The sequence below is a fragment of the Corvus moneduloides genome, chromosome W (genome assembly GCF_009650955.1).
Source record: "Corvus moneduloides isolate bCorMon1 chromosome W, bCorMon1.pri, whole genome shotgun sequence".
In the NCBI taxonomy this organism is placed as follows: Eukaryota; Metazoa; Chordata; class Aves; order Passeriformes; family Corvidae; genus Corvus; species Corvus moneduloides.
The window spans coordinates 9,874,444-10,018,622 of NC_045510.1; the positions used below are offsets into that span (position 1 = coordinate 9,874,444).

Below are 144,179 nucleotides of genomic sequence, written 5' to 3' on the forward strand. Positions count from 1 at the left end.
TGGATATTGACAGCATTGGGCCCATTAAAAAATGAAACTACACAAGAACCTTATCTAATGAATTGCACCTGGGAATCTGAATCCCCTTGAATTAGAAACCTTGAATTAGACTGTCCTCAAGGACTATTGTTATTGTTTTATGTATTAGTGATATCGCTACCTATAGCTATAGTGGTAATCTATAAAAATATTAGTTTGCTTAAGCCTAGAAATGTTACTGATTAATCTTATAAGGAAAGTAAAACTATTACATGAAGTACAAAGTGATGATACATCCTTAGGTTTTGCTGAAGTATGGAAGTTATGGAGAGGCAGTTGGGAAGCTGAGCGGAAAGTACCGCAGATATGGGCATGTTGACCTTAGTGGGTCAGAAGCCATGGGAGCGGCAGACAGGTCTTTGAAGGACTGAGTAGAAGGAACGTCATGTATTACATTGTGCTTTGCTTTAGAGAAATCATGCAAGACGGTAGTTAATTAATGTTGCTAGGAAACATGAATATTGCGTTTTTTACTAAGGTAATGGAAAGTTTTGTTTAAAGGCTATAAGAGTATATAAGCCATGCTGTAGAAACAATAAACGGCTTTTGCTTGCATCAAGCTGCATCCCGTCTCTCAATCGCCAACAAATGGTGCTCCCGTGTGAGGATGCGAAGACCCGCCTAATCTGAGCGGCTGACGGCAAGCCCCACAGAACTTAAGTGATGCTGAGAGGAAGCAGGAGCCAGCTGGCAAAGAATCCCTCTAGGATAAGGAGGTGAGCTGAGGGGAACATGGGTTAACGGAATGTCTGCCCAAGAATGAGACCTTTTTGAACTCATGACTAAATTACTAGAAAAGCATGGCAAACTCCTGTCTTTGCATGACCTAAAAGTCATGCTGAAATGGAGAGCGGCCAAGCTGCCCGGGGTTACTCCGGCTACAATTTTCACTAAAGAACTGTAGGATGAAGTGGGAGTCAAGTTATGGAATTGTGTGACAAAAGGGGATAAGGAGGTTGCAAATATGCTTCCTTCCTGGAGAGTGATTTATGAGACTATGATGGCCCAGGAGAAATCCCATGCCGAAGTTAAAGAGAATACATCTTGCTCTCCCTCCGCGGAGAATCCGGGAAGCTTAATACAATCTGAGGGTGATGCATCTCCTCCTGTACAGCCCTTGAACCCCCCTCCTGTGGGAAAGCCAAAAGGGGGTCCCTTGCGATCTGTAAGGGCATTCACCGCAGGGTACTGCCCCAACGATAGCAAGGAGGAGCAAGAAGATCCCTTTGATCCCGGATCTATTGACCCTGAGAGGGAACAGGACCTTTATCCCCCGATCCCCATGACAATTGGGCTCGTTTGAAATGGGAGGCGCTGAAAGAGGGGGAACTGGGCATTGCAGAGAAAATTGTAGCACCTGTCTTTTATCAGGGAAAAAACCAACGGAACCCGCAATGGGAGCCAATGTCTTTTTCCGTAATTAAAGAGCTCAGTCGAACCGTGACAGAGCATGGTTTAAGCTCTCCATATTTCAAGAGTTTGCTGTCTTCTGTGTTTAATGCTTATGTTATGACCCCTCATGATTTAAAATCACTTGCTCAGCTTTTGCTAACCCCCACGCAATACCCTCAGTGGGAAACTGAGTGGCAGAAAGGATTACAAGCCATCCTTGTCACCTATGTGGGTCATAATAATTGGGCTTTAGTAATCCTTATGCTTAATCACCTTATGGGGACAGGGCCTCATACGGATCTTGCAGCCCAAGCCTGGGACTGCCCTAGAGAGGCCCTTGAAGCAGCCTGTGAAGCAGCATGCTTAGCCCTTCTTAAAGTCCCTGATACACAGAAGCCACAGAAAGTGTTTACAACTATTGTGCAAGAATCTCGTGAACCTTACATGCAGTTTATTGATCACCTTAAGCAAGAGCTTGAGCACCAGGCTGAACACCCTGAAGCTCGTGAAATTTTGCTTTTAAAGCTTGCTGTTGAGAACGCGAACAAGGACTGTAAGAAACTTCTTAAGTCATTGCCTAATCAAAATCCGACCTTGGTTGAGATGCTTGAAGTGTGCAATCGCATTGGCATAGTAGAGCATAAATATGAGGCAATGGCTGCCACTTTTGCAGCCCTTAAAGGCCCCTCCGGGGCTCCGGCAGTTTGCTTTGGCTGTGGCAAACCTGGTCACTTGAAAAAAGATTGCTTCGCCCTGAGAGGGACTAAACCTGAAACCCCTGCCATGTGTCCCCGTTGTAGCAAAGGCCATCACTTTGCTAATCAATGTCATTCTGATTTTGAAGGTCGCCCAATCCAGGGAAACCAGACCCGGAGCGCGGGACGGCACTGCGCACAGACACAAATGCCTCAGCCGTCGCAGACACCCCAAGGAGAGGAGGACCGCCTCAAGTCTTCGCCCAGCAACTGCAGGCAGCGCCGGATTGGACCTGGCTACCTCAGTCACAGTAATGTTATTAGACTGTTCTGTTCATTTACTCCCTACAGGAATTTTTGGGCCCCCAGGACCCCAGAGAAGTGCCTTGCTGTTAGGGAGATCCTCAACCACCCTTTCAGGACTTTTTGTTCTCCCCGGGGTTATTGACTCAGACTTTGTAGGAGAAATCAAAATCATGGCTTGAACCCCTTTCCCACCTTGTACAGTTCCTTAAGGAACCTGCATCGTGCTGCTGATTCTTTTCCTACACGAATCGCAACCCCCTGTAGAGGAATGCAAAGAAAGAGTGGGAGGATTTGGTGTGGGATTTGGTTCCACGGGAACCCCACAAATTTTATGGGTACAGGCCCTTTCAGGCAGACGCCCTACGTGTAAATGTACCCTGTCACTACGAGGACACCAAGTGACGCTTACCGGTATTTTAGATACCGGGGCTGATGTGACTGTCATTTCTCAAGCCAAGTGGCCTCCTGCTTGGGCCCTCACGGAAGTACCCCAAGCCCTCACTGGGATTGGGGGAAGCAGTTTCTGTTATCAAAGTCACCATCTAAATCAAGTGATGAGACCAGAGGGCCACACAGCTTCTATTAAACCATTTGTTCGACCCATACCCATGGTGTTATGGGGACGCAATTTACTTTCCCAATGGGGTCTAAAAATTGGGTCTGATTTTTGATGGGGACCATTGTGGTGCGCGACACCCTGAAATTAACCTGGAAAACTGAGAATCCTATCTGGGTGGATCAGTGGTCCCTGTCACAAACCAAATTACATGCACTTACTGACCTTGTACAAGAACAGCTTCAAAAGGGGCACATTGTCCTCTCCACGAGTCCTTGGAACTCGCCTGTGTTTGTTATTCAAAAACAAACTGTCAAGTGGCGCTTGCTCCATGACCTTTGCAAAATTAATGCTGTTATAGAGGACATGGGAGCCCTTCAACCCGGTCTCCAATCTCCTACCATGATCCCTCGAAATTGGCATTTTACAGTTATTGATTTGAAAGATTGCTTTTTTACCATTCCTTTGCATCCTGATGATGCTCCTAAATTTGCTTTTTCTGTCCCAAGTACTAACATGCAAGAACCCTTGCAAAGATATCATTGGGTTGTCCTACCACAGGGAATGAAGAATAGCACTACTATTTGTCAGTGGTTTGTTGCAAGGGTCCTCAGTCCCATCTGCCAGAAAATTCCTGATGTTCTCCTGTATCATTACATGGATGACATTCTCATAGCGGCAGAGAAACAAGAGGTTATGGAGGAAGCCCTAGCCCTTGTCATTGCTGCTGTAATTCAAGCGGGACTTAGTATTGCTCCCGAAAAAATCCAGCCCCAACCCCCTTGGAAATACCTTGGCTAGCGTATCAGGACCCAGACTATTGCCCCTCAACCTTTGCAAATTCAATCAGACATTCGTACCTTACATGATGCCCAAAAACTTTTGGGAACCATTAATTGGGTTCGTCCTTTGTTAGGAATTTCCAATGCATATTTGAACCCTTTGTTTGCTTTGCTAAAAAGGGAACCAAATCTTTTGTCGCCTCAGCAGCTTACACCCGAGGCTTCCCAAGAACTACAACAAGTAGCTGATGCTATTTCAAACCGCCAAACGGCCTGATGGGCCCTGAGTTACCTTTTGCTTAATAATTCTTAACCCAGATAAGCAACCCCATGCCTTGATTGATCAGTGGGATTCTAATGTGCCAGATCCTTTGCTGATTATAGAATGGATTTTTTTGTCACACCATATGTCTAAGACCATAAGCACTCAACATGAAATGATTGCCTTGCTCATTGTAAAAGCCCGACAAAGATTAACCACACTTGCAGGTGTGGATTTTTGTTTGATCTGTTTATCTATTATTTCTGTTTATTTGCAGTGGTTGTTGCAGCAGTCCGAAATGTTTCAAATGGCTCTGGCTGATTTTTCTGGACAACTTTCTTCACGTCCCCCAAAGCACAAGCTAGTGGCAGCCAGTTTTAATCTCCTAATGTGACCCAAAAGAACTGAAATTCCCTTGCATGCTTTAACTGTCTTTACAGATGGATCTGGCCACATGCACAAGTCGGTATTACTTTGGTGGGACACAGAATCTGACCGGTGGGATTCAGATGTTGCCACTGTTTCAGGTTCTCCTCAAATTGTTGAATTAGCAGCTGTTGTGTGAGCCTTTCAGCAATGGCCTATCCCTTTTAACTTAATTACAGATTCTGCTTATGTTGCAGGGATCGTTGAGAGGGCTGAAGCTGCCGTACTGAAGGAAGTGTCTAATGCAGAATTGTTTCAATGGTTACAAAAACTTGTTTTCCTTTTAGATTCTAGGCAACAGCCTTACTTTGTAATGCATGTTCGCTCTCACACTACTTTGCCTAGTTTTACTGCAGAAGGAAATTGCCCGGCAGACTTACTTACTTTACCTGTTCAAGTATTGCCTGACCGATTTGCCCAAGCAAACCTTAACCATTCTTTTTTTCATCAAAATGCTGCCGCGCTGGCACGCACTTTTGATTTGACTAATTGCCAAGCCTCCAGCATTGTTGCTGTATGCCCTGACTGCCAGAGGCACTCCTTTCCCTCTCTTGCCAGAGGTGTTAACCCTAGAGGACTCCAAAGCCTTCAATTGTGGCAAACGGACATCACTCATTTTTCAGAATTTGGTCAACTCAAATACATCCACTCCTCCATAAACACCTTTTCAGGTGCATTATTTGCATCCTGTCATACAGGAAAGGTAGCAAAAGAAGTTTGCCGCCACTTTGTGAGTGCCTTTGCAGTACTAGGCATTCCCTTGCAAGTCAAAACTGACAATGGCCCAGCATTTACTTCCCAGAGTGTTGCAAATTTTCTTGCCCTATGGGGAGTGATGCATGTCATGGGGATTCCCCATTCTCTGATGGGCCAATCTATAATTGAAAGAGTCCATGCTTCACTTAAGCGTCTTTTGCTACAACAGAAAGGGGGAATGGGGAATGCCACCTCAGCCAAGTGATTACAGAAGGCGTTGTATGTTTTCAATTTTTTAAACTGCTCATTAATGGATTCTAACACTCAAATTGTAAGGCACTTTAGCAATAATTCTCAACTAAAAGTCAAATAAAAGGCCCCAGTGCTCATTAGAGATCCAGAATCAGGTAAGGTTCTGGGACCATACCCCCTTGTCACATGGGGAAGAGATTATGCTTGTGTCTCCACAGAGAATGATCTGAGGTGGATCCCAGACAAGAACGTGAGATCATTCCGAGAATCTGTGAACATCTCTCCTACACTGGACCCTGACCACCCTCGTTCTGGCACTTCATTCCCGGCTTTGCTTTCTTAGACCATCGATTCTCAGTGTATTCATGCCAGCATTCAAGCCCTCCAAAACAGTGTCACTAAACTGAAAGTTGTTAGCAATGGAGACTGGTTTGAGCAACTGTTTGGAGGGTGGGGGCTTACTGCCTGGCTTAGAAGCTTGTTAAAAATAAGAATTTATGTTTTTGGTATGTTGCTGCTTTTAATGATTTGCTTGCCATGTTTTCTGCAGTGTGTTCAAAAATTGTTAGACAAGTCTATGAAAAGAATTTGAATAGTCCAACAGAAAGGGGGAGATATGGAGAGGCAGTTGGGAAGCCGAGAAGAAAGTACCGCAGGTATGGACATCTTGACCTTAGTGGATCAGAAGCCATGGGAGCGGCAGACAGGTCTTTGAAGGATTGAGTAGAAGGAACGTCATGTATTACACTGTGCTTTGCTTTAGAGAAATCATGCAAGATGGTAGTTAACTAATGTTCTGGGAAACATGAATGTTGTGTTTTTTATTAAGGTAATGGAAAGTTTTGTTTGAAGGCTATAAGAGTATATAAGCCATGCTGTAGAAACAATAAACTGCTTTTGCTTGCATCAAGCTGTGTCTCGTCTCTCAATCGCTGACAGAAGTGGCTTACATCTTGGTTACCAGAATTGGGGAGTTGGTTTAGGAGAATAATAGGACTAATTGTTATAGCGGTACTAACATTTGTCTGTTATAATCCATTGTTGCTCTTTTTGTGTACCACACCTTCAGAACACGTCTCCTCCCCCCACCTTTCTCCCTTCTCCCAGTGACTGTAAAAAGACAACCCTTGAGATGTTCAGTCTGTTTACCACTTCCATAATAACCTTGTTCAGTCCATTTAGGAAGAGGAGTCTCTCTTGCCCATGCTATGAAAGCATTATCAGAACGAGACAGCCGCCCAGGTTGGTTCTCTGCTCGCATGTGAGTCCCTTCCGACGACTTGCAGCTTTTCCCACAACTGCTTTCGAGGGTCCACTCTTGAAGTTTTTGGGGTACAATTTTAAGGTTGAGCCGTTCAGAAACCAAAATTCTCTTCACCCATCTCTGGGAGCATTGCATCTCTAAGAACAGAGGCCCTTCTCCTTCCCTAGGAGCAAAGGGTCTTCCTCATCTTCATCTTTAGGACTATCTCTGGGAGCATCTCTAGGAACTGAGGTTTTCTCCTTTCCCATTTGGACCATGTTCTGGTTTGGCCAAATTTAGAAATATATCCTCTGAGAGAAGGCACAACCACACCTCCCCCACCAGGTTCGGGAAAAATAAATTTTCCTCGAAGGAAAGTGAAGGAGATTATTTATTTAACAAGCACACAGGAAAGGAAAATAATGCTAAATAATAAAATCTCTTGCTGTGGAAAAAAACCTGGGAAAGTGTTAGAGTCCTCCCTTTGGTCTCCTTGAAGCTGGGGCTTGGCCCAGGGCCAGGCCCTCTGTGCCTGGTGGAAAGTCCTCCCGATGTGCTCTGATGTTAAAGCAATCAAGCAGTCCAGGAGAAAAGGGAGAAAATCTGAAATTCCAGGGAAGGAAAAATTCAACTCTCAGTCTCTCTCCGGAGAACAAAGCAGCTGAACCACTGGCCAGAAAAAACTGTCCTAAGAGCAGCAAGCCAGGTGCTTCCTCCCTCCCCTGCCACAGCTGGGAAACAAATTGCTATCTGTGTGTGACCTTGAACAAGCTGCAAACTTCTTTGAAAAAGTTTTGCTCAGTTTTTTTCCTTCCCCCTCTCAGGCTCAGTTTAGAGGCCTAGAAAGGCACAGGAATTAATTTCTGGGCATAGGCAGCAATACGGGATACACATCATAAGGTCACCCCAAGACAGAGCAAAAGTCCTCATCGCTTCCATCTCTCCCTGTTCAAACTTCTCATGAAATTACAGCTGCTTCAGCATCTGCCTATCTCAGCACAGGTGCTTTTGCTCACAAGTTGAACACTCCACCCCCCCATGCCTTCATGAAATTACAACGGGTACTCTGATACAGGTACTCTGATACATCATAGCTTTACAACAGAATTTCAGCTTTCAGCATCTCCTCTTTCTGCTCCCTCAGGTTTTCAGCTCTTCACAGCACTAAAAGGGTTAATCTCACCTAGGCCTTGCAGCTGGAATTTCGCTTATCGCTGTTGGTCACATGATCTTTTGCCAGACAGCGGTGCAGCTTCAGCTGAATCTTGGCCGCACTGGAGGGGGGGGGAGCCAGGCCGCTCCGGCTGCCCGCAGCAAGGCCATGGGGGGGGTTCCGTGGGTGGAACAGGGCCCATCAGCTCCAGGATGGCTGTGGCCCGGCCCAGCCTGGCCCGAGACGGGCCTGGGCCAGGCCCGCTGGCTCCCCGCATGGGGCCCACAGCCACCTGTCCCAGCACAGAAACGAGAGAGGGCTGGGGGGGGGTGCTGACTTTCCGGCGGGGGAAGACACGCAGACAATCAATGTGATTGGTAATGCAAGCTTCGTTTATTAGCAATACAGAGGCACTTATATAGTATCAGTATATATGCTTGTCAGTTCTTGATTGGTTTAAGCTTACAAAAGCACATTCTTACTTCTACATAATTGGGTTAGATAAAAGACTACATTTGGCAAGCTTCTCTTATTTATGTTTTGTCTTGAGAGATCAAAAGATCTTCCTCCCTTCTCATGGTCAGCACATCTTTATCAGAACAGCACTGTACCTCCTAAAAACTCCCTTTTGGTTCTCAGGCCTGTTTCTCATGCAGGCATTTTCTCATGGAGGCTTTTTCTCATGCAGGCCTTTGCTTACAGGCCTTTGCTTTGTACAGTTCTTTTATTGATTTGTCTTTATCAATGATCCATGTCCCTGATCCTCTAACCATTCTCCAACGGGGGGGGGGGGGTTGTCTATTTTTAAGTGTGGATCACAGATGCAGTCACAATTTTAAGTGGCTTAAAGAATTGTCCATATTCAAACTGGCCAGCTGATAGGTTCTGTCAGGTCACAGAGGAAGCTGTAAGCACCCCTTTGCAAGAACATCACTTCCGGGGCTATGCTTGCTAACCCATGACATTTATATATTTATATTTTATAAATTTTAATATATATATATATATTTATATATATATATATTTTATATATTATAAAAGCTAGACAGGATTTCTGGGAATGACAATTAGCCAAACTTCTCATAAGAACTAAGCAAAACTTTTTAGCAGATATTGAATGGCAAGAAAGGGAAGCAACAAAATGAACTATGCTAAAGAAATGGCATGAAAGTGAGACTTGAAGAAAAAGAAGTATTTTTAAACAAGTCTCAAAGGGGGGATGTGTTGTATACATAATATACTTTTATCTCTGTAGATAGCTACTTGAAACTAGGAGAATCTGAGAAGCAAGAGCAGGATTATACCATAAATGCAATCAACAAGGAGATAACACAGTAATAAGCTGCTGATAAAGCCAAAGAATTTTGTTTGAACTTTGTGTTAACCTTTAGTCATTAATATATGAAATTAAAATACCCACCCATCAGCTTTAATTGTCCCTTACTCACATAAGCCCCTTCCCCAGAGCAAGCACTGTAAAATACTTGTGTGCTGAATCTTTAGACAGAGATGAAGGAAGGTGTAGTCAATGGCTTTAGGTTGTTTTACATATGGGAAATGTTGATTTTTCACTGTCGGAAGTGTATAAATACAGAGAGCTGGCATACTGAGGGTGTGCCAGCTTTGTGGATTCACCACCCATCTCTGCACTGACATGTAATAAACAAAAAACTTAACTCTGTGTCTAGATTGGCTTCTTGCACACCGGGTGAATGAACCCTACTTTTAGAACAAAACCACTATGAGCTGCAATGGCCACTGTCTTGGGGTGATTTTATGTTAATACTGTATTCCCCTATCATCTGCTTTATGCCCAGAAATGGGTCCTGTAGCTTTAAACTGGGTCCGGGGGGAGAGGGGGATCTGGGGGAATTCTTCCACGCCGTTTGTGTTTACTCCCCTGGGGTGCTTGGCCTTGCAGCGGGGAGTTAGTTACATTTTTGCTTTTAGCTAGCTTGGTTTTGTTAGCTGAGGCAAGAAGTTTTCCCGGGACTGCATATAGCAATCCTCTGGTGACTTCTGTGGCTTCTTCTGGAACTGTTTGGCTTAGCTTTGATCTGAGAACCACACCATCAGTGGGAGCCGAACGCCACAGACTGGCGGGGAGGCTGCGGGACACCACATCCCGGCTCCAGACCTTAGGAGAAGATGAGCCAGCTAAAGAAAGAACTCTAAATCCACCAGCTTTCTCCGCAGCGAGGAGGTTTAACAGTTATTCCTTTTTTCCTGTGCTCTGCGGGCACTTTGTTTGTTAAATAAACAGGTTTTTTTCACTTTCATCCAAGAAATTCTTTTCCTATCAGTGGGAGGGGAGTGCCGAAACTTCTTTTCTTTAGAGGAAACATTCATTCCACAGCGTTTTCCTCCTAAAATTGTCTCAAAACCAAGATAGTCACACAGACCTCCTGCTGCACCGTCCTAAATGCCTTCTGACCGGCCGCCTATGGGGAAGCTTCCCCCCACAGCCACTCCACAGCCAGCAAAGTGTCCTCAGGACAGATGCTTCCAACAGGGAGGTTACTCTAGCTGGGAACAAGACCCAGCACAACCAACAGGGAGGTGGCAGGAAACAAGAAGCCAGGTGCATTGATGGCTTATTATGTTATAAACAAGCATTTGAACCATTCAGCTTTGTAAAAAAAAACCCAAAAAACCAAAAAACCAAACAAACCAACCTACAACACAGGTACTAGGCACATCTTTGTTAACAAAATGGACTTTATATCTTATAATAGTAATCAACTGGTAAAATATAGTTTATTTCCAAGTTTGTATTAAACATTCATATCAAAACAGCCCTGAATTTTTTTAAAAAAAATATTGCACCATCAGGATGAAATTTTTATCCATTACCTAGTGAGTTATAATGTATATGGTCAATCATGTTTATCCACATTTTTTAAAATTTTACAATACAAAGACAAGATAATTCAACATACTCCAGTGGGAATATAGACCAATTGGTACATTTGCATAAGTTGCCTCCTTACAATCCTGGCAGATTTCTCAGTGAAGTTTTGTTTCACAACCTATTGGCAGATACTAGTGTGATGCAAAAACATGATCTGCAAGATCAGTAAGAACATCTGAAGAAAGCAGTTTCAACAAGCAAGATCTACAAAGCATAGGAAAGTTACACAACAGACAACTGTTCTGGATTCAAAGAGCTTGTCAGTCTCCCTTTCTCCCTCCCCCCCCACTGTATAAGCTAACCCCCATAACAAACAAACAAAACAAAATAACCCAAACCCCACCCCAACTCTGTTCCATCAGGAAACTTTTGTCCATCAAAACTGATTTATCATACCAATACAATTTACTTTAAATAAAGCTATACATATTGTACACTTCTGCCAAAAACTCTCTTCAGCTTTCAGATACTGAGACAAAATAACCAAGGTTGCTTTAATGCATGAGTGCCAAGAAATATATAAAAATTAAAAGATTTTTGCACCTTGTCACCTTGCACTTGTGGTCAGCATTACAAATTTGCAAGCCAGGACCAGATACCATTTACAAATATTTAGTTTAACATACACCAGACACCCTTTCAGTGATTCCAAACCAATTCCAGATGAGAAATTACCACAATTTAAAAAAAAACCCTCTGCATTTGTTATATTGTACAATATTTACCAACTTCAAAATAAAAGGGTAACAAAAATGAGTACACTGATTTATTTAGTACATCAGAATAATTTATTACAAGACTTAAAAAGATCCCACATAACACAAACCCCCACTTAAGCAGGATTGGCAGCTGGTCTCATGTTGACATAATCTCAGGAGTTTAAACCCAAACCATTATTTAAGAGAAATCTTCCACTTTGAGATACAGTAATACAACCTTGCATTATAGGGATGGTGTGTGACACTTGAGGATAAAGAACTGGAGTTGTAACATGTACCTCTGTATTAGGCAGACGACATAATTTCCCAGTTCATAACACAGTTACAGCAGCTCCAGGGCTTAAGCAGCTTTAAGTTTGTTCAAATTCTGTGCTGTGCATATTCATAACTGGAACCAGTTGGCCTGGATTAGACTATTCTTATAGGTGTAGCTAGCATTTTTCAGCTAGACATTGACAATAACTCGTATTCATTTTCAGGGTCAAGACTTTATTGGTCATAGTAATGCCTTATTTCTAGTATCTAACCAGGAGCACAATCTTCAAAACTAAGTAGGTAATGAAGTTGACTTTGAAGAGAATGCTCATTGTTGAATGCAAATGTTTTATGACATAGCTTATTGTGCAATGTTTACATTAGTGCTAGATGAAAATGTAACTGTGGATAATTACACCCAGTTTACAAGAGATTAAATGTTTTTGTGCAAGTATTAGCTAAGATCTTAATATTTAAGGTTCAATTTTGTTCTGAAAACACTGCAAAAACAACTGTGGTAGGATTTATGACATTGGTAACAGAAATCTACTGTTAAAAATTTTTTTAATCTCAAGCACAAGTAAAGGCTGGGCATAGAATGGATCAAGAATTAGCCCTGGGAGGACTGGGAATGGTTGTGGACAAGAAGCTCGATATAGAAACACAGAATGGCTGGGGTCAGAAAGGACCTTAAAGATCATCTACTTCCAACCCCCCTGCCATGGGCAAGGACACCTTCCACTAGACTAGGTTACTTGTAACCCCATCCAACCTGGCCTTGAACACTTCCAGGGATGGGGTGTCCACAACCTCTCTGGGCAACCTGTTCCAGTGCCTCACCACCCTTATAATAAAGAACTTCTTCCTAATATCTAATCTAAACCTGCTCTCCTTCATCTTAAGGCCATTCCCCCTTCTCCTGTCACTGCATACCCTTGCGAAAATACCCTCTCCGTGTTTTTTGTCGGCTCATTCAGGTACTGGAAGGCTGCAATTAGGTCACCCTGAAGCCTTCTCTTTTCCAGGCTGAACAATCCCAATTCTCTCAGCCTCTCCTCATAGGAGAGGTGCTCCGTCCATCTAATCATCTTGGTGGCCTCCTCTGGACTTGCTCCAACAGGTCCATGTCCTTCCTGTGCTGGGGACCCCAGAGCTGGACGCAGCTCTGCAGGTGGGATCTCACCAGAGAGGGGCAGATTCCCCCCCCCCCGCCCATTGCCCATGCTGCTTTGGATGCAACCCAGGACACAGGAGGTTTCTGGGTTTGCAAGTGCACATGGCCGAGGCATGTCCAGCCTCTCATCCAACAGCACCCCCAAGTCCTTCTCAGCAGAGCTGCTCTCAATCTGTTCATCCCCCAGCCTCAATTGATCCTTGGGGTTTGCCCAACCCAGGTGCAGCACCAGCACGTGGTCTTGTTAAGCCTCATGAGATTCCCATGGGCCACTTCTCAAGCTTGTCCTGGTCCCTCTGGATGGCACCCTGTCCTTCAGGTGTGTTTCTGTACCACTCAGCTTGGTGTCATCTGCAAACTTGTTGAGGCTGCACTCAATCCCTTTGTGTCATTAATGAAGATATTAAATAACACGGGTCCCAATACCGACCCAATATGACCTGTCAATGTGTGCTCACAGCCCAGAAAGCCAACCATGTCCTGGGCTGCATCAAAAGGAGGATGACCAGCTGGTCGAGGGAGGTGATTCTGCCCCTCTACTCTCTTCTTGTGAGATCCCACCTGGACTCCTGCATCCAGCTCTGGGGCTCTCAACACAAGAAAGACATTGACCTTTTAGAACAAGTCCAGAGGAGGCCACAAAGAGGATCAGAGGGCTGGAACACCTCCCTATGAAGACAGGCTGAGAGACTTAGGGCTGTTCAGCCTGGAGAAGAGAAGGCTTCAGGATGACCTAATTGCAGCCTTCCAGTACCTGAAGGATCTGACAAAAAACATGGAGAGGGACTTTTCACAAGGGTATGCAGTGATAGGAGAAGGGGGAATGGCCTTAAGATGAAGGAGGGCAGATTTAGATTAGATATTAGGAAGGAGTTCTTTACTATGAGTGTGGTAAGGCCCTGGCACAGGTTGCCCAGAGAGGTTGTGGACACCCCATCCCTGGAAGTGTTCAAGGCCAGGTTGGATGGGGTTACAAGTAACCTAGTCTAGTGGAAGGTGTCCCTGCCCATGGCAGGGAGTGGGAAGCAGATAATCTTTAAGGTCCCTTCCAACCCAAACCATTCTATGATTATACGATAAGCTGTCATGATTAGTTTTAAATGTTCAACTGAAAAGTTGGACTATTAATGCCACAATTTAAATGGCAGAGTTCATTATAAAGCCGACTTGGAAAAACTTAAACCTATATATGTATTTTCAACTGCAATGCGAATTCTATAAAATATATGGCAAGGTAGCATATGATATAAACAGCTGTATCAAAGCATGAACATATTTTTAAAAGTGAAAATTTTAGATTCTGGAATAGCATGCAAGAGGCCATAGAGCTGTGCTATTAACTACATGCACGTGTTTATAAGGAACAGGATTGTCAGCCTGCAGTAGCAGTGGGGAACTGCTGTGCTGCTACCACACTAAGATATGAGCTACTAAATCTGTGCAGATCAGGAACCTGCTGACAGTTCTTCACAGAGCCACATTTTGTTTCAGCCCACAGGGTGCCAAGTCTTCTCAGCATTAAGCCTCTCACCACTGTTGTGGCCTGAATTGTTCTACTTACAGTCCACAGAATTTCACCCTTAGTGCATTACAAAGCCCCTACATATACTTTAACCTGGTTGGATTTGCATGCATTTAATCAAATTTATCTGTTATTAAAAGTAGTATGCTATAATGCATTAAACTATTCTTTATCATTTACTGTCAAATAAGAGGAAAGAAACAGCAGTTTTAACACATTACTGTTAGATGCTGACAATTCTGATCAACTAAGGCACAACTATAGATAATGATCAAGTCATTCTTAAGTCATTGAACTACATTTACTTACAGTGCATTAGATGTATGTATTACCAGTGGAAAAAAGCAAGAAGGCCAGCATAACTTAAATATTTGAATTCTAATGTGCAATCAATGTAAAGTGTTATGAACACTGTCCCAAGGGCATGTGACTTCCTATATCTGTATTATGCTATTGGACAGCGGATAATCGGAATTCACTCCAGCTTCAAAATAATATACATAACGGCCTATAATCATTCCAATCCCTCTGAAAATTGCATTCTGTGGATAATTTTTTCAGCACCTTTGTTAATTTAACTTGATTATAACTGGAAGCATCTATGATTTAGGCATGCTTATTGCTGTAAAAGAAATAAGCCCACTTTCAAAATTATTGTGCAAGTATTTTAATAAGATTTGCACACATCTCGAAGAATTCTATTGCATGACTCCCTGGTCTTGGAGTTAATTCAGCCTTAGAAGAATCAGTTAAAGAGGTCACTGATGGTGTAAGGGATATATCTGCAGATTTTCCCTGTGCATCACCATCTGAATCTTTTTGACAGGATCTACAGTTGCTTACAGAACCTGATCTCTGTGGAGTTGCAGTCCCAGATTTTGCTTCAGTAATTTCATCTGGGGGACAATTGGAGAGAAGAGGAAAATTAATCATAGGAACAGCAAACTTCCCCTTTTCACACTTCCAATCTTGTTTTTTTTTAAAATGTTGATTAATACATAAACAGCTTTTGCAACTGTATATAGTTGATTAAAAAAAAAAGCTTATACATATAGCAACAGAATTAAATGTCCTTATGCAAATTATTCTTGTGCTCTGAACTGTGCTCCAGGACTATCTGATCTAGTTTAGACCAGCACTCACCACATTTTTCATGAAGTAGTTTCAGCAGCTAATAGTTAAATAGATTTAGCTTAAAACAGAAACACAACAGCATCATAAGGTTAAGTCAAATAACAATATGAACATTTTGTAGATGCTTTTTGATAGTATTTTATTTGCTTTCTATTTGGTTATTCATACTTTGTTATTTGTATTTCATTATAATTCATTGGGTGCATTAAATACTAGCATCCACATCCTTCATTTTTGGAAGTTTTTTCCCTTAATATGCATTTGGGCTGCAACAGTTTATTTCTAAGATGAAAGTATTTCTACCTCATACTGAAGGTAATTTTCTGCTGAAGTAGCTCTATTCTTACTTTAAATATTCAACATTAGTTTTGACTTGCACCTGTCACCAGAAAAAGTTATTTCTAGGAGAAGTTAGTGAACACAGAAGAGATTGGGTTTTCACATCAAAGCTACTTTAAACTACAGTTTGTAAGAGGGATAGAGAATGGTTAGCTGTGGTGGAGGGAAAGTCAGATCAGCTTCACTATTGGAAGAGAGATGCCAAATCCATGCACTCGGCTTGTATTTCCTCAAGAGTTGAGGCCAGGACTGCAGCTGTCCCAGCTGCATGGCTCTAAGCAGTCACCTCCCCTTCAACAGGAATAGCATTTGTCTTATACTACAGTAGAGGCCAGTGCAGGAAAGTGATTAATGCCCTGTATCAAATACTACTAGATCTAAGCAAGCACTTGTATGGTTAGAAGGGACAAGGCAAGAATTGCATTGCCAAGTCAGATCAGGTTAAACTGTCATGAGACTCAGCCTTAGCCATCCTATACTGTAATCCAGCCATATTCCAGTAAATCCTTTTTCCATGACACGTTTTCCTAGGCATGTCATGTACACTATTGGCTATAAATAATTTGCATTAGTCTACTATGCTCCTAAACAAGCATTATGGCCAGTCTATATTTTCTCCTCCATTTTCAGGAAGGTATCTGACTTGCAGTTTGTACTGGTTTTCACTGGAATAGTGAATTTTCTTCCTAGTAGCTAGCATGGGGCTATGGTTTGGATTTGTGCTGAAACAGTATTGAAAATACAGGTATGTTTTTGTTATTGCTGAGCAGAGCTTGCACAGCATCAAGGCCTTTTCTGCTTCTCATACCGCCCTGCCAGTAAGTAGGCTGGGGGTGCACAAGAAGTTGGGAGGGAACACAGCTGGGACAGCTGACCCCAACTGACCAAAGGGATATTCCAGATCATATGACATCATGCTCAGCATATAAAGCTGAGGGAAGAAGAAGGAAGTGGGGGATGTTTGGAGTGATGGCATTTGTCTTCCCAAGTAACTGTTATGCATGATGGAAATGGCTGAACACCTGCCTGCCCATGGGAAGGAGTGACCAAATTCCTTGTTTTGCTTTGCTTGCACATGTGGCTTTTGCATTCTGTATTAAACTGTCTCTATCTCAACCCATGAGTTTTCTCACTTTTACCCTTTTGATTCTCTCCCCCATTCTACCAGGGGAAAGTGAAGGAGCAGCTGTGTGAGGCTTAGTTCCCAGCTGGGCTTAAACCACAACAGAGTTGTATGCTGTGTTACTGTCACTCTATAAAAGTTTTTTCTACAGATCTGTCCAACTGCTTTCAAGACTTCACTTACTGCAAGCGTATGCCCATCTTAAATTTTGTCTACTCCTAGCCTTGGTGGGTTGGACCTGGCTGGCAGCTAAACCCCCAGCCAGCCCTTCATTCACTCTACCCTACCCTTAGTGCAATGGAGGAAGAGAATTGGAAAGACAAAAGCAAGAAAACTCATAGATCAAGATAAACAGTTTACTAAGATGAAGAAAGAAAGAAAAAAAAGTGATGCAAAGGCAACCACATGCCACCTCCTATAAGCATACTAACACGCAGCCAGTCTCCGAACAATGGCTACCTTCCCCAAACTCCCATTCACTCAGATTTTTTGCTAAGCATGACATCATATAGCATCAAATATCACTTTGATCAAGCCAGGTCAGCAGTTCAGGTTATGTCCCCTCACAACTTCTTATTCACCCCCAGCTGTAGAGAAATGGCTGAGTGAACAGGGACATGTATACATGCACAATCCAAGCTATATTAGTGAACTGTCCTTGACTAGAGAAAAAAGAGAGGAGCAACGCTGATGTGGCAAGCCAACAGGATGTTGGGGAGGGGGATGCTGACCATAGAAAGAGAAAGACTTATGTTAGTTAGTCGCATGCATATTAATCTGTAACCAATCGCTTGCTATTAAAGGCTGCGTGAACAGTAGCTGTAACCCAATAGTATGGAGCTTGCTTATGCGTGCTTGGAGAATTAGAGTATAACTATGGGTCTGACAATAGAATAAACGGAGTTCCATCATATCTCTATGAGAAGCGTGATTCATCCCGGCAGATCTCTGGCTATTTCTGGCGCCCAACCAGGGACCGTTCCTCAGAGGAAGATACGCTCGCTGATCACCAAAAGAAGGGTGACGACGACGAGCGACAGAGATACTGCGGGCGGAGAGTGTCGACCGTGAGTCAAAGGATGTCGGTCAGGCCGGTAAGAAGGGTCGCTACCTTCCCTCCATGATACCCTGCTAGCATGGATTTAGAGTTTGCGGCAGCACAGAAATTACTCCTCGCTAAGCGAGGGGAGGAGGTCAAGGAAAAGGATATAAATAAGCTCGTTTTATGGGCGCGGGAGCATGGACATTTGCGAGTCCCCCCCCCTCCTCTTTGATGCAGCCGAGTGGAGGGAAGTAGGGGATCACCTCTGGGACTGTACTATCCAGGGAAAAGGGAAAGAAATTACAAACTTAGGGCCCACCTGGAGAACTGTTATAAATGCCTTGAAAAATATGCAAGCCGAGTCAAAAGTAGCTGCGGCTGCGGTGGAGGCAATTGCAACACCGGCTGGGGTTGTCACTCCTGCCCGAACTACGCAGCGCGGGGGGCTGAGTGGACTGTTTAAAAGCTCGAGCGCGATAAAAGGGCAGAAAGCAGAGAAGCACTTTGAGACTGTCAGTGAGCTCCTGCGGGAGCAGGAGAAAGAGCTCTTGCAATCAGAGCCAAAAGAGGAAGTTACCACCACCACACCTCAGAGCAAACTGAAGGCAAACGCGGAAGTTACAGTTGACCAGTCAATGGGCGGAGCAATGGGCGGTCCTTCTTGTCAGCAGCGCCTCTACCCTGCTTGCCCACCCCCTCCACCTCCACTGCCAGCAGAGATTCATCCCGGACCACAGACTGCCTCTCTGCCACAGACTGTTTCCCTGCCGGAGCCACAGACTGCTTTTCGGCCGGAGCCACAGACTGTTCCTCTGCCAGATGATGACATACCAATGACAGAGGTGACAAATGAGCTACGTGCTCATCCCCCAGGATCTTGTGTGAACCCACAAGCATTGGAAAGATGGGCTCATCAAGTAGTAGAGGCAATGCATCAAATGAAACAACACTTTGATTGTGCTCTGTCTTCTATGGAAGAAAAGCTCAATCGAAAGCAGGAGCCACAACAGGGTCCCATTCAGTCCCGAAGGGGTGTGGCCCAGACGGCCCTGCAACTACAGGAATGGGCTCGAGTTGAGCCCTCCGCTCCACCTCCCGACTTTGAGCCAGGACGTGGCACGTACAGCAGATGTTCCCAACCTTTGGGAAGTGAACCTTTGCTTGGTGGCTGACAACCTCACATTTGGACGACCACTTGGAGTCTGGGAACAGTCACCGAGTGTGCATGCTAATCACCACAGAAATTGTTTATGCTGTTATAATAGCTTGTGCTTGAGCTTGTGCTGTGGGGGCTGTGGGGAAGAGCTTACTAGGGGAAGTTGGAATGTAGACGAGCGAGGTAGTTTATGCCGAGAATGTTATCAAGTGCCTGAGACAAGAAGTTTTAGGCAGTGTGCGTCTATTGTGCTCGGAATTCCACCACAACAGATTAGAGTTAGCTCATTTAGGGATCCACACGAGTTTTTACTAAGCTTGGAAGTGTGGGCAGGGAAGGAAGCCATTAGACGTCTGCAAGTGAGTAAAAAGACCACTGTAACCCAGGCATGGTGCCCTACATGTGGCTCCTCCTCTCAAGTACTTTCACCCTGAGTAAAGCTGTGATAACTTCAGCATCAGAAAGAGAAAACGTGGGTAACATGGGCTCACCAGGCAAACCAGACGGACTTCTGTCTGGCCATGGGGTCGGCAGCAGATCCATTTTGCACATGTCTAATTGGCGTGCCATGGATCTCACTTGAGGACACATTTCAAAAATGGGTGACAGATATAGGGAAAATCAATGAGGAGGTGGAGCAACAAATGCAAAGCAAAAGAAACCGGGGCGAGTGCTTAGGTTGTTGGTCTAGTTATTGGCACTCCTTGCAGCAAATCCGTATTGTTGCCAATTTAACAAAAAATGCAACCTTGCCTCTTCAAGAGCTACAGCTTTATGGGTCCCTTTTTCCCAGTACGCTTGTTAATGTAACACCATGGACCAACTGTTCCAATGTGGTGCCTCCAATGCAATATGCCAATGGGTCTGGGGTTTTCTTCTTTGGAGATCCTCGGGAGGACTACCAGGCACGACAGGGCATGGCCTCCTTTCCATGGAAACAGAACGTATCAGGACACTCCATTGGAGGCTGGAACGTGCCAGCCACGTTGGGAGGAGCTAAGTCTATTGACACAACCGGAGGAAAGATTTTACCTCCTGGAGTGTTTTTGATATGCGGAGATAGAGCATGGAATGGGATTCTGCATAGTCCAATTGGGGGTCCTTGCTACCTGGGAAAGCTAACTATGTTTGCCCCTTCTATACAAGCATGGAAAAACATTACGGCATCAGAAAGTTGGAAAAATAGGATGCAAAATAGATACCAGCGTAGTGTTTCCACATTTGATAAAGATTGTAATGATAAGGTAAACATTATGAGTTTGAGTGCATTTATACCATTGGCTATTTTTAACCCAGGGGGTGCTGCAATTCATGGCTATAACAATCTGAAAAAGTTGGCCTGTTGGTCAGAAAAGGAATTTAATAGGACTTCCCATATGTTAAATGAGCTTTTAACTGATGTAGATAGCATTAGGCATGCTGTACTACAAAATCGAGCTGCGATTGATTTTTTATTGCTAGCTCACAGCCATGGTTGCAAAGAGTTTGAAGGTATGTGTTGTATGAACCTGTCAGACCATTCCCGGAGTATCCATCGACAGCTCTCAGAACTGCAAGATGCTTTTCAAAAGATACAGATCCATACAGACAGCTTCTCTGAGTGGCTGTCCTCGCTTGGTCTGACAGGGTGGTTAGGAAACCTGGTTCAAGAAGGATTACGTCTGCTAGCTACACTAGTAATTGTAGCAATAATAATTTGTTGTGGTTTTGGGTGCATATGGAAAGCTTTAGAGAAAGTTGTTCATCGGGCTTGGCTTGTGCAAGAAGAAAAAGAGGGAATTGTAGAGAAATGGCTGAGTGAACAGGGACATGTATACGTGCACAATCCAAGCTATATTAGTGAACTGTCCTTGACTAGAGAAAAAAGAGAGGAGCAATGCTGATGTGGCAAGCCGACAGGATGTTGGGGAGGGGGATGCTGACCATAGAAAGAGAAAAACTTATGTTAGTTAGTCGCGTGCATATTAATCTGTAACCAATCGCTTGCTATTAAAGGCCGTGTGAACAGTAGCTGTAACCCAATAGTATGGAGCTTGCTTATGTGTGCTTGGAGAATTAGAGTATAACTATGGGTCTGACAATAGAATAAACGGAGTTCCATTATATCTCTATGAGAAGCGTGGTTCATCCCAGCAGATCTCTGGCTATTCCCAGCCTACTCTTTGAGTGCACCACAGTGAGAAAACAGAAAGACTAGATACTGTGCAAGTACTGTTCAGCAATAGCCAGAACACTGTTTTAGTCACAGATCAAAACCAGTACCATACTAGCTACAATGAAGAAAGTTAACTCCATCTCAGCCAGATGCAGTACAGCAATGTACAGCTAAAGTCAAATTTGCACGCCTAAATGCCAAGCTTTATCTTCACTAGGAAAATATGTTCCCATACTTACTTCAGATCTAAATTAATGTTTAAATTTGGGGGTGAGGCCACAAAACCAGTTTAGGTTGATTCAAAACTCACCTCCAACAATCCTTCCCCTTTTGCACCAGCAATATTAGTGCTGGTGCAGACACAAAATGGAGCGGTTTGAGAGTTGATATAGCTAAAAAGTGATTATTTAAGGAATGAAACAGCTAACCATCTGATCATAGGAACACTAGACAAGGAAGGAATAAAGAAACATTAATGCAGATCTAGCTTGGCTTAAACTAATAAAGGGCAACACTTACATCACTTAAAACAAGTTAAGACATGTTTGCATTTAAAATTATTCCCCTTACAAGTCCATTGACTTATGTAAGTCTTTACATACCATCAATGCTACGAAAGTCCAGTAAGTATGTCCTGCTATCCACCTGATATAACTGTAGACTCATTTTGGAATATGCACTTGTCACTGGATTCTTGCTTCGAACACGCAGATAATATGGATTTACAACCTAGTACACAAGAGATTTGACTTAGTAACTAGAACTGTTTAAGAAGCTCTGCACATTATTTTTCTTATTTCAACTCACTAGTATTATCAAGTGATTTCAGGTTTACCTGACAGAGCTTTTTTTTTTTTTCCAACAAAAACACACCAAAAAACCCCAAACACCCCACTCAACATATTCCCAGAGCCCCAGTAGAAAGATTAAACACATTAGCAAGATTATTCCTGTCAGCATAAATAGCCTTCCCCCCAAAACCCTTCCTGCACAGCAAGCACAAGTAGCCAGTACAGGCACATGAGACTATTTTCCACAGCACAGGAGAACACAGTTTCATACTTCAAGGCTATGTAATTACACAGCTCAAACAAAAATTTACTGTTGTCTGCTGTAAAGACTCTTTATTCTTTACCTTCCATTCATAATCCAGTTGCTTAATTGCTCGACAAACTTCAGCCATGATATCATTTGGTCTACTCTGACTCCGTATTCCCAAGTGCCACTTCGCTCTTCTTACACCTTGGTGTTTTGACTTCTGTGGATTCAGCTCATCAAGAGTATGGCGGGGACGTGGTGCTTCAGCTACTAAGAATGGCACTCTTTCAGGATGAGGTCGAGACAGATTGTGATCATCAATAAAAGAATCCGGTGGGCTTGTAGCCAAGTAGAAGTCCTTGGCCTCATTCATTATTCTTCGATTATCTATAATGAGATGATAAGCAACCACTAAAGGGTCCTGATGATTTTGGCTGTATAGACAACTTAGCACTTCTTCTTCAGTGCATTCAAACTTCTCACACACTTCTTTTAAGGCTTCATCATCAATCATGGTAGAACTGTATGATGGGTCTTCAGGAAACAGGTACTTGGGAAGGTCCTGCTTAAACCATTCATGTTCTCTAGATGTAAAAATAAAATCTGAGTATATATATGCAAAGCAAGCCTTTTTATTATTAAATTATTTTAAAAATAAAATTATTCTTAGTCTATACAAAAAAGATCAACAGTTGTCAGTCCAAGTCCCCTTCTGTGCAGCACAACAGTACATAATGAAAAGTAATCATCTCCCACACAAGATTTTGCTAGACATTTTGCAGGAGATTGAAAAATGCCTCTTTCCTCTAAGGGTTTCAACTACCTGATCACGAATAATATCTTTGTATAAGTCAACCAGCTTTTTATATAAATAGTTGTGGTTTTGGCATTGGGTTTGTAGTTAGTGGCAGTAAAAAGAAAAACAATTTTAGTTTTGAGATATTTTCAATGGAAATTTGTACGCTACCCAATCAAAGCTGTCCCTCCCCAAGTACATACATAAGAATACCTAACAAATTAAAGAAATCTTGATACCAAATAGTTTTTTTTGTAGATGTTTGAACACTGAAGTCACATGCTCCCCACCCCCAACAAGCTGCCTATGAATTTTCCATTCAGAAAACCCCCTTGCTGTCTCTTCAAGCCTTAAAGAGTTGAGGGAAGGCTATGGAAGAGTCGATCTGTACCTCTTTACTAGTGTATCCATAGGCTAAAAGTGAAAAGGAAATATATAGAAGGAACCAAATGCTTAGGTTGCCCAATCATACAGAAAAAAAATGAAGTAGTTTTGTGTGCCTAGAGTAAGCTGTTTAACTAGTCAAAGGATATGGCATGATGCTAATTTTATAAGTATCCTACTCCATAGCATAAAGACTTGCTACAGATTTAAGAGCAGTTATATTGACCAAGCTCTAGCCTCAGAACATGCCTCAGCACAAGTGCATTGAGCAAAATGTACTTTCATCATAAGCAAGCAATTAACTTAGAAGTAGAAAAAGCTTTACCTATACAACTATAAAGCACAGCTTTAGTTGAATAACTGAATATTTTGTTATTATTTGTTACAGTGGGCTTCTTTCTTTGCATGCACATACTAGAAAAATTAAGGTAGTCAATTAAACTCCAAAGTTTATCCTTTAAACTGAGATGATGTCTCATAGGACAAAATTGTTTAGGATTCAAAAATCCATCCATGCTCTGTAGTCAACATTTTTCAACATCTTTTTTCATATCACTTCTCTTTCAGACTTATTTAACATGACTTAGATGAATGGATAGGAACTTAGCTTAAGTTTTACAATGTTTAGTTCTCAGTGCTTTGATTTCTGCAAGTCTTCTCAATGACTTCTATGCCTCAGTCTTCAACGGCAAGTGCTCCAGCCACACCCCCCAAGTCAAGAAAGGGACTGGGAGAATGAAGACCCTAAGCCCACTGTAGGAAAAGATCAGGTTCGAGACCATCTAAGGACCCTGAATGTGCACAGGTCCATGGGATCCAATGAGATTCATCCATGGGTCCTGAGGGAGCTGGCAGAGGAAGTTGCTAAACCACTATCCATCATTTTTGAAAAATCGTGGCAGTCAGGTGAAGTTCCCAAGGACTGGAAAAAGGGAAATATAACTCCCATTTTTAAAAAGAGGAAAGTGGAAGACCCAGGGTACTACAGCCCAGTCAGTCTCCCTTCTGTGCCAGGCAAGATCATGGAGCAGATTCTCCTGGAAATTATGCTAAGGCACATGGAAAACAGAGGTGATTGTTAACAGCCAACATGGCTTTATAAAGGGGAAATCATGCTTGACAAATTTGGCGACTTTCTGTGACAGGGCTACAGCATTGGTGGATGGGGCATGCCAACTGACATCTTCTGCCTGGACTTGTGCAAAGCATTTGACACTGTCGTGCATGACATCCTTGTCTCCAAATTGGAGAGATATGGATTTGATGGATGGACCACTGAGTGGATAAAGAACTGGCTAGCTGGTTGCATGCAAAGAGTTGTGGTCAACAGCTCATTGTCCACATGGAGACCAGTGATGAGTGGTGTCCCTCAGGGGTGGGTACTGGGGCCAATACTGTTCAACATCTTTGTCAGCAACATGGACAGTGGGATTGAGGGCCACCTCAGCAAATTTGCTGATGACACTGAGATGTGTGGTACAGTTTACACGATGGAGGGAAAGGATGCCATCCAGAAGGACCTTGACACGCTTGAGAAGTGGGCCTGTGCAAACCTCATCAAGTTCAACAAAAGAAAGTGCAAAGCCCTACACCTGGGTCGAAGCAATCCCAGGCACACCTACAGGTTGGGCAGAGAAGTGATTGAGAGCAGCCCTGCAAAGGAGGACTTGGGGCTGATGGGTAATGAAAAACTCACCATGAGTCGGCAGTGAGTGCTCACAGCCCAGAAAGCCAATGTAATCCTGGGCTGCATCCAAAGCAGCATGGCCAGCAGGGCGAGGGAGGTGATTCTGCCCCTCTATTCTGCTCTTGTGAGACCCTACCTGGAATACTGCATTCAGGTCTGGTGTCCCCAACATAAGGACATGGATTTGTTGGAGCAAGTCCAGAGGAGGGAGACTAACTCAATAAAAGGACTGGAGCACCTTCCCTATGAAGACAGGCTGAGAAAGTTGGGGCTGTTCAGCCTGGAGACCTCACAGCACCTTCCAGTATCTGAAGGAGCCAACAGGGAAGCCACAGAGGGACTCTTTGTTAAGAACTGTAGTGATAGGACAAGGAGTAATGGGTACAAATTGAAAGAGGGGAAACTTAGGTTAGATATTAGGAAGAAATTCTTTATTGTATGGGTGGTGAGGCACTGGGACAGGTTACCCAGGGAGGTTGTGGATGCCCCATCCCTGGAAGTGTTCAAGGCAAGGTTGGATAAGGCCTTGAGCAATGTGGTCTAGTGGAAGGTGTCCCTGCCCATGGCACGGGGGTTGAAATTAGATGATCTTTAAGGACCCTTCCAACCTTTTAACATTCTGATTCTATGAAAGTACTTCCCATTTTAATGAAGTAGTAAGTGATATATGTAACACAATTTTTGTTTTACTGAAAGAACATGAACATCGCTAACTTGCTAACTTCCAACCCTAAAAGAAGAAGCATCTTCACTAAGGTAGTATTTCAGAGCTCTCTCCTTAGAGCTTCTTACAAATAAAACAGGAATACCTAACTATGCTATTGCATGAAGATACCTTTTTTTAAAATTCTACCCACTGTCCACTTGTCAAAGTGGTCATCCTCTCCAGAATCCTATCTTGGAGTCCATGATGGCTATCTCTAACTGCAAGTTTAAACTTATCAGTATCCTACATAGCAATTGTCACTCATACACAGGTTCATATCAGGGTTTTCAAGCTAGAATAGTGAGTGCCATCTTATACATGGAATATTCAGCCTCAACAGATGATTTTTCTGAGTCTGCAGAAATATGAATAAAAGCAATAGTTATCAGGTTAAAGAGTCATAACTTCCTCTCAGACATTTACAATACAAAACAGCAGTTCATATCAGCAAATAATTTTCTTGCCCAGAGAAGTCAATACAGTACAGTTTTTGCAAACCATTCTGCAGGTAAACAGACTTGCTTTAGCAGTCTTAAATCTAGAATTTCTCAGAATTATTATATGTAACATATATATTTGTTTTACTCTGACTGCCGATAGATACTTCATTTGCCACAGGAGATCAGAGCAAGAGCTAAAGCCAAAAAACCAGAAGTTGAATTTTTCATCTCAGACTATAAAACAGGGACAAGCTATATGAATGACTTATTTGTTCTGCATATTTTCATTAAAATTACCATTCCAGCCTCCTCTGATCAGATATCAGCTAACATTTTACCTAATGTTTCTGATTGTTGCTCTCTTCATTGGATCTACTTGCAGCATGTGTTTCAGAAGACTAGATACAGATGGATTCAGGTACTGAGGGGTATAAAAGATACCATCACATATCTTCTTAAAAAGGGTTGGCACATGATCATCATCAAATGGAAGTGTTCCACATAACAAAGCATAGAGAATAACTCCACTGCTCCAAATATCTACTTCTGGACCTGCATATAATCTGGGAAAAAAGTTAAATATTAGGAATTTGTGCTTAATACATTTAAATAGATTTTTTTTCTACATTCTTAAATTGTATCATGTTAATCAAGAGTATATGAACTTTGGACAACTAATCTGCAATTACTATACCATTTAGTGCTATGCCTCGAACTCGTGTCCTTCCTCTTCACATATGTAACAGAAGCTAGAGAAGTACTTAGTTTTCCTCTCTGTTGTATAAAAATAATCCACAGATACAATTTAAGATAATGGCAAACTGAAAGAAACTTGCACCTACTACCAAGAAAGCCCATGTTATACATTGCTATCACTGTTCGAGTGCAATCTATGTAGTCATCTAGCCTCCAAGTCTTGGAGGCTAAGAAGTTTAAGACAAGTCCACATAGCAGAACTTGTCACATCTTCTATGCTACTGCATGAATAAAACGTACATTTCGCCTCCAATCAGCAAAAGTATTAGGGTGGGTAGATGAAAGCAGCAGATTTGACAAATCACTGAGCAAATTCGGACTGAATATAAATTCTACAGCAGATATTTCACTGCTACTCAACTTCACAGTAGACTGCCTGTATTTCTATCTGTACTTCTAAGATCTGAGCTGTAAATGAGTTTTTTAAACCAATTCAGGTACACTGTACACACTGGATTTGGGACATCAGACATCACCTCCATCTTACAAAAACTATTCAAAGCTAATTCAAAGTCTTAAATATTTATGAAAAATTATCAAGGCAATTAAGAGTTCAGTCCACAATTTCTTAGTATCAAGCTTGTGAATTACACTATTTTGTAGCCTTTAGAATTAAGCAGCAAAATGACTGAAGTACATGCACACATGCATCCAATAGAAAAGAAACTACCTTCCTGAAATTACTTCTGGTGCAGCATAGTTAGGGGAGCCACAGCTTGTTCTTAAAAATTCTCCATCTGACATCATATTTGATAGACCTGAAAGTATATAAGAGTAACTACTAAAGATTCACAGAACAAAGTGATTTCATACTGCATATACCACCTAGAAAAAAATCACTAGTAATTCAAATTAGAAAGTTAACGAATTTATCTCAATAAGGAGGCAAAATTGTTTGGAATGATTGAAATTTTTATATGAGAATGACACACGATCCTGCATTTAGTTTACCAGAAACTTGAGTAACATAAATCCATTATTGCACACAACCTAGGAATGTTCAAAAACATATTAATTCCAAGACAAAAACTAATCCATTCTGGATTACACAAGCATGATAGAGAACAAAGCTGCTCTAAAGGAGAGAGCAACATAGTAATATAGGATTTTGATCATTAACAAGAAAGTGTCTTAAAAACCATATTCACTTCTAAATGCAAAAGTGGAAGATGCTACCACAGAATTTCCTAAAATTCTTTAAGAGGTTATACAGAATAAGGAAACTGAGCAGTACACACAGCCTTGCCACAATTTAGACACTAACACTGCTTCAACTGTTTTCTGAAACACTGCAGTTTAAAAATCAAGCTATACTAAATACTGTTAGTGATTAAAGTGTACTTTAGAACTAAGCCATCCTCGTTCACCAGCCTCTGGCATACCCTATGATCACTAAAGAATTACCACTTCTAGAATAGCTGTGTAAAATATCTTCTAGTTTCCTCAGTGAGGGCTGCATAATCAAAATCACTACAGGCCAGAGAACTCAGACAGAAATTATGCCCTTTTACTGGGGGGGGGAAGAATATGAAAGAACACAGCTTATCTAGTTTTCATACTTGCACCCACGTACTTGAACACCATACTTTTAAATTATACTTAGAATACTCAGCATTACCTAGCATCTTTCAGGGACCTCCAAGTGTTTTACAAGGGCAAGTATTTTCTACTACACCTACAAGACTATGAATACCTTACTATGCTTATGTGGTCAGGTTTCCCAATTCAGACAGTTCCAAGAACTAGCTACCAGTCCTCACAGCATCTGTGTTAAACAGCTAGTATAAACAATTAAGCTTTCTGATTAGTTAGGCAGCTATATAGCTAAAAGCACAGGAGTTTGCAAAACTGTTCTTATTTTACCTTTTATGCTTTAATTACATTTTAAAATCACATCTTTAGAGTTTTCAAAGTGAATTTAGAGCAGTTTCTTAGAAGTAGTGTATTTTACTAGAGCAATGTGGTTCTTAAATATGATGACCTTTCCCTGCACTGTACTTACAAGAGAGCTAAGCATCTGCATTTAACAGATAAAGAGACAGTAAGAGTCAGTTTTGAAGTGGCAAGGTGGGGAACTAAGTCTGTTTAGCATTATCAGAGAAAATATTAAGCAAGATGAAACAAGACAGTTCACAATTGCATCCAGTCACAGAAAACACCTGATTTAAAGAGAAAGCTTTAAAGGAAAATAAATTCTACACACATGCAAGAACGCCATTTTGGATTACATTCAGATTTTCTTGTATTATGTCTTACCATCAGGATATTCAAGTATACACTTTTTATTATTTCCCATATATCCTGGGGTAATCCATGTTATTTTATTCCACATCTACCTGTGCCCAAAACTTGTTACTGTGTCTTTAAGAACCAGCAGTGCAGCTGGGAACAATCTCGAGGTCGGAGGGGGGGGGAGGAGGGGTGTGTTTTGAGGGAGCTTTTAAAGTCTGTTGGAACAAGCAGCTGGCTCCCTTTTTGCCGCATGGTTTTTGCTTTGCTGGTTGTTTGGTCTTTGCTTAAGGGGAGTTTTATTCCTTTGTGGGTTCTCTTTTCATTTTGTTGTTTCTTGTCTCAGAGACACTGCAGTTAATGGTTTTGAGCTGCCTTAGAGTGAATTCCGCAGCTGCCTGTCTGCAGCCAGGGCATCGCACCGACAGTAGCAGAGCGACCCCCGCTCTGCTCCAAGTCGCCGGTGGCTCGTCAGCAGCGCCCAGCCAAGGAGAGAAAACTGTGGAAGTGAAGGCTTTAGCAAAAGCTGTCACGAAAGACAGAAAGGCGGGAGCTCTGCTTCAAAGGTGGTTGTTTTGCGTTTGCAACTGTAGCCACTCGTAAAGACTGCATTTCGCAATTCGAAACTGTTTCGAAGTGAACTTTGCAAACTCTGCCAGCAGCGAGAAAAGCGAGCGAGGTCCTGGGGTTGGGCCAGGATCTAAATTAACAGGATCTAAATAACACCAGAAATGTGATCAGATATAAAATAGCAATGCTTACCAAAATCAGCTATCTTGGCATTCATGTGTGCATCAAGCAGCACATTTTCAGGCTTCAGATCTCTATGTACTACCATATGTCTGTGACAGTAATCCACACCAGAAAGGATTTGCTGGAACAGACGTCTACTTTCCTTCTCATCAAGCTAAGACAAACAAAGGTTTTAAACAATTTTGAGACAGTGGAAGGATAACTTGATTTTCCTCTATATGAATTGAAGGAAACTTTCCCATGACAAAAAGTTATCATTTATAGTTTTGATACTTTATACAGCAGATGTTATATACCCAGTAATTAGAAATATTAGCACCCAAACATTAACTCTGTCTAATTAGAATATCAATGAACTTTGATATTTAAGCATGGTATAAGATTAAAGTTGACGAAAGCTGACAACAGTATATAAGTGATAAATTTTGGATGCTGCTTATGCTCCTATTAACAGCTAGCCCTAAACAGCAGACTTAATTGGGTATTTCCTATAAACACACCCTAATCCATGTCAAAGTTTGCTCAGTCTAACAACTAACTAAAAGTATTCTGGCTATCTAGATGGTTTTTCAAAGTGACTTTAGGACTTTCACAGAAACCAATCTATTAGTAGAAGAGGGTAATAAGGGCACAACAGTAGCTTTTCAATAATAGTTTATACTAAAGAAAGTTTTCAGCTACTCCACCTGGGTAACATATCCATCCGTTTGTACACAGTAATTGTAAATTAACATATCAGTATAATTTATTCTTCAGTAGAGTGGAAAAATGCTACAAAGTCATACATAAAAATCTGAAACGTTAATATATAACCATTTTTATTTTCAAAGCAAGATGTAGTCATAAGGTATATTTTAATTGCTAACCGCAAAATTAATGCTGAATACATAAGAAACAAACCTTCATTTAACAGGAAGGTTGCAAAAGCAATAACAGAATGCAAGTCATTGATTTGTGGAGTTGGACTACTTCTTACCCTTCCATTTTTACAGATATAATCAAACAGTTCTCCTCCTGAAACATATTCCATCACCATGAAAATGTCAGTTGGTGTACTGATGACCTGGTACCTGATAAGAATAAGTATCTGTTAGTCTATGCACTCAGTAAAAGCAGCTAGTTACACTTAGTTAAAAACAAAGTTGTACAAAGAGTCAGATAAAAGCATACTTAAAAAAATTAACAGCCCATTTACAGCTACTGGAATGATAATATTTTTCAGAAGCTATTTCCTCTCCTTTCACTATGTGACACCATCATTGCCAAGACTACCAGGGAATTTGTATTTCCCACAAGGAAGATCAGTCTTTGTACTTTCAGAGGACTATTCTCAGTCCAAATGTTTTCTGTGAAGCCATATACAGTGCCGTCTCACAGACATTTTAGTGCAATGAGGAAGAGATTCAAGAGGACTTTGCTAGTGTCTCAAAAAGCACACACCCTTCAACTTTAACAGGCAAAAAACCCTTGCCTTGTCATAGATAAAGTATACTTCAAGACTTGAAAAAATATCCATGATGATTGAGAGCAATTATCTTTTACAAAGAGACCAAAATTTGTCATTAGTATTTAAGAGTATTAACACCTTGGTTATTATATGTTTATCACTATACTTTAAAGTTAGCTTTGATGTTTTGAAAAAACTAGTTTATGGTCAAATTCCCCACTTAGGAGATTGATATGTTTTCTACATATTCTTACCTAAAGGTTGTTTAATTTTTTTTTCCTCCTTACAGCAGTCAGAAATGACCAATTTTTAACATAGCAAGAAAATGCACACTGATAAACCTTCAGTCAAAAAATTCAGATACTATATTGAGAAGGCAGGAGGTAGCAATTGGATGAAAATGAATGTTTCAAGGTACTACACTTAAGCATACAAATATCTCAATTGTAAAAAATAATTGAATTCACACATACACTACAGAACTGAAATGTTCTTCCAAATGCTGATTCTAAGACAAGGGGGAAAAACAGACATGCTCCAGTGAACAGAGAAGTTTTTCTTGACAGCAATGAGTTCAGACTATTCAGGTGAATGTATGTGTGCACATATATATGGGTGTATGTATCTATTTTAACAGCTTAGCATTGTAGTGCAACATTCCAATAATCTGAATACTATTCTGAAGGAGTTATCTTCAAACTTACCTAACATCTTATAGTCCAAGATGTTTTACCTTTACTAATTTTCTCTCAAATACCTTGGTTGAAAGTATGTCATGTACTTGAATATTCTGAACTCATCACTAAGACTCTACAGAAATAACATTGTAATCCTTTTAATCCAAAAGCTACAGTGCAACCTCATTTCTAACACCCCTACTGTTAATGACCTTTTCCATAGTTGTGAAATTACCGAGCTCTATGCTTCAGGCAAACATGAGCAAGTTTATATTTTAGATCTTCACAGTCATTTTCCATCCTCTGGATAGTGAGATAGTGAACAATGTTGGGAGATAAATCTCTTAGCATCACTGAAAAGAATGAGCCATTCTGCACCTCACATTTTCAGCCTCTTGGAAGATTCAATCATGCTTCTCTATAGTCAGTTCATTTTTCTAGTTATGGAAAAGGATGTTGTGAAATAGTTACATACCTATAAGTAAGGTTATCAAACCACACAGCACAGATGACCAGAATGCACAAAGAGGCAATTTACATAGGAAAGCAAGATGCATTGTATTGCTAGAGGTCAAAAACCACAAAAGGAGATGCTCCAAAGGTTTTTATTGAAAGCATGGTAGGAAAAAAAATACCTTAGTGAGGCAGCTTTGCAACTGTATATATTGGTAAAATATTGTATGAAAAATTTTAATAAAGCATGATGTTCCAAATTAGACATTGTCTAGTTTGCAATATTCACCTGAAATAATTTGATTACCTTTATGCCAAATATCTTGAGCTGCTACCTAGCAATTCCCTAATACAGCTAATAGCACAAGCAGCACAATCCAAAGTCACCAGCAAGTCTATCTACACAACAGTATCAATTATAGCTCAAATGCTATTTACATTCAGGCTAATAACACTTCTGTTTTCAAAATGCAGGATGACCAACTGAAAAGCTACGGACCCATCAATTTTTCTATCATCTCCTTCCGTCTTTTCTTTCAACATGCAGAAGAGAAAATTCTCCCCATAATTCCCCAAGAAAGAAATTGCAACCTGAAACCTGTTAAGATGACTTAAAAGTTCGACAGCACCAGAAGTACACATTCCTGTTCCAGCCCAAATATCTCAATTGGCACACTGACACTTCTTATTTTGTTTTAGCTACAGGTATGTACTTTGGACTCATTCATGAATTCTAATTTGCAGCACTAGCAGCTCTGCAGCCAAACTAATCAGCTCAATAGTCTTCTGAAAACTGACCCACTGAAGAAGTCAGTGTGATCTGACACAATCCAATTTAGCTCCAGTATAAGCGCTGTTGCCAAATGAGTGTGTAGGGATGGCATATATCAGTGAAAGCATGATCTTAAGAAAAGACTCTGCCAATAAAGAAAACCTAAACTCCAACACCACAATTAACAGTGAAAGTCACCCACATTCTAAATTTGCCCTGCTAGATGTACAGGTTGACTTTATAGGAAAAGTAAAAAAGTCAATAGTATTTATAATTTATTTCCTCAGACCAGATACAAGGTGTCTACTCCAGGACATAATTGTACTCCAAACTCTGTTGATGAGCTACTGATAAACAAATGCAAACAGGCACACTGTAAATATCACATTTATTTAGTTAAGCGGTAACAGCTATATTGAAGAACTCTGAAATATGAGATCACATTTAACAGACTGCACATCTTTCAGAAAAACCTTGTAGAGTACCATCTACATAGGAAAAAACAGGGCACTGACCAACACAACCCTAAAAAAATATTTCGAGTAAAGAAAACACAACAAATTTACTATAGAAGTACCCTTTACAATCTTGTTCTGAACTCAGTTTCTAAGCAGAAACAAAGCTCAAACATAACCAGAAAAAAGAAAACAGAAGCAGCAGCTAAGAAACTGAGATGGATGTTACTATAAGCATCCATCATGCCACTACCTTCTATATACCTGCCCAAAGAATTTGTAAGTTAAAACTAATGGAAGCCCTCTGCCCTGCAGAATAATCAGTTTTGTGAAAATGCTTTACAAAGTACACCAAAAATGGTTACATAGTTGAAAACTGGTTATTTTCCTAAAAATACACCACTAATAGTATTGCCCTTTAAACATGTTTCAGACCAGCGAGAGCAAGGGACTACTGTTTAAATAGATGTGATTATAGCAAGCAAAACTTACAGCTTAATTATATGAGGATGTCTGAAGAGTTTGAGGTTCTGGATCTCCCTGCGGATTTTTCCTACAACATCAAGGCTGCGAATCTTCTGTCGATTTAGGATCTTCACTGCAACTTTATGCCCAGTTAATTCATGTTTACCAACTGCAAGAAACAAGGCCAAGAAATATCACAGTTAAGATGTAAGCATTCCACATTATCCCATTACCTTTGGGGAGGTTGAAAACCAGATGGCACGTCGGTTCTTCTGCCCTACTCCATTTTCTCCCACAATTCTATCATTAGAAGATGAACTGGATATGTAGGAACAAACCTTAAACCTAATGCTCAGAAGTCTTGCAGCATGACTATGTTTTTGCACTACTGTAAACAAAGCATTTTGCATCCCAAAACACTGCCATTCTTTCTAATTAGGGAGACCATTTTCTTTCCCTGTACAAGTCACTCCATGCTTTTGGCTCACTTGGCAACCTGCTCAGACACGCTCTTTTACTTTATCTGCAAGGATGCTCTTACAAAGGACATCACTGCTATCCTTTCCTCAAGAAGCCCGTTTTAGCAATTACTCTGAATTACTGCTAAAAGTATCTAATCAGTTTACTTAATAATTATTTATCTGTCTTTGGAGCAGTCTGATCCTATATAAGCTCCACATTCTGTGCAGCAAACACCAGGGCTTTATTATATAAAATAAGTGACAAAAGTTATATGAAATGCACAAAATGAAATCCAAGAGTAAGTATGAGAAGCAATGCAAACATGCAACCTCTTACATTCCTCAGTTTCTTTCCTACTTCTAAGAGAGTTTCATTTTTCTTTCAGCAGGGGAACTTGAAAATGTAAAACATTTCCTAGACAGGTAATCCTCTTAAATTCCTTAATTTTGCAGGTGCTATTGAAAGTTGGTACAATAGAGTTGCTAAGAATATTTTTCTTAAACCCAACATTGTATCACAGATAAACCACAAAAGGTAAGTATCTCTTCCACTAGAAGGCTTCACTATCTGCATTATTTTCTGCATGCAGTGACTTAACACTACTAATATTATAACTACATCACTTTCATCCACTACCCTGAGTCCTACCATCTGAAGACAAGCCAGATTCCAGAGACACACACCTACATGGTTCATCCTTGTCCACTTGAATGGACATTGGTAACAGACCTCTGCTGAACACAAAAGTAATTACAAAGATTACAAAAGTAATCTTCACTTTGCTGCATAATGTAATAGCAAATACAAGTTTTTCCATGTGCATTTAATAAAGACAAAAATATTTGTATTTTTTCTACTGTAAAGCACCTTTGCAGCTTTGCAGCTTTGTTATTATTTGTATGCTATCACATTAGAACTAAACTGTTAATCCCAAGGAGAAAGCATACTGAAATGCTACTGGGCTTTTAAGTTAAGCCTTTATCCACATGCCATAACAACTTATTTATTGTATGATGAAGCAGTTCAAAGTATCTGGCATCAGCAAAACAGCAGACATTAACTGGTAACACACTGCTGATTACTTTTGAATTTGGCATAAAGACAGAACTGAAAGCAAGACCTCAGATAACATCATGTAGAAAAGAAGCCAGTGTTATATTTATGAAAGCTATTTTGTATTACAATGTCCTGGGGTGACTCTATGATACTGTATTCCCTATCGTCGGGCTGTGCCTTTGAGCTGGGTCCGAGAGAAAAGGGGGGGGAAGCCAAGTGCATTCTTCAGCACGGTTTGTGTTCAAGGACACACACACTCCCCTGCGTTCTCACCACTGCAGAGCCGAGGGAGCACCTTCCTGCTTTTAGCCAGCTCTCGGCTCCGTTTCTAAGGAGAGAGACAGAGAGTTAAAATTCTTTGCTTTTTAGCTAGCCTGCTAGCTGAGGCAAGGAAGTTTTCCTGGGACTGTTCAGCTCTGCTCCGGTCTGGAACACCATCACTGGAAGGTCCCATACCGCGGCCTGGAGGGGCCCATGCTGCACCCCAGATCCAGAGAGAGCAGAGCCACACCACCAACAGAAAGGACTCTGAATCTACCAGGTCTTCTCCACAGCGAGAGGTTTTATTATTTAACATTATTCATTCTCTCATGCCTGCATGCACTTTGCTTGTTAAATTAACAGCTTTTTTTTCACTTTCCTCCAAGAAATTTCTTTCCAAACCTCTGGGGGAGGGGATCCCGAAACCTGCCTTCCATTAGAGGACGTTTCCTCCTAATTTGTCTCAAACAGAGAAAAATAATTTTGGTGCCCAATGCGGGGCCGGAGAAAGTGAAAAAAACTGTACTAATTACAATTTGGTTTTAATTACTTTGTATTGGGGTAAAGTAGTCACCATGTTGGTTGAGTTCATACTGTCTCTCTGGTTTCAGGTACTAATGTCTTTCTGGTCCCCAGGCCTGTTTGCCTACCCACAGATAGTGCCAATTTTGTCCCTGGCATGTAACTTTTACCAAGCAGGGGCACGAATCCAGATTTCTATTTTGCTGTGCTTGGTCATAATAATTTATAAAATGTTAACAGAGGTACTGGGAGTTGTTCAAAATGTGTATGGTCTGTTGTTTCTCCATCCTAGTTGCCATCCTAGTCTCAGTAGCCTGTTTTGGGGGTTTATTAGTAATTGGACCCAGTTTATTAGAGGAGGAGGAGGGGATGGGGTTTCCCAGCCTTTCATCTCCTTCTTCCCCTTTAAATCTGGTATGTCACCTTTTGAGAATGTTCAGTTTCCCCTGGATGTCAGAGACCACCTTCCTGGTGTTTAATCTCATAGGTTGACTCTATACGGTTTGCAGCTTCTCTAGAATCAGGGCTGAGATGTTCAGAGGGGCTGATGAGACACCTGACCCAGGCATGGAAAATCCTGAGTGGTGTGGGGAATGGGAGGATATGGGCCAAACCCTGAAGGAATTCTCTGACCCAATAGCTTGGAATTTCCCCCCTGAACAAATTCAGAACCTGTTGTAACCGCTGGACTCTGTCTAGCAGGCTGCTGCGGCCTGAAAGCTCAGCAAGGGTTTCCTAGGGCCATGCGATTAATCGCATCCCAGAGTCCATTTCAGACAGCCCTGCGATCTGGCTCCGGCAGCTAGCAGCATTACAACGCAGTGGATGGCAAAGGAGGTAGAAAAGGGTCTCTCATGAGGGTTTGAGATGGCTTTAATCACATCTTGTCCCCGCCATGTTCAGAGGTAGAGAGACAGCGTGGTTTGAGTGCGGGGTGGTTTTGTCAGGGGCCCAGGGGTGGTCCCTGGGCGGGGTTGGGGTACAGAAGCAAATAGGGAGAAACCGAGGGAGTGGCCAAGGCTAGGGAGGGAACAAGAGGAACATACAGAATCACGGGGTTAACAGGCCACCACAAGAACCCAGCTGAGGTGGGGAAATATCTGAAAGAGAAGTGCAATAACAACTCTAATGAGAAAAAGCTCATTGCAATATGCTGGGCCTTGGCATATGCTTATTGCACACTGCTAGGCACTGTAGGGCAGCAGATAAAGGCAGAGGGGCAGGAAGATAAATCAACAGACATTCCAGTCACTCAGGCTGGAGCCAAACCAGACAGCAAGCCTAAGCCATTGACAGTTGCTCCTGTCACAAGAAGAAAACACAAAACCAAAACCGACCGCCCAGTGAAAGATGATGATGATGATGTAGGGGAAGGACCCTCAAAGCCACCAACTGACTCAGAACCAGAAATCATTATTGAGTCCATGTCCATGAAGGACCTTTGTGGCCTAAGAAAGGATTTCACTCGATGGTCTGATGAATCTATATTAAGTTGGATGGTCCATATTTGGGACACTGCAGGTGATACTACAATTCTAGACGGTACTGAAGCGAGGCATTTGAGATCCCTGTCACATGATCTGGCTATTGACCAAGAGATGGTAAGGGGATGTGACCCTCTCAGTCTCTGGATACAGCTCTTGAGAAGTGTGGAGGAAAGATCACAGAATCACAGAATAATGAGGTTGGAAGAGACCTCTAAAATCATCGAGTCCAACCCATGCCCTAACACTTCAACTAGACTATGGCACCAAGTGCCATGTCCAGTCTTTTTTTAAACACATCCAGAGATGGTGATTCTACCACCTCCCTGGGCAGACCATTGTGGATACAAAAATGCTGCTAGCAAGGATTTTCTTGCTATTTTCTAAGTCCATGAGAGACTTTTCTCTCTCACAGAAGAGGTAGCAGAGTTATGTAAACAACCAAACACCTGCAGCTTTGAAAAGTCTTGTTTATAGTACAGTAGAAAAATATTTTGACAATGGATGTTTTAGGATTTTAGCCAATCACCCCCAAGGGGTGGCTGATCCTTGTCCAATTAGACTATGAAGAAAAAAGTCTACAAAAGAGTTTGTAAAATAATTAAATAAATCAATCTTGCTGCACAATTCCTGCCTGCTGGATCTTCTCTCCTCCCCCTCCCTACGGCTGCGGGACACGGTGATATACCCTAGGGCTTAGGGCTGCGGTAATAGACCATTCGAGTACTTTATTATTCTTTCCGTGAAAAACGTTTTCCTAATATCCAACCTATACCTTCTTGACACAGCTTGAGACAGCGTCCTCTTGTTCTATCAGTTGCTGCCTGGAGAAAGAGACCAACCCCCACCTGTCTATGACCTCCTTTCAGGAAGTTGTAGAGAGCGATAAGGTCACCTCTAAGTCTCCTTTTCTCTAGGCTAAACAACCCTAGTTCCCTCAATCGTTCCTCATAGGGCTTGTGTTCCAAGCCCCTCACCAACCTTGTTGCCCTCCTCTGGACACACTCAAGCATCTCAACGTCCTTCCTAAACTGAGGGGCCCAGAACTGGACACAGTACTCAAGATGTGGCCTCACCAGTGCTGAGTACAGGGGAAGAATGACCTCCCTGTTCCTGCTGGCCACACAGTTCCTAATGCAGGCCAGGATGCCATTGGCCTTCTTGGCCATCAAGGCACGCTGCTGGCTCATATTCAGTCGGCTGTCTACCAGCACCCCCAGGTCCCTTTCCACCTGGACACTGTCCAGCCATACTGTCCCCAGTTTGTAACGTTGTAGGGGATTTTTGTGGCCAAAATGCAGAACTCGGCACTTAGACTTATTAAACTTCAGATGCCAGTGCCGAGATGATCTCTATATGCAGCAAACCCTCTGGAAGGCCATAGAACAAGGGATTCAACGCTTGAGAGAACTGGCAGTGGTAGAGATTGTCTTCAAAGATGACCCAACAATTAGGAGTCCAAACAGGGTAAGATGTACACCAGTGATGTGGCTAAAACTCGTACGACTTGGGCCACAAGAATACGCTTCTGCTTTAGCAATAATGAAGCAGGATGAGGGGGATGAGACCGTGCGTGATATGGCAAAGAAGCTCCAAGCATATGCAGATGCTGTGCATGGCCCATCACATGCAAGAATCTCAGCTGTGGAAACACGTCTGAAAAAAATGGAAGATAGGATGGAGGAGAATCACCAGGAACTCAAGAAGGAGATTAAAGAGAACCTTCTCCAAATCTCATCAGTACAGACCACAGGTGCTGTTACCAGATGCAGCCATCCCCCAGCTAGAGACAGAAGGTACATCCCACAAAGTGAGATGTGGAAATTCCTGTGTGATTGTGGGGAAAACATGAGGAGGTGGGATGGAAAACCCACCTCTGCTCTGGCGCAATGAGTATGTGAACTGAAGGAGAGCAAGAGTCAGAAAGGAAGTTCCACCAGAAAGGAAGCAGCTCCAGTTGCCTGTAGCCAAACTGCCAGGTATGATGGAAGAGAAGAAGACATGTCTGATCCCCGTGAAGGAACCTCTAAGATGCAGGCCCAGGGAAAGAAGGATAACCAGGCATAGAGGGGCCCTGCCTCTAGCCAGGTAGAGGCCAGGGAAAACCATGTTTTTTGGACTGTGTGGATTCATTGGCCTGGTACATCAGAACCACAAAAATATGATGCCTTGGTTGACACTGGTGCGCAGTGTACAATAATTCCATCGCAGCATGTGGGGGTAGAATCTGTTTCTATTTCTGGTGTAACAGGTGGATCACAAGATTTGACCTTGGTGGAAGCTGAGGTGACCCTGACTGGAAAGGAGTGGAAGAAACATCTCATTATGACTGGTCCAGAGGCACCGTGCATTTTGGGCATAGACTTCCTCCAGAATGGGTATTTCAGAGACCCCAAGGGACTCAAGTGGGCTTTTGGAATAGCTGCTGTGGAGACAGAGGGCATTAAGCAATTGAACACTTTCCCTGGACTATCAGAGAACCCATCTGTATTCGGCCTTCTGAAGGGGGAAAAACAAAGAGTACCAATTGCCACCTTGACAGTACACCACTGGCAGTACCAAAAACTCGAGATGCTGTGATTCCCATCCACAAGATGATCCGCGAGCTGGAGAGCCAAGGGGTGATCAGCAAAACCCACTCACCCTTCAAGAGTCCCACCTGGCCTGTGCGCAAATCGGAAGGACAATGGAGATTGACTGTGGACTATCGTGCCTTGAATGAAGTGACTCCACCATTGAGCACTGCAGTGCTGGACATGCTGGAGCTCCAGGACGAGCTGGAGTCCAAAGCAGCGAAGTGGTATGGCACTATGCACATTGCTAATGCAATTTTCTCCATTCCTCTGGCAGCAGAGTGCAGGCCTCAGTTTGCCTTCACCTGGAGGGGTGTGCAGTACACCTGGAATCAGCTGCCCCATGGGTGGAAGCATAGTCCCACCATTTGCCATGGAGTGATCCAGACTGCACTAGAAAAAGGTGAGGCTCCAGAACATCTGCAGTACATTGATGACATCATTGTGTGGGGGAACACCACAACAGAAATATTTGAGAAAGGAGAGAAAATCATCCAAATTCTCCTGGAAGCTGGTTTTGCCATCAAGAAGAGCAAAGTCAAGGGACCTACTCAAGAGATCCAGTTCCAGGGAGTGAAATGGCAAGACAGACCATGTCAGATTCCCACCAAGGTCATCAACAAGATCACAGCAATGTCTCCACCAACCAACAAGAAGGAGATGCAAGCTTTCCTAGGTGCCATAGGCTTTTGGAGGATGCATATTCCTGAGTACAGCCAGATCGTGAGCCCTCTCTACCTTGTTACCCAAAGGAAGAACGATTTCCATTGGGGCCCTGAAAAGCAACAAGCCTTTGCCCAGATCAAGGAGGAAATCGCTCACGCCGTAGCCGTTGGCCCAAGTCAGGACAGGACCAGAAGTGAAGAATGTGCTCTACTCTGCAGCTGGGAGCCATGGTCTGTCCTGGAGCCTTTGGCAGAAGGTGTCTGGTGAGACTCGAGGCTGACCACTGGGATTTTGGAGTCAAAGCTACAGATAGTCCAAAGGCAACTACACCCCAACAGAGAAGGAAATCTTGGCAACCTATGAAGGAGTCCAAGCCACCTCAGAGGTAATAGGCACTGAAGCACAACTCTTCCTGGCACCCCGACTACTGGTGCTGGGGTGGATGTTCAAAGCAAAAGTTCCCTCTAACCACCACGCCACCGATGCTACATGGAGAAAATGGATTGCTCTCATCACACAGCGCGCCCGTATCGGGAAACTGAATCGCCCTGGGATTTTGGAAATAATCACAAATTGGCCTGAAGGTGAAAACTTTGGTCTCACTGACGAAGAGGAGCAAGAACAAGTGACACGTGCTGAAGAACCTCCACCATACAACCAACTGCCATCAGAAGAAACATGCTACACTCTTTTCACTGACAGTTCCCATCGCATCATAGGGATGAAAAAGTGGAAAGCAGCCGTATGGAGCCCCACATGACGGGTTGCAGAAGCTACTGAAGGAGAAGGTGGATGAAGCCAACTCGCTGAACTCAAAGCCGTTCAGCTCACCCTGAACATTGCTGAGAGAAGTGGCCAAAGCTCTTCCTCTACACTGATTCATGGATGGTAGCCAATGCTCTATGGGGTTGCCTGGAAAAGTGGAAAAAGGCTAATTGGCAACATAGGGGAAAACCAATCTGGGCTGCTGAAGAGTGGAAAGGCAACGCTGCCTGGGTAGAAAAGCTACCTGTGAAGGTCCGCCATGTAGATGCCCATGTCCCCAAGAGTAGGGCTAATGAGGAACACCAAAACAACAAGCAGGTAGATCGGGCTGCAAAGATAGAAGTGTTACAGATAGATTTAGACTGGCAACACAAGTGAGAGTTGTTCCTAGCTCGATGGGCCCTTGATGCCTCAGGCCATCAAGGCAGAGATGCCATTTATAGGTAGGCACGAGATCGAGGGGTGGATCTAACCATGGATAGTATCTCCCAGGTTATCCATGATTGTGAGGCGTGCTGCGATCAAGCAGGCCAAGAGGGTGAAGCCCCTGTGGTACGGTGGGCGATGGTCCAAATATAAGTATGGGGAGGCCTGGCAGATTGATTATATCACACTGCCTCAAACATGCCAAGGCAAGCACTATGTGCTCACAATGGTAGAAGCCACCACTGGATGGCTGGAGACCTACCCTGTCCCTCACGCTACAGCCCGTAACACCATCTTGGGTCTCGAAAAGCAAATCCTTTGGAGGCATGGTACCCCTGAGAGAATGGAGTCTGACAATGGGACTCATTTCAAGAACAGCCTTATTAACACCTGGGCTAGGGAACATGGCTCTGTGTGGGTGTACCATATCCCTTACCATGCACCAGCTGCAGGCAAAGTGGAGCGGTGCAATGGAATGTTGAAAACCACCTTGAAGGCACTAGGTGGGGGAACTTTCAAAAATTGGGAACAGCATCTAGCAAAGGCCACCTGGTTAGTTAACACCTGAGGTTCCAATCTGAACCCCTGCATACAGTAGACAGAGACAAGCTCCCAGTAGTACATGTCAGAGGTCTGTTAGGAAAGACTGTTTGGGTTAATTCTGCCTTGAATACAGACAAACCCATCCGTGGGGTTGTCTTTGCTCAGGGACCTGGTTGCACATAGTGGGTAATGCACAGAGATGGAACAACATGTTATGTACCGCAGGGAGATTTGATGTTGGGTAAGAACCACATGTAATGTTGGAATGCCTATATATCACTGCTTGCTGAATGTCACTGTCACTATTTGTACATAGCTGTATATATGTATATACATATGTATAAATGTGTGTGTGTAGAGTTAGGATATATTATTTTGGGCATTAAGCCGATGATATGGGATAAGGGGGGGAATGTCTTGGGGTGACTTTATGATCCTGTATCCCTTACTGCCTGCTTATTGGCCAGACATGAATCCTGTAGCTTTAAGCTGGGTCCAGGAGAGGGGAGGGAGAAGTGGAGTAAATTCTTCAGCATGGTTTGTGTTCAAGGATGGACACACACTCCCCCGCATTCTCACCGCTGCAGAGTGTAGAGGGATTCCTCGTGGAACAAGGGCATATGATACCCCTGGAAAGATTGGACAACCCAGGGTTGCTGAGGAAAAACCCCTGAACTGGACCCTGGCTGCAGGCAGGCCTGGAAAGCACCTGGCTGCAGGCAGCCCTGAAAGTCCTTGGCAAAGCAATACACTGGTCGGCTCCCCCGCTGATTAGAGGTCGTCTAGAGGGACTGGGCGTGAATCTTTGCAAAAGTAGATATAAGCTTGTATAGGTAAACAATAAAGCGGAGAACAATGTTCAAATTGTATCGGTGCATGTGTCGTTACTCTGGCTAGCTCTCCAGCACTTGGGCCCTCCCAAAAGCAGAGCCAAGGGAGCATCTTCCTGCTTTTAGCCAGCTCTCAGCTCTGTTTCTCAGGAGAGAGACGGAGCGTTAAAATTCTTTGCTTTTTAGCTAGCCTGCTAGCTGAGGCAAGGAAGTTTTCCTGGGACTGTGGCTTTTTCTTCTTTTACTCCTGGGACTGTTCAGCTTTGCTCCGGTCCAGAATACCATCACCAGGAGGCCCCACACCATGGCCCGGAGGGGCCCACGCCACACCCCAGCTCTGGAGAGAGCAGAGCCACACCTACAGAAAGGACTCTGGATCTACTAGGTTTTCTCCACAACGAGAAGGTTTATTAGCTAACATTATTCATTTTTTTTTTTTCCTCTCATGCCTGCGTGCACCCTGCTTGTTAAATAAACAGCTTTTTTTCACTTTCCTCCAAGGAATTTCTTTCCGAACCTGTGGGGGAGGGGCTGCTGAAACCTGCCTTCCATTAGAGGAGATGTTCATTTCAGACATTTCCTCCCAATTTGTCTCAAACCAAGACTTGACAAGTTACCTAAGAAGGCTCACCAATAAGAAGCAATCAAAATATATTTATATTAGTCACCCTAAGCCTCAATGAGCTATCAGTCCTTCAAAAGAATCACTGCAAAAAGTTCCCTTTACAGACCTAAGATTTCCTTCTATTTCTTTATTCTTTGATAATGCCAATTGCCTTCATGCTTCACCATGGCTATGCATAACATGAAGATTTCCAAGACAGTCTCAAAGCAGCAATGACTCGTTTGAACTGTTCAAGTGCAGGAGCAACAGTGTCTAAACTTAGTTCACCTGACCTTCAACTGGAGAAGAAAACAGATCACAAGGCCATTCAGAGTAAATACAATATTCTTATGAAATGCAGGTACTAGTCATGAAGGCTATAGAAAAAATGCTGAACAAGCATATGCTGTGTTTAATGAGGCATTTCTGTCATATGCCAAATAGCCAACTCAACCTCAGAGGAAGGTAGCCAGAAATATGAGCTAAATGTTTTCATAAATATAAAAAAAAAGAGTCAATGCTGTGCAAAGGCATATTGCTGCACAATATTAGATAGCAAACTGATCTTCATTATCCATTCTCAGATCTCTTATCACTGCCTTAATCAGGAAGACCAATTGTTCCGGTTTGGCCAAATTTAGAAATATATCCTCTGAGAGAAGGCACAACCACACCTCCCCCACCAGGTTCGGGAAAAATAAATTTTTCTCGAAGGAAGGTGAAGGAGATAAAACTATTTATTTAACAAACACATGGGAAAAGGAAAATAATGCTAAATAATAAAATCTCTCACTGTGGAGGAAAAACCTGTGAAAGTGTTAGAGTCCTCCCTTTGGTCTCCTTGGAGCTGGGGCTTGGCCCAGGGCCAGGCCCTCTGCGCTCAGTGCAAAGTCCTCCTGATGTGTTCTGATATTGAAGCAGTTCAGCAGAAAAGGGAGAAAATCTGAAATTCCAGGGAAGGGAAAAAAAAAATTCAACTCTCAGTCTCTCTCTGGAGAAAAAGAAACTGAACCATTGGCCAAAAGCTGACTGGAAAACAGCAAGACAGGTGCCTCCTCCCTCCCCGGCCGCAGCTGGAAAAAAAAACCGCTATCTCTGTGTGACCTTGAACAAGCTGCAAACTGCTTTGAAAATGTTTTGCTCAGTTTTTTCCTTCCCCCTCTCAGGCTCAGTTTCGAGGCACAGAAAGGCACAAAATTAATTTCTGGGCATAGGGCAGCGATATGGGATACACATCATAAAGTCATCCCAAGACATTCCACCCCTTATCCCATATCGTTGGCTCAATGTCCGAACTAATATATTCTAACTCTACACACACACATCAATACATACATATATATATACACAGCTATGTACAAACAGTGACACTCAGCAAGCAGTGGTACACAGGCATTTCACATTACAGATGGTTTTCACACAACAATCAGATCTCCCTGTCGTACACAACGTGTTGTTCCATCTTTCTGCATTACCCACCATGTGCAACCAGGTCCCTGAGCAAAGACAACCCCACGGATGGGTTTGTCTGTATTCGAGGCAGAATTTATCCACACAGTCTTTCCTAACAGACCTCTGAAATGCACTACTGGGACCTTATCTCCATCTACTGTATGCAGGGATTCAGATTGGGCTGGACCAGCTCTATTGGTGGAACCTCCGGTGTTAACTAACCAGGTGGCCTTTGCTAGATGCTGCTCCCAGTTTTTGAAAGTTCCCCCACCTAGTGCCTTCAAGGTGGTTTTCAACAATCCATTGCACCATTCCGCTTTGCCTGCAGCTGGTGCATGGTAAGGGATATGGTACACCCACTCAATGCCATGTTCTCTAGCCCAGGTATTAATAAGGCTATTCTTAAAATGAGTCCCATTGTCAGATTCAATTCTCTCAGGGGTGCCATGCCTCCAAAGGACTTGCTTTTCAAGGCCCAGAATGGTATTATGGGCAGTAGTGTGAGGGACAGGGTAGGTCTCCAGCCATCCAGTGGTGGCTTCTACCATTGTGAGCACATAGTGCTTGCCTTGGCATGTTTGAGGCAGTGTGATATAATCAATCTGCCAGGCCTCCCCATACTTATATTTGGACCATCGCCCACCATACCACAGGGGCTTCACCCTCTTGGCCTGCTTGATCGCAGCACGCCTCACAATCATGGATAACCTGGGAGATACTGTCCATGGTTAGATCCACCCCTCGGTCTCGTGCCCACCTATAGGTGGCATCTCTGCCTTGATGGCCTGAGGCATCAAGGGCCCATCGAGCTAGGAACAACTCTCACTTGTGTTGCCAGTCTAAATCTATCTGTAACACTTCTATCTTTGCAGCCCGATCTACCTGCTTGTTGTTTTGGTGTTCCTCATTAGCCCTACTCTTGGGGACATGGGCATCTACATGACGGACTTTCACAACCAGCTTTCTTACTTGGGCAGCGATGTCTTTCCACTCCTCAGCAGCCCAGATTGGTTTTCCCCTATGCCGCCAATTAGCTTTTTCCACTTTTCTAGCCATCCCCATAGAGCATTGGCTACCATCCATGAATCAGTGTAGAGGTAAAGCTTTGGCCACTTCTCTCTTTCAGCAATGTCCAGGGCTAGTTGAACGGCTTTGAGTTCAGCGAGTTGGCTTGATCCACCTTCTCCTTCAGTAGCTTCTGCAACCCGTCATGTGGGACTCCATACAGCTGCTTTCCACTTTCGTTTCATCCCTACGATGCGACAAGAACCATCAGTGAAAAGAGCGTACCATGTTTCTTCTGATGGCAGTTGGTTGTATGGCAGAGGTTCTTCAGCACATGTCACTTGTTCTTACTCCTCTTCATCAGTGAGACCAAAGTTTTCACCTTCAGGCCAGTTTGTGATTATTTCCAAAATCCCAGGGCGATTCAGTTTCCCGATACGGGCGTGCTGTGTGATGAGAGCAATCCATTTGCTCCATGTAGCATTGGTGGCACGGTGGGTAGAGGGAACCTTTGCTTTGAACATCCACTCCAGCACCAGTAGTCGGGGTGCCAGGAAGAGTTGTGCTTCAGTGCCGATTACCTCTGAGGCGGCTTGAATTCCTTCATAGGCTGCCAAGATTTCCTTCTCTGTTGGGGTGTAGTTGGCTTCAGACCCTCTGTAGCTTCGACTCCAAAATCCCAGTGGTCGACCTCGAGTCTCACCAGACACCTTCTGCCAAAGGTTCCAGGACAGACCATGGCTCCCAGCTGCAGAGTAGGGCACATTCTTCACTTCAGGTCCTGTCCTGACTGGTCCAAGGGCTACGGTGTGAGCGATTTCCTCCTTGATCTGGGCAAAGGCTTTTTGCTGTTCAGGGCCCCAATGGAAATCGTTCTTCTTGCGGGTAACCAGGTAAAGAGGACTCACGATCTGGCTGTACTCAGGAATATGCATCCTCCAAAAGCCTATGGCACCTAGGAAAGCTTGCATCTCCTTGTTGGTTGGTGGAGACATTGCTGTGATCTCATTGACAACCTCAGTGGGAATCTGACGTCGTCCATCCTGCAATTTCACTCCCAGGAACTGGATCTCCTGAGCAGGTCCTTTGACCTTGCTCTTCGATGGCGAAACCAGCTTCCAGGAGAATTTGGATGATTTTCTCTCCTTTCTCAAACACTTCTGTTGCGGTGTTCCCACACACAATGATGTCATCAATGTACTGCAAATGTTCTGGAGCCTCACCCTTTTCCAGTGCAGTCTGGATCAGTCCATGGCAGATGGTGGGACCGTGCTCCCACCCCTAGGGCAGTCGGTTCCAGGTGTACTGCACATCCCTCCAGGTGAAGGCAAACTGAGGCCTGCACTCTGCTGCCAGAGGAATGGAGAAGAATGCATTGGCAGTGTCAATAGTGGCATACCACTTCACTGCTCTCTTGGGGTGACTTTGTGATGTGTATCCCATATCGCTGCCCTATGCCCAGAAATTAATTTTGTGCCTTTCTATGCCTTTAAACTGAGCCTGAGAGGGGGGAGGAAACCCTAAGCAAAACTTCTTCAAAGCAGTTTGCAGCTTGTTCAAGGTCACATAGAGATAGGGACTTTTTATTTCAGCTGCAGCAGGGGAGGGAGGAAGCACCCGGCTGGCTGCGCCCAGAACAGTTGTTTTTTTTTGGTCAGGGGTTCAGCTGCTTTTTCTCTGGAGAGAGACTGAGAGTTTGTAGCGGGGGGGGTCCCGGGAGCAGGGGAATCCAGCCAGAGTCACGATACGAACACCGATACGATTTGACCATCGTGCTCCAGTTTTATTATTCAGTTACACCAAGTTATACTTTTTTCCAAAGTTCACGCCCCTTTCCCATGAGAAAGCCTCTAAGCAGCAGGGGAGCTGACCAGTGTATACCTTTTCCCAAGGCTGTTCAAGGCTGCAGGCTAGCAGGTGCCTTGCAAGCCTGTTTTCAGCCTGAGGCCCCGTCAGGGGTACTTCTGCAACAGCCCTGGGATGCCCAAGCCCTCCTGGGGTATCCTATATTCCACAAGGAATCCCTCTACACATCCCCCGTTTTCTTTTTGGGCAACCCAGGTCTGGTCGATGATTTTTCGCAGCCCTGCTTTAAGGCAAAAAAATACACCCAAGTATTATTAAACCTAATATAACTACAAATAGCAATCGGCAGCCTTCTACTACCAAGGTACACAGCCATCTGGTGATACCCAGACCCTTAAGCCAATCTCCAATAGGGTCGTCTGTCTCCTGAAAGATGTGTAGGCCCCTCTGGAGGTCAGAGAGGTGCTTGTGAATTGGGACAGAGTGGTCAGAAAGATTCATACAGCACATACTCTGGAACTCTGCAGCCGTGGCCGTGAGCTAGTAGTAGAAAATCAATGGCTGCTCGATTTTGTAATATTGTATGTCTAACACTAGTAACATCTACACTTAGCTCGTCCAGCATCTGTGAAGTTATGTTTAACTTATCCCTCTCCCAGAAAGCAAGTTTATGCAAAATAGCGTGAGCCTTGGCTGCTGAAACACCAGGTAAAAACATAGATGCTAGCCAAATTGACTGCCTTCACTTGATCTAAATGGGCGGACAGCTGATTGAAAATGTCCGCTAATGCTCCTGTCTCAAGACAGTCAAAAAACAATTTCTCACTCTACCTCTGTGTCTGGTGCTGTACCCAAGAATTTATGCAACTCTCCTTCTTGGTTTTGCCTTTGGAGAGGCTTCCCCGACATCCACCACAAGTCACTAGCAACCACCCAGGGCAGCTGTTACATTTGCCCTAGAGTCTCACTATTTCTCCTGCTACGGAGAGTGGTGGATCTGGCAAGTCCTCAGCTCCTTCACTCAGCCACGTCTGCAGCCTCTCCCAAGGCTCCTCGGGACGGAGGTCTCAGAGTCCCAGCTGTTGAAGTAGTGGCGTCACTTTCTTCAGGAGCTGATGCTGACTGTGCTTTCTTGTTTCGGGGTCCTGTAGCATGGCACCACTTTGCTGGACACAGCTCTGGGCAGTGATGCAGCGATGACTTGTCCCTGTTGTTGCAGGACATTCCGCAGCATTGCAGTCCACGTTCGTTCCCAGAGCAGGAACTGTGAAGGGGTTAATAACAACTGTACGATGCTGATGTAGTAATTTGAACACAGGACATCTGCTGTAAAGATAGACTGCAAAATGCTTTGTGTAGATAAGTCAGCAAGCTTTTTGATTACTTTTTGCATTATTTGTTGGTACTTCTCCTTCTTTTGGGGCTGCTTCCGGGCCGCCCCGGCCGGCTTTGGCTTTGCAGGAGACAAAACCGCAGAAGCCGCGCTGCTGCCGGACGTCTCGCTGTTCGGTGGGGGGGGGTTACTCTCTGCCGCTTTTGGCTGGGTTTTAGGACCTCTCCGTTGCTCTGCCGCTTTCGGCAGGACACCAGGACTGCCTGTGTCTCCTTGGCCTGCCTGTGTCTCCTTGGCCTGCCTGTGCCCCGCCCCCTGGGTCTGGCGGCTCAGCTTCCGCGTTCGCAGCCATTTCTCCCTCAGATGTTGGAGGGGTAACTTCCTGCCCTGCTGAATTCAGCAACTCCCGCAGTGAGCAGACGGGTGCTGCTGTGCCTTTAATCGGTCTTTTCGCAGCCAGCCCGAAGAACCGTGCTACCCTGGACTCTGCTCTGGTCTCTGGCCGCCGCTCCATAAGACCCCCGTCTGTTCCTTTCCCAGAGCTGCTACACTCTAAAGCCTCTATGGCAGCCGCAGCCACTGTTCTGTGTTCATCTCTGCGAGAGTGCCAGTTACTGCCCTCCAGGTTAAGCCGAGGGCTTTAGCTTCTTTAGCTTCCTTTCCACCCTCAATCGTGGACAGCCACAATTTATATCCAACTTCCCCCCACGCTTCGGTTGAGAACAAATGCGAAGTGTAACTCAATAATCCATGTTCCCGGGCCCACGTAACGAGGGCATTCAGATCTCGGTCTTTTACGATCTCGCCTCTCATAGAGAGAATATTAGCTAGGAGTCGAGGTCCTGCCTCGTAGTCCATAGCTTCTGTGCTGCGGGTATTCGCTCGGCCGCGCAAAGATACAGTCTCTGGCCACTCAGCTTTGAGGTTTAGCCCCCGGCTTTACTCGGCTTTGGGACTTATCCTCCGGCTTTCTATTCTGCTTTGAGACCGGGCCCCCGGCTTTACGCAGCTTTGGGGCCACCCGCTCTGGTTCCCCTGGTTCCGCCGCACCGATACGATGAAATCCGGAGTCTTACCGCATTGAAGCGAACCTGCCTGAAGCAAAACTCACCCGGGTCCCTGCCGTTCAGGCGCCACGTGTAGCGGGGGGGGGGGGGGGGTCCCGGGAGCAGGGGAATCCAGCCAGAGTCACGATACGAACACCGATACGATTTGAACATCGTGCTCCAGTTTTATTATTCAGTTACACCAAGTTATACTTTTTTTCCAAAGTTCACGCCCCTTTCCCATGAGAAAGCCTCTAAGCAGCGGGGGAGCTGACCAGTGTATACCTTTTCCCAAGGCTGTTCAAGGCTGCCAGCTAACAGATGCCTTGCAAGCCTGTTTTCAGCCTGAGGCCCCGTCAGGGATACTTCTGCAACAGCCCTGGGATGCCCAAGCCCTCCTGGGGTATCCTATATTCCACAAGGAATCCCTCTACAAGAGTTGAATTTTTTCCTTCCCTGGAATTTCATATTTTCTCCCTTTTCTGCTGGACTGCTTGACTGCTGTAACATCAGAGCACATCGGGAGGACTTTCCACTGGGCACAGAGGGCCTGGCCCTGGGCCAAGCCCCAGCTCCGAGGAGACCAAAGGGAGGACTGTAACACTTTCCCAGGTTTTTTCTTCCACAGTGAAAGATTTTAGTATTTAGCATTATTTTCCTTTCCTGTGTGTTTGTTAAATAAATAGTTTTATCTCCTTCACTTTCCTTCGAGGAAAATTTATTTTTTCCTGAACCTGGTGGGAGAGAGGTGGTTGTGCCTTCTCTCAGAGGATATATTTCGAAATTTGGCCAAACCGGTACAAATTTAGTGGTGCCCAACTGCATGGCTCGAAGGAAAGTGAAAAAACCTGTAGTAATTACATTTTGGCTTGAATTTACTTATTCTGTGTTGGGGTAAAGTAGTCACCATGCTGGTTGAGTTCATAATGTCTCTCTGCCTTGATGTACTCATGTCTTTCTGGTCCTTAGGCTTCATTGAGGTACTAGTGCTTTTTTGGTCCCGAGGGTTGTTTGCCTATCCACAACTTGCTCCAATCTTGTCCCTGATATGTAAATTTTACAGAGAAGGGAGATGAATCAGGATTTCTATCTTCCTGTGCTCGGTGATAATGATTTATAAGAAGTTAACAGAGGTACAGGCAGCTGTTCAAAGTGTGTATGATAAGTGGTTTCTCCATCCTAACCCCAGTCCTAGCTTCAGTAGCCTGTTTTGGGAATTTATTAGTAATTGCACCCAGATTGTTAGAAGAGGAGGAGACGGGGTTTCCCTTCCCTTTAAATTTGATAGGTTATCTTTTGAGAATGTTCAGTATCCCCTAGATGTTAAAGAGACCACCCTCCTGGTATTTTATCTGGTAATCTTCCCCTTTTTGATTCGCAGCTTGTCTAGAATAAGAGCTCAGATTTCCAGGGTGACTGATGAGACACCTGACCCAGAGGTGGAAAATCCTGAGTGGTGTGGGGAATGGGAGGACATCGGCCAAACCCTAAAGAAATTCTCTGACCCGATAGTTTGGGATTTCCCATCTGACCAAATTCAGAAACCGGCTGAGGTGGCGAAATATCTGAAAGAGAAATGCAATGACAATTCCAATGAGAACAAGCTCCTTGCAATATGTTGGGCCTTGGCATATGCCTATCGCACACTGCAGCAGGTAAAGGTAGAGAGGCAGGAAGATAAATCAGTAAAGCCTGCAGGCACCCCAGTCACTCAGGCGGCAGATAAACCAGACAGCAAGCCCAAACCAGTTGTATGAGTTTTCAGCACATGAATGGATTAACTCTGGCCCGGTCTGAACTCCTCAATCCTGGGTCATGTGTGAAGACAACCTCTACCACCCCTAGTTCTCTCAGGCACTGGATCCCTTGTTCTATGGTCTTCCACTGGGTTTGCTGCATGTAGAGATCATCTCCACACATATATCTTTCAATCACGCCTGTCAAAGCCCGTCTCCAGACACTGGTAGAGTCAGCCTCCCTTATCATCGCTTGGTCGATCACTGGATCACGTGACAAGGATCCCAAATGCCTCGCTTCAGCACCATCCAGCATCACATCATCACCTGCAGCATCCCAAATACGGACCATCCAACTTATTATGGATTCATCAGACCGTCGGGTGTAGTCCTTTCTTAAGCTGTGAAGGTCCTTTATAGACAATGACTCGGTAATGGTTTCTGTGCCTGAGTCAGTTGATGGCTTTGAGGTTCCTTCCCCTGCATCATCATCTTTCTCTGGGCAACCAGTTTTGGTTGAGTGTTTTCTCCTCCTGACAGGAGTCACTGTCAATGGCTTAGACTCTCCATCTGGTTTGGGCTTGCTGTCTGGTTTATCTGCAGTCTGAGTGACTGGGGTGTCTGCAGGCTTTGCTGATTTATCTTCCTGCCCCTCTAGCTTTACCTGCTGCAGTGTGCAATAGGCATATGCCAAGGCCCAACATATTGCAAGGAGCTTGTTCTCATTGGAATTGTCATTGTATTTCTCTTTCAGATATTTCGACACCTCAGCTGATTTCTGAATTTGTTCAGGGGGGAAATTGCAAAGCATTGGGTCAGAGAATTTCTTCAAGATTTGGCCCATATCCTCCCATTCCCCACACCACTCAGGATTTTCCACCTCTGGGTCAGGTGTCTCATCAGTCACCCTGGAAATCTGAGCTCTTATTCTAGACAAGCTGCGAATCAAAAAGGGGAAGATTACCAGATAAAATACCAGGAGGGTGGTCTCTTTAACATCTAGGGGATACTGAACATTCTCAAAAGATAACCTATCAAATTTAAAGGGAAGGGAAACCCCGTCTCCTCCTCTTCTAACAATCTGGGTGCAATTACTAATAAATTCCCAAAACAGGCTACTGAAGCTAGGACTGGGGTTAGGATGGAGAAACCACTTATCATACACACTTTGAACAGCTGCCTGTACCTCTGTTAACTTCTTATAAATCATTATCACCGAGCACAGGAAGATAGAAATCCTGATTCATCTCCCTTCTCTGTAAAATTTACATATCAGGGACAAGATTGGAGCAAGTTGTGGATAGGCAAACAACCCTCGGGACCAAAAAAGCACTAGTACCTCAATGAAGCCTAAGGACCAGAAAGACATGAGTACATCAAGGCAGAGAGACATTATGAAATCAACCAGCATGGTGACTACTTTACCCCAACACAGAATAAGTAAATTCAAGCCAAAATGTAATTACTACAGGTTTTTTCACTTTCCTTCGAGCCATGCAGTTGAGCACCACTAAATTTGTACTGGTTTGGCCAAATTTCGAAATATATCCTCTGAGAGAAGGCACAACCACCCCTCTCCCACCAGGTTCAGGAAAAAATAAATTTTCCTCGAAGGAAAGTGAAGGAGATAAAACTATTTATCTACCAAACACATGGGAAAAGGAAAATAATGCTAAATAATAAAATCTCTCACGGTGGAGAAAAAAAACCTGGGAAAGTGTTAAGAGTCCTCCCTTTGGTCTCCTCGGAGCTGGGGCTTGGCCCAGGGCCAGGCCCTCTGTGCTCGGTGCAAAGTCCTCCTGATGTGTTCTAACATTGAAGCAGTCCAGCAGAAAAGGGAGAAAATCTGAAATTCCAGGGAAGGGAAAAAAAAATTCAACTCTCAGTCTCTCTCCAGAGAAAAAGAAGCTGATCCATTGGCCAAAAGCTGACTGGAAAACAGCAAGCCGGGTGCCTTCTCCCTCCCCTGCCACAGCTGGAAAAAAAAAAAAAAAACGCTATCTCTGTGTGACCTTGAACAAGCTGCAAACTGCTTTGAAAAAGTTTTGCTCAGTTTTTTCTTTCCCCCTCTCAGGCTCAGTTTCGAGGCATAGAAAGGCACAAAGTTAATTTCTGGGCATAGGGCAGCAACATGTGATACACATCATAAAGTCACCCCAAGACACCAATTTACACCAGTTTTTCAGACAATACAAACCAGGGGTTTGAACCTACAGCCTCAAACAAATACTGAATATTTACAAAGTTAATTTGTGTCCTCATTTTCTCAGTACAAATCACTGAAAGTCTAACTATTAAAAAAAAAAAATCTGTAAATTTGCATTTGCCTGCAGCAGGAATCATCAGCTTTTTTTTTTAACACATAACTGATTTTGGTTCAGTACTCTTTTATGCCACAGCTTTTTACTTCTATGGTGTTTTAGCATTGCCTGGTTATTGGCTAGAAACAGCTTTCTTCTCCATGACTGCCCATCTGAGGCACAGTCAAATGAGCTAAGCCTGTCAGTAGTAAACTCAGGCTAGTACAGCCAGATGAACAGCTAAACTGGTACTGATGTGATGTTTTCCCAGTTATGTGGGAGGGTAAAAGGGTAAATAGCAGAGTGAATTCAACTGACAGCTATCTTGACAGCAGGAGCCCTTTAAGAATTATTAAGCACTCATTTTCCAACTCATCTTTTGGGGCTGCCACCACTGTTAAAACTAAAGACCCACTTTCAAGAAACTATATGCTACATTACATGAGCTCTCAAGAAAAATCCTAACTAAATAAAAAAAAATTTAAATTGTTAGTTTATCCTTTTATTGTTAATTGATGAAACCATATCAATCACCAGTAAAGGAAGATGCTGAAGATTACAGGAAAACAATCACAGATATGGTATTAAATGAATGTGTGCTCAAGAAGAAAACTAGTGCATCACAGATAAAATATGCCCTTTTTATGAAGTACAGCTCGAGCAAGAAGAAAACAACATAGCACATTATCTAGGGACAAGATAACACAAACAATTTGTTTACAGAAACAGAGCATTAGTCCATGAACACTAACACTTGCTTTCAGTTCCTAAATAAATTCCCAGACCACTTATGGCAGGCAAGTCAGTATGCAGAACAATGCTGCATTTTACCACAAGGTGATTTCTCCCACTACTCTTAAAAAGTGATGTTCATACATGTATGTGTGTACTCTTCACACAATCAATAACTACAAAGCAGCCTAAAAGAAAACCCAACTTAAACCAAGTAAGGTAGACAGAGGGGTATTATGGCAATAGAGCAATAATAAAACTGGCAAGTTTGGGGTTTAAGTGTCTCAATAAGGCAGATTATTAGCCCTTCAAGCTAATTTTATTTGATGAAATTAAAAGGAGTGACATTCGAGAACATGTTAAAATTATAACAGTAGCTCCACCACAACAGTCCTTTTTTGACATCCAATGTAGGGCACGAGGGGTTTGAGATAACAACAGGTTTTTTGGGGATGTGCTAGATCGAATTTGTAGCTGTTATTGCAGTTTAGCTTATAACGGGCAGGCTCCTGTGCTTGCCGTGGGGTTCACTTGCCTATTAGTCTAGTGCTTGTTAGTGACCACTTTTTGCTTTAATTGCTGCTGTAGTGCTGTGCTGCTCATCCCCTTACTCTGCTGTGCCTGGGAGGATCCTGATAACAGTCATGTCTTGTGCAGTGATTACAGGATTCAATCCAGACAAGGTGTAGAATCCCAGAAGATAAGGGGCTAATGTGTATGTCTCAAACACCAATAGCCAGATGGTGGTGGAGCCAACCAAGGACTGTTGGTAATTTGTGGAAAGGAAAGGAACAGGATGTAGCTGGAGAAGGGGCCATGCAGAGGTAGGGCAGCACTATTCCAAGACAAACATTCTTGTAGTTCCTGGAGATAAGCACAACACAGCACATCACAAGCACAGAAATGAGGGTGAGTAGTGGGCATGGACTGTAGGGGGGACCAAGACCACCCAAGACCCCTGAAGCCTCTGACCCATTTCCAGAAAGGTCTGAAAAAACAGACTGCATTTGAGAACTAATTTGCATAGAAAGCAACAAACCTGTCTTTGAGTCAGAGAAACCTGTTCATAAAAAGGTACCCCCACCAAGCCAAGAAATAAATGGGATTATGACATCAGAAATGTTCCACCAACAGCAAAAGTGAGTACCTATGCAAAAAAGCCAATCATGCCAGCCCCACCCCCAACTGCCATCTCAAGGCAAAGCACTACCTGGAAAATGCCCAAATGGCAGAAATTAAGGTTTGGCAGGTCCCCCAAAATTGTCACCACTGTAGTCTCTTACTGTGAGGGGGAACCAATGCCCCAATGTTCCTTTAACTATAAAGTGGTGGTCTGGGGAGATTTTACATGTGTTAGCTCTGGTGAATACTGTAGCTGATGTTACTGTATTACATAATGATACTACTAATAAAGAAGCTGCATCGCAGATCTGTGGATTTAGGGGAATCTAACCCCGGCCCTCTGAGCTACGGTTACCTTAACAATAGGAAAAGCCATTCCATTTACCACAACTGTGTTAACTGCCCCAGTAAAAAAAAAAAAAATCTATTGTGGGTATTGATACGTTGGCAGGAAAAACAGTTGAAACTTTAAACAGTCGCTTCGGCTTCAGGACTTCGCAACTGGAATTTATAAGAGTCTTGGGTGGATTGGCAAAGTGGGATCCTGTTGTGCTGCCTGTGCCTGCCAAGGTTGTAACTGCAAAACAATATCATATTCCTTGGTGTGCTGGTTTGGCCAAATGTAGAAATATATCCTCTGAGAGAAGGCAGATCAGAACCACCCCTCCCCCACCAGGTTCAGGAAAAAATAAATTTTTCTCGAAGGAAAGTGAAAGAGATGAAAACTATTTATTTAACAAACACACAGGAAAAGGAAAATAATGCTAAAGTAATAAAATCTCTCGCTGTGGAGAAAAAAAACCTGGGAAAGTGTTCGAGTCCTCCCTTTGGTCTCCTCGGAGCTGGGGCTTGGCCCAGGGCCAGGCCCTCTGCGCTCAGTGCAAAGTCCTCCAGATGTGTTCTAATATTGAAGCAGTCCAGCAGAAAAGGGAGAAAATCTGAAATTCCAGGGAAGGGAAAAAAAAAAGCTCAACTCTCAGTCTCCCTTCGGAGAAAAAGAAGCTGAAACTGGCCAAAAGCTGACCGGGCAGCAGCAAGCCGGGTGCTTCCTCGCTCCCCTGCCACAGCTGGGAAAAAAAAAAAATCGCTATCTCTGTGTGACCTTGAACAAGCTGCAAACTGCTTTGAAAAAGTTTTGCTCAGTTTTTCCTTCCCCTCTCAGGCTTAGTTTAAAAGCATAGAAAGGCACAAAAATTAATTTCTGGGCATAGGGCTGTGATATGGGATACACATCATAAAGTCACCCCAAGACACTTGGGAAAAGAGAAAAGTACTCCAACCATTCAGGCATTTCAACAAGTGGGAATTGTTAAGGAAACCATGACTGCTTTTAACAATCCTATTTGGCAGTCTGCTAAAAAAACAGATGTCACTTGGAGAATGACTGTAGATTATAGAGAATTGAATAAAGTCACCCTCCCCCCCTTGCAGTTACACTGCCAGACATGGTTACCCTCATAAAAAAAAAAAACGAGCAAAAATTTACAACCCTGGAAGGCGGCAATAGATCTTGCTAATGCTTTCTGTTCCATTGCCATTACACATTTATAACCATGTGCATGTAATTGTACTGTTTGTACTCAGCTACATTTAAGGACATTATATAGGCCATGGGCAAAGATAAAATAGGGTCAGTGGGCCTTGAATACATGGCAGGTCAATTACATTTGCTCCCTGCCCCTGTCAAGAGGGTGGTGATATGTATTCTCTGCTGTGGATACAGCATCAGGACAATTTTTTGCTAAACCACCGAATATGCTAATCAACATAACAGAATTAAAGCACTAGAACAACTCATTCTTCAGTATGGACTGCCTCACCAAATGCAAAGAATGATTGAAAGAACGAATGGAATGGTGAAGAAACAATTTTAAAAAGCTAACCAGTAGTAAAACTTTATAACAGTGGTGTTCACATCTTACTAAAGCAGGCTTTCTTGTTAAACAGCTGGAGTATTCATAATCAAACAGCCTATGATCATACAAACATGGCAAAGACTGAATTTCTTCCAGATGGTATCTCTCCCAAATTATTACCTAGAGGACAAAGGGGATTGTTTACACTAGTAGATTGCATGGAGGGACTGCAAACTATTAGCCTAGACATGAAGATTCATAGAATAACCCCTCAGAATACCTGTACCCCAACTTCTCTTATTTTACATCCTCTGTTGATATCGGATTCTCAAGTTCTTGTATTTTGGGTAGCTTTGATGAATAACTGTGCCTTAACTAGAGGAGACAGTATTTGAACTGTGTTATTGGTGTCACAAACCCAACATCAAATTGAAGCTCTTCAATATGTGGGGGCAATTACCCCATATCAGGTTATCAAACTCAGAGCAATAGTAGCTGAAGGAGCTGGAGTAATGGCATATGTATTACTGGACGGAAATTACATTCCTGTTTTACTCCCTTATCACAGGTTGGCTCATCATGCTTTATAGTCTTGTACTACAAGCACTTGTCCTGGATATATGTACTTGAGATTAACATGTAAATACTTGGATTTGGTTGGCCTCTACTGTAACTAACTTGTCTGCCTTTTGTATTGAGGGAGGATTAACAGCTGCAGATCTCTTGAAAACATATTTTATTGGCATGCCAATCCCAGTAGTTGTATTACAGAATTATACTATGCAAGTGCTCTTGATATCCATATTCCTCATTGTTATTCTTTCCAAGTAGGTAACAGCTGTACGCCAAGGAACATTACAAAATCAGCTGGTGGTGGACTGTCTCCTTCTTTGACACCATAAACACTTCTCCAATTTTGAAGGCATGTGTCACTTCAATGTAACTGATGAATCAGCCAGCATAGAGGACAACATTCAATGTCTCCAGGATTTAATGCATCAAATGAAACAATCTACTGGTGGTGCCTAGCTAGCGGAGTGGTTTAATTCCCTGGCAGGATGAGTGGGACACCTGATTAAAAGCATTATTGTGACCAACCTAGTGGCCTTCTCTGATGGTGTGACTACACCAGTGGACAAGGGAAGGATTGCAGATGTCATTTATCTGGACTTCTGTAAAGCCTTTGACATGGTCCCTCACAATATCCTTCTCTCAAAATTGGAGAGAGATTGATTCGATGAATGGACTGTTAGATGGATAAGAAAGTGGTTGGACGGTCGCATCCAGAGGGTAGTGGTCAATGGCTCAGAGTCCCGATGGACATCAGTGATAAGTGGTGTCCCTAAGGGGTCCATATTGGAACCAGTGTTATTTAATATCTTCATTAATGACACAAAGGGATTGAGTGCAGCCTCAACAAGTTTGCAGATGACACCAAGCTGAGTGGTGCAGAAACACACCTGAAGGACAGGGTGCCATCCAGAAGGACCAGGACAAGCTTGAGAAGTGGCCCATGGGAATCTCATGAGGCTTAACAAGACCAAGTGCTGGTGCTGCACCTGGGTTGGGGAAACCCCAAGGATCAATTGAGGCTGGGGGATGAACAGATTGAGAGCAGCTCTGCTGAGAAGGACTTGGGGGTGCTGTTGGATGAGAGGCTGGACATGCCTCGGCCATGTGCACTTGCAAACCCAGAAACCTCCTGTGTCCTGGGTTGCATCCAAAGCAGCATGGGCAATGGGCGGGGGGGGGGGAATCTGCCCCTCTCTGGTGAGATCCCACCTGCAGAGCTGCGTCCAGCTCTGGGGTCCCCAGCACAGGAAGGACATGGACCTGTTGGAGCAAGTCCAGAGGAGGCCACCAAGATGATTAGATGGACGGAGCACCTCTCCTATGAGGAGAGGCTGAGAGAATTGGGATTGTTCAGCCTGGAAAAGAGAAGGCTTCAGGGTGATCTAATTGCAGCCTTCCAGAATCTAAAGGGAACCTGCAAGAAAGATAGAGAGGGACTTTTTACAAGGGCATGTAGTGACAGAACAAGGGGGAGTGGCTTCAAACTGAGAGTAGGTTTAGATTAGGAAATATTAGGATATTGGGAAAAAAATCTTTACTGTGAGGCTGGTGAGACAGTGGCATGGGGTGCCCAGAGAAGCTGTGGATGCCCTATCCCTGGAAGTGTTCAAGGCCAAGTTGGATGGGGCTCGGAGCAACCTGGTCTAGTGAAAGGTGTCTCTGTTCACAGCAAGGGGGCTGGAACTAGATGATCTTTAAGGTCCCTTCCAACCCAGGCCATTCTATGATTCTATCATTGTAGGAATAGGTTTATTCCTTTTTCTATGTGTTTATTATGTGCCCCTGTAAATTACCCTGGCCTACACCCCACAAGCCCAAATGGTCATCTCCAGCTTTGCCAGCCCCATTGGAAATTGGCCCTTGAGTGAGAGAGTGGAATGTGGGAAAATAACAGAAGATTGGTGATGAGGATTGCAAACACACTTGAATGACCTGCAGCTGGAGAGTAGAAAAATACATATATCATGTAAATTGTTGTTTAGCCTTGTGTGTTTGACAAGTAGAGCATCTGTGTTTAGATAAAATAGGCCTGTGATAGATTTAGAGGCACCCTACCAAACATGCTCGAGATTCCTGCCCTGCTGTGGGGAAAGACCAAAGCACAGTGGTAAACTACACTTGATAAACAGGTGAAAATGTTATAAATAAAGTATGTAATTCGTGCTATTATGTATAAAACTGGAATGTAATCAGACCATGTAGAGACAGAGTTTCAAAATCCCTCCACCAGCCTGGCTGAGAGAAAAATTTCACAACACTAAAAGAAGTTCTCTCACAATAAGTGAGGATTCCACCTAGGTGGAGTTGGATCTTATCACCGGGACATTTGCACCATGACAACTTGATCACCACACTCTGATATCTACATCTCATCTGATAAGGAATCAGACATTCCGGGAACTAAAAATAACTGTTCCAAGAACCACAGATGGCCCTTCCATCACCAGAAATGGCCCACTCATCACCCAGGATGGACAATTCATCAGACCCAGGAAAGGCTTTGTGCAGCCCAACTCCGAGACAAGAAAACTTCATGAATATGCTAAAATTACGAGAAGAATAGAATTAATTCAGACTCTGCCCAAAAACTGTATAAGAAGGGACCAGCTGAAGCAGCATTCGTGAACTTGGGAGGTCTGGTGCGATAGAGATCAGATCTATGCGTGTTCACCCAGCTCCGACCCCGGGCTCGGAGCTGCTTTTCTCGATCGTGGCTTTCTGTGTGACCGATCCTTCGGCCACGGAATAAAATCTATTTCTTTATTAAATTTAATTTGGCTGAATTTCTTTACCTCAAAAACAACAGGTTCATTGATCCTCCAGCCTGAACTGAGCTTTGTGGTGCCTTCACCCCTGCTTGTGTGCCTCTGCCCAGGTGCTGCTTTGGGGATCTCCCAGTTGGTGAGATAATGAAAATAAATACACTTTGGATTTCAGCTGTGATTTTGTGGTTGTTCCTGTGTCCTGTCTGTGCTGGCTCACACAGTGCTCTCCAGTGGCTGAGGGTGGCGGTGTCACTTTATAAGCCAGTCTTGAAAAAAAACAGGAGTCAACAGGCTTTAGTCTCAAGATATTCTTCCACTGCTTTCCTAGATAGTCTTAGAGTCAAATATATCCCTATTTTCTATAGCATGCCAGAAGTTAACAAGCAACTTCCGGGTAGAATTTGGTTCTGCTATTATGCAGAACGCTGTCCATGACATCACTTTCAATTTCTAGAGAGGATAATCTATGTTCATCGCCCACTTTTTTCAATCATACAAAGAGATGCCCCTAATCTAATGCTACTTCTGAGATTTTAATTTAAACTAAAACGAGGCAAATTTGAAATGAAACATGGTAACACTGTTGAAACATCAAGAATTTCTTCAGAACATGCCAATAGTTGAAAGAGCTTGTGCAAAGAACATACAATAGAAACATCTACACTGAAAAAAAGATATCATGGTAAAAGACAGCTAACACATTAAATACAACAGGTTTTTTACTGGTTATATCAGGTACATGCAATCCATTAGGTTAACCATAAAAAACCCCACCAGCTTATTTTAAGAATACAACCTGAATCTAGTCTAACTCATCCGCAAAACAATGTTTTCAATCTGCATAGCCCAATATTTCAACAATTCTCACAAACAACACAACAGGAACAGTTTAAGATAATGCAGAGTTATTTTACCTGTAGTGAATGGCATCGAGAGAAAATTTAATTTCTATTTTATTTCTACAAGGCTTCAAGCTTACTGCATGGCATCTGCACCCCTACTAGGAAAAAATGTTTAAGTCTGAGCTGAAAATCCCCCTTTGATAACCATTGGTCAACCGCTTTTAGCAGTCTTTCCAGGTCTGTGCCAGATGTGTTGCTAGTTAATCCAATAATCTCAGGACCATCTTTTTATGCTTATTTCTCCCCTTGTAGAGTGAAACAGCTTGTCTTCCTTATAAGGGCATCAAGTATTAATATTTGTGCAGCAAAACATACAGACAGCTCAAGAATTAAGACTGCCTACTTTCATTACATATCCGATGATGTTTTATATAAATGCAGCATAAGTAGTTTCCAAGAATTATTTCCGTACATACAGAAGAGAAAAATGTTGCTCTTCCTGCGATTACTTCCCATTAGAAGTCCCTACCCCTGAGAAGTTAGCTAATACAACTCCCCTTTCCTGAACGACGTTCACAGCATATCAGACGCTATTTCCACACCACCACACCCAGTCGACGTCATTCAGAATGTAGCCCCTGGCCACCACCCTGTAGCCACCGCATCTGGGGGCGAGGCTCCAGATAACAGCCCGTGAAACGCCTTCTCGCGGTTGCCCCGAAAACGCGTCAGCACTACATCACTCTCCCCAACCCCTTTCCCACCACCCCCGTCGGCCCCCGGTGCTAGGGCGGCCACATCCCGGTAACCCACCCGGCAGATACGGCCGGGCACCGCCCCCGACGAAACTCAGATCCACCCCCAACACTCTGAGCAGGAAACAGAGCGGGACCAAGCCCGAACTTAAGGCAGCAGCCCAGCCCCAAAACGCCCCACAGCCCCGGTCAGGCCTCAACGGTCACCTGACTCCAGCCCCAGAGGACTGGCCACCGTGAGGCGACCGTAGGCGGCCGTGTCCCTCAGCCGGCAACGGAGACTCCGTTGCTCAGCCCAACATATCCGCCCAGCGCACCACCCCCTGCAGCCCGACTGGGCCGTGCCACTCCGTGGAGCAGGCGAGAGCCCCACTCCCTGCCACTCACCCTTGACTTTGCCGAAGGTACCAACGCCGAGTGTGTCGCCCAGGATATAGTGCCCAATCTTCACCCGTCCGTGCTCGTGCTTCTGTTTATCCGCCGCCGCCATCTTGAGCCTAGGGCCGAGCCTGCTCATAGAGCGCGCCCGTGCCGCAGTACTAGCGGGGGAGGAGCAAACAAATAACACCCATCAACCCAATCTGGAAGTGAACTCAGCACTTATCACTTTCCTGCCCTCCCCGGGGACAAACCCTTGCTCTACGGTGGGGGAGGGCTGGGTTGGCTCAGTGGCACCCTGAGGAGTGAGGCTTCTGCAGGTGGGTCCTGCCGGCAGGGCAAGGCGCCGGGATAGGAGGAACAGCCCCCAAAGACTGTGGGGCGGAGTGAGGGGGCCGGGGTGTTTTTAAGCCACCTTCCCTGGGAAATACTGGAGAGTCGCACAGATTTCGGGACCGGGAGGGAAGGCGGGCGCAGGGCGCTTCTCAGTGGCGGTGACGGCTCCCCTTAGCGCTGGCGCGGTGCGAGGAGCTGGCCTGGGCCCACCGGCGTCAGAAGTGGCACCGCCTGGAAGCTTAAGTTCCCTCGTGTTGCTAGCTAGCACCGCAGTCGTCCGCGAGGCCTGTGCCCGCAGGCAGCAGAAAGCTAGGGCTAAGCGCTCCCCACTGTAGGGGTTGTCCTTCCTGATGCTAAAGTGAGGAGATGTGTCGAACATAGGCATACTCTTAATTGAGAAATTGTGATAGCACAATGAGATTGCTAGGCTGTCTGCATTGTCACAGCCACGGGGTGCCGTGCAATGTGCTGCTGCATACTGCAAGGCCTGCCTGTGGTGAGCATGCAGCAGCTCTTGCTGGGGTGGCAGCTGAACACCCACATGCAGACAGGGTATCAGGCACTAATAATGCAATGTGTTGCATATGGTTAAAAACACATTTTTTTTTTTAGTAATAGTCTTAAATATGATTCAGAGAACATTCAGTATTACTTGTTACAGTCATGAATTTAACAGAAAGTTGGAAAACAAATTCTGATCCCTAAAAAGTCTTTATATATTAAAGCATCCCCCTAACCTAATGGGACAAAAAATTTAAACCCATCTGTTCATTACTATGGAAGAAAAAATATGAAATATTTAATAAGAAATATGGTATGAAAAAAAGTTAAGATTATTATAACAAGATCTCAACAAAAGATCATTTATATACTGAAAAATCATCGAGGCAGTCAAGCTTTCAACATTTAAGAAAACACTACAAAGAACTGAAGCACTTCAGAATCTATATCTAGTAAAGCTTTTAGTCCAACAATGACTGGCATGTAATAGTGAGCTACCTAAGCTCTTTTGAATAGGTTTAACATAACCCAAATGAACTGATCTCCTGCCCCTCACCAAGAATTTTAAAGGAGATGAAAATGCACCAGGTGTCAAAGTCTGTTACTAAAATTCATTCTTGGTATAGGTAAAACTCCCCCTGAAATGAAGTTTTTAAGTTTTCAAAGTGACTGCAAGCTATTGCAAGTTTCAATCACTAGTACCTTGATATGTTGTATATTATATAAATGCTCATTTTTCAGCAGTGTGGTACAGCATAATATAATTCAGGCTGAAGAGCTAACAGACAGCAGCAGCAAATAGCTAAGCACTTGCCTTTTCAGTATTATATCATGTTTGTGGGTCAGCATAACAGGCTGTGGGATGATGACCAAGAATCCAGGCAAGGGCTAAGACTTATTATCTACAGCCCACACTGCATTCCCTCTATGTTGTCTTTGTGGATGGAGATCTGCATAGCTTACATCAAGAAAGGATGAATTGGCTGAAGAAGCTCCTGTGGAGATAGGATGCTCCTGTTTTGGCTCCAACAAACAGCACAGGACAGAAAAAAGTCATATGACTAGAACTTGACACCATGGCCAAAAAAGTAACTTTTGCCTGGTTAAGGGTCATTAAAATATTAAAATGCACATCCCTGCATATGCTAATAACCTTAATTAAGTACATGGTACCATATATATGACAATACTACTCAACTCTCAGTTTAGATCATGCTATACGTTACATAGTAGGAAGATAAGATAGGGCTGTATATAAGGAGGGTAGAAATTTCACTTAGTGAGGAAAACCCAAAAAGACTTTGGGGACAGTCGATGGGCTACTCTCCTCTCCCCTCCCTCTTCCCAAGCAGGGGCACTTCCTTGATAAGATTTTGTGTACAATTATTATTATTACTCAGGTTAACACAATATTATTATTCCAAATCTGTATTTCTGTTGCTTCAATAAACCACACTATTTGTGGATCTGTGATCGATCACAAGGTTCTTATTGAATGCAACCAGACCTATAGCATCAGACTGGTAAACTGCACTATTTATAAATCTGTGCTCGTGGAAGTTCCTATTGAACAGGACCAGACCTATAGAACCAAATTGGTTCTAATCAGAAATTAAGCCCAGCCGCACCCAGCCCCTCTGATCTCTTTGACCAGCTAGAACACAAGGGGAGTTATTTTCTGCCAAATTTCTTACTCTTAATGCAACACAGGCTGCTCAAAACAAAAGTCCCATGTTACACAAAGAACATCATATAAGACTTTGCAAAGCAAAGACTTTCATTCCCACCCATAGTCAGAACACCTGCTATCCAACTGTACTATTGTTCAAAAAGCCCTTAGTGCCTTGCTGACCTATTTTAAGATGCTCTGAGGGGTTATTCTCGCTCTGAGGGGTTATTCTCACTCTGAGAGTAACAAAAAGACATTTATGATTACTTCTTCTTACATTTGTTTCTCGATATATAATCAAAAAACACATTTTAGATGCACTCCTGAGCCCTGTGAATACATAGATGTGCAATATGTACAAAATGTATTTTTAATTTAACAGCTTTGTTGTAAATAAAGTATGTAATTCGTGCTATTATGTATAAAACTGGAATGTAATCAGACCATGTAGAGACAGAGTTTCAAAATCCCTCCACCAGCCTGGCTGAGAGAAAAATTTCACAACACTAAAAGAAGTTCTCTCACAATAAGTGAGAATTCCACCTAGGTGGAGTTGGATCTTATCACCGGGACATTTGCACCATGACAACTTGATCACCACACTCTGATATCTACATCTCATCTGATAAGGAATCAGACATTCCGGGAACTAAAAATAACTGTTCCAAGAACCAGAGATGGCCCATCCATCATCAGAGATGGCCCTTCCATCACCAGAAATGGCCCACTCATCACCCAGGATGGACAATTCATCAGACCCAGGAAAGGCTTTGTGCAGCCCAACTCCGAGACAAGAAAACTTCATGAATATGCTAAAATTACGAGAAGAATAGAATTAATTCGGACTCTGCCCAAAAACTGTATAAGAAGGAACCAGCCGAAGCAGCATTCGTGAACTTGGGAGGTCTGGTGCAATAGAGATCAGATCTATGCATGTTCACCCAGCTCCGACCCCGGGCTCGGAGCTGCTTTTCTCGATCGTGGCTTTCTGTGTGACCGATCTTTCGGCCACGGAATAAAATCTATTTCTTTATTAAATTTAATTTGGCTGAATTTCTTTACTTCAGCTTTGACACCACTTACTTTCCAACTCTCAGAAGGACCAATTAAAAGCAGAGTGAGTACAATATATTTGTTACATGCTAAGGGAACAGCAGGGCAAGATTTATTTTTGTTTAGAAACGGCCTAAGTAGATACACTCAATTATCCAAAAGTATTAACTATACTTCATTTAAAATATAAGAAAGTGCAGTCAAGGTGTCCTGGGTTGCAGTGTATTCTATTACCATCCTCATGAGCTGTTGAAACCAGGTGGGGCAGTGTTTCCTTGCCTCCTCTCCCCGGACTATCTTTCTGTTAATGGCCCATCAATGCCCTGCCGCATGACTCAGAGATAACTCCCTCTGGACTATCTTCTGTTAATGAGCCCATCAACGCCTGGCCTCATGACTCATCATCCCATTGTGAGATGCTCCACTGTTGGGAAATGGTTAGAGGATCAGGGACATGGATCATTGATAGAATTATGGGATCAATAAAAGAACCGTACAAGCAATAGGCCTGAAAGCAAAGGTTTGTGTGAGAAACTGTCTCCATGAGAAAATCCCTGTGTGAGAAACAGGCCTGGGAACAAGAAGGGAGTTTGAAGATTTGCAGCTGTGCAGATAAAACCCAGAGAGGGGAGGGTGAACTCTGAATTCTTTTAATCATAACATAACTAGTAGAAGCTTGCCAATGTAGTCCAATTATGTAGAAACAGAAATGCACTTTGATAAGTTTTAAGCCACTTAAGAGTTAACAAGCTGGCATACTATATAAGTGCCTCTGGATTGCTAATAAACGGAGCTTGCTTTTATCAACCATATTGGCTGGACTGCAATTTCTTCCTCCCCCCGCCGGAGTCCACAGACCCTTTTCCAACACTCCACCCAGAGGGAGGAACCAAGCATTCCATCCTGGATATAATCTGAGATTCCGAACACCACAGACAACCTTTCTGCTGGATTCTCAGAGGACAGGAGCTACATAGCCACCACTGGACCTTCCGAGGAAGAGCAGACCCTTCTACAGGACCACCGCTTCAACAGAACCACACCCATCACTTCAGGAGGACTGCAGCCACCATTTTATCGGACTGCCACCGCCACCCTGACTAACAGGGTTTCAGGTTGTATCCTGACTCTGTCAGTTTAACCTGGCTGAAAATTTCTTCAGTGATCTGTACAAGCTGATACATTTGTTGACTGCTAATCCTTCACTACTGATAAAGCAGTACGCTACTTCTAGAAATTCATGATGAAACCAAAGGAATAATAGATCAGCCTCAGAAGCTTAAAATATTAGAAGTTTTTGGTGGTTTGTTGGTTGGGGGTTTTTTTTGGGCGGAGGGGGGAAGAGAGGTGTGTGTGTAAGTATTTTTTCTCCAAGGCATCTGAAATCCTCTAAAGCCTTGTAGGGATTACTATCTTCTAAATTTCCAAAACTTTTACCTTATAATCACTTTTTTAAAAGCTGAGTTTGAAAGCCAGCTAAGTAACCCAGTAACACACCATGTAGGGTGCAAGTTTATCAGGTATTAATCCATAATTCAAATGTATCCCTAAGTCACTGACTTCTGTATCATACTAACTACCATTTAATGTTTACACCCAGCATAAAATCCTAGAATCATTTAGGTTGGAAAAGACCTTTAAGATCGAGTCACACTGTTAACCCAGCACTACCAAGTCCACCACTAAACCATGTCCTTAAGTGCCACATTCTCATGTTTTCTGGACACTTCCAGCGATGGGGACTCCACTGCTGCCCTGGGCAGCTTGTTTCAATGCCTGACCACCCTTTCAGTGAAGAACTTTTTCCTAATATCCAACCTAAACCTACCCTGGTGGATCTTGAGGCCATTTTCTCTCATCCTGTCACTTGCTACCTGGGAGAAGAGCCCAAACCCCTACCTGGCTATAACTTCCTTTCAGGTAGTTGTAGAGAGCTATAAGGTCCCCCCCCTCAGCCTCCTTTTCTCCAGGCAAAACAACCCCAGCTCCCTCAGTTGCTCCTCATAAGACTTGTGCTCTAGTCCTTTCACTAATTAACTCTGATCTATTTGTGTGTTAACTTTCCACACTGACCTTCCCAGACCATTTGAGTAACTTCTGTCTCAACAGTAACAAATCTCTAGTCCCTTCATGTCTGGCAGTATGTGTGCTCCAGACTTGGCAGTTTCTTTTTACCCAAGCAATGACCCACTGAATAGGCAATACTTTTGCAGGCCTTTCAGAGCCACAAAACAGTGAACAATGTCTAAGACTGGGAATCCCTCTTAAACTATTCCCTCCCAGAACAGCACTTAGAGCCATTATTCAAGCTACCATCTTTGCGATAAATTCTGACTCTACATGCTAGGACACAATGAAACTCAGTCCATAGTGCTAATATTCTATTTCTCTTGCAGGCAAGTTGAGTAACATACAACCCTCGTTTTAAATTCAGCACAGAGATGATGGCCCTTTTCAAGGTGGAGGTGCTATCTAATAAAAAGTCAATTAAGGGTTTATTTTTAATGAATTGCTTCAGTGCATACCATTCAGAATTTGTATATGTAAACTTATGCATTTTCAGGAATCCCATGTGTAGTGGATTTGCATGGCTAGGTTTTGGTAGCAGGGGGGCTACAGGGGTGGCTTCTGTGAGAAGCTGCTGGAAGCTTCCTCCATGTCCAGTGGAGCCAATGCCAGCTGGCTCCAGGATGGATGGGCAGCTGGCCAAGCCTGGGCCAATTAAAAATGGTGGTAATGCCTCTGTGATAACATATTTAAGAAGGAAAAAAAAGTTCTTGTGCAGATGTAATTGCGGCCAGAGAAGAGTTGAGTGAGAATATGTGAGAGTAACAACCCTGCAGACACTGAGGTTAGTGGAGAAGGAGGGACAGGAGGTGCTCCAGGCGCTGGAGCTGAGATTTCCTTGCAGCAAAATTGACTGGCAAAGATAAAGCCCTTACAAAAGCAGAATTAATTCAGCTTTCCACAGTGATCTGGCCAGTTTATAGGTTAGATCACCAGCAAAGCTGGCCCAAATTCGGTAGCCTAGATGAAGAATTAATATTGAGTTTAATATCATATCACCGAAAATATCACTCTTAGAACTAGAGTATGCGAAGCTCTTCTTGGCTGCATCCAAGTTACAAATATCTAAAAGAGAGCATAAACTGCTTTTAAAGAAAAAAGAGAAAAAGGATAAGAAGTCCACATTGGACCCATTGGACGGGGGTAAAGAAGAGGTGGAAATAGACTTAATAGCTCCTGCCTTGAGGCTGGGGCCCTCCGCAGCCCCGGTGCAGCCCTCTCTGCCTCCCCTCCTCTGTTCCCCCCCGCCGCCTTCTCAGTCACGGGAACGGGGGCAGCTGGAGGAAGGGAGGCAGCTTTAGATAGGTCCTTGCCAGTAAAAAAGGAAGAAGCAGCTTTACATGAGTCCCTGCCAGTGAAAAAGAAGGAGGCGGAGACAGCCCCTCCCCCCACCTCGGCGGCCCTGGCCGCGGCCCCGATCCCTCCCCCTCTGCCACCCACGCCCCCAGCCGGAGCAGCGATTTTGCCGCAGCCGCCGATGGGGGGGGAAGGAGGGTGGCCCTGGCCGCCGGGGGGCTGGCAGTGGCAGCCCTGCTTAGCGCATGCGTCCTGCTCAGCTCCCGGTTGGATGCTGCCCCTGTCTCTCTCCCCCTGCTTTCCTCCAGTCGTTCCAGGGTGGGAGGGACTGAGGGGAGGAGACAGCCAGCGTGTGCAGCCAACAGCACCGCCCTTAGAGGTGGAGCCGGGAAACAAGGCTTTCCACCGGGAGAGCGGGGAGGGAACCTCCCACAGGGGGGGTGGCGTTCCTCCCTCTCCCAGGTGTCGGAGTCTCCATGACAACGCCGCACGCCGAGGGGCTGGCTCAGAAGATGATGTCATTGAAGCGCGCAGGCCCAAGGACACTGCCCGGCCCCTGCGACGGAGCAGGTCCCTGACAGTGATACCAGGTACCAGAATGGGCCGGGGCAGACCTGACACAGCCGATTCCACGGAGTCAGACAGCTCTCACCCAGGCAGTTCCTCTGAAGAGGAAGATGAGATAGCTGCTTTAAGCAGGCAAAAGAGGGGAAAGATAGCAAGAAAAGCAATAAGGGAGCGGAGCCCAATTGCTAAACGGACCAGATCGAAAAGGGAGCCAGTTTTACAAGCCTCTCTGAGAAAGGCTGCGGGTAATCAAGGGCCAATCTATGTGAAAGTTCCGTACTCCCACATAGAGTTAGAACAATGGAAGAGTACAGTGGGAAAATATAAAGAAAATCCAGACAAAGTGGCTACTTTGGTACAAAGAGCAATTAAAACACAGAACCCTGACTGGAGTGATTTGGCAGCTATGATAGAGACATTGCTTGATCCCACTGAAAGACAGATGGTAAACAAAGCTATTATAGACTCTGTGGAATTAGGCATAGCTCGTGGGACATTCCAAGATACGGTCGCAGAAAGTTTTCCAACAGATGATCCAAGGAGGGACCCAAATGTACCAGCACAAATGCAAAGATTAAAACGGTACCAAGATCTCATAGTATATGGGTTAAAGCATGGTGTCCCTAAAGCTCTTAAGTGGGAAAAGCTTTTTGAAGTGAAGCAAGATCCTAATGAATCTCCTACTGATTTTTTGAATAGGTTAAGAGAAGCTGCTACCAAATAAACAAACATAAATCCTGATACAGCCGAAGGGGAAAAGCACCTAGTTTATTTGTTTATAGGTCAGGCTTCAAATTATATAAGAAGAAAGTTGCAAAAGTTAGAAGGGGTTCAAGACATGAGTAAATTGTTGGAAATAGCCTGGAAAGTGTTTCGAGATAGACTCAAGTGACAAAGGGAAACCCTGTCCCAGGAAGAAGGATAGCCAGGAAAAGTCATCTAAGAAAGCCTCTCCGCCTAGGGACAAAGACACATGTGCTTATTGCAAGAAAGGACATTGGAAGGCTGACTATCCAATGTTGAAGAAGACACTCCCAGTTCCACAGCTCCCATTGGAACAAAACTCAGAATGATGGGGACCGGAGGCTTCTCCCCCAGCAGAGCCTTTGGTTATAGCCAAGCTGGGGAAAGATGATATAGAATTTCTGGTAGACACCAGCGCGGCATATTCTGTGTTAAATACTTTAGAAGGGAAACTGAGTCAAGATACTGTTCATGTCGTTGGGGCAACAGGGGTAACTGAAACACGGCCTTTCTTCCAACCTTTAAAATTTAAACTGGGGAAGCACTGGGTAACTCATCAATTCCTTTATATGCCTAACTCCCCTAAACCATTGCTGGGGAGGGATTTACTGGAGAAATTGGAGGCTGAAATTAAATTTAAAAAAGGGAAGGGTGTACGAGTTATAATTCCAGAAACTAAATTTGTCGAAGTTGCTGCACTTTATATACAGGACAGATGTGGTGAAGTCCCCATTGAAGTCGAAAATGCTGTCAATCCAATTGTGTGGGCCAGTGATGTTCCAGGAAGATCCAAACAGGCAGAACCAGTGAGCATTGCACTCAAACCAGGAGCCACACCCATAAGGCAAAAACAATATCCTTTAAAATTAGAGAGTCGCAAAGGACTGGCACCTATAATTGAAAAATTCCTCCACCATGGGTTATTAGTGCAATGTGAGTCCAGGTATAACATGCCAAACCTTTCAGTGAAGAAAGCTGATGGTAAAAGTTATCAGTTAGTCCAAGATTGGAGGGCAATTAACAAAATTACAGAGGACATACACCCAGTGTTTGCCAATCCATACACACTTTTGACCACACTGACAGATGAATTAGGGTTGTTTACTGTTGTGGACCTGAAAGATGCCTTTTTCTGCATTCCTGTGCATAAAAACAGCCAGGAGCTTTGTGCTTTTGAGTGGGAGAATCCTGAAACAGGGAGGAAAAGTCAGCTTACTTGGACAGTCCTACCCCAGGGTTTCAAGAATAGCCCAACAATATTTGGAAACCAGCTAGCAAAGGAATTGGAAGATTGGAGGAGACAAGAGCCAGGAGGGGTTATCCTTCAGTATGTTGATGACATCTTGATTGCAGCTAAGACCAGAGATGACTGCATCAAATTCACTCTAAGCTTGTTAAACTTTTTGGGACAGAGTGGATACAGAGTTTCCAAAGACAAAGCACACATGGCCAAGGAAGCAGTAGTTTACTTGGGACTTGAGATCTTCCATGGACACCGACAGCTCAGCAAAGAATGGAAAGAAGCCATTTTCCGGCTTCCAGAGCCCCACACCATGAGAGAGATGCAGGCTTTCCTGGGGATGGTAGGTTGGTGTCGTTTGTGGAGAGCAAAATATGGGTTGTTCGTGAAACCCTTGTATGGAGCAATAAAAGCAGCTGAAAATGGCATTTTTCTTGGGGTGACCTCATGATGTGTATCCCATATCGCTGCCCTATGCCCAGAAATTAATTTTGTGTCTTTCTATGCCTTTAAACTGAGCCTGAGAGGGGGAAAGAAAAAACTGAGCAAAACTTTTTCAAAGCAGTTTGCAGCTTGTTCAAGGTCACACAGAGATAGCGACTTTTTTTTCAGCTGTGGTAGGGGAGCGAGGAAGCACCCGGCTTGCTGTTTTCCAGTCAGCTTTTGGCCAGTTTTTCAGCTTCTTTTCTCTGGAGAGAGACTGAGAGTTGAATTTTTTTTTTCTTCCCCAGAATTTCAGATTTTCTCTCTTTTCTGCTGGACTGCTTCAATATCAGAACACATCAGGAGGACTTTCCACCGAGTGCAGAGGGCCTGGCCCTGGGCCAAGCCCCAGCTCCGAGGAGACCAAAGGGAGGACTCTAACACTTTCCCAGGTTTTTTCTTCCACAGTGAAAGATTTTAGTATTTAGCATTATTTTCCTTTCCTGTGTGTTTGTTAAATAAATAGTTTTTATCTCTTTCATTTTCCTTCGAGGAAAACTTATTTTTCCTGAACCTGGTGGGGGGAGGGGTGGTTGTGACCTGCCTTCTCTCAGAGGATATATTTCTAAATTTGGCCAAACCGGAACAGCATTATAATTTGGACTGAAAGCACAAGGGCTGCATTTAGACAGCTGAAACACTCTTTAATGTCAGTTCCAGCACTGGGCTTACCAGACTTAGTTAGGCCTTCTGAACGTTTTACACAAGAGACTTAATGTGGCACTGGGCGTATTAGCACAGCGCCTCGGAAGCCAATGGAGGGCTGTGGCCTACTTTTCCAAACAGCTAGACAATGTTAGCCAAGGGTGGCCTGGGTGCTTGAAGGCCATGGCGGCTACTGTCATCCTGATTCAAGAGGCCCGGAAATTCACCCTTGGAGAACACATTGTAATGTATGTGCCATATGCAGTAGCAGCAGTACTGGAACAGAAAGGAGGACATTGGCTGTCTGGCAACCGGATGCTTAAATATCAGTTACTGCTGTTAGAACAGGATGATGTTACCCTGAAAACAACTTCTGTTGTTAACCCTGCCATGTTTCTGTCCTCTACCTTAACTGACGATGTGCCTGAGCATGACTGTTTGCAGACAATCGAGGAGGTCTATTCCAGCAAACCAGACCTGAAGGACGCACCCGTAGAAAATCCAGACTGGGATCTGTTTACAGATGGGAGCAGCTTCATGAGAAATGGTAAGCGAATGACAGGTTATGCAGTAACCACCCAGGACAAGGTGATAGAGGCAAAGGCCCTGCCGGCAGATGTGTCATTGCAGAAAGCTGAACTGATTGCACTGACAAGGGCCCTGTACCTGAGCAAACAAAAGAAGGTAAATATATGGACTGACTCTAAATATGCACTTAGTGTTGTCCATGCCCATGGAGCTATCTGGAAGGAGAGAGGACTGTTGAACGCTCAAGGTAACCAGATCAAACACGCTGAACAAATCCTTGCCCTCTTAAGAGAGCATCAAAAAATGCACAGAAGTAGCTATCATGCATTGCAGGAGTCACCAGAAAGGGAAAACCACTCCAGAATTGGGAAATCGCTTTGCTGATGAAACAGCAAGAAGGGCTGCAGAAAAAGGTATTCTTGCAGTAATTCCACAAAAAAAGATTGACTTGTCAGGTTTCACCCCAAAATATGATCAGGCAGATCACAAGTTAATTAAGATCCTTAAGGCTGAGATCACAGAAAATGGATGGGCTGTTACACCTGCAAATCAGGTTGTACTCCCACCTCTTAATTCTTCGAGAGTTAGCCCGAAGAGAACATGAAAGCACACATTTCGGGGTTGAAAATCTTCTGAAACATCTAAAGTAGGTAGTAATAGGAAAGGGAATGACAGATATTGTACAATCAGTAGTGAGCAAGTGTGAAATCTGCTGCAAAAACAATCCTGATACGAGGAAAAGAGTTGTGTTAGGAGTAACAAAGGCAGGGGATCTTCCTGGAGATTACTGGCAAATAGACTTTGCTGAGTTACCATGCAAAGAAGGATACAGGTACATACTGGTATTGGTTGACACCTTCAGTGGATGGCCTGAAGCTTGCCCCTGTCGCACTAACACAGCCAAGGAGGTGGTGAAAGTTTTGCTTAATCATATAATACCAAGGTTTAGGGTTCCTTTGGGTATGTCCTCAGATAGGGGACCACATTTTGTTGCAAACGTGATTCAACAAGTTAGCCGGATTTTGGGAATTGCTTGGGATCTGCACACACCTTACAGAGGGATAACATCAGTCCCTATGAAATATTGTATGGCAGGCTATATCAAATTCCACATGTTCCAGGTAAAATTCACATGAGGGGAAAACTTGATTTGCAGAGATATCTAATGGCTTTAGGTTTTACTTTGCATAAGCTCCAGAATTACATTGTGTTATCCAGACCCATAGGACTGGACACACCTGCACATCCCTTCCAGCCTGGAGACTGGGTCTATGTTAAGTGGTGGGACAGTGATCCTCTACAGGCCAAGTGGAGAGGACCATTCCAGATTTTGCTGACCACCCTCACCCCAGTCAAAGTTGCTGACAAAGGACCCTGGATTCACTACTCCAGAGTTAAGAAGGCTTCTGCTCCTGAAACAACTGAGAAAACAGAGACTGATACAAACGAAGATGATGTAGTTTAAATTATTTTTTCCTGTGCTTATCTACACAGTTGGTAACCCTGGCTCAGGTTGGGAACCAAATTTTGCATATGATTCTAGTCCAAAGTATATCCAAAGACATTCATTTGGATACAAAACTAATAATTGACATGTAAACTGAAGTGGAAAGATCAACAAAATTTGTTTACAATTTGATAAATAACTTAGATCTCACATTGGATAACATTCAAAGCTGATCGTATCTTCCACACCCTGGTTTCATGGTTACCAAACTGACCGTGGATTAAAGATTGTTTATAATGATTGTAATTATAATTCTTGTTTATATATACTATTGTTAGATAGATATATACTGCTGTTAGACACATATTATTAGTAGATATTTAGAATATTTAGAATAGAGTCTTAACAAGGTGGAGGCCTTGTCAAGCCTCTAAAGGGGGGAAATGATGCCTTAAGTTTTAACTTTTATGTTTTTCAAATTCTGTACTGCTTAGTGTGTAACTCTGAAGTTTCTTGTATCCTGGTAATTTCTGCTCTCTCGTGCTAGGTAGACATAACAAAGCCTCTCTGGGCCTGCTCTTCAAGGACACCCAGACCATCCTAGGCCCAAAAAGTATAAACCAAAAGCCTTTGAGAGGGGGGCAAGCTGAGGGGAATTACATCATTAAACTGAAGCTTTAATTGGAGAATTAACCCTGATATGCAAATGAACCAAACCTATAAAAGTGTGAAGAACTCGTGACCTGTCATCCATCTTGGGGTCTATTTTGAGAGTAGCCTCTGGCTCCCCAGGGCGTACCTTTGAAGGCCTTTCAAATAAATACCTACCTTTATTCCCTTATTCTTTTCTAGTCTCTGTTTTTAGGTGGCCTCTCAAGACATCATCCTTATCTCAAAATCCTCATGATCTGAATGATGGCACCAAAAAGACTGTAGTGGGTTGACCCTGGCTGGATGCCAGACACCCACCAAAGCCTCTCAATCACTCCCATCCACAGCTGGACAGGGGAGAGAAAATATAACAAAGGGTTCATGGGTTGATATAAGGACAGAGAGAGATCACCCACCAAATACCATCATGGGCAAAACCGACTCAAATTAGAGAAATTAACTGAATTTATTACTAACAAAATCAGAGCAGGATAATGAGAAGTAAAATAAGACTTTAAAAACACATAGATAGGGGCAATAGGGGTTATGACTAGTTCATCACCTGTGGTTCCTGCTGCTGCTCAGGGAGAGTAGTCCTTCCCCTGCTCCAGTGTGCGGTCCCTCCCATGGGAGAGTTCTCTACGAACTTCTCCAGCGTGAGTCCTTCCCACAGGCAACAATCCTCCCCAAATTGCTCCTATGTGGGTCCCTTTCCACAGGGTGCAGTCCTTCAGGCACAGCCTGCTCCAGCATGGGTCCCCCATGGGGTCACAAGTCCTACCAGGAAACCTGCTCCAGCATAAGCTACTCTCTCCACAGGTCTGAAGGTCCCTGCTCCAGCATGGGTCTCCCACGAGTTCACAGCCTCCTCTCAGGCATCCAGCTGCTCCAGCATGGGTCTCCTCCACGGGCTGCAGGTGGATCTGCATCCCGGTGGACCTGCAGGAGCACAGATGCTTCACCATGGTCTTCACCACGAGCTGCAGGGGAATCTCAGCTCCAGCTCCTGGAGCACCTCCTGCCCCTTGTCCTGGTTTTAAAAACTCATCAGGGAAATTAAGGCCACTCAAGCTGCTCCCTTTTCTATAATGTTGAAGTAAATACTGAGGAACACTGAAGTTGGAGTCACAATTTACTAGAGGCTCGTAATAAACACAACAATAGTAATAAACGATTGTACAAAAAGAGAATGGTTTAACCAACAAAGGCGATATAAAGCCTGACCCTCTGGGAAAGGAATGAGAAGGAGGTGTCTTTACAAACAGTGGGCCTGATAGTAGATAAAGCCAGATACTGAGAGGTGAAAGAAGCAATGGGAGGAACCATAAATTCCATAGGAATTCCACTAATTCCACACAGACTGTTGCTCACTCAAGACTGTGCTAATCCCTGGATTTAGAGAAAAAGAACAGAGACACAAGGAAAAGAATGGGGGGGGTACACATTAGAAAGGGGGTTTGTATTAAGTGATTTGGGAAGTCTGTACCTCTCAAGTACCTCAGCCAATGGGGAAAGAGAGAGGGAAATGAGGACAGGAAATTAGGATAAAAATAAGGCTTCGTCCTCCAACAACTTGAGAGACTCCATGGGAAATGCCTATGACCTCTCCCTTTATTCGAATAAAGTTACAGGACTCCTCTATCTCCTTTTTGGACATAAACCTCTGGTGTTTGTGGATTAATTTTCCTGACAATTTGGGGGTTCTTGTCCGGGATATTTCCACCATTTGGGGGTGGTGGGCAGCGAGCAGAACTGAAGGTGCGCCTCACCCAGTTTTGGTGATCAGCTCCCCTTGGTGGCAGCCAGCGCTGGACGATTGATTGGATTCCCGAGACTGTCCAGGAGACAGATGAGTGGCAGACCAGGGGGGGTCCGTGAAGAGTCCACAGGGAAGGACCACTGAAAATCTCACTGGTGAGTACAATGGGATCTTCAGGGAGTAAACCTGGGACGCACCCATGGAGGGTAGCACAGGTAAAATAAGGCACCCATGGAGGGTTGAAAGGTAAAGCTGGGAAGGGGCCCCAGCAAAAGGGATGACGATCCCATAATACCCCCGGAGAGTCTCTTGGGGAGAATGCTGAGGTCTTGGGACAGATTATGCGTTCCCCCAGAGGTAACTAAGGAGATAATGCACAGCATACACAGCATACTCCTGGAAAAGCTGGCAGCCCACGGCTTGGACAGGAGCACTCTTTGCTGGGTTAAGAACTGGCTGGATGGCCAGGCCCAGAGAGTGGTGGTGAACGGTGCTGCATCCAGTTGGCAGCCAGTCACTAGTGGTGTCCCTCAGGGGTCTGTGCTGGGGCCAGTTCTGTTCAATATTTTTACTGACGACATGGATGAGGGTATTGAGTCTTTCATTAGTAAATTTGCAGACGACACTAAGCTGGGAGCGTGTGTCAATCTATTGGAAGGTAGGAGAGCTCTGCAGAGAGACCTGGAACAGTTGGATAGATGGGCAGAGTCCAATAAGATGAAGTTTAATAAGTCCAAGTGCCGAGTCCTGCATTTTGGCCACAATAACCCCCTGCAATGTTATAGGCTGGGGGCGGCGTGGCTGGACAGTGCCCAGGCAGAAAGGGACCTGGGGGTACTGGTCAACAGCCGATTGAACATGAGCTAGCAGTGTGCCTAGGTGGCCAAGAAGGCCAACGGCATCCTGGCCTGTATCAAAAAGAGTGTGGCCAGCAGGACCAGGGAAGTCATTCTTCCCTTGTACTCAGCACTGGTGAGGCCGCACCTCGAGTGCTGTGTCCAGTTCTGAGCCCCTCAGTTCAGGAAGGATGTTGAGATGCTTGAACGTGTCCAGAGGAGGGCAACAAGGCTGGTGAGGGGCTTGGAACACAGGCCCTATGAGGAATGATTGAGGGAGCTGGGGTTGTTTAGCCTAGAGAAAATGAGACTCAGAGGTGACCTTATCACACTCTACAACTTCCTGAAAGGAGGTTGTAGTCAGGTGGGGGTTGGTCTCTTTCTCCAGGCAGCAACTGACAGAACGAGAGGATACAGTCTTAAGCTGCGCGAAGGGAAATATAGCTTGGATATTAGGGAAAAAATTTCACAGAAAGAGTGGTGAAGTACTGGAATTGTCTGCCCGGGGAGGTGGTGGAATCACCATCCCTGGATGTGTTTAAAAAAAGATTGGATGTGGCACTTGGTGCCATGGTTTAGTTGAGGTGTTAGGGCATGGGTTGGACTCGATGATTTTAGAGGTCTCTTCCAACCTGGTGTTTCTGTGATTCTGTGATAATGGTAGAATATTGTTATTTTGCGTGGCCAAAGTATGATTTGCCAAAGAGGCTTAAATGGTCACCTTATGGAACAGATAGACCTTGTTTGTGTCGAATTATGTGGTTGTATTTAGAAGAGAATTGGAAAGGATTGATTGAAAGGGAATATGGATCAATATGGTTGAGACAAGCAACAGGAGAGGTCTATGTATTAAGAAAGAAGGAAGAAAAAGAAAAAGGGGAAGAAGAGAAAAACAGTGAAGATTGGGATGTTTTTCAGCACCTTCCCCTGTCTTGTCCTTCAGTTTTGCCAGCTGACCCAGGGCCAGCTGCAGGTCCCCTATATCCTCAACTTCCAGAGCAAAGAGGTTGGGGAAATGCTGTTCCTACAGCCCCACCTGAGGATAATGACAGTGAAAGGGGAGGAGGGCAGCATGTCGTATCACCCCCTAGAACTAGAAGAGGAACTCAGTATAGGACATTAGAAGCCCCCTGGACCCAAGAGACAGGGGTACACCAGATGCCACTATGCCAAGTTCCCTTGAGGGGTCAAGGGGGAGGGTTTGGGTTTGTAATTGTACCACTTACTACCCAGGATATAAGAGGGCTGAAAAAGGAATTACCCCCATATTTGGAGGATCCCATAGAGGTGGGGGAAAAGATAGAAGAATATTTGGGAAATGCTGATTATACATGGAAGGATTGGAATTTTCTTTTGGGGATTTTGTTTGGGTCATCAGAGAAACGAATGACTTTGCAGAAAGCTTGGCAGCTGTGGGAGGATGAACATCCACAAGCAGCGAGGGGCGCTGGACCCAATGCACCTACGGTAGATGATGCCATCCTCCAGGTGGACCCCCAGTGGGACCCAAATAATCAGGCCAGTCTGGCTCGCCTCTGCGATTACTGTGCTTACTTGATTAGGGCAATCAAATCAGCAGCTCCCAGAACTAACAACATAGCCTCGGCTATGTTGTTAGAACAGGAGAAGCATGAAAGCCCCTCTCATTGCCTTGCGGAAGCACAGGGGGATGGATCCTGAGGGGCCAGCCTTTGAGACATTGCTGAAGGTACAATTTGTTACTAAATTCTGGCCTGATATAAGGAAAGGAGATCAGAAAGATGAAGAGTGGCAGAATAAGCCTCTGGAGGAATTGGTTAGAAAAGCACAGCAGATATATGTAAGAAGGGATGAGGAAAAGGCAAAGGCAATAGGTGTGGCAGAGTTTTTACGGCCTCGGAGGAATAAACCACAGGGTCCAAGGGGCCCCCGGGACAGAGGGGACAGGGTTGGCCACAAGGATGTGGCAGAGGCATCCCCGCCTCAGCAGGGGAGAGCCAACCCAAACAGCAGTTGGGAAAGAATCAGTGTGCTATCTGCTGGGCAGAAGGACACTGGAAGCGGGACTGTCCGCAGAGACAGCTGGATCCTCAGGAGGAGGAAGTCCAGAGGATAATGGAGATAAATTGTTAGGGGTGTCAAGGGCTCCCATTATACCAGGGACCTACCACACTGGAGCCCTTGTTAACTTTTGTTAACTTTTAAGGTGGGTCCAGATCCAGAGGAGGCGTGTTTCCTGGTAGACACAGGGGCCTCTTGATCCACTTGGAATTTTATCCCTAAGGGGGAAAAATTGTCAAAAAGATCTTTGATTATTCAAGGGATGAGTGGAAAGGATAAGTGATTGCATTTTATTCAACTGCTGTTAGTAGATGTGGGGGATAGGTTTGAAATGCATGAATTCTTGTTTGTTCCTAATTGTGATTGTAATTTACTGGGAAGGGATTTGATGGCTAAAGTGGGAATGCAAATTAGTATTGTGAAAAATGATACAGAGGCTAACACTGTGGTAACTTTGTGTAAAATGTCTGAGAAGGCTTATGCTGAAATAAACCCTGAAGTGTGGGCAGCCCCAGGGAAATACAGAAAATTAGATATAGAGCCTCTTCAAATTACTTTGAAGCAACCAAGACAAGTGGTGTCTAAAAAGCAATACCCTATTTCAAGGGAAGGAAGGAAGGAAGGAAGGGGTTACAGCCTGTCATTGAGTCCCTGCTAAAGGCAGGGCTTTTGGAGCCATGAATGTCTCCCTATAACACTCCTGTCCTGTTGGTTAAGAAACCAGATGGAACCTACAGAATGGTGCAGGATTTAAGAATAATAAATGAAATTGTCAAACCAAGGCATCCCACAGTTCTGGATCCCTATACTATCCTGAATCAAATCCCTTCTTCACATCAGTATTATTCAGAACTAGATTTGAAGGATGCTTTCTGGGGGTATCTGAGTACAGAGGACAGTAAACAGTATTTTGCCTTTGAATGGGAACAGGAGGAAGGAGGGAAAATGGTAAAACAACAGTTGACATGGACAATCCTCCTGCAGGGATATACAGAGTCACTGGTTTTGTTTGGGCAAGCCTTGCAGAAAATATTAAGAGAGTTTATTCCACCCTCGGGAGTTAGGTTGTTGCAGTAGGTGGATGATTTGCTTTTCTCAGGGGAACAGGAAAAGATGGTTGAAGAGGCTACTGTGAAGCTGCTTAATTTTCTGGCTAAAAAGGGACTTAGAGTATCTGAAGAGAAGGCACAATTGGTAGAGTAAAAGGTTAAATATTTGGGACACATTTTGACTGGAGGGTTACAGTGTATTGATCCAGAAAGAATACAAGGAATTTTACAAGTACCATTACCCCAGACTAAAAAGGAGCTACGGCAGTTTTTAGGGTTGGTGGGGTACTGAAGAACATGGATTGAGGATTTTTCTGTTTTGGCCAGGCCTTTATATGACTTTTTAACCCAAGACAGTCCTAATGTTGTGGTATGGACACCAGAAGGAGAGAAAAGCTTTAGGAAATTAAAAGACAAATTGCTTAATGCCCCAGTCTAAGCTCTTCCAGACTCAGAAAAGGAATTTGAGCTATATGTGGGTGTTAAACAGGGCCATGCTAAAGGAATTTTGATACAAGAGCATGGGGGAACATGGTGGCCTGTTGCTTATTTTTCCAAGCTGATAGACCCAGTGGCCAGAGGCTGGCCCCATTGTCTGCATAATTGTGCAGCCATGGCCTTGATGGTAACAGAGGCCCGAAAAATGACAGTGGGAAGATATCTAATTGTTAAAGTTTCACATCAAGTTAAAGCTTTGTTAACTGAAAGAGCCTCTAAGCGGATGACCAGTGCTTGGTTATTACAGTATGAATCTTGTTTAATGGAACAGGAGGGTTTAGAATTGAAAAGTGGGGAAGTGTCTGAATGGCCCTGAAGAAAGGGGCCAGGAAGAAACCCATGACTGCATTCAAGTTTGTCGCAGCGGGGATTACTGCAACAAGCATATTTCAAACCAGGAGTCCTGTGGAAACGAAGTATATATGGAAAGATTCGTGGTAGATGTTTCAGAGATGTTTATTTCTCCAGCCGCATGGCCGGGGCTCAGCTCAGGAACTCTGCAGTCACGGGACCCGAGGGTCCTTGGCGTTATCAGGGAACCCAAACCAACCAATGGGGAATGAAGCTGAGCAGGGGCAGGGAAATCCCGTGCCTCCCCCCCAGGGCCCCTCTCCCAGGGCTCCATGGCAGGGGCAAGGGACCCCAACATCTCACCCGTTTTATTTTAATAAAAGGAGAATGAAAACAACTAGATAAACATAACAAGAACAGTTTCAAGACAAAACAAGCCACCCTCCTGGGTTTTTAAATGTCCAAACAGATTCTGTGGAACATCTTAGGGCTGACACAAGGGAGACAGAACTCTCCGGGCATGTTTTGTGGGGAAACTGAGGCAGGAGAGGGTTTAATTTCTTCCCTCCCCCTTTTCATCCCCCCCTCGGCATCGGAGAGGAATTGTAGGGAAATGGAATTGTATAGGGAAGCCATGGGGTGAAAAACGGATTAGGAATAAACTGGGGATAGGGTAAACTTAGGAAGGGGTTCATATTGGGTATAGGATAAAAGGGGAAAATAGGCTGTGGGTAGGGAAACTGCTGGGATGGATATTGTTTATAATTTTGTGCATAACGGCTTCCTTTGACTGGAATACCCCCAGGCCCAGTAACATTTGCTGCTTGCAAACCCTTCTTTCCTTGCACTATATCAAATTGCACAACTTCCCCATCTCCTACACTTTGCAGGTAATTTTTAGGGTTATTCCTTTTAATGGCAGTTCTATGGATGAATAGATCTTCCCCTGTATCATCTCGTGTTATAAATCCATAGTTGTTTTTTACATTGTACCATTTCACAGTTCCTGTGACTTTCGTGGCTACAACTCCTCCTATCACGTGCTTGCGTGTTTGTCGTGGCTGCTGGTCCCGCGTGGCCTCTGCCTCGCTGACTCCGACGTCTCGGCCGGGCCCCCGCGTTGCGGCTGCTCCGCGCACTCCGAGCGGCGCTGCTCTGGCGCGTCTGGGCTCTGCGCGGCCCCGCGTTGCCATCCCCGCTGGCTCTGTGCCCTGTGAGTGGTTCCGCTCCGCAAACTCCACGCTGCTTTGAGTGTGGCCCCGTTTCAGCTCGGCGCTGCGCGGCTTCTCGTGTCGCTGTGGAAACCGCCGCTTCTCCCTCCGAAGGGCTCTCCGAGCCGTGTGCTCAGAGCGGCCTGCCACGCCGATGCCCGGTTCCTGGCTGCTCGTGGCCCACGGCACCCGCAGCGCCTGCGGCATCGCTCCCTCACTCGCGGCCGCGTGGCCGGGGACCCCGAGACAGGGATGGGGTCCGCCATAAGGCACGCGCTCCCGAGGGGGCCGGGCGCATCCAGTGCAGGCACCTCCGCCGGCATGTGCCACAGGGATGGCGGCCGCGCGGCCTCGGCCGCGGGACTATGGCCATCCTTTGCTTTAATAGGACCATATAAATGCTCCTGAATAGCTTCACTGACTACCATGGATCCACGCAAGGGTTCAATCACTAATACATGTTCTGTTTGATCTTTCATCTCCCACAAGATCTCGTCCCAAAAACACCCCTGACAAGATCCAGGAGGTTCAATATCAAAAAGTAAGTCTCGAGAAATATAGGAGAAATTTTTGAAAAGCCAGTTAAAAAAAAGTTCTAGATCTCCTGGTTCCATTACTTTTTTGTTTTGTTGTTCAAGGATTCCTTTAACTTCTAGGTACATTTCTTTCTGTGGCTCAGAGAGCCCCATTTCCCACGATTCTTCCATAGTCCAGAAAGAATATCCAAACCAAGATGAGAAGAGAGAGGTCTAGAGTGGTTATTTTACTCACGAATTTTCCTCAGGGATCGGTATCTTGCCCGCATTCCTCCACCAGTTTGTCGCAGCGGGGATTACTGCAACAAGCATATTTCAAACCAGGAGTCTCGTGGAAACGAAGTATATATGGAAAGATTCGTGGTAGATGTTTCAGAGATGTTTATTTCTCCAGCCGCATGGCCGGGGCTCAGCTCAGGAGCTCCACAGTCACGGGACCCGAGGGTCCTTGGCGTTATCAGGGAACCCAAACCAACCAATGGGGAATGAAGCTGAGCAGGGGCAGGGAAACCCCGTGCCTCCCCCCCAGGGCCCCTCTCCCAGGGCTCCATGGCAGGGGGAAGGGACCCCAACAAAGTGATAGATCTCCAGACCCAGGCTAGGGAAGATTTATGAGATGCTCCCTGGCCTGACGGAGAAAATGTGTTTATTGATGGGTCTTCAAGGGTGGTAGAAGGGAAGCGATTTACAGGATGCGCTATCATTAAAGGAAGGGAATTAAAGGAAGGGGGGTGGTTGCTGCCCACATGGTCAGCTCAGACAGCAGAGCTGTGTGCGCTTGTGAGAGCCTGTGAATTATATTGGGACAAGATAATGAATATTTTTACTGATTCTAAATATGCATATGGGGTGATACATGCATTTGGGAAATTATGGGAAGAAAGAGGTTTATTAACCTGCAGGGGAAAAACATTAGTTCATGAGAACTTAATTTCTTGCGTATTGGAGGTGGTGAATTTACCAAAAGGAGTGGCAATAATATACATTAGGGAACACCAGGCAGGGTGCTCAGAGGAGGCAATAGGTAACCGACTGGCTGATGAAGAGGCTCGGAAAGCTGCATTGTCACCAGAAATCTCTCAGATCCTCCCCTTGCTCCCAGTAACCCCACCGCTGCCAGAGAAACTGTCTTTTCCACCAGAGGAGCTTGAGATAATTAAAAAGAGTGGGACAGAGGAAAGAGGGGACAATTGGTTTACAAGGGATGGTAAGAAGTGGATACCAAAAGCTCTGGCCTTACAAATATTAAAACAATTCCATGAAGGGGGTCATTGGGACTCTCGAGGATTGGCAGAAGCCTTCCTCAAAATATATGTTGCTGTGGGTCTTTTTATTGAGCTATTGAGGGTTGTTTGATTTGTGCTAAAACCAATAACAGGGTTACAAAGAAACTTGCCAGGGGAGGGAGGCCTTGGGCTGTACATCCCTTCCAAAGATGCCAGGTGGATTTTACTGAAATGCCCTGAGTGGGAAGGTTTAAATATCTTCTGGTAATAGTATGTCAGCTAACAGGGTGGCCAGAAGCATTTCCAACTGTTTCAGCAACTATGGGGTCAGTTATTATTTTTGGAACAAATAATTCCAAGATATGGGATTGTGGAAGCAATAGACTCAGATAGGGGAACTCATTTTACAGGAAAAATTCTTCAAGGGGTTATGACTGCTTTAGGAATACAATGGAACCTCCATACCCCCTGGCACCCCCAGAGCTCGGGCCAGGTTGAAAGAATGGAGAAATAAAGAAACACCTCCTGAAGCTGGCGATAGAAACTAAGATGCCATGGGTATAGCTTTTGCCACTGGCTTTGGCAAGAATAAGGGCCAGACCCAGAGGAGATATTCAATTATCTCCCTTTGAATTGATGTTTGGAATTCCTTACCCTTGTAATTCTAAACCTAGTGGGGGGAGTGGAAATAAGTGATGTATATTTAAAACAATATGTGGCCTGGATACTGTCTCTTGTGAAATCTCTTCAACAGGAAGCTCAGCTGGCAGAGACCCTGCCTTTGGACTTGGCTGTTCATAACATCCAACCAGGAGATTGGGCCCTAGTTAAGGAGTGGAAAGAAGCACCACTGGTGGCGAAGTGATGTGGACCTTTCCAAGTGTTACTGACCACAGAAACAGCCGTCAAGACAGTTGAACATGGGTGGACCCATCACACTCAGGTCAAGGTCTCTAAAGCCCCAGAGATTTGGGCATCTCAGCTGGAGGAGAAGGACTGGAGGCCACAACTGAGACTTCACAGGAGTGGACCGGAGCAGTACCTAGTGCATCAACATCGGGGGAAGCCTCGTATGCCTACCCACAGACCATCTGCTGAAATAGTCTGTATGGGCATCCCTCCGCTCGGATCTCCAGTCACTGGGGGGGCTAATCCTTGCTGTCATTGTTTTCTTTATGTTAAGCTGTTTCTGTGCATTCACTCGCCACAGGTGGTGCGGAAGACAACGTGAGAATTAGATTAGGTAATTATATTACACCATTAGAATGTTTTTCTTAATAATCTTACCTTTATATTGTCAGTTAGGTTTGGGCCAGAGATGGGATAATTGTTTTTTTTAGTCCTAGGAGAAGAAGTAGCAAAAACCTTTAACCTTAGCAATTGTTGGGTCTGTGAAAGGCCAGGAGGATCTGAAGACTGGCCATGGGTAACATTGCAGATTACCTCCAAACTGGTCAGGGGTATGTTATGTAGGGTATATTAGACCGTTGTTCTTTTTGCTACCACAAGTTCAAGGAAATCAGTTAGGAATCAAGGTATATAATGATCTAATTAGAGAAAAGTGGTCAATTGATGCATCCCTGGCTGGAGGGAGCACCCAAAAGTGGGGAGAAGATGAATGGCCACCAGAACAAATTAAACAGCACTATAGACCAGCCACTTGGAATCCTAATGAATTAATATCAGGTGCCAGAGAACTCATTTATAATTTAAATTGGATAATTAAGTTACAAGCTCTCCTTAAAATAATAACCAACCAGACAGCTACAGCTCCTGACCTTCTTGAAAGTTAGCACATGTACTGGTCCAAACGTGGAAAAGATAGGAATGGGACATGTTTTCATGGTTACCTGGTGGACTATGGGTTAAACTAATGCTTTTTTTCTTCTTATGTGCTGTAGCAACTCTAATCTTTTTACCATGCATGATCCCTTTCTTAGTGCAACTTATTCAATATGTGATCAAGGGGATGCAAGTAGTAGCTATGCCTACAAATCCAGAAATGGCTACAAAAGGACAGAAAATGATGTCACTGCAAATAATTGCAAAACCAAAAAAGACCCAGGAACAGAAAGTTAAGTCAATGATAGCTAAGGTTTGTAAAGACAATTATTGAGAAAATAAGAGGAAGGATTGAAAGCAATAAGGAGGTGTCTTTACAAACAGTGGGCCTGATAGTAGATAAAGCCAGATACTGAGAGGTGAAAGAAGCAATGGGAGGAACCATAAATTCCATAGGAATTCCACTAATTCCACACAGACTGTTGCTCACTCAAGGCCCTGCTAAATCCCTGGACTTAAAGAAAAAGAATAGAGACACAAGGAAGAAGAAAAGGGGGGGTACACATTAGAAAGGGGGTTTGTATTAAGTGATTTGGAAAGTCTGTACCTCTCAAGTACCTCAGCCAATGGGGAAAGAGAGAGGGAAATGAGGACGGGAAATTAGGATAAAAAGGAGGCTGCGTCCTCCAGCAACTTGAGAGACCCCATGGGAAATGCCTATGACCTCTCCCTTTATTCGAATAAAGTTACAGGACTCCTCTATCTCCTTTTTTGGACATAAACATCTGGTGTTTGTGGATTGATTTTCCTGACATCCGGGACAAAAACAAGACAGCTACTGTTCCAGCACTAGACCACCACGTAGGCCCCCCGAGAACAAAGGCAATATGGTGAAGGATTCTGTGGTTTAACGCCCTCCCCCCACCGCCACCAGAAAAAAAACCAAAACAAAACCAAAATAAAAAAACAACCAAACAAAAAACCCCAAACAAACAAAACCCCCAAACAATAATAAAAAAATATTAACAAAAAACCCGAAAAGACAATGACTAAACAAACCCCCCAGAAGCTCGGTCGTCCAAGCCGGGTCGACTCTCCCTCCGCTGAGTTCAGTTCGGCACCAGGCTCCTCTACCGCCGCTACCACCGGTCCGTTGTGCTGGGCGTGTATGTGGGTCGGTCCTGCCGCTTCACTGCCTCTTCCTAACACCCCGCTGAACTCCTTTTTCGGCTCGGCTGGACTCCCTTTTGGCTTGGCTAGACTCAGTTGAGATCGACGCCGCCGCCTCTGCTCAGCCTCTTGTCCTGCAAAAACGTCCTGGAAGGACGGGAAGAGAGGGGGGAAATGGCGGGGCGTAGAGTGCCGGGGTCCACAGACCCCTTCGCTGAAGCGAGCCAGTCAAAACTGGCCACATTTCTGTTTCCGGCCGTGGCATTTTTGCTTGCCGGAACTATTTCCCCAAGCAGTGACGTGACTGGTATTGAATACACAGCACTGAAAACTCCACCCCTCCTTCTCCACTGACCCTCCTCTTCTTCTTCCTCCCTTTCTAATCGATGACATGGACCTGTAGCTCGCCTTGTCCATTTTTTCTTTTTTGCTACTGGGGCAGTTACTGTAGTTGTTCTTTGCGTCCCTATCTCAGCCATTATTATCCTCAAACCCAGTTTGGGTTCCTGCCTCAACTATAGTCCTCTGAGAGTACTGAACAGTGGCTCAATAGGCATAGACCAGGCTCCAGTACAGGGCGAGGAGCTGCTAGTTTTCAGTGGGATAGGCAAGGCACCCTTCTATCAGTTGACAGGTTAGTTTGTCAGGGTTGGTTACCTGTTCAAGTGTAAAGTGACAGGTAATGGGAGGTGATAACTGCCCTAGGAACCTGCCCAAATCTTTCCATCCACCCTCCCACTCAGGAACTGGATGCCTCAGGGCAGATTTCAATATCTCCTCACCTAAAGTTTGTTTTCTCTTACACCAGGATGACACCAGATTCCATGAATTCCATAGTGTACCAACAGTATTAGCTAATATCATTAACAGTATTAAGCAGCTTACATGAGGATGAGCAATGACCATGGGAGGCTGCATTATAAAACCATTCGCGTCAATCTCAGGCAGGCAGAGGGAAGTGTATTCCCTCATTGTCCACAAAAGACAGTTTCCCCAGCATAACAAGGCCGTCAGTGTAAGGGCAAAGCATAGAGCCATTGTTTGTGTTAACATGTTCCCAAACTCAGCAAAATAAAGAGATAAGGAGTGCAGATGACAAACTCCATGTCCCCCACTGGAGCTTGCTACTCTATAACTACTATTTACTATAGCATGCAATATATATTTATATATATTTATATATATATAACTGCATTTGTCTCACCCCACATGTTGTGCACCAAAAAAGGACTGTAGTGGGTCGACCTTGTCTGGACACCAGGTGCCCACAAAGCTGCACTATTGCTCCCCTTCCCAGCTGTACGGGGGAGGGAAAATAAGATGGAAAACAACTTGTAGGTTGAGATAAGGCAGTTTAATAAAGCAAAAGCAAAAGTTTGTGCACATATGAGCAAAGAGAAAAAAAAGGTTTATTCTCTACTTTCCATTGGCAACTGATGTTCAGACACTTCCTGGGAAACAGGGCTTCAGCACGAAGAGTGGTTGCTTTGGAAGGCAAGCACTGTAAAATAACAAATACCCCCCATTCCTCCTCCCTTCCTTAGCTTTTATATCTGAGCTGATGTCACATGGTATGGAATATCCCTTTGGTTAATTTGGGTCAGCTGGCATGGTTGTGTCCCCTCTCAGGACCTTGTCCACTCCCAGCCCCTTGATGGGGGAATGTTGGAAAGACAGCCTTGATGCTGTGCCAGTGCCGCTGGTGTGTTATCAGCACCTTTCCAGCTCCCAATGCAAAGCACAACACTGGGAGGGCTGCTGTGGGGAAATGAACTCCAGCTCAGCCAGACACAATATACCATGTTTCACTGAAGTAAAATATGTACAAAATATGACATTTTCTGGATAAGACAATTTATTTTAACAGATACATGTATCTTTATGATGAACTGGAGGCTGCAACAGCTGCTCTCTTGGGCTTTGGTGTGGTTCCCTCACGGAATCCATTCCTATAAGTAGAAATATGGTTACTATTTTTTGAAAGGTTGACTTCTGCTCCAAGGTATTTTCTAAGAAGTAATGTTTCAGATCAGGTTCACCAGCTTTTTTCAGCTTCTCTCAGTAATGCACTGAAATCACTATGGAGTTCATATGTTCAGAGATTTTTCTTAAGAAACATAATTCACAAACTGTTCGGAATAAGCAATATGGTTTTCTCTCTCTTCTGCTGAAGTAAATGACTTCTTCAAACAGGAAGATTTCATTAACTGAGTAAACACTGCAAGACTGAATCCAATACAGCACACCCACTGAAGGCATGCCTTACTTTATATTCCTACTAAGGAGCTTGGGAAAAGATTTCACACTTGTTAGCACTGAAGTGCAAGTCAATTTCTTACAGAAATCGACCCCAAGCTTGCTTTTGGATATGACATTTCTACTTCAGCAACACGGTGGAAATCAGGCTGCAGTTGCACATCGTAAGGTATTTTCTGGATGCTTGTGGGAAAGACTGTGCTTACCAAAAAACCCCAGATGAATGGATCTCTCAAATACACCTAGGTCCAGGATTTAAAAGACTCTTACTTTTCACTGTTAAATCCAATCTACATTTTTAAGAAAAGACTCTTGAATTGCTTGTGTTTTTTCATCCATCTTTCTGGTGTATCAGGCCAAAAGTTACAGAGCCATGCTTTAGAACATGGAGGTCATACAAAAAGAAATTCTTAGCGAGTTTAACAGTACAGTACTTTTTAAGTACAACTCAAAGCTTTATAACACACTTTAGAAACCTGTAACTCAAAATCAGATGTTACTTACTAATTGAACTCCAAATTAAAGAGCAACCACTGAAGTATTTAAATCCTTTTTTTTTTTTGTGGGCAAGAAGGGATTGAAACGCATTTCAAGAATTGTTTCTCAGAAAAATCCAACTTCAGTGCAACCATCAATTTCAGACTCCCAAAAAGAGGTAATGCTACACAAAGTATACCTTTTCAAATGTGAGTGCTTTATTACAATACCCTCTGTGTTCTGTACTATCTACAGTTAACAGAAACATCAGTTTGCTATACATCCTATGTTTTAACAATGAATGAGCTTTTTATAATTGGCAGTATATTCCTTTGAAGATATAAGACATCATTTATTTCCACAATATATTTTAAAAGAAACACCATACCTCATCAAGCATACTAAATAAGTGTTAACTTTGAATCAATTTTATAATACAGTGAAATCCATTGAAGATGCCAGATTACACTAGTTTGTAATAAAATGTCATACCTGAATCGACGGTAGACCCTTTTCAGGTGCCTCATGCGACCAGTACCAGTGGTGTTGCGTCTTTTAGCCTTTGCACTCCAGTTATCTAGAACATAGAAATTACTGTTACTTATCTACACCAAATAATTAGTTGCATGGTACGTTTGAATAGCACAACTATTCAATCTAACAGAAGACAAAAAAAATTATAAATTAATTATTATGCAGTAATACTGTATGTTAGCTGAAATATAATTAAATCAGTATTAATTTCAAAAAAGCTCCTAACACTGCAAGACGATACAGTATTCTTTCTTGGTTGGAAAAAAGCCAGATTATTGAAGACGACAAAGAAACACAAGTTTTTAAACTCAACTCTTATTACTTACAATTTCTCTTACGCTTAGCAGGGTAACCACATTTCCCACAGGTAGATTTCTGCAGATGGTACGCCTTGGACCCACATCGACGACACAAGGTGTGTGTCTTATTTCGTCGCTTACCAAATGATGATGTACCCTTTGTCTGAGAAATATTTCAAGACATTGCACATTGTAAATAGCACTATCACTCAAAAGTCATGTAACGCAAAACACAGTCTTCTCTAAAAAACACTCTCAAATTCACAAAGTCCAATAAACATGGCAGAGGCACACTGAACTCTGAAACACCGACTCAAGTTTCTTTTATAGGTATCCTCCATTTTTAGAAATCAGTTCCTTACACTTCTCTTTGCCATTCCTATCCCCCTGCCCAGTGCTGAAATAAAATGAAGCCACCGAGTGGTTATCTCCAACTCCTTTCTCTTCTCCCTCAAATTTATCGGTGATAAACAGTAAACTGCTTTTTCCTGAGGAAAGGTATTTATTTTCACAGATCAACCGTACACTCACAAGAGGCTTTGGCAATCCAACTCCCTCTTGCTACGTTATCTGAAAGGCTTCCCCATCCCTGGGAAGAGCGCTGTCCCGGCCAGGCCCGCAGCAAGCACGGAGGGGACCCCGAAGATAGCACAGCCCCATACCCCATCGCTGCCTCTGCGCCCAGGACGAGATGCACCACGCCCCCACACAGGCCAGGAACGGAGCCCATTGCCAGGCCTTCGGGCTCAGGTCCCAGCCTCGTCTCCCCGCAGCTCCGCCGCCGAGCCCGGCCATAGCACAGTGCAGGGCCGCCCCGCGCCCCAGAAGAGGCCCACGACCTCGCAGAGCCCGGCATGGCGGCGGATGATGACAGATATCCCCACACCCAGGCCCCAGCACTCACCATCTTCTCCAGGCGTTGGCACCAAAGAGGCTATGCTCCGCCCCGCTTCCGCTATAGTCCGGCAAGCGCTTCCGGAAACGTGCTGGGACTGTCCCGTTGGGCATGGTGGAGGTATCCTATGGCGGTGGCCCGATGGATAGGCCCGGCCCGGCTCGGCGCGGCAAAAAGTGAGTGCTTTCCTTGTCTTGGCCTCACCTCAAGTTGTACTCAGGAGTCCCCTCCGTGTGATGTCCCCTTCCCGCCTGGCCCGGCCTGCTGAGATAGGCAGGGTCCCTGAAAGCCGTGGTGTCGTGGGTGAGACCCTCGGGGGCTAGACCCCAAAAGTTCCTCAGTGACATCACACAAAACCTGGTTCTTATTAGGGCGACACAATGTGTCCTAGGCCATGGTGTGACTGGTCCTGGAAATAATGATTAAGGGGTATCTATGTGTAAATTTAACACACCTAAGTTGCCTTACTGGTACATCATTTTTAACTCTAATGCATCTTCCCTGCAATAGTACCCATGCTGCTATTCACAGGTGCCTACAGCTCCACTTCAGGCTGCAGAATCAAGTCCTGGCCTTATTTCTACATCAAGTGAAACCTATTTTCATGACTGAAATGAAAATTTCCCCTTCAGGGACAGGATATTTGTGGCTGTAATACATACTTTCAAAGTGAACTGCCTTAAAAATTAGGCACGCTCTGTTTGTCAGTGTCCCTACCAAGCCCCACACATGCAACGTGACAGTCTGCCTAAAGCATTGCAATGATCATCATTAATGCAAAATTGGCTTTTTTTCAGATGCACCACTTAACTTCTTACATGCCAGCTGTCGTGGTTTAACCCCAGCCAACAACCAAACCACACACAGCTGCTTGCTCACTCCCCCATCAGTGGGATGGGAGTGAAAATCAGAAGGGTAAAAGCTAGAAAACTCGTGGGTTGAGATAAAGACAGTTTATATGGGAAAGGAAAAGCCATGCACACAAGCAAAGCAAAACAAGGAATTAATTCACCCCTTTCCACGGACAGGCATATGTTCAGTCATCTCCAGGAGAGCAGGGCCCCATTATGGGTAATGATTACTTGGGAAGACAAATGTCATCACTCCAACTGTCCCCTCCTTCCTCCTTCTTACCCCCACTTTATATACTGAGCATGATGTCATATGGTCTGGAATATCCCTTTGGTCAGTTGGGGTCACCTGTCCCAGCTGTGTCTCTTCCCAACTTCCCACACACCCCTAGCCCCCTCTGCAGCATGGCCGTACAAGGAGCAGCAAAGGCCTTGGCTCTGTGTAAGCCCTGCTCAGCAATAACAAAAAAATCTCTGTATTATCAACCCTGTGTTCAGCACAAATCCAAAACAGCCCCATACCAGCCCCTGGGAAGAAAATTAACTCTACGCCAGCTGAAACCAGCACACCAGCCCACCACGTATCTTCAGCAGACTCACAATCTATAGACAATTTTACCTAAGAAGAGTTAATTTATCTTCACTTGTTTCCTGAGCATGGCCTCTCGCTGAATTCCTTTGATGCTGATTTATGTGCTGGGGGGCTTTTGACTTCTTCTAAGGTTGAGGGATGGAGCAAAAAGTTTTTATTTTAGCTGCATTGTTTCCAGATGCACAAAGGTGTGGCCTAGGCTGTTCACTCACCTCTTTCATTTTGGTTGGCAATTTCTATCCCTGGAATAACACCTAACAGAGGTCTTTGCTCATATTCATTTTACCTCATCTGAAAATCCAGGCATTTAATCCATCCACGGTCCCGCTGTAGTTAAAGGAGAGAGAGAAATACTGCCAAAGGGTAAATCATCCTATCTTAAATTAGGTCTCTAAAATAGGCTGGATAAATCACCCTTGGGAGGAACCCTTCTTCCATTAATTCTAACAGGAGCCTAGACAGCCCCCTTAGGCTAGGCTTAGATTCCTGAAGTTAGGTAAAATTAATTTTGCCCTGACTTAATGAAAATGTTTTTATAGAAATTCTGTCTTTCTTACCAAAAATCAAATGAGAAAACTCAGTGTTCTATGGATGAACTGCCATACAGAAAAATCCTCCAATTAATTCAAAGCATAAATACAGGCTGGACTGGGTCATATTTCTCCCAGCAACCTTGCTGTGTGTCTTTTAACCAGTGCCTCCTTTCCTCTTTCTTTCTCATTAGACCTCAAAAATCTGGAAGATGCTGTGAAGACATTGGACAGATGCCATGGCAACAGCCTCCAAAGGAAGTATGTTGGTTTGTCTACGTGCAAGGATAGGCTGACAGAGGAATTATTCTTCTCTTTTGTGGGATAAAAATAGTCTTGCTCATTTACATGTCTTCAAAACTGTTAGGAAAGATTTTTTTTTTTATATCATCATGCCATTGTCTTCAGTATTCAGGAGCACTGGATACTTCTAGGGAAGGTAATGGGCAGGGATGGGGCTGGTCCAGTACAATCCCAGAGGCTCTTAGCCATAGTGCAGGTCATGGGTCACTGCCAATAGTGTTCTCCAGCTTCCTCAAACCCCACACTCATACTAGCAACTGCTGAATGGCACCAGCTTAAATTCAGCACTGACTGATTCACCCTTCTGCTTCAATGTATAGGAAGTAGTCCAAACGGTTTAGAAAGTGACACATTTGGCTTTCAGGACTGTCTTTTCAATGTAGGAAACAGCAGTCTGTTACTGCAGCTTGTGTCCCTGTAGTGGGTTGACCCTGGTGGGATACCAGGTACCCACCAAAGCCACTCTATCACTCCCCTCCTCAGCTGGAAAGGGGAGAAAATATAACAAAAGGCTCATGAGTTGAGATAAGGACAGGGAGAGATCACTCACCAAATACCATCATGGACAAAACAGACTTGACTTGGGGATATGTATTGGGGTTACTTTATGATGTGTATCCCATATCGCTGCCCTATGCCCAGAAATTAATTTTGTGCCTTTCTATGCCTTTAAACTGAGCCTGAGAGGGGGGAGGAAACTCTAAGCAAAACTTCTTCAAAGCAGTTTGCAGCTTGTTCAAGGTCACACAGAGATAGAGACTTTTTTTCAGCTGCGGCAGGGGAGGGAGGAAGCACCCGGCTTGCTGCTTTCCAGTCAGCTTTTGGCTAGTTTTTCAGCTGCTTTTCTCTGGAGAGAGACTGAGAGTTGAACTTTTTTTTTCCCTGGAATTTCGGATTTTCTCCCTTTTCTGCTGAACTGCTTCAATATCAGAACACATCGGGAGGACTTTCCACCGAGCACAGAGGGCCTGGCCCTGGGCCAAGCCCCAGCTCCGAGGAGACCAAAGGGAGGACTCTAACACTTTCCCAGGTTTTTTCTCCACAGGGAGAGATTTTATTATTTAGCATTATTATCCTTTTCCCGTGTGTTTGTTAAATAAATAGTTTTTAACTCTTTCACTTTCCTTTGAGGAAAATTTATTTTTTCCCAAACCTGGTGGGGGAGGGGTGGTTGTAGCCTGCCTTCTCTCAGAGGATGTATTTCTAAATTTGGCCAAACCGGCACAGGATATTAATTGAATTTATTACCAATCAGAATCAGAGTAGGATAATGAGAAGTAAAACAAATCTTAAAAATACCTTCACCCCACCCCTCCCTCCTTTCCAGGCTTAGCTTTACTCCTGATTCTCTACCTCCTTCTTCCCAGCAGTGCAGGAAGATGGGGAATGGGGGTTTTGGTCAGTTCATCACATGTTGTTTCTGCTGCCTCTTCCTCCTTGGGAAGAGGAGTCCTTCCCCTACTCCAGTGTGGGGTCCCTTCCACAGGAGACAGTCCTCCATGAACTTCTCCAGTGCAAGTCCTTCCCAAGGGCTTTGGTTTTTTGCATGCAAACCCAATACAGTCCCATTGCAGCTTCCACCCAGCACTTTTGCTCCAGCCAGGTCCAGTGATGGGAGAAACTCTTTGTCATGCCAGCAAACACTGTGATCCTATTAAGCATCTAGATCAGGGTTTATTGAATACTGTGGAAGTGGGTGCCGTTTTGTATCCCCTAGCACCATGTTCTGCCTCTTGTCCTATCTAGTTGGGGTTAAAAAATTGAAGCAAAATGCAACACTGGACATTCCCATCATTTTTTTCTTCCATGCCTCTGGGGTTGTTATGAATAGATGTGAGGGTTTAGATAAGTCCCTCCTGCCTTTTGCCCAGGCCTCCAGCAGCAGGCAGTAGCTTTATTGGGGCGGCCAGCACCCCAAAACCCACTCTCATTCACAAATTCTTTAATAATGGCTGATTCAGTCTATTATAGAATTAATTATTTATTTAATCAACACAAAACTAACAGACATAAGACTTAAAACAGACTATTTACTACACAGGACTAAAACAAAAAGAAACTACTAGTAAATAAATACAGCGTGGGGTTAAAGGTGCCTATTAATTTTACAGCTAGCAAAGAAATAATATAATTTAGGATCTAATGTTTCTTACCATCCAATTTCTGACGGAGCACACATCTAAGTCCTTTCCCTCAATTCCCAGGAAAGTAACCGCGGAATTTGCGTCCAAACTTCGAGAAGAAGTCCCCTACGTTTTCAGGGTGTGTGTGTAGGAGGCTTCTGTCTCCGTGATAATTCGTGTGTGTGATGCCATGAAGATTTTTTGCCTTTACTTTTATACCCGTTATACCTTTTTTACAACTTCTGTATTCTTAGTGCTTTTTGCCTACATTCTTGGACTTGTTTGTCAAGCTGAGAGATTAAACATTTTAGAAGCTTCGTAGTTAGGGATCAGTGTGCCCCAGACCCCAAGGTCCTCTCCAGAACACATTCTGTACACTAAGATAGAACCATCCAGGGGAAAGCTCCTTGGGGAGGGGAAGTCACTCGAGCCTCTCATTGGGGAATTTTTGATAGATATGCTAATTAGTAAAACCTATAATGTTATACCAGATCTTTTGGGTGTATTTTTGCAGTGTGCATTTCGGTGCATTTGACCTGGACGTGTGCACCTAAGGATCCTTAAAATAAATACCAAAGTAAAATCCCTTTTCCTCTTCTAACCGTGTTTGACTCGATTTTAAGACCAGGAAAAGGCATCAGTTGCTGGCGACCACGAAGGGACCCTAAAGACCTTGAAACTCGCAGTCTTGGGTTAGAACACGTGTTGCTTTGCCCCTCTCTCTGCCGGCAAATTACAGAAAGGCTGGAGCAACGATCCAGGACGGTGACCAGGACTTTAGGACCCAGCACAAAATGGCAGAAGCACGGAAAGAGAAGTGAGTGAAAAGGGACCAATATTACCGATATTGTGCTAGCACTAGGGAAAGAGATCTCTGAGGGGGTTGGAAAGGTTGGGGGCAGAGAAGCCCACGAAAGGGGAAAGCTTAAACCTTTCCCCTGCAAACTGTGGAAAAGAGAGGACGCCCTCCGTAAAGTCCACAAGAGCCCAGAGGCTGCACCCCACGCAGCTGCAGGAATGGCTCAGAGGCTTGAGAAGTTGGTTGGTTGGGTGGTTGGTTTGGACATTGGGAGGCTGTGGGTTTGAATCCTGTTGAGATCAGATTTTCATGCGCGCGCATTTACTGTTTGCTAAAACTAGTTGCTTTTTAGTATTTTAAAGTGCTGTTTTGAAGTGTTTGCATAGTAACCTAGATAAACTGCCCAGGAAGTCGGAATTCCGAAGCCAGATTGTAGGCTGAATTCCGCAGTTAAAAGCTTCCCTCTGGCAGAGATTTTCTGTCTGTGAGCAAACATGAGTGGTGTTTTTACAGATGAAAATGAAAAAATCCCGCCTAACAGCCCATTGGAATTGATAATGTGAAAAACGAGGTTCACTCTCCTGTTAGAATTTAAAGAGTTTAATATAAAGACAATAAGAGACACATAAAATAAAGCAAAGGGATAACGGCCGAGTGCCTTGGCGCTCTGCCAAGAGCACACCTGATGCCCGAGGTGAGTCCTTTTTATACCATTTTTACTGTCTGTTCTCTATTCATATTAAAACTTTTCCAGGAATTGATCTGCATGGCCACTCCTTGGTTTCGCCTTTTTAGAGCATGCATAGTCTTCGGCCTTGTGGTTTTATTTCTTTTGATTCTTGGGGTTGGGCCCACTAGGTAAGAGTCGATGGTAGGGTGGATCTCTTAATTCTCCAGACAGTCAGGGCTGATTGCAGCTTTGGGCCTCTTTGCCCCCCGGGCAGAGCGGTGATAGTGGCTCTCGGACTCTCCTGGCCGCCCGTTCTCCGGGCGGAGTAGCCTTTGGGCCCTTTTGTTCTCTGGACAAAGTGTTGATTAGCAGCTCCTTGGGCCTCATCCGCTGTTCGCTTGGAGGTTATCTTACTTGCTCACACTTGCTAACATTCTTGCTAAAACGAGAGAAAACTACATCCACACAGCAAAAAGCATTTCTAACATTATATAATATCTACTTTAATACTTTGCGAGAAGCCAATACTATATGTTTATAACAATAATAAAACACTAAAAATGGCTGACAGGGCGAAAAACTACTTTAGACACCTGAGAATTGATCAGACTGTCCACGCGAGTTTAGCCCACTTTAAAATTAAGTCAAAGAAATTGGCCTCGCTATGAGAGTTTGGAAAATAACATCATTACTGACCTGATGGTAGAACTGAGATCATTACGTAGGTTTGATGAACTAAGATATGCAGAACTTTTTACTATGTATCTGAACAGAGAAGAAGCATATGTAGTAGACAGAAGTAATATGGAAATGACTTTGAAGAGGAGAAAGGGAAATAAAAAGCCGCAGCAAGCTAGCTCGCATACTAATACGGACAGAGAAATCGATATGACAGATCTAGATATGGTGGGCCCAGCTTTGCGCGATGAGGGGGAGTCTCCCCACCCTGTTCAACTGCCAGGGCAGCCCGCACAGGTAGGGGTAGGGGACAGAGGAATGGGGCAGCCGGTGGGGGTGGGGGGTGGGGGAGCAGCGGCTCCGCCGCCGCCTCTGCCGCCGGGGCAGCCCGCACGGGTGGGGGTGGGGACGGGAGGTGGAGGGGCAGTGGCAGTGGCTCCACCGCCTCCGCCGCTGTCCGAGCGGGGGCGGGGGAGGGAGTGAGCGGCCAGCTCCAAGCCAGAGGAGCGGCGCGGGGCCTTCCCCCCCCCAGCCTCGTCAGGAGCAGAGGGCGGGCACAGTGGTGGGAGAGATGCGGGTATGCCACCACCCGCAGACCGCCCCAGAGGCGGAGAAGGTGCAGACTGGCTGCCGCTCCCTGACCTTTCCAGAGGCAGAGACGGGAAAGGGGGAGGGGAAGGGGCAGGCTGGCCACCTTTCCCCCAGTTCCCCGTACAAGGAAGTGAAGGCAGAAATGGACACGGGCAGTTCCGGCTGCATTCCCCGGTACGGAAAACCGCAAGCTTCAGAGCTGGGGACAGGCGGAGCCGGTCGCTCTCCCCACCCTGCGGTGCAGGCAGTTAAAGCTGAAGGCAGACGGGATGGCCCCGACCCAAGCGCCTCTTGCGGAGCTAGGGACAGGAGAACCTGCTTGCAGCCCCTGCCTCCCTACCCCTCCACTGCCGCAAAAAGCAAAGCAGTCCCTGATCAACATTCGGCTGAGACAATCTTTAATAACAATGAAGCAGTTTCAATTAAAAGCGAATGAGATGATTCCGATACAGATAGTTCCCATAGAGAAGGTGGTAGAAGAAGGGGCAAGATAGCCCGAGAAGCTATGAAAGCAGTCAGTCCCATTGCTAAACACACAAGGTCCAAAGCAGATAAAGGAGGGAGGAAGAACCTGTATTAGAAGTACCTCTGAGACAGGCTGTGGGAAATCAAGGGGTGATTTATATAAAGACATTATTCTCCCTCAGAAAACTACAGCAGTGGAAAAACTCAAATAGAGTGGATAACACAGAGAGAGAAATGGTCAACAAAGCTGCTATATCTGCTATAGAAACTCAAATTGCAGCTGGGAATCTCCAAGGGTCAGTTAATGACATTTATCCCCTAGCAAACCCTGGCTGGGATCCCAATGTCCCAGAACAGATAGAAAAGATGAAGCGATACGGGAAATGGGTGGTTGTTGAGTTAACAACGTATTCTGTGTTAAATACTTTAAAAGGTAAACTGAGTCAAGACACTGTGGATGTGATTGGAGCTACAGGGGTAAGTGAAACAAGGCCTTTTCTCCAACCTTTAAAATTTAAATTGAGAAAACACTAGGTCGCTCACCAGTTCCTGTATATGCCAAATTCCCCAATGCCATTATTGGGCAGAGATTTATTGGAAAAATTAGAAGCAGAAATTAAGTTTTCAAAGGAAGGGGGAGTGAAAGTTATAATCCCCGAATCTAAAATTATTGAAGCAGCTGCTATACTTGTACAGGAATGCCATGGAAAAATTCCCAAAGAAGTTGAAGAGGCTGTCATTCAAATAGTGTGGGCCGATGATTCTCCTGGGAGATCCAAAAAAGCTGAACCTGTGAGTATCACACTCAAAGCAGGGGTTACACCAGTAAGACAAAGACAATATCCTCTGAAATTAGAAGCTCGCAAGAGATTAGTACCTGTGATTAAAAAGTTTCTCAAATTTGGGTTGTTAGTGAAATGTGAATCCAAGTACAAAACACCAATCTTGCCAGTAAAGAAGGCTGATAGTAAAAGCTACAGGTTGGTACAGGATTTGAGGAAAATTAACAAGATAACAGAGGACATACACCCAGTGGTAGCGAATCCTTACGCACTTTTGACAATGACACTGAACCGTGCCATAAATCAAATCCCTCCTGATGGGAGAGAATTTTCTAAAAGTCCTTGCAAGGAGTTTCAAAGATAAACCGAGACTTTTCCTTGAGTTTCAATGCTTCCAGATAGTTGTTTAAGTCTTATCAGAGGAACAGAGCCACTATTGTGACCCAGGTACAGCATAGAGCACAGAAAAGCAGGAGTGGAGAAGTCTCTCTATCAAGATTTACACAGCCTTTTAAAGATAATTTAACCAATAGTTACTAAAAACATATATTATTTTCACTTTCCTACCAATTATTCAGTAACACGGACAGGAACTGCAGAATTCTCTATCCAATCATTCCAAACTACTTTTACTGCAGAACATGGAGTAGTAGAAGAAGGAGAAGGTTTAGAGAACAACAACAATCCTCCATTTTGATATTTTTTACTCTTATCTATTTACTACAAAGAGAAGCCCAAAACCTCTAAATTTTTCACCCTGTGAAAATCTTACATAGTAGTCTATCACCTAATTCACACCACTGTATTTTCTAGTTCTTGTCTGATTGTTGGTAATTTTTTCCAAGGTTGAAGGCTAAAACAGTGTTGTTCAGGGGGGTAAGAACCCTTAAAAACAGGCAGAGAAATATTCTCGGCACTCTGGGTTCCTACAGACAACACTAACAAATGAATTAGAGTGGTTCACTGTTTTAGATCTCAAGGATGCCTTTTTTTGCATTCCTGTGAATAAGAATAGCCAAGAACTCTTTGCTTTTGAGTGAGAGAGTCCTGAAACAGGGAGGAAGACCCAGCTCACCTGGACAGTTTTACCACAAGGATTCAAAAACAGCCCGACCATATTTGGAAACCAGCTGGCAAAGGAGTTGGAGGACTGGAGGAAACAAGAACCAGGGGGAGCGATTCTCCAATATGTTGATGACATCTTGATAGTGACCAAGACGAGAGATTACTGCATCCAGTTCACTGTAAGTCTGTTAAACTTTTTAGGCCAAAGTGGATATCGGGTCTCAAAAGAGAAGGCACAGGTTGCCAGGGAAACAGTCATTTACCTGGGCCTGGAAATTTTCCGTAGACATCGACAACTCAGCAAAGAACGGAAGGAAGCCATCTGTCGACTTCCAGAGCCCCATACCGTAAGGGAGATGCAGGCCTTCCTGGGAATGGTAGGTTGGTGTCACCTGTGGATATCAAACTACAGTCTACTAGTAAGACCTTTATATGAGGTCCTTAAAGCAGCTGAAAAGGGGACAATCATGTGGACAGAGAATGCCAGGGCTGCATTTAAACAGCTGAAACATTCCCTGATGTCAGCCCCAGCTCTGGGGCTGCCGGACTTGACTAAACCTTTTGAACTCTTTACACATGAGCGACTGAATGTTGCTCTGGGGGTACTGGCACAGCACCTTGGAGACCAGCGAAGAGCTGTGGCCTATTTTTCAAAACAACTAAACAACGTAGCTCAGGGTTGGCCAGGATGCTTGAAAGCTATGGCAGCAACAGTCCTTCTGATACAGGAGGCCCGTAAATTCACCCTTGGGCAGCACATTGTCATGTATGTACCCCATGCAGTGATAAATGTGCTGGAGCAAAAGGGGGGACACTGGCTCTCCCCTAGCAGGATGCTCAAATACCAATCTGTTTTGTTAGAACAGGATGATGTTACTCTAAAGACAACTTCTGTGGTAAACCCTGCAATGTTTTTATCATCCACGTTACTTGACAGTGTGCCTGAGCATGATTGTTTGCAGACAATAGAGGAAACTTATTCCAGCAGACCAGACCTGAAAGATGTTCCTTTGAAAGATCCAGACTGGGAATTGTACACTGATGGGAGCAGCTTCATGAAAAATGGTAAGAAGATGACCGGTTATGCCGTAACCACCTCAGATAAAATCATTGAGGCAGAAGCCTTGCCTCCAGATGTATCATCACAGAAAGCTGAACTCATTGCACTAACGAGAGCTCTAGAACTGAGTGAGGGGAAGAAGGTGAACATATGGACTGATTCTAAATATGCCTTCAGTGTTGTTCATGCCCACGGAGCTATTTGGAAGGAACGTGGCCTGCTGAATGCACAAGGTAATGAGGTTAAGCATGCTAAACAAATTCTTGCACTTTTACAGAGCATTTGGAAGCCTATGGAAGTGGCTATCATGCATTGCAAGGGTCATTGAAAAGGGAAAACAGCCCCCGAACTGGAAAATCGTTTTGCTGACAAAACACCAAGGGGGATTGCAGAGAAAGGCATTTTTGCAGTGGTACCACAGAAAGAGATAAATTTGTCATCGTTTACCCCAAAATACGATCAGAGGGATCACAAATTAATTAAGTTCCTTAAGGCTGAAATCAAAGAAGGTGGGTGGGCTGTTACCCCGGTAGGACAAGTCGTAGTTCCACCCCTGATCCTTTGGGAAACAGCCCAACGAGAGCATGAAAGTACCCACTGGGGAACAGAAAATCTTTTAAAACATTTGAGGAAAGTAGTGATAGGGAGAGGGATGACTGATATTGTACAATCTGTAACAAGCAAGTGTGAAACCTGCTGTAAAAACAACCCTGACACAAGCAAGAGAGTTGTGTTAGGAGTGACAAAAACAAGAGATCTCCCGGGAGATTATTGGCAAATAGATTTTGCTGCGATGCCACGCAAAGAGGGATGCAGGTATATACTGGTACTGGTTGACACCTTCAGTGGATGGCCTGAGGCTTTCCCCTGTCGCACCAACACAGCAAAAGAAGTAGTGAAAGCTTTGCTCAATCATATAATACCAAGATTTGGGGTTCCTTTGGGAATGTCATCAGATAAGGGACCAGATTTTGTTGCGACAGTGGTTGGGGAAGTTAGCAGGATTTTGGGACTTACCTGCGACCTGCACACACCATGCAGGCCCCAGGCAAGTGGCAAAGTTGAACGCATGAACGGGACCCTCAAAACCCAGATTTGCAAGATTTGTCAAGAGACATCCGTGACATGGGTTCAAGACCTGCCTATAGCCTTGCTGAGAGTCCGTATACAGCCAAGGCGAAGGGACAACATCAGTCCCTATGAAATATTATATGGCAGGCCATAGCAAGTTCCACATATCCCAGGGGAAATTCATATGAGAGGTAAAAATGATTTGCAGGAATATTTAATGGCTCTGAGTTCCACTTTGCAGAAGCTCCAGAGATTCATCGTGTTATCCAAACTGATTGGACACACCTGCTCATCCGTTCCAGCCTAGAGATTGGGTCTATATCAAGTGGTGGGACAGTGACCCCTTGCAAGCCAAGTGGAAGGGACCATTTCAAGTTTTGCTGACCACTTTTACTGCGGTCAAGGTTGCTGGCAATGGACCGTGGATTCACTACTCCAGGGTGAAGAAAGCTTCTCCTGAAATCACCAAGAAGACAGAGACTGATACAAATCAGAAAGATGCAGTTTAAACTGTTTTTTACATGTTTGCTGTTTTCCCAACTAGTAACCATGGTTCAAAGTTCACCCCATAATTTGCATAAGATTGTGGTCCAAAATGTGTCCAAAATTCTTAATAAGAGCAATTGCTGAATCTGTACTCAGTTACCGCCCCTAGATGGGAGGGGTCACTGGCCATTGATTGGCATTTTAATGGAAGAGAACCGCACTGAAACGTGGGAACCAATGAATAGCACCCTTCTGCCCCCCATACTCCTGAGTGGCCTGGTAGAGCATGCAAACTATAAAGTTCCTTGTGCAATTGTAAACGCCACAAGAAAAGCCGTTCTTCCTTCATATTGTCATAAGACCCACTTCAGGGAAATAATAGATCCAAGAATTGCGGCAAAGATGAATTTGACAGGGTGGAGACTGGCTCAGCCATTTGGGACGGGGTTGTATTAGATATGTGGTAATAAAGCCTGGAACGTTATGCTTGTGAACAAAGACCAGGCTTGTGCCACTGGGGCTGTGGTCCCAAATATAACAATATTTGACCATCTTGAAAAACCAAATTGTTGGTGTGACGCAGCCCCCTGTGGGGCTGGGGCAGCGTGATGACAGTCAATCCCAGCCCCTCCCCTGGATCGAGTTCCCCGAAGAGTCAGACTCAGGGGGCGGCTCAGAAGCCTAAGCTGCACTGCCTGGGCGGTGCTCGGGTACAAGCTGCCTCCCCCGGTTCGGGAAAATTCTCGGTTACTCAGTCGTTCATTGGTTCTGTTATAACTCCCGCCTCTCGGTTTACCCCAGTGGTTCTTGTTAAATTGTATCCTCCCCCTGGCTTGTAACTCATTGGTTGTTTTCCCCTTTCACCGGGGTTTTCAAATTCCCTATAAAACTGAGGGGAAAAGCCTCAGTATCGATCCCATCACGATCTCATCGCAATCCCATCGCGTACCATCCCATCTCATCGGATTCCAGCTTGTTCGGGTTGCGAAACTCCTAACAATAAACCTGTTAGAAGCCAGACCAGAACAGCCTCTCTCTTCCTTTGTCTCCGAGCTAACGTGAGCCGACACCATCGGCTCCTGTCGTGTTCCCTCTGCCGAGGAGCCAGCTAGCTAGCCCAGCAAGCAGCTCTTTTCCTGATCCCGAAGTCGCTTCTGCGACGGGCGGAAGTAACACAGCTGGACTCTCTCTGACCTGGGGCACACCAGAGCTCGTGCCTTGAGCACCAAACCCTGCGTTAGGTTGGCGCACCAAGCGTGGGGCTCATGCAAGTGGATTCCTGCGACGTCGTGGCTAATGTTATAAACATATATTGTAATATTGGCTTCTCGCAAGTATTAAGGTAGATATTATATAATGTTAGAAATGCTTTTTGCTGTGTGGATGTAGTTTTCTTTCTTTTTAGCAAGGATATTAGCAAGTGTGAGCAAGTAAGATAACCTCCAAGGGAACAGAGGATGAGGCCCAAGGAGCTGCTAATCAACACTTTGTCCAGAGAACAAAGGGGCCCAAAGGCTACTCTGTCCGGAGAACGGGGGGCCAGGAGGGCCCAGAGCCACTATCACTGCTCTGCCCAGGGGGACCAAAGAGGCCCAAAGCTGCAATCAGCCCTGACTGTCTGGAGAATTAAGAGGTCCAGTCGACTATCAACTCTCACCTAGCGAGCCCAAGCCCAAGAATCAAAAGAAATAAAACCGCAAGGCAGAAGAATACGCATGTTCTAAAAAGGCAGAACCAAGGAGTGGCCATGCAGAAGAGCTCCAGGAAAAGTTTTAATATGCATAAAGAACAGACAGTAAAAATAGTATAAAAAGGACTCTCCTCTAGCATCAGGTGTGCTCTTGGCAGAGTGCCAAGGCACCCGGCCATTACCTCTTTGCTTTATTTTATGTCTCTTATTGTCTTTATATTAAACCCTTTAAATTCTCACAGGAGAGCGAACCTCGTTTTTCACAATTGGGGCCTCGCCCGGGATCTACACCTCGCCTCTGAAAAGCGTGAGAGGATTCAAAAGCAAGGGTAAGGTGCCCCCCCCCGCCCAGTTTGTGGCAGGGTCCCTGCTTAAGCATCCTCTAGCGCGGTTCGGTGGCAGCAGGACGACACCCGGAGGACAAGAAAGACACAAAAATAAAGCAACTGAAAGAGAGCGCTCTCAAAAACCCCACGGACACTGGAGAAGAAACAAGATTGGTAAGTATTGTCCAAAGAAAAAAGGGGTGGTTACGGGAGATGAGTGTGTGTGAATGAGACGCGGACTGGTTGCCCCAGATCTGCGAAGCGAGTGTGGCAGTCTCTGAGTGCTGCGGTTCCGTTTTGTTCGCAAGAACGGCGGCCAGCGAGGAGACGAAGCGACAGATAAAAAGAGTGAAAGAATCTCCCGGGGTGACTGGGACGGGGTCCCAAGGAAGGGGTTACAAAGTGGGAGCTACCCCCCCCCCCCCCCCCATATATGCTGGGTTGAGGAAAACTCCAAGAGCACCCAGGGTCTAAAGGTACCCCAAGAGAATTTGGGGTTGGATGCTAGCAGTGCTGGGTTGAGGGAAATCCAAGAACACCCAGGATCCTAAGGATTATTTCATACCCATGGGTGGATACTAACAAGTGACTTGAAAAAGGTACCTTATTATTCTGTTGTAAGAATGAGTGAACAAATATTGAAAAAAAAAAATTTTTTTGATGAGTGAATGTGTGAATGAATAAAATGTAATTAGAAGTAACTTTGTTTTTGGGGAAGGTGGGCTATAATAAATTTTTTTGGGTTTTTTTGTACTGTGAAAGGGTGGGTAGTATTTTACAGCAATGAAGTTGGTGTTTTAAAGAAATGAGTTGGTATTTCAAACGGGGGGATAAATTGATATTTTGAAAAGAGTAAGTTGGAATAGAGAACCCCTGGAAAATGGGACAACAACCTAGTAAATTAAGTACAAATTATAAAAGGGTACCAGAGGATATACCCCAAGACAGCCCCCTCGGGGTCAAACTCGCAAACTGGGAAACTGATCCTTCTAAAAAAGGAAAAGATAAAGTAAAAACGATTCAATTCTGCATGAAAGAGTGGGTAAAAAAGGAAATCAGACCTGATCATGTTTACTGGCCAAAATATGGGTCTGACGAGGCATGGATTTGCCAGGCTTTAAATGTGTTTGTGAATTCAAAAGAGCCATCTAACTCTGAAGAGGGAGAATATGCTTCTTGCTGGACAGGAGTTACAGAACCTCTGGGAACCAAAGTCTTGAAAATATCAGAAACCCCAGAGGAGAAGCAAACAGAAGAGAAAAAAAGGTGGGACCCTTTAGAGGTGTTGCCTCCGCCGCCAGTGCCAGAGGCTGCTCTCCCCCTGGCTCCGGGCTTTCCTCCGCCAGCCATCCCTCCGCCCGCACCGGGGGCCTTTCCCCCGGCAGCCCTCCCGCCCCAATGGAGCTGGGGGGGAGCCCTGCCCCCGCCCATGCCAGGGATCCCACCCTTCCCATATATCTCGGGAATCCCCGCACCCGTAATTGAATCAAGGGAAACATCACACATCCCGGCTTCAGCCCCCACCTCTCCTGCCTTCAGAAACCCGGCTTCAGTGCCAGACCCCGCCCCCACCCTTTGCACTCCAGAATACTCAGCTTCAGTGCCAGACTCTGAATCTGCCTCTCCTCGCCAGGGGAGTTCGGTGCTTTCTTCCCAAATAAACCCTCTTCTTAACGAAGGAGCACCATACCAGAATACAAGAGGTGCCGTTAAGGCTCAGAGGCAGCCCAACAATCCCTCCATTGCTAAACAGGCAGAGGGAAGCCGGGAAATTCATTTATTACCGTTAAGAGAAGTGCCTATGGGGGGAGGGGGAACTGGCTTTGTGAATGCCCCTCTAACCTCTACAGAGGTTAGGAATTTCAAAAAGGAAATTAAAGGATTATTAGAAGACCCCATAGGTACAGCTGAACAGTTGGACCAGTTCTTAGGTCCCAACATTTTCACTTGGGAAGAAATGCAATCAATAATGAAAATAATATTCTCCCAAGAGGAAAGAGAGATGATTAGAATTGCTGGAATAAAAATTTGGGAAAGAGAAAATCAACAAGGTCCACCCGGGGATCAGAAAATGCCCATTACACCTCCTAACTGGAACCAAAATGATGAAGCTGGGAGGGGACATATGAATGATTATCGTAATTTGATAATCAAGGGAATAAAAGAGGGGGCACCCTGAGGACAAAATGTCAGAAAAGCCTTTGAGGGGCAGCAAGGGAAGGAAGAAACCCCGACTGAGTGGCTGGAGAGGCTCTGAAAGAATATGAAACAATACTCTGGGATAGACCTGGAGTCCCTAGCAGGGCAAGCCCTGCTAAGAGTTAACTTTGTCACTCATGCCTGGCCAGATATTAGAAAAAAAACTGGAAAAAATAGAAGACTGGTACGAGAAACCATTACAAGACCTAGTAAGGGAAGCTCAAAAGATATATGTCCAGAGGGATGAAGAAAAAGCCAAAGTGGAAGCAAGGATCATGATAGCCACTATGCGGGAGAGTGCCTTCCAAAAAAATCTAAATCAAAAGCCCTCAGGTATTACTCCTAAACATTCAGGGTTCAGAAATGGGGGAAGGGAGAAAAGTAAAACTTCAGCACGGTCAAAATTCCAAGAACAACCCAGGGATGCCTGTTTCTATTGCAAGGAAGAGGGGAATTATAAAAGAGAATGCCCCCACCTGAGGAGGGATCTGAAAATATTTCGAGACACACACAGAAGAAAAATAGGGAAGTCACGGGCTCTATTTTTTGGGGGATAAATACCATCTGGAGCCTTTGATAACTTTAAAAGTAGGCCCCCAAGAGGAAGTATTACAATTTATAGTTGACACTGGGGCGGAAAGGACTTGTGTGATGAATATTCCAAAAGCTTGTGATGTAAGTAATGATATGGTAAAAGTAACGGGAGCAAAGGGGGAAGGATTTAAGGTCCCTGTCATTAAAGATGTGGTCATTGAAGGGGAAACAAAAATAGGGATAGGGGATGTTTTATTAGTTCCTGGGGCTGGCAGCAATTTATTGGGAAGGGATTTACAAATCCAGCAGGGGATTGGAGTCATACCAGAAGAAGGGAAAATGACGGCCAAAGTGTTAAAACTTAGCCAAGAAGATGAGGAAAAGATTAACAGAGAGGTTTGGGCTGGGGAAGGGAATAGGGGTGGACTAGATATTGACCCCATAAGGGTCACAATTGAAAGAGAGGAATGTCCCATTCGTGTACGTCAGTACCCTATATCTTTAGAAGGGAGAAAAGGCTTAAAACCAGTAATAGAAGAATTAATAAAGGATGGGACACTGGAACCTTGTAAATCCCCTCATAATACCCCTATTCTCCCAATAAAGAAGTCTGATGGAAATTATAGATTAGTGCAAGATTTAAGAGAAGTAAACAAAAGAACACGGGCCTGCTACCCTATGGTTCCTAATCCCTACACTCTTTTAAGCAAAATTCCACCTCAACATCAGTGGTTTAGTGTGGTGGATCTTAAAGATGCCTTTTGGGCCTGCCCACTGGCAGAGGAAAGCTGAAATATTTTCGCCTTTGAATGGGAAGATCCAAACACAGGGAAAAAGAACCAATTGAGGTGGACTAAACTGCCACAGGGGTATTGTGAGGCCCCAAATTTATTTGGGCAAGCCTTGGGAGAAATACTAGAAACTTTCCCCACTCCCCCAGGAATACAAATTATCCAATATGTGGATGATCTTCTAATATCAGGAGACGTTGAAATTAAAGAAGCTACTATAAAACTTGTAAATTTTCTTGGGGAAAAGGGACTAAGGGCATCAAAAGGGAAATTACAGTTTGTGGAATCAGAAGTAAAATATCTCGGCCACCTGATAAGCAAAGGTAGCCGAAAACTAAGTCCTGAAAGAATTGCAGGGATTTTATCCCTCCCTCCTCCCTCTTCAAAAAAGGAGGTTAGGAGACTGCTGGGGCTACTGGGATATTGCAGACTATGGATTGAAGGATATACACAAGCAGTAAAATTTTTATATGAAAAATTAACAGGGGGAGACAATATACAATGGACTAAAGATGATGATAATAAATTAGAAAAACTGAAGTTGAAACTAGCCTCGGTACCAGCCCTAAGCTTACCCTCACTAGAAAAACCCTTTCATTTATATGTGAATGCAGAAAATGGAGTAGCTCATGGTGTTTTAGTCCAGGAATGGGGAGGGGTGAGAAGACCAATAGCTTATTTATCTAAATTATTGGACCCAGTAAGTCGTGGCTGGCCAGTATGCATTCAAGCCATAGCAGCTACTGCTATTTTGGTGGAGAAGAGCCATAAGCTCACCTTTGGAAGTAAACTAATTGTATACACACCCCATGCAGTCTGAAATGTGTTAAATCAAAAAGCTGAAAAATGGTTAACAGACTCCAGGATATTAAAATATGAAGCAATTCTGATTGACAGTAATGATCTAACTGTAGAAACGAGCAAAAGCCTCAATCTGGCCCAATTCCTATAGGGGGAACCAAAAGATGACCTGGCACATGATTGCTTAGAAATTATTCAATACCAAACAAAAGTTCAGGAAGATCTAGCAGAACAAGGACTCTTGGAAGGGGAAAGAATATATGTGGATGGTTCATCCAGATGCTTGCAAGGAAAAAGAATGTCAGGATATGCCTTAGTCAATGGGATAAATATGCAGACCATCGAAAAAGGAAAACTACCTTCAAATTGGTCGGCGCAATCTTGTGAATTATACGTCCTAAAAAGAGCACTGGAGCATTTAGCACACAAAAAGGGGACCATATATACTGACTCAAAGTATGCCTTTGGGGTAATACATACCTTTGGAAAGATCTGGGAAGAAAGGGGTTTACTAAATTCAAAGGGGAAGGAACTGGTACATGAAGGCCTGATTTCAGAAGTTTTGGAGGCATTAAAACTGCCTGAAGAAATAGCCGTAGTGCATATCAAAGGACACCAAAAAGGGATGACCCCAGAAATAAGAGGGAATAATCTGGCAGATCAAGAAGCCAAAGATGCAGCAGAAAATGGGACTGAAAGAATTATGTTAATCTTGACCCCAGAGAGGGAAGAATTGGAAATCCCTAAATTTAGTGAAGAAGAAGAAAAGGAATTATCTAAGATAGGGGGAGAACAAGATCAATCTGGAAAATGGAAACTCCCTGATGGGAGACAGTTACTTAATAAGCCACTCACTAGGAGAATATTAGAAGATATGCATCAAAAAAACTCATTGGGGTACTCAAGCTTTGTGTGATCATTTTTTAAGAAATTATGGGTGTGTTGGAATCTTTGGGGTAGCAAAACAAATAACTGGGAACTGTATAACTTGCCAAAAAGTGAATAGGAAAATAATGAGAAAAACATTAGGAGGCTGTGAGTTAGCTCTGCGACCATTCCAAAGTATCCAAGTAGATTTTACTGAACTTCCCCAAGTACAGAGATAGAACTTCCTATTAGTAATAGTAGACCATCTAACTCATTGGGTAGAAGCAGTTCCTGCTACCAGAGCTACAGCTAACGTAGTATGCAAAACCCTTCGGGAACAAATTATTCCCAGATATGGAATGGTTAATAAAATAGACTCAGATAGAGGAACACATTTTACATCCAAAGTCTTACAACAAATAACTCAAGCCTTGGGAATAAAATGGGAATTACATACCCCCTGGCACCCACAAAGTTCAGGCCGAGTAGAAAGAATGAACCAGATTTTGAAAAAAACTTTAATGATTGAAACTCAAATGTCATGGGTAAAGTGCTTACCTTTGGCTCTGTTGAGAGTCCGAACACAGCCCAGGTCAGATCTGGGAGTATCTCCTTATGAGATGATGTTCGGATTACCCTTCCTTACCACTCAACATGAAACAGCCACTTATGAAGTGGGAGAAGCAAGTGTCAGAAAATATGTCACCACAATTGCCAGAACACTTGAAAATTTGCGGCTGAAAGGAATGATCCCTCAAACCACAACTTTGGAGTTCAAAATTCATAATATCCATCCAGGGGAATGGGTACTAGTAAAAACATGGAAAGAACAATCTTTGACTCCACAATGGGAGGGTCCTTTTCAGGTACTGCTGACGACTGAGGCCACAATCCGGACCAGGGAACGAGGGTGGATCCATGCCAGCAGAATCAAAGGACCTGTGAAAGAACCTGAAGAATGGACTGTAATATCCAAACCAGGTGATACCAAATTGCCCCCTGGACAAATTCTGGGACATCTTGGGGAGGAATATTCTCACTTCAAACAGGAAGGGTTGGGACTGTATCAAACAGGGAACTCTCATGTTCTGGTTTTAGCCTGTGACTTGTATTAAGAAGGGGGAGAATCACAACTTCCATCAGTGCCACATCATATACCCTGTTTGAATCATTCTAACACAGGGCATGCAAGTTGGGTCAAATATAAGTGTTTAATCTGTGGGAAAATTGGCATTTCACACCATTGACGCCCTAGTTGTAAGGAGTGTCAAGCACAAAATCCACCCTCTATCCAGACGGAATCGCAAGCAACAAAAGTAATAACTTTGCCCCGCAGATGAGAATTACTAGTGCCTGTTGAATGGGAAATACCTGAGATACAATAAGATACTACAGTTAAAAAAGGTGCCAGAAGAAATTTGCCTAAAAAAGCTACAAAGGAAGTGACAAGGAAATAGAGGGCAAGACCGGGTTGGCCACTGTACTCGCCACCGAGAAGATCCAATACACCTGCTATGGGTTGCAACCTCATAGGCAAGGGAGGTGGGCGTATAAGCCATGCCGGACCACTTATTCCTTCTTTTGTCACTTATCCTGGTCCCTTTTGGGACACCGGCAAGACCATGTTACAAATGCTATCAAAAGCTCTACATGGAAAGACACCGAGGTTTCTTTATTACTCATACCCATATCAACAGTCACTGTTATGACTCATCCAAATTAGGTATTTGCATGCATAGAGGGGAAAAATATTGGATTACAGAAAATTTAGGAACAAGTGGAAAGAGACTAGGAAGTAATTGTCCAAAAGGAGAAAAATGGATTTGCTTCACAGCTGCCACCAGGGGAACAGTCCAAGATTTGGTAAAAGAACAAGTGGTAAGTAAAAATACAAAGCCAGCACAGCAACCTCGCCCTATACTCACCTCACGTCAGGACCTGTATGCAAAGCTTAAACAACAGTTAAAAGAGGAAAACACCCCAAGGTTAGGAAAAAACCTGTTTGTGGAATTAGGGGAGAGGATAGGTAAGGAACTTAACATAACCAACTGTTGGGTCTGTGGAGGAGCTTTAATGACAGAAGAATGGCCATGGAAAGGTAGCAGCATAGGCCCGGTAGAACTCCTTAAATGGAACCGGACAAATATAAGAGGGGGGAACCAACCTGAAGGGTGGGTTTTAAGTTCAACAGTGATAAGGGGAAGAATCCCTCTGGCGAACTGGGAAAAATTTTCTCAATGAAGTAAAAAACACTCCCTGTAAAAGGTATAGAGTAAGTAACAGAACTTCGACGTGGTGGGTCCCGGAAAAAACAACTTTGTATTGGGCTCAGAAAAAAAGAAAGTACTGTGTATATGATAATGAAATTGGACTCTTTCAGTGTAATGACACAGGGAAATATCCAAATTTCGGGAGAATATAAATCAACAAGAAGGTGATTATTGGAAAGCACCAGATGGCTTATTTTAGATATGTGGGAAAAGGGCATACCCGAGACTCCCTTCACATTGGAAAGGGAGTTGTACACTAGGAATCATTTAACCCTGGTTTTTCCTTTTACCAGAACCAGAGGGAGATCAATTAGGAATACCTGTCTATGAAGACTTCAAAAGAAATAAAAGAGATTTGATTGGAGGATTCCAAAAATGGAAAGATGAGGAATGGCCCCCTGAACGAATATTAGAAACATATGGGCCAGCTACCTGGGCACAAGATGGAAGTTGGGGATATCGAACCCCAATTTACATGCTGAATCGTATCATCAGACTCCAAGCTCTTGTAGAAATCATAACCAATGAAACAGCTGGGGCTATGGAATTAATAGTCAGTCAGCAACACCAAACCAGAGCTGCAATATATCAAAATAGGCTGGCTTTAGACTATTTATTGGCTGAAGAAGGGGGTGTATGTGGGAAGTTTAATACATCGGATTGTTGTTTAAAAATCGATGACAACGGGGATTCCGTTCTAGATATCGCCAACAATATCAGAAAAATAGCCCATGTACCGGTCCAAAAATGGGAATCGATGATGACTGCTAACTGGTGGGATGGCATATTGGGGAAAGAATGGTGGAAGAAGCTAGGCTTCTTCCTCTTATGTGCTACAGCTGGTCTAATATTTCTCCCTTGCTTGATCCCCTGTTTTATTCAGCTAATCACCAGCGTAGTTCAAGGCATGCAAGTTGTGGCAATGTCTACAGACCCAAAGTTGGCTATGTCTGGAACAGCACAAAAAATGATGGTATTAAAAAGTGATGTAAAAGACCCTCTTGAAGAAGCCGAATTGATCTGTGAAAAGAACGAACGGACATTAGAAGCAAAAAAAAAAAGAATTATTGCTCAAGCCAAATGATTTATAAAATAGAAAAAGGGGAGATTGTTATAAACATATATTGTAATATAGGCTTCTCGCGAGTATTAAGGTAGATATTATATAATGTTAGAAATGCTTTTGCTGTGTGGATGTGATTTTCTTTCTTTTTAGCAAGAATATTAGCAAGTGTGAGCAAGTAAGATAACCTCCAAGCGAACAGCGGATGAGGCCCGAGAAGCTGCTAATCAACACTTTGTCCAAAGGGGCCCAAAGGCTACTCTGTCCGGAGAACGGAGGGGCCAGGGGGCCCCAGAGCCACTATCACCGCTCTGCCCGGGGGACCAAAGAGGCCCAAAGCTGCAATCAGCCCTGACTGTCTGGAGAATTAAGAGGTCCAGTCGACTATCAACTCTCACCTAGCGAGCCCAAGCCCAAGAATCAAAAGAAATAAAACCGCAAGGCAGAAGAATACGCATGCTCTAAAAAGGCGGAACCAAGGAGTGGCCATGCTGAACAGCTCCAGGAAAAGTTTTAATATGCATAAAGAACAGACAGTTAAAAATGGTATAAAAAGGACTAACCTCGAGCATCAGGTGTGCTCTTGGCAGAGCGCCAAGGCACCCAGCTGTTATCTCTTTGCTTTATTTTATGTGTCTCTTATTGTCTTTATATTAAACCCTTTAAATTCTCACAGGAGAGTGAACCTCGTTTTTCACAGTACCCAAGCCCCACAGGGGCCAAAGCGGAACAATAGGGCACCGAACACGCGGGCGCGGGCGACCAAGGGTACTGCACCGAGCCCGAGTACAGGGCTGATGGCGCGGGAGCCGCCTGCGGCGGCAGCACGGCCGATTGCGCAATCCCAGGCATTGGCGCCACTGTGGCAGCCGCCATGACTCCCCCATCCCTCCTGCAGACTGCAGCGGCAGAGCCGCGGGGAGGGCAGAGCCCACTGCGGTAACCGAAGCAGGGGCTAAAGACGGGGGGCGCCCCAAACCTCCTGCCGGTGAGGGATGGATATATTTCCGGGGGCAGTGGTACGAACCCTTCGTCTTCCCTTGGGAGGGTATCGGGAGCTGGACGATTGAACTCCCCGCGCTACTCACGGGTACTGCCACCCTCTGAGAACTCATTGGTATGAATGTATTCTGATGTTGGCTTTTCACATGTTACATAATGTTAGAAAAATTTTCCCTAGGTTCTGTAATGTAATACGTGATACAGAATGTCTATTGTTCAGTGTGAAAAACGAGGTTCACTCTCCTGTGAGAATTTAAAGAGTTTAATATAAAGACAATAAGAGACACATAAAATAAAGCAAAGGGATAACGGCCGGATGCCTTGGCGCTCTGCCAAGAGCACCCCTGATGCTAGAGGTGAGTCCTTTTTATACCATTTTTACTGTCTGTTCTCTATTCATATTAAAACTTTTCCTGGAGCTGTTCAGCATGGCCACTCCTTGGTTCCGCCTTTTTAGAGCATGCCTAGTCTTCTGCCTTGTGGTTTTATTTCTTTTGATTCTTGGGGTTGGGCCCGCTAGGTAAGAGTCGATGGTAGGGTGGCTCTCTTAATTCTCCAGACAGTCAGGGCTGATTGCAGCTTTGGGCCTCTTTGCCCCCCGGGCAGAGCGGTGATAGCGGCTCTCGGACTCTCCTGGCCGCCTGTTCTCCGGGCGGAGTAGCCTTTGGGCCCTTTTGTTCTCTGGACAAAGTGTTGATTAGCAGCTCCTTGGGCCTCATCCGCTGTTCGCTTGGAGGTTATCTTACTTGCTCACACTTGCTAACATTCTTGCTAAAAAGAGAGAAAACTACATCCACACAGCAAAAAGCATTTCTAACATTATATAATATCTACCTTAATACTTTGCGAGAAACCAATATTATATGTTTATAACATTTAGGTAGTCAATTTAGAAAAGATAGGCAGAGAAAGTCTTCACATTCCTGGAGTATCTTATCAGAGAAGAAGAAAACCAGAAACCAGAGAGAAGAATTTATGGCGGGAGCAGAGACATAGTGGAGCCAAGGAGGAAGATAAGGCTGATGGGATGATACATAGAAACTCCAAAGAATTTATGAATCATGCATGATTGTGATGAATATGCAATAAGAGATGTACTTTTAAAGACGATCTTTTGGATATAGAGGTGTGCCTTTGGCTCTCTGCCAAAGCACCCGGCCGTAATACCCTTTTTGCTATTGTCTCCTAATTGTCCCTTTTATTAAACTTTTCTTAAAATTTTACAAAAGCGAACCTTGTTCTTCACAATTGGTGGCCCGTACAGGGAAAAAGACCTCGCCTCTGAGATCTCCCGAGGAACCCAGAGCGGGTGGGCGCCCCCGCCCGCTTTTGGCGGCCTCGCTTTGCATTTCCCGGCGTGGGTCGAGGGGTTTGCAGGTCAAACACCCGGAGGACAAGAGAGGAGACAATAAAGCAAAAGGAAAGGGAAGAAAAAGGCTCCCTAAGATACCGCGGTAGTTAAGCACGTAAAAATCTTGTGCACAAAGACTCAGAGAAAAGTGAGTATTTTTTTCTTTCCTTTTTTTACTTGGGGGTGGAGCGGATACGGGGGATGAAAGTGTGTGTATGAGACGCGGGCTGGTTACCCCCAGACCTGCGAAGCGAGTGAGGAGCTTCTGAGGCTGCATTTCTGCTCTCCCGCAAGGGAAGCAGTCAGTAAAGAGGCAAAGCAAAAGATAAAAGGAGTGAAAGAACCCCCGGTTTAACTGGGACTGGGTTTCAGGGGAGGGATTGGATCCCTTGAAGAAAGGGAGCCAAGAGTTTCCTAGTACAAACCACGAGGAAACGAGACAAAAAGAGGGCCCCTAAAGACTTGCCAGGTTGAGGATTGAATCCAAGTAATTTGGGTTTTAAACCAGCCAAGTCGAGGATTGAATCCAAGAAATTTGGGGTTTGAGACTGTTGAATTGAGGATTGGATCCAAGAAATTTGGGCTTAATTCTGCTAAATTGAGGATTAATCCAAGAAACCTGGAACATTTGGCCCATGGGTGAATATTAGCCAATGATTTGAAATTAAAAGGTACCTTAATCTTGTGTGGTTGTGACTGATAGTGCTTAAGAGATATTGGAACAATAAAAAGGAGTGAGTGAGAATGAATGAAAATGTGATAGAAATGTTAAACCCTGAAGTATAACTTTATTTTCTGGAGGGAGGCATATTATATTAAGAGGAGGGAACTTTTGTATTCTAGGTGAGGAAAGGGGAAAGAGAAGGTGGGGTCTGGATTGTTAAAAAAAAAAAAAGTGGGAAACAAAGGCCTGGGAAGGGTAGATAAGGTTCTGAGAAAATGGGACATAAAACCAGTAAGCAAGAATCAGGAAATAAAAAAGGAATAGAGGCGTGCCAGCAGAAATACCCCAGGAAATCCCTCTGGGAGTTATGTTAGCTAACTGGAACACTAATCCAAGTACAAAGAAAAAGAGCAAAGTCAAAATGATACAGTTTTGTATGTTTGATTGGGCCGAGAAGGAAATAAGATCTGACCATGTTTTCTGGCCCAAGTATGGCTCTTTTGAAGTTTGGATCTGTCAGGCTTTACAAGTATTTGTAAATTCAAAAGAACCCTTTAACACAGAAGAAGGCAAGTATGCTTCATGCTGAGTGGGAAACATAGAGCCTAAGGGGATAAGAATTTTTAAGTTGTCAGAGACCCAAGAAAAGGAGAAAAGGGAAAACAAGAAAGAGAAGGGCTGGGACCCCCTGGAAGCATTGCCCCCTCCATTCCCGCTTGCCCCCCCCAAGCCCAGGCTCCTGTTGCGCCACTCGCAGCTGCACCACCGGTCTTGGGGCCCGAGGTCCCGCCCGTCCTGGCTCTTATGGCACCACCAGCGGCTCCACCACTTGTCCCAGGGGCGGCGGCTCCACCGGTGGCCCCGGTGTTCCCGCCGCCCCCTTCATCCCCCGCGGGTCCTGTGGCAGCCCAGCCCGCCACTTTTGGGGTTCGCGCCGCCTCTACCCCAGCTCCGGCCACGGTCCCGGCTCAGGCCACAGTTCCAATGTCCAGGGCCATTCCATCAGCCCCTGCCCCCGCTGCTCTGTCTACCACGGCTCCGCCGGTGGCCCCAGCGTTCCCACCTCACCCTCCAGCTCCTGCAGGTCTGGTGGCAGCCCAGCCTGCCGCTTTCAGTGTCCCACCCGTCCCTAGCCCAGGTATCTGTTCTGCGGCAGCCGAGCCCGCCGCTTTCGGTATCCCACCCATCCCTAGTCTGGGTATCTGTTCCACGGCAGCCCAGCCCACCGCTTTTGGGGTTCCCCCCCACCCCTGCCCCTGCCCTGGCCCTGGTCCCGGCTCCGTCTCCGGTTCCGATGTCCGCAGCCGTTCCACCAGCCCCTGCCCCCGCTGTGTTGTCTGCCACGGCTCCATTGAACCCGGCTTTGGCCCTGCGGGCTGCGCTGATTCTGCCGGCAGCACAGAGTCCTGCCACCATGACTGCTGTGGACCACGTGCAAAGAGTCCACGGTAAAATCTGGTATCCGCCGGAAGAACTTGTCCCCTTGGCGGTTCCGGCGGCAGTCCCCGCCTACGGCCCCCCCACTCCTGGAGGAATCAGCTTCGGAGAGGACTCCCACCTCCTACCCCCACCTTCTCGCCTGAATCACCAGTCCCTTGGCAACGACCGCTTCTGCTGTTCCTCTTAAGGAGGAAGCAACATACCAAAGCATGGGGAGCTCAGTTACAGAACAGCCCCCCCGACACCCCCCCAAGACAGGAAAGAAGTATCATAAGAGAAAAAGGACACAAGAATTGGGATGAGGACGTCCGTTTGTTCCCTTTAAGGGAAGTTCCAATGGGAGCTTGGGGAACAGGATTTGTAAATGCCCCACTCACTTCTTCAGAAGTTAGAGCTTTTAAAAAAGAGATCAAAAGACTATTGGACGATCCTATAGGTACAGCTGAACAATTAGATCAATTTTTAGGTCCAAACATTTTCACTTGGGAAGAAATGCAAGCAATAATGAAAATATTATTTTCTCAAGAGGAACGAGAAATTATTAGAGTTGCAGGTATGAGAATTTGGGAAAGAGAAAACCAGCAGGGACCACCAGGAGACCAGAAGATGACATTGACACCCCCTGCTTGGAATCACAATGAAGAGGCTGGGCGAAGGAATGTGAATGATTACCAATCAAAGGAATAAAAGAGGCAGCACCTCGAGGACAGAATTTACATGCATCAAAAAAACCTCATTGGGGTACCAAGGCTTTGTGTGATCACTTTCTAAGGAATTATGGGTGCATTGGAATTCATGGGTTAGCTAAACAAATAACTGAAAGATGTATGGTTTGCCAAAAAGTAAATAAAAAGTTGGTGAGAAAGAAAACTTCAGGAGGTCGTGAGTTAGCTCTCCGACCATTTCAAAGTATCCAAGTGGACTTTACCGAACTCTCCCAAGTACAGCGGTTGAAATTCTTGTTAGTAATAACAGACCATCTTACCCATTGGGTGGAAGCTGTTCCCACTGTCAGAGCCACAGCCAATGTAGGATGTAAAACCCTCTTAGAACAAATTATTCCCAAATATGGAATGATTAATAAGATAGACTCAGAGGGACACACTTTACGTCAAAAGTTCTGCAGCAACTAACTCAAGCCTTGGGAATAAAATGGGAACTACATACCCCATGGCACCCACAGAGTTCAGGACGGGTAGAGAGGATGAACCAAACTTTAAAGAGAACCTTAAGTAAAATAATAGTTGAAACTCAAATGTCATGAGTAAAATGCCTACCTCTGGCTTTATTGAAGGTTCGGACACAACCCAGGTCAGACCTGGGAGTGTCACCTTATGAAATGATGTTTGGGTTACCCTTTCTGACCACCCAACATGAAACTGCTACCTATGAAGTAGGGGAAATGAGTGTTAAAGGATATGTCAACACAATTGCAAGGACCCTTGAAGATTTGCAGTTGAAAGGGATAATCCCTCAAACCACACCTTTAGACTTTAAAATCCATAATATCCATCCGGGGGAGTGGGTACTAGTAAAAACATGGAAAGAGCAATCTTTAACTCCACAATGGGAAGGTCCTTTTCAGGTGCTACTGATGACTGAGGCAGCGATCCGGACCAAGGAGCAAGGGTGGATCCACGCCAGCAGAATCAAAGGACCCGTGGAAGAACCTAAGGAGTGGACTATAACATCTATGCCTGGTGATACCAAGTTAACTCTTAAGCGGGAACTGGGGGGTAATGAACTGGGAAGACCCAAATGATCCAAGGGATACACCAAGAATCACACCTGCTTGGGAAATAAGGCCAAGCTTATATCAGAGGTTTCAAGTGTTGCCTGGACAAGTCCTGAGACACCTCCAATACCCTCCTTGGGGAGGAATACTTCCACTCCAAACAGGAGGATCAGGACTATTTCAGGCTGAGGGTTCTCATATTCTGGCCTTAGCCTGTGACTTATTTAAAAAGGAGGAGGAATTGTCACTTCCAACAGTGCCATACCATATACCCTGTCTGATTCATCCCAATACTGGACATGCTAGCTGGGTTAAATGTAAATGTCTAGACTGTAAAAAATATTGGTATTGTAGTTCACTAAAACGACACTCTCATTGCATGAAGTGTCGAATGCCAAATCTATTCCCCATCCAGGTAGAGCAAAGAACAGCTGAAATAGTAACCTTGCTTTGTGGATGGGAATTACTAGTGCCTGTTGAATGGGAGATACCTGAGGAACGGTGGGAAGCTACAATTAAGAAGTGTCAAAAGCAATTTGCCTGGAAATTAGTGAAAAGGAAGTGACGAGGAAATAGAGGGCAAGACCGAATTGACCACTGTACTTGCCACCAAGAAGATCATATACCCCTGCTGTGGGTAGCAACCCCATAGGCATGGGAGGTGGAGGTATAAGCCATATCAGACCTCTGTTATTCCTTTATCTGTCACTCCTTTTTTGTGTCTTCCCTCTGGGGATACCGACAAAGCCATGCCATAGGTGTTACCAAAAGCTGTATATGGAAAAACACCGAGGTTCCTTTTTCATTGCGCATACCCATGTCAACAGTCACTGTTATAACCCATCCAAATTAGGAAACTGTATACAAAATGGGAAAAAATACTGGATTGTAGAAAATTTAGGAACAAGTGGTAGCAGGATGGGAAGTAAATGTCCAAAAGGGGAAAGATGGATTTGTTTCACATATATTGTTGGGAGTAAAGTCTCAGGCTTAGTAAAAGAACAACTGGTAAACAAGAAGGCAAAGCTAGCACAGCAATCTAACTCTGTATCAACCCCAATTCAAGACATGTATGTGAAACTCAAACAACAATTAGAAATTAAAAAGATATCTCAAATTTTGGAAAAAACCTGTTTGTGGAATTAGGGGAAAGGATAGGTAAGGAGCTTAATGTAACCAACTGTTGGGTCTGTGGAGGGCCTCTGATGACAGAGGAATGGCCATGGAAAGGCAGTAGCTTAAGCCCAATAGAACTCCCTAAGTGGAATCGGACAAAGATAAGGGGAGAAAACAGACCAGAAGGGTGGGTACTAAGTTCAACAGTGATAGGAGAGGAGTGTCTCTGGTGTACCAGGAACAATTTCCTTAGCGAAGTAGGAAATACTCCCTGTAAGAGATATAAAGTCAGTAATGGAACTTTTACCTAGTGGGTTCCTGAGAAACCAGCTCTGTATTGGACTCAGGATAAAACAAAGGAAGAGAATTGTAAGTACAATAATGAGATCAAACTCTTTCAATGCAATGATACAAACAAAAATCCTTATTTTGGGATCCCAGAAATATCAAAATTTTGGGAAAATATAAATCAACAAAAATTTAATTACTGGAGGGCACCAGATGGCCTATCTTAGATATATGGAAAAAGGGCATATGCAAAGCTCCACTCTCAGTGGAAAGGGAATTGTACTCTGGGAATCATACACCCAGGATTCTTTCTTTTACCAGAGCCGGACGGGGATCAACTAGGAATACCAGTGTATGAGGATCTAAAAAGAAATAAAAGAGAATTGATTGGAGGATCTCAAAAATGGGGAGACGAGGAATGGCCCGCTGAGTGCATAATTGAAACGTATGGGCCAGCCACCTGGGCACAAGATGGGAGTTGGGGATATCGAACCACAATTTACATGCTGAATTGGATTATAAGACTCCAAGCAGTTGTAGAAATAATAACAAACCAAACTGGTCAGGCATTGGAATTACTAGCTAGGCAACAAAGCCAAACAAGAGATGCGGTGTATCAAAATAGGTTGGCTTTAGACAATCTATTGGCTGAAAAAGGAGGTGTTTGTAGAAAATTTAATACATCAGATTGTTGTTTGAAGATAGATGACTATGGGGATGCCATCCTAGATATAGCCAAAAATATCAGAAAAATAGCCCATGTACCAGTCCAAAAGTGGGAATCCGCACTAAAACTTAGCTGGTGGGATAATGTATTGGGAATAGAATGGTGGAAGAAGCTAGGTTTTTTCCTTTTATGTGCCACCACAGGCTCAATATTTCTCCCTTTGTTGATCCCCTGTTTTATTCGATTAATATCTACCGTGATCCAAGGTATGTAAACAGCACCAATGCCTGTGGAACCAAAATTGGCTACATCTGGAATGGCATAAAAGATCATGGTGTTTGTAGTGGTTTGGTCCAAGATACTCATTACTGTTTACCTTCTGTGAGATAAGAATTAGGAGAAACGCAAAGCAGGCACCAATCTTGAAAGAATATAAAGAAGTTTATTAACAGACCTAAAAGAAGAAAAAAATTATACCACACCTTCAGAACTCTTCTCCTCCCCCCACCTTTCTCCCTTCTCCAAGTGACAATGTAAAAAGACAACCCTTGAGATGTTCAGTCTGTTTACCACTTCCATAATAACCTTGTTCAGTCCATTTAGGAAGAGGAGTCTCTCTGCTCGCATGCGAGTCCCTTCCCCCAACTTGCAGCTTTTCCCACAACTGCTTTCAAGGGTCCACTCTTGAAGTTTTTTGGGGTACAATTTTAAGGTTGAGCTGTTCAGAAACAAAGGTTCTTTTCACCCATCTCTGGGAGCATTTCATCTCTAAGAACAGAGGCCCCTCTCCTTCCCTGGGAGCAAAGGGTCTTCCTCATCTTCATCTTTAGGACTATCTCTGGGAGCATCTCTAGGAACTGAGGTTTTCTCCTTTTCCATTTGGAGCAAAAGTCCTCATCGCTTCCATCTCTCCCTGTTCAACTTCTCATGAAATTACAGCTGCGTCAGCATCTGCCTATCTCAGCGCAGGTGCTTTGCTTGCAAGTTGAACACTCCACCCCCCATATCTTCATGAAATTACAATGGGTACTCTGACATATCATAGCTTCACAACAGAATTTAGGCTTTAAGCATCTCCTCTTTCTCTTCCCTCAGGTTTTCAGCTCTTCACAGCACTAAAAGGGTTAATCTCACCTAGGCCTTGCAGCTGGAATGTGGCTTATCGCTGTTGGTCACATGACCTCTGCAGGACAGCAGTGCAGCTTTAGCTGATCTTGGCCATACTGGAGGGGGGGGTGCCAAGACACTCCGGCTGCTCACAGCAGGGCTGTGGGGGAGGGGGGCATTCCGCATGTGGAACAGGGCCCATCGGCTCCAGGATGGCTGTGGCCCGGCCTGGCCTGGCCCGAGCAGGGCCTGGGCCGGGCCCGCTCGCCCCCACACAGGGCCCGCAGCCACCTGTCCCAGCACCGGAAACGAGACAGAGAGGCTCTGCCTCGGAGTTTCTATTCTTAAGTGTGCATCACAGAGGCGGTCACAACTTTAAGTGGCTTAAAGAATTGTCCATATTCAAACTGGCCATCTGATAGGTTCTATTAGGTCACAGAGGAAGCTGTAAGCACCCCTTTGCAAGAACATCACTTCCGGGACTATGCTTGCTAACCCACGACAGTGATGAAGAAGCAAAATGACATCAAAGACCCCTTTGAAGAAGCAAGATTGATTTGTAAAAAAATGAGCAAATAATAAAGGCTAGAAAACAGTGGACACTGCTCAAGCCAAATGATCTGTAAAAAAAAGGAAAAGGGAGGTATTGCTATGAATGTATTCTGATGTTGGCTTTTTGCATTGTCATGGGTTAGCATGCATAGTCCCAGAAGTGATGTTCTTGCAAAGGGGTGCTTACAGCTTCCTCTGTGACCTAATAGAACCTATCAGATGGCCAGTTTGAATATGGACAATTCTTTAAGCCACTTAAAGTTGTGACCGCCTCTGTGATGCACACTTAGGAATAGAAAACCCCGAGGCAGAGACTCTGTCTCATTTCTGGTGCTGGGACAGGTAGCTGCGGGCCCCGTGCGGGGGCCAGCAGGCCCGGCCATGGCCATCCTGGAGCTGATGGGCCCTGTTCCACTCGCGGAACCCCCCCACAGCCCTGCTGTGGGCAGCCGGAGCAGCTCAACTCCCCCTCTCCAGTGCGGCCAAGATTCAGCTGAAGCTGCCCTGCTGTCCGGCAAAAGATCATGTGACCAACAGCGATAAGCCACATTGCAGCTGCAAGGCCTAGGTGAGATTAACCCTTTTAGTGCTGTGAAGAGCTGAAAACCTGAGGGAAGAGAAAGAGGAGATGCTTAAAGCTGAAATTCTGTTGTAAAGCTATGATGCATCAGAATACCCGTTGTAATTTCATGAAGGCATGGGGGGGTGGAGTGTTCAACTTGTACTTGTGAGCAAAAGCACCTGCGCTGAGATAGGCAGATGCTAAAGCAGCTGTAATTTAACGAGAAATTTGAACAGGGAGAGATGGAAGCGATGAGGACTTTTGCTCCACATGGGAAAGGAGAAAACCTCAGTTCCTAGAGATGCTCCCAGAGATAGTCCTAAAGATGAAGAGGAGGAAGACCCTTTGCTCCCAGGGAAGGAGAAGGGCCTCTATTCTTAGAGATGAAATGCTCCCAGAGATGGGTCAAGAGAACCTTTGTTTCTGAACAGCTCAACCTTAAATTTATACCCCAGTAATTCAAGAGTGGACCCTCAAAAGCAGTTGTGGGAAAAGCTGCAAGTTGGGGGAAGGGACTCACATGCGAGCAGTGAGACTCCTCTTCCTAAATGGACTGAACAAAGTTATTTGGAAGTGGGCGGCTGTCTCATTGTGATAATGTTTTCATAGCATGGGCAAGAGAGACTCCTCTTCCTAAATGGACTGAACAAGGTTATTATGGAAGTGGTAAACAGACTGAACATCTCAGGGTTGCCTTTTTACATTGTCAGTGGGAGAAGGGAGAAAGGTGGGGGGGGAGGAGAAGTGTTCTGAAGGTGTGGTATGATTTTTTTTTTTCCTTCTTTTAGGTCTGTTAATAAACTTCTTTATATTCTTTCAAGATTGGTGCCTGCTTTGCGTTTCTCCTAATTCTTATCTCACAGAATGTAAATAGTAATGAGTATTTTGGACCAAACCACTACATGCATGTTACATAATGTTAGAAAAACTTTACCTAGGTTCTGTAATGTAATACATGTTATAGAATGTCTATTGTTTATGTAGTCAATTTAGAAAAGATAGGCAGAGAAAGTCTTCACATTCCTGGAGTATCTTATCAGAGAAGAAGAAAACCAGACACCAGAGAGAAGAATTTATGGAGGGAGCAGAGACATAATAGAGCTAAGGAGGAAGATAAGGCTGATGGGATGATACATAGAAACTCCAAAGAATTTATGAATCATTCATGATTGTGATGAATATGCAATAAGAGATGTACTTTTAAAGACGATCTTTTGGATATAGAGGTGTGCCTTTGGCTCTCTGCCAAAGCACTCAGCCGTAATACCCTTTTTGCTATTGTTTCCTAATTGTCCCTTTTATTAAACTTTTTTAAAATTTTACAGAAGTGAACCTCGTTTTTCACAGATTCTATACTTTTTGGCATGGCAGTGGCAGTGGGGGACCCTCACCATCAAGAAGACCAGATGTAGGGGAGCAACGAGACATCGTTGGGACCCCCGGAAGGGTGATATATTTCTACCTAACCCCTGTCACTCTCTCCCTGTCCCCCCACCCCCCATGCACACTTCTTTTTCTATTTCTTTCTTTTCTCTTTCTTTCTCTTTGCCTCTTTTAGCATTAAATAAAATATATCACTTTTTTGGCACCAATATCTAACCTCATTTCGTTTTAATTATGTTTTTTGGGTATATTTTGAACCTTTCTGCATCCGATCTGTTTTATTCAGAGAGACTTAGTTTCCTTTGGTCTTCTGTGTTAAACCAGTTTGTAACACTGTGCCAGAGCCAGCTCTTGGGCTCTGCTGAGCAGAGAACAGGAGAGCTGGAGCCATCTCCTTGCACAGCTCCCCTGCACAGGGTCTCCTCATGGGAAGAGCTTTTCTGGCTGCAGGACGATGCCCATTGCCATCTCCATAAAAGCAGTGAATTCTTGGCTGGATCTCTAACAGGTTTGGGTGGAAGTGGAGGACAGTCTCCCCATTTCAATGCATTTCTGCCCCATGCTTACCCAAGGATGCTGGAGCCCTCCTACTTTTTGGTGCCCACTGTTATGCACCATAGAAGGCTGTATGGGTTTATGTGTGTCAGAGAAAGGACATTTTGAAAAACACCTGGAGGACAACACAGTCATCGGTCACAGCCAGCATGGTTGCATGAGGGGAAAGTCCTGCTTGTTGAACCTTATTTCCTTCTATGACAGTGTAACTGACCTAGTTGATCCAGGAAAGCCAGTAGATATAATCTTTTTGGACTTCAGCAAAGCTTTTGATACTGTCTCTTACAGGATCCTTCTGCACAAAATGTCCAGCACACAGCTGGATAACTATGTTACGTGATGGGTGAGCAACTGGCTCATGGGTCAGGCACAAAGGGTTATAGTAAATGAGGTAACATCAGGCTGGTGACTGGTCACTAGTGGGGTTGTGCAGGGTTCCATCCTCAGCCCAGTGATCTTCAACATCTTCATTAACAACCAGGACGCAGGACTCAAATACTATGTAAATTTGCTGACAGCACTAAACTGGGAGGAGCTGTCGACTCTGGAGGAAGAGAGGCCCTGCAGAGACCTGAACAAATGAGAGAGATGGGCAATCACCAACCATATGAAGTTTAACAAGAGCAAGTGCTGGATTCTGCACCTGGGACAGGGCAACCCTGGTTGTGTGTATAGACTGGGGAATAAAAGGCTGCAGAAAGGAACCTGGGGGTCCTGGTTGATGGCAAGTTGAATGAGTCAGCAGTGCCCTGGCAGCCAGGAGGGCCAACCATATCCTGGGGTACATCAGGCACAGCATTGCCAGCCAGTCGAGGGGGGTGATTATCCCACTCTACTCTGCACTGGTGCAGCTTCACCTTGAATACTGTGTGCAGTTTTGGGCATTACAATATAAAAAAGACATTAAACTATTAGAGAGCATTCAAAGGAGGACCAGGAGGATGGTGAAGGGTCTGGAGGGAGAGCCATACGAGGAGCAACTGAGGTCACTTGGTTTGTTCAACCTGGAAGAGATGGAGGGGAGACCTCATTGTGGTCTTCAACATCCTCATGAGGGGAAGCGGAGGGGCAGGTGCCAATCTCTTCATTCTCATGACCAGTGACAGGACTCAAGGAAACAGCATGAAGTTGTCAGGGGAGGTTTAGGTTGGATATCAGGAAAAGGTTCTTCACTCAGAGGGTGGTTGGGCACTGGAATGCACTCCTCAGGGAAGTGGTCACAGCACCAAGCCTGCCAGAGTTCAAGAAGTGTTTGGACAATGCTCTTAGGCACATGGTGTGATTTTTGGGGTGTCCTGGGTAGGGCCAGGAGTTGGACTCAGTGATCCTGATGGGTTCCTTCCAACTTAGCCTGTTCTATGATTCTATGATTTTCAGCCATAAAATGGGAAGGTGAGCAGGAACTCCCCATGGAAGCATCTTGATGAGGCAAGCAAAGGATGCAAGCAGAAGCAGGCAGTAACAGTCAAGGCAGACATCATCTTAACATTTCCTTCCTAAAGCCAAGGTGCAGGAACCAGAGGTGATTGTTCCTCCACTATATGTTCCTGCTTTTGTTCTTGCCAAACTTCATTGGCATTTGGGAAACTGGTTGCTGAAGTAACACTAGTAAACCACAAGAGCTGGCCTGCATCCTAGAAAGAGGCTTAGTATTAAATCACCACAGGTTTGATAGCTGAGCTCTGCATTGCGAGTCATCATCCATTCACAGCGAAGCTGGGGGAGAGGGGGAGGGGAGAATTGTCACCACTGATTGCATCTCAGCCAAATGCTGATGCATAGATGCTTTGAGGAAGGTTATGCCAGGTAGATGATGCAAAGTGGGTGGCTGTCGGGCTCAGGCACTAGGCAGGCAGCCAGGCAGATGCAAGCCCCTGCTGACAGTGCTTCCTGAACATCTGCCTCCCAGGAGAGGCAGCTGCTGGCAGAGCAGTGTCACTCTTCCCTCTCTTGACCTCCCACTACCATGCACACCTGTAATTTTAAGAACAGACACTTCCCTGCAGTCTACAAGTCTCTGGGGAAGCCCTTTTACACCTCTGGCTTCTGCGGCAGCCAGGCAGTGGCAGCCATCAGGCAGTGACAACTCCATGCTGCCCTGGTTGGGGGCATGTGGCAGCCAGCAGGGCATTGCCTCCCCAGGCTGCTCTGAGGAGGGGGGTCTGTGGGATGGGGGAGGAGGATTGCCTCCAGTACACCCAGTCACAGCCCCAGCTGAGATGCAGAGCCATTACAAAGCTCTCCTGACTCATTGGCACACTAATGAGTTCATGTTTCCCTACCCTGTCTGACCCATTGAGCTTATGCATTTGAGAACATAAATCCACCTTCAGAAAAAAAAATCAGTTCATTAAGATGACAGATGTCATCTACAGTCTGAAAGGAACAGCAAACGGCAGCTGCCAAAAATATCGATGTTAAATGCAGCTGCCAGCTGGGATTTATTAAAAGGTAGTTATACAGTAGTGGCAGTGAATGGCACATCTTGTACTTGGGTAATCTCCTCTTCCTTTGCACAGATTGCTAACTCTGATGCATCCAGTCCCACCGTGACCTCCAGGACTGGCAACCTGGATGTGTTAGGTTTTGATCACTGCCTGGTTATTTTGTTTGTCTTTTTATCTAGAAAAGCCAGAACTGAAGAAAAGGCTAAAGCATTGCTCAGCGAGGGCGAGGTACCACCTTTCTCTCCATTTGTCTTAGGGTGACTTTATGATGTGTATCCCATATCACTGTTCTATGCCCAGAAATTAATTTTGTGCCTTTCTATGCCTTTAAACTGAGCCTGAGAGGGGAGAGAGAAAAAACTGAGCAAAACTTTCAAAGCAGTTTGCAGTTTGTTTTCATGTTTCAAGGACACAGAGATACAGACTCCTCTCTGCATTCTGTCGGTGAGAGGAGCAGAGGAAGCAGCTTGTTTGCTTTCTCAGCCAGCTTTAGGCCCTTTTTCTCCGGAGAGAGACAGAGTTGAACTTTGCTTTCCTGGGACTTTAGGTTTTTTTCCCCTTCTTCTTTTTGGACTGTTTCAACATCAGAACACATCGGGAGAGTTCTCCACTGAGGCCCGGAGGTGGGCCCACCCCGTCCCAGCTCCAAGGAGGGGGGGAGAGAGATCTATGGAAGGACTCTAAAAATTTTCCCATGTTTTTCTCTCCACAGAGGGAGGTTTTATTATTTAGCATTATTATCCTTTTCCTGTGTGTTTGTTAAATAAATAGTTTTTATCTCTTTCACTTTCCTTCAAGGAAAATTCATTTTTTCCCAAACCTGGTGGGGGAGGGCTGGTTGTAACCTGCTTTCTATCAGAGGATATTTTCCTCCAAATTTGTCCAAACCGGCACACCATGACACTGCTTTCCTTGGGGAGAGGTACCCAGTGCTATCTCAGACAGTAACTAAGCCACAGCAGGCTTGTCTCAGAAAAAGCAGGGACCAGACACTCATGCCAGAAAACTTGGTTTTTCCCTTGTTCCTACAGAGGATCTGGGCTCTCTTCCACATGTGAATACACTAAAATAGAAGGACAAGACATATGAGGATGGGAGAAAATGGGTAAATACCACTTATATTGACTCAAGAAGCAAGACATGATCATCAAGGACTGCAGCACCCATATCCTACACTTGGAACAGAAGTTGAATATCTCCAAAACAAAGTATGAGCTGGTCTCTGCATCTCCTTATGAAAGTGTGTGGTGTTAGGGCGACTAAGAGATCGCTGCTGTGTTCCCCAAAACCATCTTAGGCACAAGACTGCTCCAGGTGCGTTAGTTCACGCTAGCAGGCTTCTCCTTTCAGCCCCGCGCAGATGTTTAGTGCAGATGACACACACACACACACTCAAGCCAGATAGCTCAATATTACCAGAGATAAGGAGCCAAGGAGGGCCCTCCACATGGCGCGTTCCACAGACGAGGTTTATTTCATCCTCCGCAGAGGGGACCAAATGCGAGAGAGGCAAAGCGTGTTCAGGATCAGGTTTACATAGGGTTACAGAGCCAATGATCTGAGGGCACATGGGTGGTACAAAGGCGGGACCAGGGAAGGGAACCAATGAGCAGAGGGAAGGGGTGGAGAGGGGGACCAGGTCAGGTATGCAACCGCACAGGCTGCTGGGAGAGGTAGTTTTCTTTAACCAGGGTCTGGGGGGTGTGTAAGGTTATATTTCATCCACAAGGAATTGTGGGAGAGGCTTTTCCTTTACTCACACAAAGGTGAGAGTGGGGTCTCAAATATCTGAGTTTTTCCACCAGCAGGCCTTTGCTATTTCAGGGCTCTCTGGCCCACCAGCTGGCTCAGCTGTTGGCTCAGTGACTCCAACATGTCCCCCTTCCCTATTCAAAGGAAAAGCCTCTCCTATTTGCTTAGTCAGGCACTTCTTCAGGCAACCAAAAAGACTTAAAACTATAAAAATTATTAGAATCACCCACAGTCCAGATTTGATTAAGGATGTTGCCCATACTCCAAGTCCCCATTGTCCAAAAAGGTTTCCAACCCAATCTGATTCTACTTTCAGTTCTTTTATTTGGTCCTTCATTTTCTGTATCGTGGCATGGATGCTTTGGCTATGAGAGGACAGGTTAAAACAGCACAGACCTTCAAATTCCTCACAGCCATGTCCATGGGACAATAAAAGAAAATCGATGGCTGCTCTGTTTTGCAGCATGGCATGCCTGGTGGTTTCTTCATCTTCAAGTAGTTGAGAGAGGGCATTTGATGTTGTTACCATGCTTTCTGATCCAGCATTCAAGGTGGGTGAGTTCACCTTGAGCTTTTGCTGCTGCTACCCCAGGTAGGAAATATGATGCAGTGATCCTTTTAGACAATGACCAACTAACAACTTCGCTAACACAATTAGGGTCTAATTATTCTATTCCTCTCTTTTGGCAGTCCAATTGAGCATGGTTTTTCCAATATAAAATTTGGGTTTTGTTGAGTGGTTTTGTTGTAGTGGTTTGGCCCAAGATACTCATTACTGTTTACATTCTGTGAGATAAGAATTAGGAGAAATGCAAAGCAGGCACCAATCTTGAAAGAATATAAAGAAGTTTATTAACAGACCTAAAAGAAGGAAAAAAAAAATCATACCACACCTTCAGAACTCTTCTCCTCCCCCCACCTTTCTCCCTTCTCTAAGTGACAATGTAAAAAGACAACCCTTGAGATGTTCAGTCTGTTTACCACTTCCATAATAACCTTGTTCAGTCCATTTAGGAAGAGGAGTCTCTCTTGCCCATGCTATGAACACATTATCACAATGAGACAGCCGCCCACTTCCAAATAACTTTGTTCAGTCCATTTAGGAAGAGGAGTCTCTCTGCTCGCATGTGAGTCCCTTCCCCCCCAACTTGCAGCTTTTCCCACAACTGCTTTCGAGGGTCCACTCTTGAAGTTTTTTGGGGTACAATTTTAAGGTTGAGCCGTTCGGAAGAGAGAGAGCATCTGCCTCAGGGTTTCTATTCTTAACTGTGTTTTCACAGAGGCGGTCACAACTTTAAGTGGCTTAAAGAATTGTCCATATTCAAACTGGCCATCTGATAGGTTCTATCAGGTCACAGAGGAAGCTGTAAGCACCCCTTTGCACTTCTGGGACTATGTTTTGCCAACCCATGACATTCTCTACCCCTCGCCTCTGTGAAGACACACTTAAGAATAGAAACCCTGAGGCAGACGCTCTCTCTCGTTTCCAGCGCTGGGACAGGTGGCTGTGGGCCCTGTGCGGGGGCCAGCGGGCTCAGCCCAGGCCATCCTCGGTCCAGGCCGGGCCAGGCCACGGCCATCCTGGAGCCGATGGGCCTGTTCCACCCACAGAACCCCCCCCACAGCCTTGCTGTGGGCAGCCAGAGTGGCTCAGCTCCCCCCCCCCTCCACTGCAATAAGCCACATTCCAGCTGCAAGGCCGAGGTGAGATTAACCCTTTTAGTGCTGTGAAGAGCTGAAAACCTGAGGGAAGATAAAGAGGAGATGCTTAAAGCTGAAATTCTATTGAAAATCTATGATATACCAGAGTACCCGTTGTAATTTCATGAAGATATGGGGGGTGGAGTGTTCAATTCAACTTGTAAGCAAAAGCACCTGCGCTGAGATAGGCAGATGCTGAAGCAGCTGTAATTTGATGAGAAGTTTGAACAGGGAGAGATGGAAGCGATGAGGACTCTTACTCCACATGGAAAGGAGAAAACCTCAGTTCCTAGAGATGCTCCCAGAGATTTCTTAGAGATGAAATGCTCCCAGAGATGGGTGAAGAGAACCTTTGTTTCTGAACGGCTCAACCTTAAAATTGTACCCCAAAAAACTTCAAGAGTGGACCCTTGAAAGCAGTTGTGGGAAAAGCTGTAAGTTGGGGGGAAGGGACTCACATGCGAGCAGAGAGACTCCTCTTCCTAAATGGACTGAACAAAGTTATTTGGAAGTGGGTGGCTGTCTCGTTGTGATAATGTTTTCATAGCATGGGCAAGAGAGACTCCTCTTCCTAAATGGACTGAACAAGGTTATTATGGAAGTGGTAAACAGACTGAACATCTCAAGGGTTGTCTTTTTACATTGTCACTTGGAGAAGGGAGAAAGGTGGGTGTTGCAGTGGGGATCGTGCAACATGCATATACCAAACCAGGCGCGTCTCGGCTGGGCGCGGCTCCATTCTTACCGCTGCTGCCGCCGCCCGCACGCCGCCCCTCTCGGCCGGGCGTTCACGGGGCTCGCTCCACCACCGACACTGCGGCTCGCGTGGCTCCACCCACGCGCGGGAACTGCCTCGCTGCTGCTCGCAGAGCGCTCGGCGCACATGGCCTGGGCCGCACAGTCCCTGCGCCAGGCTTTCCTTCGCCAGGACACAGCTGACATTGCTCAACAGTCTCGGTAACTAAATAATATTCACGAAAATATTCTTCCATCGGCATATATTTTGACTCCAATATTAACTGTGTCCAAACGGTTTTCCAGAAGCCCTTCGTAAGAATTAAATCCCAAGAAACATAGAAAAAGTTCTTAAACAACCATGCCAGGAAGTGTTTCAGTTCTTTTTGAGCTTGAATCAAGCTAAAATTCACAAATTGTTGTTCAAGAATCATTTTAAGATAAATGTCCATATGCGGCTCTGAGAGCCAAGAGTCTTCCCACCGTTCCGCCATAGTTTAGATACGGAATAGCAAAGCAAAACCAAGAAGAGGAATCCAAAGTTTCCAGGGTTTACTCACACAAATCAGTCGCTTAGGGATCGGGGATCGTTCTGCTCACAAATCTCCACCATTATGTTGCAGTGGGGATCCTGCAACATGCATATACCAAACCAGGCGTCCCGTGGGAAGGAAATATATATGGACAGACAGATTCTTGATAGCTGTTTCAGAGAGATGTTTATTTCTCCAGCCGCATGGCCAGAGCTCTGCTGAGGAACTGTTTCAGTCACGGGACCAAGGGTCCTTCTGCCCGCGCAGGGAACACAAACCAACCAATGGGAATGAGGCTGAGCAGGGGCAGGGAAACCCCGTGTCTGTCCCCTCAGGGCCCCTCTCCCAGGGCTACACGGCAGGGGAGAGACCCCAACAGGTGGGGGGAGGAGAAAAGTTCTGAAGGTGTGGTATGATTTTTTTTCTTCTTCTTTTAGGTCTGTTAATAAACTTCTTTATATTCTTTCAAGATTGGTGCCTGCTTTGCATTTCTCCTAATTCTTATCTCACAGAAGGTAAACAGTAATGAGTATCTTGGACCAAACCACTACACTAAATTGGTGTTTCTGCCCGGTTTCAAACCCAACCCGCTACACTAGTGCAGAAAGCCTGTCAAGAGTGCATGGTCCCCCCCCAAAACAAGGATGGGATTCCAGACCATGTTCGATTCCCACAAATCAGGAACCTGCCTGTAGGAAGCGCATTGGGATAAATGGGTGACTAAGTTGGGATGAGGTGCTCGTCTCAGCACCAATTGTTAATGGAATATACCTTTTCACGAGGTGTCACATCTCTATTATAACTCAACCTCTGGTGTTTTGTACTGGATAATGTCCCTTTATTCAGGCTGAAGAAAACCCTGAGGCAGTGGGTAGCCTGGGAGGACCCCAGTAGTACCAATTCATGGGGTTCCTCTGGTGCTGTCGCCAGTGTGTTCATCCATTTATCCCAAGCATCTATCGGGTAGGGTACCTGACCTGAGAAGGGTGGTTCATCCCCATGGAGAGGGATCCCCACCAGGCATGACAAAAGTGGGTCATCAACACTGCCCATTGACAGGCATATACGGTCTTGCTGGAGTGCTTTCGCCAGCGTGACCCACACATTGGCCTTTGGCTGTGGGATAATCCACAAGACGACCTCTGATGGTAACAGGATCCAGGAGATCAGGAGAAAGCAGAGGTAGACAGTTACAGGCATGGTGGTGAGTGAGGTATGGGTAGTCCTTTTCCTGTGGCATTTCAAGCAAAATTATTAAAGAAGGGTTTTTCATTATTTTTTCTTTTTTCCTCTCACCCCCCCCCCCCCCCCCCTTTTTTTTTCTTATATTTATGCAGTAGTTAGCACACGGGTAAGGGGGTTGTGGGGTAGGGAAACACAAGAGGGTAACATATAAGGGGTCTTAGGGTTTCAGAGTTTTTGAGAAACATCCTGGAGGTAGCACAGTTTGATGTTCACATGTCCAGTATTTTGCGCCGACGTCTTCTCCAGGCGGCACTTGTTCCTTTGTCTGGGGTCTCCTTGTCACAGTCTGGGGCGTTGTCTGTTGTTTCCTCAGGGGCCGTCACTGATGGTCCAAGGTATGGCTTGACATTCTTTCCAGGTATCCACTTGGGTCCTGAAGGTGTGGAAACCTGGCGTATCCCCTCTCCCATACGATTAGCAGGAATGGGCCTAAAATTTGATGGCTTTCCAGATCTTTGACTAACACTGGCGGTTGTTCTTTCAATTTGGCTTGGGTTGAATTGGTGAAATGCCGGAATACTGGGGGAGTAGGCTCTGAGAACAAATTATTCAAGAAATTTATTGTGAACAGGGCTTTACAGAGTGTCACAATGGAAGAATTGACCTCTGTCCCTCCCCGCTGTTGGTCTAGGACTCTTTTAATAGTTTGATGGGCTCTCTCAACTATAGATTGACCTGTGCGGGAGTGGGGAATGCCTGTGTGTCCTGGGTTGCAGTGTATTCTATTACCATCCTCATGAGCTGTTGAAACCAGGTGGGGCAGTGTTTTCCTTGCCTCCTCCCTCTGGACTATCTTTCTGTTAATGGCCCATCAATACCTTGCTGCATGACTCATCATCCCATTGTGAGATGCTTCACTCAGAAGGAGGAACCAAGCATTCCATCCTGGATATAATCTGAGATTCCAAACACCACAGACAGCCTTTCCACTGGATTTCCAGAGGACAGGAGCTACATAGCCACCACTGAACCTTCTGAGGAAGAGCAGCCCCTTTCTACAGGATCACTGCTTCGACAGAACCACATCCACCACTTCAGGAGGACTGCAGCCACCATCTTATTGGACTGCTACCGCCACCCTGACTAACAGGGTGTCAGGTTGTATCCTGACTCTGTCAGTTTAACCCAGTGTTTTCTGCCTTTAATTTTTTGATTTCCCTATTAAATTGTTATTCTGACTTGGTGCCTCCCACTGGTTTGTTTTCAAACTAGTACATATTTTGTCGCCCAAGTGGGGCCGGGTGCTGAGAAAAGTCAGAATTGCAATTTTGTATTGTAGAAGCCACCTACTCACTATGATGCTCAACATGCTCGTATGGGTCTTGTACATGGGGAACTATCTGCCAGTTGTAATGCTCCTGTGTAGACCAGGGTATGGTATAAAATTTGCTTTATTAGTCTATTATGCCTACTGCATGATAACCTCCGAGGCAATGAACATAATTCGGAATATATACTCAACTTTGTCTGCTTGTCCTACTCTAGGCTGGTACATCTGGGGCCTCAACAATCACACCCAGCCCCTGGGGGGAGGATTAAAGAATGTTTTTTTCCAGCCTCTCAGGCCTGCACTGTCGGCAATACCGCACCAACAGAGACTGTGGTTCCCATCCATGAGATTATACGTAAACTGGAGAGCCAAGGGGTGGTCAGCAAGACCCACTCACCTTTCAACAGCCCTATACGGCCAGTGCGTAAGTCCAGTGAAGAATGGAGACTGATGGTGGATTAAGGTGGCCTGAATGAGGTCATGCCACCACTGAGTGCTGCCGTGCCAGACATGTTGGAGCTTCAGTACAAGCTGGAGTCCAAGGCAGCGAAGTGGTATGCAACCATCGATATTGCCAATGCCTTCTTCTCCATTCCTTTGGCAGCAGAGTGCAGGCCCCAGTTTGCCTTCACCTGGAGGGGCGTGCAGTACACCTGGAAGTGACTGCCCCAGGGGTGGAAGCACAGTCCCACCATTTGCCATGGACTGATCCAGACTGCACTAGAAAAGGGTGAGGCTCCAGAACATCTGCAGTATATAGACATCATTGTGTGGGAGTGAGTCAAGGTTCTAAAAAGGTTAAAATTTTAGCAAGGAGTTCGAAGAAATTTGTATTGATTAGGATACAAAGTAGAAAAACAAAAGATAAGTTAATGATTAGTAGATGTCTAAGCTAGAGCTAAGCGATGTATTATTTGTCATTATATTTTGTTTTAAGTTTTGTTTATAGAAGGAAACAGAATAAATGAACTGTCATCAAAACAAATTGAAACTAATAAAACCAAGAACAGCACCTGGGTTTCATAATAATTAATCAAAAGTAGGAGATCTTGGGCTGCGCCAAGAGGTCATGAAGGCCTGCCAACAGCAAGAAGGTAAAAAGGTCACTGTGAGGAAGATATTCCTGACTTCATCTTTCAGGACCACTGACCCAATTTGAGAGAGAAACTGCTCATACGTGAAAGACTAATGACCTCATTTTAATACAAAGCGGAGTATGGGAGGTGCTGGGGTCATACATATGTAGAAGATGTAAAACTTTGAGTAATAAATAGGGAACGAAAAACCTTGTATTTTGCTGGCATGTCTTTAGGAGGCTACTCCCATGCTGCCCGCTGGTGCCTGAAAAAACATACCACTTTCTAACTTTAATTAGTTAGAGGGTCTTTTGTCCGTGGATATAGAGATTTAATGAATCAGGGGTATATGGCAATAGAAGTATTTGAGAAAGGAGAGAAGATCATCCAGATTCTCCTGGAAGACAGCTTTGCCATCAAGAAGAACAAAGTCAAGGGACCTGCCCGAGAGATCCAGTTCCTAGGAGTAAAGTGGCAAGATGGATGGCGTCAGATTCCCACTGAGGTCATCAATAAGATCACTGCAATGCCTCCACCGACCAACAAGTAGGAAACACAAGCTTTCCTAGGTGCCATAGGCTTTTGGAGAATGCACATTCCCGAGTACAGACAGATTGTGAGTCCTCTCTACCTGGTTACCCGCAAGAAGAACGATTTCCACTGGGGCCCTGAACAGCAACAAGCCTTCACCCAGATCAAGCAGGAAATCGTTCATGTGGTAGCCCTTGGCCCAGTCAGGACAAGACCAGAGGTGAAGAACGTGCTCTACTCTGCAGCCGGGAACAAGGGTCTGTCCTGGAGCCTCTGGCAGAAGGTGCCTGGTGAGACTCGAGGTCGACCACTGGGATTCTGGAGCCGAAGCTACAGAGGGTCTGAAGCCAACTACACTCCCACAGAGAAGGAAATCTTGGCTGCCTATGAAGGAGTCCAAGCTGCCTCAGAAGTAATTGGCACTGAAGCATAGCTGCTTCTGGCACCCTGACTACCAGTGCTGGGGTGGATGTTCAAAGGAAAAGGTTCCTTCCACGCATCACGCCACCGATACCACATGGAGCAAATGGATCTCCCTCATCACGTAGCATGCCCATATTGGAAACCTGAATTGCCCTAGGATTCTGGAAATTATAAAAAACTGGCCAGAAGGTGAGACTTTTGTATTATCTTCTGAAGAAGAGGAGGAGCAAGTGACACATGCTGAGGAAGCCCCACCATATAATGAGCTACTGGAGACTGAAAGACTATATGCCCTCTTCACTGATGGTTCCTGCCGAATTGTAGGTGCTAACCGGAATTGGAAAGCTGCAGTATGGAGCCCCACACGACGAGTTGCACAAGCTACCGAGGGACAAGGTGGATCGAGTCAGGTTGCAGAGCTTAAAGCCGTCCAGCTGGCTTTGGATATTGGCGAACAAGAGAAGTGGCCGAGGGCCTCTCTACACCAACTCATGGATGGTAGCTAATGCTCTGTGGGGATGGCTGGATCGCTGGAGAAAGGCCAACTGGCAGCGCAGAGGGAAACCCATCTGGGCCGCTGAAATTTGGCAGGACATCGCCACCCAAAGTAGAGAGGCTGACCGTGAAGGTTCGGCATGTGGATGCGCACGTACCCAAGAGTCGGGCTAATGAAGAACATCGCAACAACGAGCAGGTGGACCGAGCTGCCAAGGTGAAAGTATCACAGGTGGATCTGGACGGGCAGCACAAAGGAGAATTATTCCTAGCTCATTGGGCCCACGATGCCTCTGGTCATCAGGGGAGAGATGCAACATACCGATGGGCCCATGACCGAGGGGTGGACCTTACTATGGACAGCATCTCACAGGTCATCCACAGTTGTGAGACCTATGCTGCAATCAAACAGGCCAAGCGGGTGAAGCCTCTGTGGCACTGTGGATGATGGTCAAAGTACAGGTATGGCAAAGCCTGGCAAGTTAACTACATCACCCTTGCCCAAACCCGCCAATGTTGTGGTGTGACCCAGCCCACGGCAGAGCTGGGGCAGCGTGATGCCAATCAATCCCAGCCCATCCCCTGGATCGAGTTTCCCGAAGAGGCAGACTCAGAGGGTGGCTCGATGGGTGGCTCAGAAGCCTAAGCCGCACCCTCCCTGGGCAGTGCCCAGGTACAAGCTGCCTCCCCCGGTTCGGGAAAATTCCCGGTTACTCGGTTGTTCACTGGTTCTCTGTTATAACCCCCGCCTCTTGGTTTCCCCTAGTGGCTCTTGTTACATTGTATCCTCCCCCTGGCTTGTAACTCATTGGTTGTTTTCCCCTTTCACCGCGGTTTTCAAATTGCCTATAAAACTGAGGACAAGCCTCGGGGAGGGATCCCATCACTTCCCATCACATTCCATCCTTTCCAAGCTTGTTCGGGTTGCGAAACTTCTAACAATAAACCTATTAGAAGCCAGACCAGATCAGCCTCTTTCTTCCTTTGTCTCCGAGCTAATGTGAGCCGATACCATCGGCTCCTGCCGTGGTTCCCTCTGCGAAGAAGCCAGCTAGCTAGCTCAGCCAGCAGCTCTTTTCCTGATGCTGAAGTCGGTTCTGCGACACACAGAAGTAATGCAGTTGGACTGTCTGACCTGGGGCACGCCAGAGATCGTGCCTCGAGCACCAAGAACTGCATTAGGTTGGCGCACCAAGCGTGGGGCTCACGCAAGTGGATTCCTGTGACATCGTGGCTGTTGGTGGACAGTCAGAAGAAGTGACTTTGGACTTGCCAACGCCTCTCGGTGCAGTCCACTCTGTTTTAGGAGTGGTGCCCTGAGAGAAGGCTGCTAACTCCCACTGATTTGGCACTGAACTGATTTTGGAGAGCAGCTGTGCCTCGGAGAACCCCACCTGTGGATTTTAATTTTGGACCGGACGCCTTTTAACGGATTTCTGAAACTTGGGTGAGTATTCCTGGTCCCTCATATTTTGTTTCTTTTTTCATTTTGCGGGTGGTGGGTGGAAGAAGTGCTGAGAGAGAGATGGGATCAAAACTCTCAGCCCCAAAGAGAGGTTTTTCTCCAAGTTGTGAAATCTCTTTCAGTTAGTGGGTTTAAATTTTCAAAGGGTCTGTTAAAACAGTTTGTTCGCTGGCTTTTCTTTTACCTTCCTCAAGTATCTCCCACAAATTTAAAATCTCCTGCCTTCTGGCAGGCTGTGAGGGATAAGATTGCTGATTTAAAGCGAAAAGGGGACTCCTCTGGGGAGAAATTCTTTCCTCTAGTTCTAGTCCTTAGGGACTTGCATAAAATGGATCAGAAAGTAAAAGAAAAGCACAAATCCCCTCGCTGTTCTTCCCATATCCCTCCTTCCTCCCCTCCTGCTCCTCATCCCACTTCCCCTTCGTTGGAAAAACCGAATGGGGTAATATGCCCAGAGTCACAGAGTTGCTACCTTCTCTCTGACCCCTCTCGGTCTTTTCAGCCATCCTGTTGGGGTAGCTCTGGCCAAGCTGACTCGACTCCTTCCGAAACCCCATACCCCTCGCCTTCTTCCCCAGTTGTAAGTCCAGAAAGCTGTTCTAAATGCTGTTTGCCATTGTTCCCCCCCCCCCCCCCACTCCACGTGTCAACAAAATGGTGGAGACCGCATGGCACAGTTCACCCTTCCCCTCTCTTCTTCTTCCCAGAGTCCCTTTCGCCCTCCTGCCCCTAACCCTTTCCTATCCCCGCCCCCAGGTGTGATGTCATTGGGTTCCTCCCACGCATCGGGTACCGCCCCCTGCATCAGGAATCCCCGCCCATCCTGTGACCACGCCTCCTGGTCCTCCAACCCCGCCCCCTGTGGAGGACTTCCTGGTTCCCACGCCCCCTCTTCCAGTTCCCACGGGGTAGAAAGTGGAACCGACGCCATCTTGAAATTGGGTCCAGCAGTCCCCTCAGCCCCCTCCTATCCCTTTGCTGCTCCTGTAACATATGATCAAACTGGCAATAATCCCACATGGAAACCTTTTGATTCTGCAGGGCTCAAAGAGCTTTGTAAAGCCCAGAAAGAATTTGGGAGGGAGAGTCAGTATTTTAAGAACCTTCT

General features: G+C 44.8%; 2 protein-coding genes, 1 long non-coding RNA gene and 1 other non-coding gene across 4 annotated transcripts; 1 reads left to right on the plus strand and 3 right to left on the minus strand.

Moving 5' to 3' along the window:
• Nucleotides 1–15,034: 15,034 nt before the first annotated feature.
• Nucleotides 15,035–64,431, minus strand: LOC116437428 (5'-AMP-activated protein kinase catalytic subunit alpha-1-like). The gene is made up of 9 exons (XM_032095081.1): nt 64,293–64,431; nt 34,418–34,559; nt 31,098–31,191; nt 30,131–30,275; nt 27,810–27,897; nt 26,722–26,946; nt 22,468–22,954; nt 21,935–22,061; nt 15,035–15,279 (listed from the first exon to the last, which is right to left on the minus strand). The coding sequence occupies exons 1-9, from the start codon at nt 64,420–64,422 to the stop codon at nt 15,035–15,037; spliced, it is 1,683 nt and encodes a 560-aa protein (XP_031950972.1). The 5' UTR covers nt 64,423–64,431.
• A 27,309-nt stretch (nt 64,432–91,740) lies between these two features.
• LOC116437421 (60S ribosomal protein L37-like) lies at nt 91,741–101,363 on the minus strand. Its single transcript, XM_032095076.1, has 7 exons — nt 101,358–101,363; nt 99,194–99,199; nt 95,045–95,047; nt 94,379–94,384; nt 93,502–93,637; nt 93,134–93,218; nt 91,741–91,857 (listed from the first exon to the last, which is right to left on the minus strand). Exons 4-7 carry the CDS (start codon nt 94,379–94,381, stop codon nt 91,788–91,790), a joined length of 294 nt encoding a protein of 97 aa, XP_031950967.1. The 5' UTR covers nt 94,382–94,384; nt 95,045–95,047; nt 99,194–99,199; nt 101,358–101,363; the 3' UTR covers nt 91,741–91,787.
• Nucleotides 91,959–92,039, minus strand: LOC116437470. Its single transcript, XR_004237317.1, has one exon. It is a non-coding gene; the product is annotated as a small nucleolar RNA SNORD72 (small nucleolar RNA).
• Nucleotides 101,364–118,107: 16,744 nt separating the features above from the next.
• Nucleotides 118,108–128,452, plus strand: LOC116437410. Its single transcript, XR_004237285.1, has 2 exons — nt 118,108–118,156; nt 128,399–128,452. It is a non-coding gene; the product is annotated as an uncharacterized LOC116437410 (long non-coding RNA).
• The last annotated feature ends 15,727 nt before the right edge of the window (nt 128,453–144,179 follow it).

Excerpts from the sequence above, each read along its gene's own strand:
- LOC116437428 (XM_032095081.1), bottom strand. The coding sequence starts at position 64,422 with ATGAGCAGGCTCGGCCCTAGGCTCAAGATGGCGGCGGCGGATAAACAG. Across the intron at positions 30,276-31,097 it reads ATATCTGTAAAAATGGAAGG|CTTGATGAGAAGGAAAGTAG; the intron begins GTAAGAAGTAGT and ends TGTTTGTCTTAG. Across the intron at positions 27,898-30,130 it reads TGCCAAGATAGCTGATTTTG|GTCTATCAAATATGATGTCA; the intron begins GTAAGCATTGCT and ends ATATACTTTCAG.
- LOC116437421 (XM_032095076.1), bottom strand. Across the intron at positions 93,219-93,501 it reads TGCTAAGCGTAAGAGAAATT|ATAACTGGAGTGCAAAGGCT; the intron begins GTAAGTAATAAG and ends TCTATGTTCTAG. Across the intron at positions 91,858-93,133 it reads AGGGTCTACCGTCGATTCAG|GAATGGATTCCGTGAGGGAA; the intron begins GTATGACATTTT and ends TTCTACTTATAG.